The 144,179-nt window shown below is 45.2% G+C and overlaps 1 protein-coding gene and 2 long non-coding RNA genes across 3 annotated transcripts; 1 reads left to right on the plus strand and 2 right to left on the minus strand.

The window, feature by feature from the left end:
• Nucleotides 1-39,678: 39,678 nt before the first annotated feature.
• On the plus strand, nt 39,679-40,418 carry LOC121003116. The gene is made up of 2 exons (XR_005779422.1): nt 39,679-40,132; nt 40,195-40,418. It is a non-coding gene; the product is annotated as an uncharacterized LOC121003116 (long non-coding RNA).
• A 336-nt stretch (nt 40,419-40,754) lies between these two features.
• TOP1 (DNA topoisomerase I) lies at nt 40,755-77,239 on the minus strand. The gene is made up of 21 exons (XM_040434698.1): nt 77,010-77,239; nt 76,665-76,689; nt 63,960-64,047; nt 60,908-61,364; nt 60,756-60,808; nt 58,232-58,327; nt 58,079-58,151; nt 57,908-57,999; nt 57,689-57,804; nt 55,798-55,919; nt 55,591-55,713; nt 54,999-55,186; nt 52,255-52,399; nt 47,112-47,255; nt 46,754-46,939; nt 46,571-46,639; nt 46,334-46,448; nt 43,314-43,441; nt 43,131-43,225; nt 41,748-41,897; nt 40,755-41,189 (listed from the first exon to the last, which is right to left on the minus strand). Exons 1-21 carry the CDS (start codon nt 77,040-77,042, stop codon nt 41,087-41,089), a joined length of 2,601 nt encoding a protein of 866 aa, XP_040290632.1. The 5' UTR covers nt 77,043-77,239; the 3' UTR covers nt 40,755-41,086.
• A 6,610-nt stretch (nt 77,240-83,849) lies between these two features.
• Nucleotides 83,850-85,258, minus strand: LOC121004946. The gene is made up of 2 exons (XR_005779844.1): nt 85,206-85,258; nt 83,850-83,928 (listed from the first exon to the last, which is right to left on the minus strand). It is a non-coding gene; the product is annotated as an uncharacterized LOC121004946 (long non-coding RNA).
• Nucleotides 85,259-144,179: the final 58,921 nt, after the last annotated feature.

Genomic DNA, 144,179 nt, shown 5'->3' on the forward strand with positions numbered 1-144,179 from the left:
TAAGGCGAGTGCCTGGGGCAACCAGGTGCTATAAATTGAGCCACTTATACTCTTCAGAGCCTGCTCTTTCTGAGGCTTGCTCTACTAAGTGGCTTCTTATCAAGTGGAGTTAAAAAATAAGGAGTTCTAGAGCTGTGTGTGGTTTTGTGGGAGTGATTGCAGGTGGCTGAGTGTGGATTGCAGCAGAGATCATTGAAAGTTGTGTTTGTAATTTTGTACTTGCATTTAAAATCGTTTTTTTTTTTTTTTTTTTTTTTTCTCTGCTTAATTAAGGCGAGTGCCTGGGGCAACCAGGTGCTATAAATTGAGCCACTTATACTCTTCAGAGCCTGCTCTTTCTGAGGCTTGCTCTACTAAGTGGCTTCTTATCAAGTGGAGTTAAAAAATAAGGAGTTCTAGAGCTGTGTGTGGTTTTGTGGGAGTGATTGCAGGTGGCTGAGTGTGGATTGCAGCAGAGATCATTGAAAGTTGTGTTTGTAATTTTGTACTTGCATTTAAAATCGTTTTTTTTTATTTATTTTTTTTCTCTGCTTAATTAAGGCGAGTGCCTGGGGCAACCAGGTGCTATAAATTGAGCCACTTATACTCTTCAGAGCCTGCTCTTTCTGAGGCTTGCTCTACTAAGTGGCTTCTTATCAAGTGGAGTTAAAAAATAAGGAGTTCTAGAGCTGTGTGTGGTTTTGTGGGAGTGATTGCAGGTGGCTGAGTGTGGATTGCAGCAGAGATCATTGAAAGTTGTGTTTGTAATTTTGTACTTGCATTTAAAATCGTTTTTTTTTTATTTATTTTTTTTCTCTGCTTAATTAAGGCGAGTGCCTGGGGCAACCAGGTGCTATAAATTGAGCCACTTATACTCTTCAGAGCCTGCTCTTTCTGAGGCTTGCTCTACTAAGTGGCTTCTTATCAAGTGGAGTTAAAAAATAAGGAGTTCTAGAGCTGTGTGTGGTTTTGTGGGAGTGATTGCAGGTGGCTGAGTGTGGATTGCAGCAGAGATCATTGAAAGTTGTGTTTGTAATTTTGTACTTGCATTTAAAATCTTTTTTTTTTTTTTTTTTTTTTTTTCTCTGCTTAATTAAGGCGAGTGCCTGGGGCAACCAGGTGCTATAAATTGAGCCACTTATACTCTTCAGAGCCTGCTCTTTCTGAGGCTTGCTCTACTAAGTGGCTTCTTATTAAGTGGAGTTAAAAAATAAGGAGTTTAAGAAAAGGAGTTTGGAAACTAAGGTTGGATATAATTTCCTTGTGTGTTGTTGGCTTAATTTTACGTGGTCCTTCAACTACAGCAGACAGGGTCTAAATCTAAATCATTTATACTGTTTTACTTTTTTACTGTTGTAATCCCCATTTAGTATGTGTTGCACAATTTACAACGCAGTCCAGTGCACATCTTGCATGATGTATGCAGTCCTGGAACAGCCGTTCGAGGGTGTATATCTTTGTTCTAGATGTGAGCAAATTACCCGTTTGGAATCGCAGATCGAGTCTCTAAATGGGCAAGTTGCAACACTGAGAGGCATTGATAATTTGCAAAAGAGTTTGCTTCTCACCGAGCAAGCACTCTTTGGGGTAGATGAGGGGGAGGGTGACAGAGAGGAGGCTGAGGAAAGTGAGGTAGCTAGCTGGGTAAAAGTTAGAAAGCGGGGTAGAGGGAAGAGTGCCAGGGAGGCTAGCCCTGATCTGACAGACCCCAACAAGTTTGCACGTTTGGCAGATGAGGGGGATGTCAGTCCGGGGACGGCACTGCTGCAGCCAGACACTTCCTCTGCCAGTCAGGGGAATGTCAGCTCCAGTAAGCAGGGAACCAGGAGAGCAGGGCAGGCCAGACAGGTGCTGGTAGTGGGAGACTCCATTATTAGGGGAACAGATAGGGAAATCTGTCACAAAGACCGTGATCGCCGAACAGTGTGCTGTCTTCCTGGCGCTAGAGTTCGACACATCGCGGATCGGGTTGACAGATTACTGGGAGGGGCTGGAGACGATCCAGCGGTCATGGTCCATATCGGAACCAATGACAAAGTTAGAGGTAGGTGGAGAGTCCTTAAAAATGATTTCAGGGATTTAGGTCAAAAGCTGAGGGCAAGGACCTCAAAGGTAGTATTTTCCGAAATACTGCCTGTACCACGAGCCACACAAGAAAGGCAATGGGAGATTAGGGAGATTAACAAGTGGCTCAAGAACTGGTGTAGGATGGAGGGGTTTGGGTTCCTGGAGAACTGGGCCGATTTTTCTATCGGCAACAGGCTCTATCGTAGGGACGGGCTGCACCTCAATGGGGAAGGGGCAGCTGTGCTGGGGAGAAAGATGGCTAGAAGGTTGGAGGAGTGTTTAAACTAGGGACTGGGGGGGAGGGTAATTACGTTATAGGAGGGGAAGATAGTGCAGATAGAGACCGGGGGCAAGGTAATAAGAATGGGGAAGGAATGGAAGGAGGGACTAGAACAATTCAGAAGGAAAGGTGTAGGGTAAAAAATATACATAAACCTCTCAAATGTATGTATACTAATGCCAGAAGCCTGACTAATAAAACTGGTGAACTGGAATTAGTGATGTGTGAGGAGGACTATGACATAGTGGGAATAACTGAGACATGGCTGGATGATAGCTATGACTGGGCAGTTAATGTACAAGGTTACAGTCTGTTTAGAAAGGATCGTCAAAACCGGAGAGGGGGAGGGGTCTGCCTTTATATAAAGTCCTGTCTAAAGCCCACAGTCCCAGAAGATATAAGTGAGGGACATGAACATGTGGAGTCACTATGGGTAGAGATACATGGAATTAAAAACAACAATAAATTACTAATAGGAGTTTACTATAAACCACCTAATATACCAGAGTCCACAGAAAATCGACTACTAAACGAGATAGACGAGGCGGCAAATCATAATGAGGTGGTTATTATGGGGGACTTCAACTACCCAGATATAGACTGGGAAACTGAAACTTGTATATCTCATAAGGGAAACAGGTTCGTGGCTATAACCAAAGACAATTACCTCTCCCAACTGGTTCAGGACCCGACTAGAGGGACGGCCATACTGGACTTAGTATTAACCAATAGACCTGACAGAACAACAGATGTGCAGGTCGGGGGACACCTGGGAAATAGTGACCATAAAGTAGTAACCTTCCAATTATCATTCAAAAGAGCGTTTCTACAGGGAGGAACAAAAATACCAAACTTCAAAAAAGCTAAATTTAGCCAACTAAGAGAGGCCATAGGCCAAACTAACTGGGACAAAGTCCTCACAAATACAGACACAAAATGGGATATCTTTAAAAACATCCTAAAAACTCATTGTGAGAGGTACATACCGTATGGTAATAAAAGGTTAAGGAACAAAAATAAACCAATGTGGATAAATAGAACTGTAAAGAAAGCAATAAATGACAAAAAGAAAGCATATAAAACACTAAAACAGGAGGGTTGCACGGAAGCACTGAAAAACTATAAGGAAAAAAATAGAACATGTAAAAAACAAATAAAAGCGGCCAAACTAGAGACCGAGAGATTAATTGCCAAAGAGAGTAAAACTAACCCTAAAATGTTCTTCAATTATATAAATGTTAAAAAGTATAAAGCTGAAGGTGTTGGCCCTTTAAAGAGTAATGAGGGGGGAGTCGCAGAGAGCGACGAGGAGAAAGCAAAGCTGTTAAATATTTTTTTCTCCAATGTATTCACTGAGGAAAATAAATTGTCAGATGACATGCAGAATGCAAAAATAAATTCCCCATTAAAAGTGTCCTGTCTGACCCAGGAAGAAGTACATCAGCGGCTTAAAAAGATTAAAATAGACAAATCGCCAGGACCGGATGGCATACACCCCCGTATCCTAAAGGAATTAAGTAATGTCATAGCCAGACCCTTATTTCTGATATTTGCAGACTCTATACTGACAGGGAATGTCCCACAGGATTGGCGCATGGCAAATGTGGTGCCAATATTCAAAAAGGGGCCAAAAACAGAGCCTGGAAACTATAGGCCGGTAAGTTTAACATCTGTTGTGGGTAAACTGTTTGAAGGTTTTCTGAGAGATGCTATATTAGAGCATCTCAACGGAAATAAGCAAATAACGCCATATCAGCATGGCTTCGTGAGGGATCGGTCATGTCAAACTAATTTAATCAGTTTCTATGAGGAGGTAAGTTCTAGACTTGACAGCGGCGAATCAATGGATGTCGTATATCTGGACTTCTCCAAAGCATTTGACACTGTACCGCATAAAAGGTTGGTATATAAAATGAGAATGCTCGGACTGGGAGAAAACATCTGTATGTGGGTAAGTAACTGGCTGAGTGATAGAAAACAGAGGGTGGTTATTAACGGTACACACTCAGATTGGGTCACTGTCACTAGTGGGGTACCTCAGGGGTCAGTATTGGGCCCTATTCTCTTCAATATATTTATTAATGATCTTGTAGAAGGCTTGCATAGTAAAGTATCAATTTTCGCAGATGACACTAAACTGTGTAAAGTAATTTACACTGAAGAGGACAGTATACTACTACAGAGGGATCTGGATAGATTGGAGGCTTGGGCAGATAAGTGGCAGATGAGGTTTAACACTGATAAATGTAAGGTTATGCACATGGGAAGGAAAAATGCAAGTCACCCGTACATACTAAATGGTAAAACACTCGGTAACACTGACATGGAAAAGGATCTAGGAATTTTAATAAACAGCAAACTAAACAGCAAAAACCAGTGTCAGGCAGCTGCTGCCAAGGCCAACAAGATAATGGGTTGCATCAAAAGGGGCATAGATTCCCGTGATATGAACATAGTCCTACCACTTTACAAATCGCTAGTCAGACCACACATGGAGTACTGTGTACAGTTCTGGGCTCCTGTAAACAAGGCAGACATAGCTGAGCTAGAGAGGGTTCAGAGGAGGGCAACTAAAGTAATAACTGGAATGGGGCAACTACAGTACCCTGAAAGATTATCAAAATTAGGGTTATTCACTTTAGAAAAAAGACGACTGAGGGGAGATCTAATTAATATGTATAAATATATCAGGGGTCAGTACAGAGATCTATCCCATCAGCTATTTATCCCCAGGACTGTGACTGTGACGAGGGGACATCCTCTGCGTCTGGAGGAAAGAAGGTTTGTACACAAACATAGAAGAGGATTCTTTACGGTAAGCGCAGTGAGACTATGGAACTCTCTGCCTGAGGAGGTGGTGATGGTGAGTACAATAAAGGAATTCAAGAGGGGCCTGGATGTGTTTCTAGAGCGTAATAATATTACAGGCTATAGCTACTAGAGAGGGGTCGTTGATCCAGGGAGTTATTCTGATTGGAGTCGGGAAGAAATTTTTTATTCCCCTAAAGTGGAGAAAATTGGCTTCTACCTCACAGGGTTTTTTGCCTTCCTCTGGATCAACTTGCAGGATAACAGGCCGAACTGGATGGACAAATGTCTTTTTTCGGCCTTATGTACTATGTTACTACTATGTACTATGTTACATGATCCATCACCAGGTCCTTTTCCTCCTGGTCATCAAAGAAGACAGAAGAGAAGCCGGACTGCGCGAACAAGTGGATGAAGTGAGTTAAATAATTATAAAAAAAAAATTAACCCCTCCATTCCTATTTTACTTTGCATTCTGTATTAAGAATGCTATTATTTTGTCTTATAACCATGTTATAAGGGAAAATAATAAAGATCGGCTCCCCTTCCCGATCGTCACCTAGCAACCATGCGTGAAAATCGCACCGCATCCGCACTTGCTTGCGGATGCTTGCGATTTTCACGCAGCCATATTCACTTCTATGGGGCCTGCGTTGCGTGAAAAACGCAGAATATAGACCCTGCTGCGATTTTGACGCAATGCATAAGTGATGCTTGAAAACAATCGCTTATGTACACAGCCCCATAGAAATGAATGGGTCCGGATTCAGTGCGGGTGCAATGCGTTCACCTCACGCATTGCACCCGCGCGGAAAACTCGCCCGTGTGAAAGGTGCCTAAGGGTTACATAGCATCATAAATCAATATAATGCTATGCGACCCCAGCAGTGCTGTAAGTTCAGGACAGGTGATGCGCTGCGGACTCACAGCGTGACACTTACTCATCTGAAAGGGGCCTGAAAGGTTTCTATATAAGGTACCAGTTCCAGAATATATTAATATCACTTGTGGAAGGGTCCTATTAGACTGCTTGAGGTTCAGGCAGGGTGAGTGTTGATTGATGCAAAGTGAATGGGGGAGGAACAATTGCTACCGCAGTGCTTCAGTTGGATTGATTATCGGCGGTACATCCCTGATTTCACAGGTAGATGTGCTGCTGATAATCATGCATTTTTCATTGTGATAAAAGAGGCAAATCAGCCAACAAATGAGCATTGCTCGCTTATCTGCTGAGCCTGATTGGTGGGGAGATTAGAAGAGCCAAGTATCAAAATTGAGCATTCCTATGAGCGCTTGTTCCCGATAATTTCCCTGAAGATTGTTCACTTTAAAGGAATTGTCCATTTTATTTATACTGATGACCTATCCTCGGGATAGGTCATCAATATCAAATCGGTGGGGGTCTTATCACTGCGTATCAGCTCTTTGAGAATGGCCGCGCTTCTATGGGACGGCTCTGTAGTATTCAAGTGTATAGGAAAGATCCGTCCCATAGAAGTGAATGGGACTGCTTGTAATTATACCCAATCAGCGCTGCAGTTGCAACAGCGAACAGGTAAACAATGAAGAGAAGGCTTCCCTCGCAAGAGCACGACCTTCTCTTCAAACAGCTGATCGGCGGGGGTGTCGGGAGTCGGACCCTCGCCGATCTGATATAGATGACCTATCCTGAAGGTAGGTCATCAGTATAAATAAAGTGGACAACCTCTTTATTGGAAAAGTGCTGCTGATCACCTGACAACTCTTGTGATCACTTCTTTCCTGCGTTACCAGAAAGCGTTTGCTGGCAGCACATCACTCTGTGTGTATGGGGATGAACATTTGTAGTAACATAGACTGGAATACAAATATGTCAGTCTTAGTGAATGTGGTCCATAGGCTATAGTGAGTAAATGTGCTGCAGTCATCGTCAGGGGAGGATTGACCACGATGCCCCAGGAAACGACCCAAGTCCTCCGCTCTGCTGGTGACCGGGTACATAATGAGCTCTTAACAGTAATTAACGCTGTGAGAATCAGGTACTCATGTACCCGACCAGCGACCGCACATGTCCTCCTGAATTCAGCTGCTGTGGCCGCACCTCACCTCCTAAGCCCCCTGCTCCATAGACAACTGGAGGGAGAGGACAGAAGATGGCATTTGGTTCTGCTGGGATGGTATTTTGCACTATGGTATTATTGACCCCACCTACTTGTGTTGCCCCGCCTTCTGTTAATTTGGACCTGTCTACAAAACAAGGCCACTTTTAGTTTTTTTTTTCCAGGGCCACTTTAAGTTCCCAGCCCGCCCCTGGTCGTCATGGCCGTAAGCACTTGCTTTTGAATATTGTGCTTCACAGATTTTAAATTGAGAATGATGACATTTTCTAATATGCTCCCTGGTCTTGCAGGCATGTAACTACAACATGGACTGTACAACTAGTAGTGCAATAGCTGATCTTGAATGTGTTCAGAGACAAGTTCTTTCACTGAAGGCTACCGATGCTACCATGGCAACCCCAGAGCAAGCACAATACTTGTATCGCTGCTGCAGTGAGAGCAGGATAGAGAGGAAAATAAAATATATTAGCAAATTCCAGTCTACCAGTGCAGTTGTGTGGGCTGTAATCTGGAATAGCAATGACAACCATTTTCAATTAAACTTAAGCTGCCCATACACATTCAATGGTTGTCGGGAGAACGATCATTTGACTGACAGCTATGTTCCCCAACAACCTCCCGGCTTCCCCATACACAAAGTCTAGGGATCAGCAACGTTTGGCACTCCAGCTGCCGTGAAACTACAACTCCCAGCATGCAAACATCCTCGGCTGTTATTCTAACTCCCAGAGAAGTGAATGAAGCACTCTGGGTGTTGTAGTTTCTGAACAGCTGGAGTGCCGGAGGTTTCTGATCCCTGGCATAGACGATCAGCTTGGCCAAATATGTATGCGTATTCTAAGGGGAGAGCAGAGAAACCCGCTGCCAGACACTTCTCCTAGGAGAACAACAGAGCAATGGGGGCGTTGCCGTCTTTCTGCTGCACCCTCTTTAACTGCTGCACCCTCTTCACTTTGGTTTGACAGGACCAGGCAGTGAAAACGTCATCACCCCAAGCCTTGTCAATCAGACTGCAGAGGATGGGGCAGTTCCAGAGAAAGTGGAGCCTCTAGGTGTAAAGGCAACGCCCCCGTTGCTCCTAAAGGCTCATTTGCATATATTAAAACATCATTTTTCTCAGCAATGCGGACACATATGAACATGGGACCAACACAGATGTCTTCAGCTGCCAAGCGCACATGTAAGGCCTCTTTCACACGGGCATTGCGGGAAAATGTGCAGGTGCGTTGCGGGAACACCTGCGATTTTTCCGCGCGAGTGCAAAACATTGTAATGCGTTTTGCACTCGCGTGAGAAAAATCGCGCGTGTTTGGTACCCAAACCCGAACTTCTTCACAGAAGTTCGGGCTTGGGATCGGTGTTCTGTAAATAGTATTATTTTCCCTTATAACATGGTTATAAGGGAAAATAATAGCATTCTGAATACAGAATGCATAGTAAACTAGGGCTGGAGGGGTAAAAAAATAAAATAAATTTAACTCCCCTTAGTCAACTTGTTTGCGGCCCGGCATCTCCTTCTGGCTTCATCTGATCTCTGTGCAGCAACAGGACCTGTGGTGACGTCATTTCGGTCATCACATGGTACGTCACATGATCTTTTACCATGGTGATTCACCATGGTAAAAGATCATGTGACGTACCATGTGATGACCGGAGTGACGTCATCAAAGGTCCTTGAACTATAATTAATGCTCACCACAGGTCCTATTCAGTAAAGGGGACAGAAGGAGATGCCGACTACGCGATCAAGTGGATTAAGGTGAGTTAAATGATTTTTTAATTTTTATTAACCCCTCCAGCGCTGTTTTACGTTGCATTCTGTATTCAGAATGCTATTATTTTCCCTTATAACCATGTTATAAGGGAAAATAATAATGATCGGGTCTCCATCCCGTCTCCTAGCAACCATGCGTGAAAATCGCACCGCATCCGCACTTGCTTGCGGATGCTTGCGATTTTCACGCAACCCCATTCATTTCTATGGGACTTGCGTTACGTGAAAAACGCACAAAGAGGAGCATGCTGCGATTTTCACGCAACGCACAAGTGATGCGTGAAAATCACCGGTCATGTGAACAGCCCCATAGAAATGAATGGGTCCAGATTCAGTGCGGGTGCAATGCGTTCACCTCCTGCATCGCATCCGCGCGGAATACTCGCTCGTGTGAAAGGGGCCTAACAGGTCAGCCAGTTTCATAGGCACAAAACTGCTTACAGATGCCATTTAATGGTTGTTTTCCCACAAGTAATTATGAAGGGAGTCTCTACACATCAAGTCTGCCTTTCAATTTCTCCAAACTGTACCATTCAGTATAATTAAATGGTCTCATTATTCCTTCATTTTCTGGTCTGGAATTGTGCGTTATAATAGATTTTCCATTTTGTGAAGAACATGTTTGTATCTTTTTTTTTGTGCCGTTCTGCATCCAGGTGAATTTTACCCATCACACATTTTATTTGGGAAATTACCTCTGAGATCTCTGCAGTATCATAGGATACATAGCTGCCACTTTCAAAACGACATATTTTAAAGGGAGTCTGTCTCCAGGAAAGTCTCTTGTAGGACTAGCTCAGCTGTAATGATACTTTTCAGTAAGGCCCCTTTCACACGAGCGTGACGGATTAGGTCCGGATGCGTTCAGTGAAACTCGCACTATTTTGCAAGCAAGTTCAGTCAGTTTTGTCTGCGATTGCATTCAGTTTTTTCAGCGCGGGTGCAATGTGTTTTGATGTGTTTTTCACGCGCGTGATAAAAAACTGAAGGTTTACAAACATCTCTTAGCAACCATCAGTGAAAAACGCATCATACCCGCACTTGCTTGCGGATGCAATGCGTTTTTCATGCAGCCCCATTCACTTCTATGGAGTCAGGGCTGCGTGAAAAACGCTGAATATAGAACATGCTGCGATTTTAACGCAACGCAGAACTGATGCGTGAAAAACAACGCTCATGTACACAGACCCATTGAAATGAATGGGTTAGGATTCAGTTCACATCACGCATTGCACCCGCGCGGAAAAGTCACTCGTGTGAAAGGGGCCTTAGAGATCTGTTGCTTCATCTTAGAAAAAAGTACTTTTCTCATCCATATGCAAATGAGAAGTTAAGTGCACTGAGGGTGAGCCCAAACCACCTTGTACACACTTAGGCCCCTTTCACACGGGCGAGTATTCCGCGCGGATGCGATGCGTGAGTTGAACTCATTGCACCCGCACTGAATCCTGACCCATTCATTTCTATGGGGCTGTGCACATGAGCAGTGATTTTCACGCATTACTTGTGCGTTGCGTGAAAATCGCAGCATGTTCTATATTCTGCGTTTTTCACGCAATGCAGGCCCCATAGAAGTGAATGGGGTTGCGTGAAATTTGCAAGTATCCGCAAGCAAGTGCGGATGCGGTGCGATTTTCACACACGGTTGCTAGGAGACGATCGGGATGGAGACCCGATCATTATTATTTTCCCTTATAACATGGTTATAAGGGAAAATAATAGCATTCTGAATACAGAATGCATAGTAAAATAGGGCTGGAGGGGTTAAAAAAAATAAAAAAATAATTAAACTCACCTTAATCCACTTGCTCGCGCAGCCGGCATCTCTTCTGTCTTCATCTGTGAGCAATAGGACCTTTGATGACGTCACTGCGTTTATCACATGGTCCATCACATGATCCATCACCATGGTGATGGATCATGTGATGAGCGTAGTGACGTCATCAAAGGTCCTATTGCTCACAGCACAGATGAAGACAGAAGAGATGCCGGGCTGCGCGAGCAAGTGGATTAAGGTGAGTTTAATTATTATTATTATTTTTTTAACCCCTCCAGCCCTATTTTACTTTGCATTCTGTATTCAGAATGCTATTATTTTCCCTTATAACCATGTTATAAGGGAAAATAATACAATCTACAGAACACCGATCCCAAGCCCGAACTTCTGTGAAGAAGTTCGGGTTTGGGTACCAAACATGCCGATTTTTCTCATGCGCGTGCAAAACGCATTACAATGTAAAAATTGTGGAAAAATTGCGCATGTTCCCGCAACGCACCCGCACCTTTTCCCGCAATGCCCGTGTAAAACCAGCCTTACTCCTCCTGCTTCCTCTGCTAGCCCCTCCTTCTCCTTCTTGATTGACAGGGCCAGGAGAGTTAACAATGCAAAAACCTGGCCCTGTCAAGTCAAGAAAAAGAGGGAGGGGCTGGCGATGAAGTGGGAGGAGTAAGGGTGCACGGAGTGGCATGGGCCAACCCTCGGTGCACTTAACTGCTCATTTGCATTTGGATTAAAAATACTTTTCATCCAGAAACTAAATGCCGAGTGAAAGGTATTACACACAGGTAAGCTTGTCCTACAAGGTATGGCGCCTGGTTTAACAGTAATTCTCCTGGTGGGAGACTCCTTTTAAATGAGGTATAACTCTGTGACTCCTGGAAGCCTTTTCTGATGAACTCAGTTTGTGTCAAAGCATAGCTTGGGATATCAACAGCAAAGTGATACTCCGAGCTGTAATTATATAATAAGTAGGGATGAACGAATCAGTTTTAACAAATCAATTTGTCTCATCGGCAAGGAAAAGACGCCAAAATCAGCTCCAAAAAACTCAGTGCGAATGGGCCCTATAATAGTGTTTAGTGTGAGGACATTTCTAAACTCTGTGACAGAGGGTAGTAAAGCAGAGTGATATTTGAGGTATGCTACAAATGTCACTCTGCTTACTACCCTCTGTCACAGAGTTTAGAAATGTCCTCACACTAAACACTATTATAGGGCCCATTCGCACTTTTTTGGAGCTGATTTTGGCGTCTTTTCCTTGCCAATGAGACAAATTGATTTGTTAAAACTGATTCGTTCATCCCTACTTATTATGGTTTCTCCGATGAATACATTTCTCTGATAACAGTAATACACATTTTATGGCTGTGTAGAGTGTTAAAGAGCTAAAATATAAAATAATGTGGAGATATATGTGTCTAGCCCTATATTTTCACACTTCTGTAAAGATCTATTCTACTTTTGGTCTTAGGAAAATAAGTCATTTGTCTGTGTCTCCCTTTTGAGGGTCACCTGAGGTCATTGTGAGCAGAAGAGTTTATCTCCAAGAAGTTCTCATGGTATCAAATTAGCTATATATCTATACAGTATATCTCTAATATATAAGGCTGAGTGTACAGTCGTGGCCAAAAGTTTTGAGAATTAGATAAATATTGGAAATTGGAAAAGTTGCTGCTTAAGTTTTTATAATAGCAATTTGCATATACTCCAGAATGTTATGAAGAGTGATCAGATGAATTGCATAATCCTTCTTTGCCATGAAAATTAACTTAATCCCCAAAAAAACTTTCCACTGCATTTCATTGCTGTCATTAAAGGACCTGCTGAGATCATTTCAGTAATCGTCTTGTTAACTAAGGTGAGAATTTTGACGAGCACAAGGCTGGAGATCATTATGTCAGGCTGATTGGGTTAAAATGGCAGACTTGACATGTTAAAAGGAGGGTGATGCTTGAAATCATTGTTCTTCCATTGTTAACCATGGTGACCTGCAAAGAAACGCGTGCAGCCATCATTGCGTTACATGAAAATGGCTTCACAGGCAAGGATATTGTGGCTACTAAGATTACACCTCAATCAACAATTTATGGGATCATCAAGAACTTCAAGGAAAGAGGTTCAATTCTTGTTAAGAAGGCTTCAGGGCGTCCAAGAAAGTCCAGCAAGCGCCAGGATCGTCTCCTAAAGAGTATTCAGCTGCGGGATTGGAGTGCCACCAGTGCAGAGCTTGCTCAGGAATGGCAGCAGGCAGGTGTGAGCGCATCTGCACGCACAGTGAGGCGAAGACTTTTGGAAGATGGCCTGGTGTCAAGAAGGGCAGCAAAGAAGCCACTTCTCTCCAAAATAAACATCAGGGACAGATTGATCTTCTGCAGAAAGTATGGTGAATGGACTGCTGAGGACTGGGGCAAAGTCATATTCTCCGATGAAGCCTCTTTCCGATTGTTTGGGGCATCTGGAAAAAGGCTTGTCTGGAGAAGAAAAGGTGAGCCCTACCATCAGTCCTGTGTCATGCCAACAGTAAAGCATCCTGAAACCATTCATGTGTGGGGTTGCTTCTCATCCGAAGGGAGTGGGCTCACTCACAATTTTGCCCAAAAACACAGCCATGAATAAAGAATGGTACCAAAACACCCTCCAACAGCAACTTCTTCCAACAATCCAACAACAGTTTGGTGAAGAACAATGCATTTTCCAGCACCGTGCCATAAGGCAAAAGTCATAAATAAGTGGCTCGGGAACCAAAAGGTTGACATTTTGGGTCCATGGCCTGGAAACTCCCCAGATCTTAATCCCATTGCGAACTTGTGGTCAATCCTCAAGAGGCAGTTGGACAAACAAAAACCCACTAATTCTGACAAACTCCAAGAAGTGATTATGAAAGAATGGGTTGCTATCAGTCAGGAATTGGCCCAGAAGTTGATTGAGAGCATGCCCAGTCGAATTGCAGAGGTCCTGAAAAAGAAGGGCCAACACTGCAAATACTGACTCTTTGCAAAAATGTCATGTAATTGTCGATAAAAGCCTTTGAAACGTATGAAGTGCGTGTAATTATATTTCACTACATCACAGAAACAACTGAAACAAAGATCTAAAAGCAGTTTAGCAGCAAACTTTGTGAAAACTAATATTTGTGTCATTCTCAAAACTTTTGGCCACAACTGTATGTGTGTGTGCATGTATGTTCGCTAAAGGAATCCGCTCCATCGCATTTACAATCACAAAGTTTGGCACACAGGTACATCAGGTGTCCGGGAAGGTTTTAGACCGGGTTTCAGCTCTCTAGGCCGTACCATTCCTGAGATATTCCCCAAAAATGCATTAGCCAATAGAAGCTTGGTCACATGACCCTTATTAGCCAATAGAAGCTCGCAAGCTGTTAGCCTCCACATACACAGTTTTACTGCATGTTTCCATAACAACCCAGCCATTTTTCTTAACTGCTGTAGGTGAGCTTTAACCCTTTCTACCCCAGGTCAGTTTTCACCTTTCTGCCCAGGCCATTTTTTGCAAATCTGACGTGTCACTTTATGTGGTAATAACTGTGGAACACTTTTATTATCCAAGCCATTCTGAGATTGTTTTCTCGTGACACATTGTACTTCATGATAGTCATAAATTTGAGTCAATATATTTCACCTTTATTTATGAAAAAATCTCAAATTTGCAATTTTCTAAATTTCTATTTTTCTGCTTTTAAAACAGAAAGTGATACCTCATAAAATATTTATTACTTAACATTCCCCATATGTTTACTTTATGTTGGCATCATTTTGTAAATGTCATTTTATTTTTTTAGGACGTTAGAAGGCTTAGAATTTTAGAAGCAATTCTTAAAATTTTTAAGAAAATTTCCAAAACCCACTTTTTAAGGACCAGTTCAGGTCTGAAGTCACTTTGTGGGGTTTACATAGTAAAAACCTCCCATAAATGACCCTATTGTAGAAACTACACCCCTCAAGCTACTCAAAACTGATTTTACAAACTTTGTTAACCCTTTAGGTGTTCCACAAGAATTAAAGGAAAATGGAGATGAAATTTCTAAATTTCACTTTTTTGGCAGATTTTCCATTTTAATCCATTTTTTTTTTTTAACACACCGAGGGTTAACAGCCAAACAAAACTCTATATTTATTACCTTGTTTCTGAGATTTACATAAACACCCCACATGTGGTCGTAAACTGATGTAAGGACGCACTGCAGGGCGCAGAAGAAAAGGAACGCCATATGGTTTTTGGAAGGCAGATTTTGCTGGACTGGTTTTTAGATGCCATGTCCCATTTTAAGTCCCCATTTTGGAAACTAGAGGATAAGGTGGCAGTTTTATTTGTTTAATAGGTCGCACTATTTTAGGGTACATATGATTTTTAATTGCTCTATATTAAGTTTTTTGTGAGGCAAGGTAACGAAAAATTTGATGTTTTGGCACCGTTTTAATTTTAATTTTTTTACAACATTCATCTGACAGGGTACATCATGTGCTATTTTTATATAGCAGGTTGTTACAGACGCAATATCAAATATGTCTACTTTCTTTGTTTCAGTTTTACATAATAAAGCATTTTTGAAAAAAAAGTATGTTTTTTGTGTCTCCATTTTCTGAAAGCCATATTTTTTTTATTTTTCTGCCGATCGTCTTCTGCAGGAGCTCATTTTTGCAGGAAGAGTTGATGTTTTTATTGGTACCATTTTTAGGAATTTTTGATAATTTATTATTACACTTTATTGGGCAAGGTGACCAAAAAATTTTTAATTTTGTCACAGTTTTTATATATTTATTTTTCCTGCATTCACCTGAGGGGTTAGGTCATGTGATATTTTTATAGAGCAGATTGTTACGGACGTGGCAATACCTAATATATATATATATACTTTTTCTTATTTATTTTAGTTTTACACAATAATAGCATTTTTGAAACCCCAAAAATTATGTTTTAGTGTATGCATAGTCTGAGAGCCATAGCGTTCTTACTTTTTGACCGATTGTCTTAGGTAGGGTCTCCTTTTTTGTGGGATGAGCTGATGGTTTTATTGGCACTATTGTGGGGGGAATACGCCTTTATGATCGCTTGGTGTTGCAATTTTTGTGATGTAAGGTGACAACAAATGGCTTTTTTGGCACAGTTTTTATTTTAAAAAAATTACGGTGTTCATCTGAGGGCTTAGGTCATGTGGTATTATAGAGCAGGTTGTTACGGACGCGGCAATACCTAATGTCTACATTTTTTTTTTATTTCACTTTAGCACAATGATAGCAGTTTTGAAGCAAAAAAATTCATATCTTAGTGTCTCCATTGTCTCAGAGTGATAGCTTTTTTATTTTTTGACCGTTTGTCTTAGGTAGTGTCTCATTTTTTGTGGGATGAGGTCACGGTTTTGGGGGGCATACGCCTTTTTGATCACTTGGTGTTGCAATTTTTGTGATGTAAGGTGACAAAGATGGCTTTTTTTATACAGTTTTTATTTTTTACGGTGTTCTCCAGAGGGGTTAGGTCATGTGATATTTTTATAGAGCTGGTTGTTATGGATGTGGCAATACCTAATATGTATACTTTTTTTTTTTTATCTATTACACTTTAACACAATAATAGCATATTTGAAACAAAAAAAATGATGTTCTGAGAGCTATATATATATTTTTTTTTAATGATTTTCTTATGTAGGGGCTCATTTTTTGCGGGATGAGGTGAAGGTTTTATTGGTATCATTTTGTGGGACATACGCCTTTTTGATCGCTTGGAGTTGCACTTTTTGTGATGAAAGTTTTTTTTGACAGTTTTTATATATTTTATTTATGGTATTTATCGGACAGGGTGGATCATGTGATATACTTATAGAGCCAGTCGTTATGGACGCGGCGATACCTAATATTTGTGTTTTTCCATTTTTTTATTATAAAATCATTGGTAAAGGGGCGTTTTTCTTTTTTCACTTGAAACTTTCTTTTTTTTAATTAAAAACTGTTTTTTGCTTTTTTTTTTAACTTTATTTCTGACTTCTAACTTTTGGGGGTCTGATCCCCTCTGCAATGCATTACAATACATCTGTATTTTAATGCATTGCCTGTTAGTGTATTACACAGAGTAATACACTAACAGGTTGCCTAGAAGACCCAGCCTGAGGCATCTGCACGGCATCGGGCTGCCTTCTCACCCATCGGGTCCCCGCCACAGCAGCGCAGGGACCAGATGGGCTCCCTCACCCGCAGCAAACCCCTTCTATGTCGCAGTCAGCGCTGACCGCGGCATAGAAAGGGTTAATGTGCCGGCATCTGTGTTTTCTCCGATTCCAGCGCAATCAGCAGGGGTCTGGCTAACTGGAACAGCTGGTCCCCTGCAGCTGATCTGGCGGGCCGTAATAGTATGGCGCTGGGCCGCAAGTCACGTCCCACTGCGCTGTACTATTACGGCGTTGTTTGGGAAGGGGTTAAAGGAAATCTGTCACCAGGATAATCGCTATTGAAGTAAAGCCATGGCCTAATAGCACTTAGTACCTTATTTCAAGATGTGCCTTTGTTCCAGCAATAGATGTGTTTATCCTTTGAAAATCCAGTTTATTTGGTTCAAAATGACACGCCCTCGATCCGGTTAGGCCACACACCCTCCCACTCCTTGGCGACAGAGATTGTAAAAATTGAAGTTAAAAATGAACTTCTAGGTCCTGCTAAGCCACGCCCCAATCTGGGTAGGCCATGCCCCCTCCCACTCCTTGGCTGACAGGGATTAAAAAAATGAAGTTAAAAATCAACTTCTGTCAGCTGCAGGGGTGGGAGGGAAGGTGACTTTCTCCCTGCAGCTCACACTCAGCACAGTGCTGCTGTCTGAGAGTGAGCTTTTCAAAAGAACATCCCTGTGTCCATCCAGGCCCTGCATCGGACGGAGGACAGGGAATCTGAAAGCCGGACTGTCCGGCCTAAAACCGGACCTCTGGCCACCCTAGGGGCAGGCTTCTGTGGAGGTCACAGTTAAGGGGACAGTCCACTATGGAGGTCAGTGTTAAGGGTGTGGGCTGGGAGCTGTGGAGGTCTCTGTTAAGGGGACAGGGAACTGTGGAGGTCACGGTTAAGGGGACAGTCCACTATGGGGGTCAGTGTTAAGGGTGTGGGCTGGTAGCTGTGGAGGTCTCTGTTAAGGGGACAGGGAACTGTGGAGGTCACGGTTAAGGGGACAGTCCGCTATGGAGGTCAGTGTTAGGCCTCATGCACACGACCGTTGTGTGCACCCGTGGCCGTTGTGCCGTTTTCCGTTTTTTTTCGCGGACCCATTGACTTTCAATGGGTTCGTGGAAAAATCGGAAAATGCACCGTTTTGCAGCCGCATCCGTGATCCGTGTTTCCTGGCCGTGAAAAAAATATGACCTGTCCTATTTTTTTAACGGCCAACGGTTCACGGACCCATTCAAGTCAATGGGTCCGTGAAAGAACACGGATGCACACAAGATTGGCATCCGTGTCCGTGATCCGTGGCCGTAGGTTCGTTTTTTATACAGACGGATCCGAAGATCCGTCTGCATAAAGCTTTTTCAAAGCTGAGTTTTCACTTCGTGAAAACTCAGAACCGACAGTATATTCTAACACAGAAGCGTTCCCATGGTGATGGGGACGCTTCTAGTTAGAATACACTACAAACGGTGTACAAGACTGCCCCCTGCTGCCTGGCAGCACCCGATCTCTTACAGGGGGCCGTGATCAGCACAATTAACCCCTCAAGTGCCGCACCTGAAGGGGTTAATTGTACTATCATATCCCCCTGCATTAACAACATTGGTGGCCACCATGGGAACGCCTCTGTGTTAGAATATACTGTCGGAAATGAGGTTTCACGATCTAACTCATATCCGACAGTATATTCTAACATAGAGGCGTTCCCATGGTGATGGGGACGCTTCAAGTTAAAATATACCATCGGATTGGAGAAAACTCCGATCCGATGGTATAAAAGGGACTCCAGACTTTACATTGAAAGTCAATGGGGGACGGATCCGTTTGAAATGGCACCATAATGTCTCAACATCAAACGGATCCGTCCCCATTGACTTGCATTGTAATTCAGGACGGATCCGTTTGGCTCCGCACGGCCAGGCGGACACCAAAACGACTTTTTTTCCGCAAAAAAATACGTTCGTGTGCATGAGGCCTTAAGGGGCAGGGTACTGTAGAGGTCACTGTTAAGGGGGCGGGGTGTTATGGAGGTCACATTTTAAGGGAACATAGTTCTGTAGAGGTCACTGTTAAGGGTGCGGGTTATTGTGGAAATCACTGTTAACGAGACAGGGTACTGTGGAGGTCACTAATAAAGGGGTGGGGTACTGTAGATGTCACTGTTATAGTGGATACTGTCTATCTTTTAACGACACACACAAACATTAAATGAAACAGATGAAATATACCTGAGCGAAGCTGGGTCATTCTGCTAGTGTATATATATATATATATATATATATATATATATATTTTTTTTTTATGTGTGAATGGGTTGTGTGCACATGTCCACCAAGATGTAACATGACATCTACAGTATATGCTAATATTGATGGGATAATGCATCAGAGGCAGATGGTATTCGATCCACCAAGATGTAGCAATGATAGGAACCTCAGTTTCCCATGAAAGTAGAGTGAGGGAAAACCTAATGACATAAGTGCCATTATCTAGGCATAACTCACTAGGGAGTAGGCATTAGCAACACGTACATGAAAATCTGTATGAAAAGGCACACCATACAACATTGAACGGAGTCTCTCCTAACTCTGGGTGCCTAGGATATGTACTTTTACAATCGTTTGAATCAGGAATAGCCATTGTTTTTCCTGGAAAAGCAAACTGAAGGATATGTGGACTGTAAGATCATCTAAGCAACACATTATTGCTATTATTACCTAAGCTTTATTTAGCTAAATAACATCAGTTTGTTATTATTAGTAACTAATGTTTCACAGCCCTTATGGTACGTCATCTGTTACTGTATAGTTTGATGTGCATTAGTATGGTTATACTACATTATTGTTGTTTGGTGCTTCTACGTTTCATTTTGTTATCATTTACTTGCCTATTTTATGTCAATTATTAAAGTGGTTATTGTTATTTTAAATTATCTGTTTGTGATTATTGAATTACACATCCAGAGGTATCCTGAGAGAACGTTCAGGGGGTAAGCTTGAAAGGTTGCACTTCTTCATACAACAATTAATCTCCAAAACTTGGCAGTAAGAAATGGTGACCCCTTGACGTCTCCACATTGTCCTCAGAAATGGTGGTGCTGGCTATAAAGTGTTATCATTTAACGGATTGAGGTGTTTGGGTGGTATGGGTGAAGATGCAGATAGATGATACAAAGTGCAGGAAGTTTCTTGCAGCTGTGACTTCCTCCGATGTCGGAGAACCTTTCAAGGTATTGGTTTGGTTTTTTTATGCTGTGGTTTTGACGACTGAGGAAAGCAGAGACTGGAAGTAGATGCTGTTTCATGTTACTGTACTGTGCCCTTGTCAGTTTTCAATGAAAAGGTCTGAAGTGAGAACTTAAAGAAAGACGGAGAATTTCTCACTGCGTTACACGGGATGCCTCAGAGAAATAATATATATACAGCATGTCCTGTACATACAGATCAACAATGTATACCGCACTTCAAGTATAATATTCTCACTATACCATTTGTATGATTAAGGTCATGAATCACCCTTTGTGGTGACTCATATCTGCTGCCTTGTGACAGCTAAGGACAAATGAATTATATTATTCAAGACATTTTACAGTAAACAGCTTGAGTAAGCAGACAGATTTCCAAGTGCGTTCATGGCCAGAATGGACCACCTTATAAAGATTGCCTATATGGGTGATTGGTATCCCAGGTTAACATCTGATATTATTGGGGATGGTGCAGGAGTTAATGGTTTAGGGTACAAAGATTCAAAATTATTTATAGGGGCTCGAGCTGCCTTTTGACCTTGAGCCCGTTTCTCTTCCCACAGCCATAGTTACATGATGTCATTCCTTTTGCTTGATTGTAACGACGTTGGTTGTTCACAGGTATGTACTTCACCCATAGCAGTCGCCTATCCCAGGGACTAGCAGTGTCTCCTGGTACTGAGACAACAACAGGACTTACAGAAGGGTCAAACTGTATAACATCCAGATGGATGCAAGAATAATATCATGAAGCAAGCATTGACCTAGGCAGGTCACAAATATACAGGCATAGAAAACGGACCAAGAGAAGCCAGGAACCGAATGAAGATGGTAAGTTACTGCAGTTAGACCTAGAGGCTCCGCTTTCTCTGCAACTGCCGCTCCCTTTGCACTTTGATTGACGGGGCCAGGCAGTGTAAATGTGATCACGTCTGCCTGGCCCTGTCAAGCAAAGGGCAAAGCCCCTAGGTGTAACAGCAACTCTCTCATTGCACCTAGAGGCTCATTTGCATATAATAAAACTTCATTTTTCTCTGCAATGCGGGCATGTATGAACATGGGACCAACACAGGTGCCTTTAGCGGCCAAGCGCACATGCAACAGGTCAGTCAGTTTCATAGGTAAAAATCTCATGACAGATGCCCTTAAAGGTCAAGGAAGACTACAAGAACCAAGCTGCACTAAGAAGACAAATCTAGGCTAGGAAAAAGATACAAGGAATGGCTAGGATTCTTGATACAAATGTACAGTGTTCATGCTATACCCTGCACCTTCAATGCAGAATGCAGGAATATTTAAAGGAAGGCTAAGCAATCAGGGACTCCTTTCTATACTAACCAAGCTCAGAAAAGTGTTCAGTTGACCCACACTAATGGATCAGGAGTAAGGAAATTGCATAGCAACCACCCTAAACAATACTAATAAGACAGGAAAAGCCCTGCAGCTCGTAACACTGCTGCCATCAGAATGGGGGTTCACATATATAGCTCCTATTGACTTTAATGGTAAATCAGTATGCAGTGAACTTTCTTTAGTGGCTGTAGAAATAATTTGAGAATTTAGCCTTCTCAAGAACCCCCTAGGTAACTTCACTTGAAAGAATAGACGTAAAGATGGGCATACATTGTGGTCGATCAGTTATCCGTGGGATCGTTTGTATGAATGATCCTACCAGCAGCATGCCAGACTGAATAAAAAATAAATAAATCCTTGTCTAATTCGGCTGAACATGCCCTAAAATTCCTAATGTGGCAATTATGAATGGTCATTCACACTCATATTTGAAACATTAGTCGTGGGAAACTGTTGACTTTTATTTAATGTTCATGGGTACCTTTAAGAAACTTTTTCAATTTTGGGGGTACTTCAGATACCCCTACTGATGTTGATAAGCACACAGATTGTTACCCAGCACCTGATTGAGTTTGGTAGCTGATTGGCTCAACTATCAATGATGATTTAATTTTTTTTTTTATTGTTCTCCCTTATCCAGGGGCATACACAGTTCTCAGAGGGCCCCATAGCAAAACTTAGTATGTAGCAGTGGCGTACTCTTCCTCCATTCCATGGCTTATACATTTTTAGCTATACAATCCTCAACTCAAAACTAATTAATTCCTAGGCTGTTTCGCCAATAACAACCCTGTAGCTTTCCCTCACTACCAAGTGTCCCAAAAACACAAGTCACAGTTTATACCATACGTCTGGTGCTGTGGCTCCCACAGGTCTTGTCACTGCCTGCCTCTTCCCCAGACTAGGTGCTTGAAGGAAGAGCTCAGCCCTTTCATATTACATGGCTACAGGTATTGATGACGTATCTTCAGGACAGGTCATCAATATTAGAATGGCAGGGATCCGATAGCTGTTCATCCCATTCAAGTGAATGGGAGAGGAAAATGTAATTTCACTGCACCGACACTTAGGGAGATGGCGTGCAGGGTAAACACTGAAGAGGACGCAGTGCACAGGTGCCATGGCCACTTCAAACACCTGATTGACGGGGGTGACAGGGGTTGGACCTCTCCCAATCTGATATTGATGACTTAGACTGAGGATAGGTCATCTATATATCAGTAGCCTGGACAACCCTTTTAGGCTCCTCTGGGTAGCTGCTACTGAGCCTCCTTAAAAGAGTTGTCTCATCTGAGACATTGGTGGCATATTGCTGGGATATGCCACCAATGTCAGATAGGTGCAGGTCCCAGAGGTGGGGCTCTAAAAGAGAAGGAGAATGCAGTGCGCGGTGTACTGTCCATTAATTTGTATTTGGGAGTTCGACAAAAGCAGAGTGAGCACACTCAGCTATTTTCGGAAGCCCTATAAAAATGAATTGGGAGCGCCCTGCGCAAGCGCAGCCACTGCTCCATTCTTTGGGACTACTGGAAATAGCCAAGACAGTGTAGTCCAATATAAATGAATGAAGTGTAGCGATACATGTGCAGCTGCTCTCCGCTCACTTCGGGGGTCCTATTCTGGAGATAGGTGTGGGACCCACACCTACCTGACTGGTGACATATCCTAGCGATATGTCACTAATGTGTCAGATGAGCGTGGATTGAGAGGTCGGAGTTGAGAGTCTGTCCCCCAACTCTGTTAAACAAACCTTGGTGGTATAAATATGCCAGCCCAGCAGCTCTGCTGCCACCTGTCTGTCACTCTGGCAGCAAATTATAAATATATATATACATTTCCATATTACTCAGGATAAGTTTAAGATAAGCAATGCACAAGTAGCAATTTGTGATGTAGATCAATGCTTTGTATAAACTGTAAAATGGTGAATATTCACTAATGCTCACGGGAAATGCTGTCAGCTCTATATAGATAAAATTGACCCATCAGTAAAGCACAGAAAGAAAAGCAGCATCCACAAGTCTGTGTCCTCTGGCTGAGCTCTACCTCATAAAACATGTCTTTCAGGCACTAGCATTGTACCGGATGTGCGGCAGAACTGTCAATTAATTGCTGAGCTATTACCACCCTCTAGTGGTTGTGTCTGCTTTTACTGCGCTCAGACATTTAATTACATAAAGTGCTGAAGAAATGATTCAAGCCTTGTCTGGTATTCATAGCCTCCTCCACCTTATAATATTACTGTGATGGACTAAATCATTACTGGGGCTGCTGGAGAAGCCTGAGGGCCAGGCTCCTTCCTACGGACTATGGACCCAGAACTATGGAGACCCCCTAAGACCTTTTGGGGTTACAAGGAACTATGAACCCTGATTTATGTGTGGAATTTATATGCCACATATTTCCTATTGCCATTAAAGGTGCAGGGTGTGAATTCAGCAACACAAAAAGGGTTAACTCTGCACGGAGACCCCCACGGATTGTGTTAGTGATGGGATTAAGATAGCTGATTCTAGGAGTAGCCGACTCCAGTGTAGATGAGTAAATCACCCTATGATACACTCAGGAAATAATCCCATCACATGTGTCTCCTCTCTCCCGATTCATTTATTATGGAGGGGAGGGGGGGGGGGGGGAGAGAGGTCTGTTTGTATGTTGTTCATGGTTGATTGATTTATGTTGTTAGACTTCTTGAACTGTATATATACTGAGTTGGTCTTCAATAAAGGGAGTTCCTGTTTTACCTTCAACATAGAGCCTCGTCACTTATCTCCTTTGCGCTTGTTTAAAATGGGTGTACTCACACATTCTTGCTGTCATAGATGCTCCATAGAAGGTGCTGATTTTTGGCATCTGATGTGGATGTGCTCACACATTCAGAGGTTTTGGACAAAAGTTACTGATTTCTTAACTACTCTTTTGGGGCGCCCAGTACCTATGGACCCCAAATTATGCATCTTTGGTATCTTAGATGATGAGTTATGGGATCATTATGAGAGAATATTTTTGAGGGAGACCTTGTTTTTGGCACGGAAAGCAGTAGCAATTCGGTGGATGGGGGAGAGAGGGCCCACATTGAATCAATGGAAAAACTTAGTGAATATCATCATACCATATGAGAATATCGTATACAAAAATAGGGGATGTGCCTCGAAGTCTGCTAAAGTGTGGGAGAGGTGGTGCTCCTCACCGCTGTCAATGTACACCAGGCAGGATCTTTCTAGCTCTTTGGCTGAAGTGTCGAGACAATTGTGAACTCATGTCCTACATTGAATGTACTGTAAGCAATCATAACAATATATATAGGAATGTGTCTTAGGTAACGTGATTGACCAACATGACATGTACGGATTGTATTTGTGATTTTTGTACGGTACATACCGTTGTGTGTACTTTATATAACTTGTGTATTTTTATGCTCAATAAAAATACATTAAAAAAAACATAGAGCCTCGTCTCATGTATGGGGGGAACAGCTATATTTACTCTGGGGATTGCTATCGGTATTATACTCCCCTGGGATTACAACACGGTTCTACCCACTGGAAGCTGGATCCTGGTCTTGGGCCCAGGGTGGGTGGAAGACTGCGAGATCCCCCCCAAGCTGTGTCAAGTGGAGTGCTTGGAATCCTCGGGAAGCACTAGGAGCATCCATCAATGAAGGTACCCAGTCGGGGTGCCAGGAGATCCGTTACAATTAAAAATCTTTATATAAATCTTCTATTCCTCATCGTCCTTGGCAGCACCCAGGGCTGATTTATTCTACCTCTCCATAAGGACAGAACATACACAAGCAGCATAGAAATAGTTAACAACAACAATTAACCACAGTATAAGACCCAGCCTCCGGAACTAAGCTCCAGCGAATATTTATTCTGTCAAAGAAGTAACCCAGTTGGACAAGTGGGTTCTCCTGCCCTCACACGTGACACAATCACTTTGTGGCTCCAGGAGAAGAATCTGTCCAAGGAAAGTCATTTGCACAAGTGGTCCTGACTTTGGAGGCCTCAGCTTTCGGTTGGGGATGACCTAGAATCTGATAGCATGGAGGTTGAGATTAGCCAATCTTGGGTTGTCTTAAACAGTGGTGACCACTCTACTCTCCTCTCCTCTCACAGACCGTCTGCTAATAAGATATATGCTAGAGTTTGGAGAATGTTTGAGGACTGGTGTACATAGAGACATAGGACCTATGATATTTGCTGTAGCAGATATTCTACTTTTCCTTCAACTTGGATTTGAAAAAGGTTTAAAGGTTAATACACTCCGAGTCCATTTTACAGCAATCAATACTTTTTTGGACTAGTTTTCTCATTCTAAGTTGGTTAGAAAACGTTTAAGACCTAATGCCCATCATCCTCGGCCAATATGGGATCTCTCACTAGTCCTGAAAAGGCTAACCCTTCCTCCTTTCAAACCCTTGGAACAAATAGATCTCAGATTTCTGTCTTGGAAAACATATATATTTTTTTGTTGCCGTTTCGTCCACAAAAAGGCTTGGAGAATCACATTGTCAACGAAAGCATTGTCAACGACAGAGCCGTACCTGAAGATATTACCAAATTGTCTAACCATGAGAACTACCTTTCTTACAAAGTTTCACTCTGATCATATCATAAATCAGGAAGTATTCCTGCCAGAATATTTTCCAAATCCACAAAATGAAGAAGAGGAAAGATTACACTGCTTGGACGTGAAGAGAGCAGTGTGTATATATTTACAAAAGACCAAAAACTTCAGATCTGCAGATAATTTATTTGTGCAGTTTTTGGAAAGGCCAGGCGGCCAGTAAATCATCAATAGCCAGATGGATCAAGAATGTTATTTCTGAATGTTACAAGTTGGAAAACTTAACTTGTTCCAGAAGGTATACATGCGCATACAACAAGATCTACAGCCACCTCATGGGCAGAACTGCCTCTTCAGTTTATCTGTCAAGCTGCTTCTTGGGCGTCTGCAAAAACCTTCATGAATCATTAAAGGGATTCTGTCACCTCCCCTAACCCAAAATCGGATTTTAAAGCAGTCATAAAGCACAGCTTACCTTGAATCGGCTGTGCTCTTCTATCTTGTAATTCGTCCAGTAGTTTATGAGAAAAACGACTTTTATGATTATGTAAATTAGCCCTCAAGGTGCCCAGAGGGGCATTTTGTTCCCCTTAAGCAGTTTAGAATAAACCAGCCCTGGGTGCTGCCGAGGACGATGAGGAAAAGGAAATTTCAGGTGAGTAAATTTCACTCAAAAAAAGAAGAGGCCAGGGTGGCTTCTCATATTTTTTTGTGAGATTGCCCCTGCAAAAAAGGTGGCTTGTGCAAATTTGCACCAACTTAACCGCACCCATTATTATCCTGACTACTCCTCCAATGCTAACCCTTGTTCTAATCTGAAAATCGTGTTGCAGTCCGCAATGCAGTGCTAGTGACACAAAAAACAGCAGACTGTCCCTAACACAGGGCTACACAGTAGTGCCATCTGGAAGTTACTCACCACTGTTGTGGCCATTGAACAGTTACTGCTACAAAAATGACCATACCAAAGTGCCTCAACTGCATGACACACTTCTCTCCTATATATAGCTTAGGTCAATATCTACCGAAGAGAAGAGGCAAGGCGCATGCTGCTCCCAAGTCACCCAGAGAGCTGTCCTATTGCAGAGATCAATGGTGGACAAACCAGTTAATGGAGAAACTGGTCTTTGATGCCCACACTGGTGTGTTTAATCAGTATTTTTCATACAGCTGAAACCAAGCCAATAAACACAAAACATAATTATAATAACTATAAAAACATTTATACTTTACTCTGGATGATCCGTGTGCTTTCCGCATCCGTATGTCTGTTCTGCAAAAGACAGAACATGTCCTATTCTTGGCCACAAAATGCAGTCGATGGACCCATTGATGTCAATGGGTCCGCATAAGAAACGGATGCAACACTGAAGTCACACAGATGTCCTCTGTATTTTGCGGACCACAGAATACATATGGTACATGTGCATGAGACCTTAGATCTACTGCCCATGTGAAACTGACCGAACACCGCAGTCTGGGGGTGTAGAATAGCATGGCATGACTGATTCAGATCTCCTTTTCACCTTATCTGCTGCACTAATCCTGTATGGTCTGACATTTTAGTTGCTAGGAATACATAGGCAAGTATCTTATTCCACTTGTATAAGCATGCCGTGCCTATGTCGCCCATAGGCTGCTATGTAAAAACAAAAAGTAGACCACGTGGAATTTTTTTCTTTTACTTTTTACTGGTTGCAACTTTATAAAATAGTCAAGTATACTATTCTGTACAGTAAAGAGAAAAAGAATTTCCTGGACGTCCTACGGCAGCACACAATGGGTAACTCGATTCACCCCTACTCAAAGCAGAAGACATGTTTATCAGCACTATTAATTAAATATGCAAACAATGAATCACTTTGGCCCATCCCCTTTTGGTGCCTATAAAGGATTGCACACAAGTCAAGACCATGTATTTTTATTTCTTCCCCTCAAGCAGGGACATGGATTTAGGTTGCCTGTATACTAGCGGTGTCGCTAGACCCTCATGGCAGGGCCAAACTTTATATAAAGCGTTCTGGTATACAAGAGGTGCTCTTGTCCCTCAGACAAAACTTGTCCTGATTGCATATGCCTCACACAAGCAGTGTGTTTGTTCCTCAGGTGAAACCTCTGGTCTCCTACCCTGCCTTCTGTGAGCTGGTGCTTCGGGTTGGGAGGTTTCAGTGGGTGATGAAGAGGTCTGCTAAGTTACTCTAGTGCACCTGCCCACTCTGTGTTCTGTGTAGTAGAGCGAGACCAGTCACTCTGACGCCTTGGCTCTCGCGAGATTACAGGCATAAATCTTTTAAAGGGGTTCTACAGTTATTTTAAACTGATGCTTAGCCCCGCCCAGGCCAGTGATACTAGTCGTGATGTCACTGGGCATGTGGTAAACAGTGAGAAAGCTGCGGCGCTACTGCCAGCGCCGCTGCCTTCTCAAACAGCTGATCGGCGGGGGTCCTGGGTGTCGGACCCCCGCCGATCAGATGCTGATGATCTATCCAGAGGATAGATCATCAGTTTAAAATAACTGTATAACCCCTTTAAATTGCAACGTGGGCTCAGTCAGCGTCCGTCCGCTCTGCTGGGCAGCAGATTCCTCTAGTGCAAGAGGTATTGTTGCAGGGTGACATCTGGCTAACCCCATTTAAGGGGTTAGAAGGTTAATTTAACTAATTCTGTTTCTGTCTGCAGAATGAATTCCCATAAGAGGAAATGCAAGTCCAGACACAGAGTGTGTTCAACCTGCCAGCAGCCCCTACCTGATGATATTGAAGGGAGCATGTCTGAACTGCCAACCAGCTAATATATCTTCAGCTTTTCAAACCCAGGCCTCTTCATTATGGACTGGTTCAAGTCTCAGATTTCAGAGACATTGCAGAATCTGCTTCCAGTGCACGCAGCTAAGAAAGCTAAAAGAATGCACATAGAAACGACATCACAATTTGTACAGACTGCCTCTGATTCTGACAGCGCTGAGGAAGGTATATCTTCAGACGATTCATCTATAAGGGCCTTTGAGGATCTGTACCTGTTCCATAGTGCTAGAGTCTCCTCTCTCATGAAAGCGGTTAAACAGACTGTGGAATCGGAAAAGAACACAGAAAATAAATCTAAAAAAGAGCAACTCTTTTATTTCCCTGCAACTAAGGGCACATACTTCCCTTCTCATCCTGTGCTCAAAGAGTGCCTGGAGAGTGAGTGGCCAAAACCAGATAAAAGAGCGGATCAAAGCTCAAGGTTTACAGGTTAGACCCAAAATAAATCTCCAGTTGGGAAGCACCACCTAAGGTAAATTTGGCAGTCGCCAGGCTCTCTGAAAGAGCTGTTGGATGAGCTTCTCAGGATTTCTCTTTGTTCGAAGAGCCTTTAGACAGAAAGGCTGACTCCTTTTTAAAGAAAGATTAAATTGCCTCATCTGTGCACATGGCCTTGTCCTCAGCTCCAGTAGCAAGAGCTCAAAGGATCTGGCTTAGTCAACTGACAAATGATCTCTTCCCATCATGAAATCTGCAGCAGATTTTCTGTGCGATTCTCAAGTTGATGCACTGAAGTTCTCCTCCAGATCCATGGATCTGTCAACAGCAGCCAGAAGAGCGTTGTGGATCAAGCAGTAATCTGGAGACGTACCATCGAAGTATCACTTCTGTACTTTGCCCTTCCAGCCAGCTTCACTGTTTGGTCAACATACTGAAGAATCTAAGTGAAGGCAAGGGTATCTCATTTCCACAACCTAAGAGACCAACAACTAAGCTTTTTCGTGGCCAAAACAAAAGATCTCCAAAGTTTAGAGGAAGATTTACTGGAAGGAACCAGTTAAGACGGAAACCAAGCTCAGACAATAAAAAGAAGATCACTAGTCAGAAGTCCTCTGATTTATGACGTCAGATCATCAATCCCTCCAGTTGGTGGCAGATTATCAGCATTTACTACTGTTTGGTCTTCAGCGTCATCAGACTCTTGGGTGTTCTCTATAATAAGGAGAGGTTATTCTTTGCAACTGACACAAGTACCCAAAGACCGTTTTTTTTGTGAGAGGAGGGAATCCAATTCTTCTGCAACTATTAGAATGAATTTATAGCTAAAAATGCCCTAGAACCCGTTCCTCCTGCAGAAAAAGGAAGGGGCGTCTACTTCATATTTTTGCAGTCCCGAAAACAGGAGGAAAATGGCGCTTAGTGATAAATCTTACTTATTTAAACAGATATTTAAATCAAGAAAAAAGTTCAGAATGGAGAAAATCAACTCCGTTATAGCATTGCTGCAAGAAGGCGATTTTATGTCAATAGACTTGAGAGACGCCTATCTCAATATACCAGTCCTTCCAGCCCACAGGAAATTTCTAAGAATAGCAATACAGATGCCCTCTCTTGTTCTTCACCTTCAGTTTACGTGCCTTTCTTTGGAATCTCAGTAGCCCCACGTGTGTTCATGAAGGTGATCATGGTTCTTACAGCGGCACTTAAATTAGAGGGGATATTCGTGGTCCCATACTTGGATGACTAGTTAGTGAAAGCCTCCTCAGAGCAACAATTGAAGCTTCACCTACAGGTGACTCTGGAGATGCTTGCCATGCACGGTTTTCTCTTCAACTTGGAGAAATAGAGTCTCAATCCATCCAATCATCTTCAGTTTCTGGGATTCATCATCCACACCAGACGAATGACGATCACTCTATCAGACAACAGAATTCTGAAGATTGTCCAAGGAGTTCACCATCCAATGAAGAACTCCCTGGTCTCCATCAGGACATGAAGGTACTGGGGTCTCTAACCTCAGCGATAGACGGAGTTCCCTGGGCGAGAGCTAATTTTCGTCATCTACAAATAAATATTTTGGACTTCTGGGACAGGAATCCTCTCTCATTAGACAGATTCCTCAGAATTTACCCATCCACAAAAGTAGATTTAAAGTAGTGGCTGAAAAAGGGGAGATTTCTGACAGCTCAATCAACAGTGGTTCTCACGTCGGATGCATCAAATTGGGGCTGGGGTGCCCATATAGGAGGGGAATGGTCTCAAGGCGAGTGGTCCTGGGAAGAAAGAACTCTCTCCTCCAACATAAAAGAGTTGAAGGCCAACTCCAGTCTACCCTCCTTCAGAAAGATGTACTAGTTCAGTCGGACAACTTGTCAGCGGTGTTTTACATCAACAAGCAGGGAGAGACGAGAAGTCCATCTCTGTCCAGAGAATGTCGCCAAATTTTTGTGAGGTCAAAAAAAACGATCTCCACAGACTAACAGCAGTCCACATTCGGGGAACAGAGAACATTGCAGCAGATTGGCTGAGCCGAAATGTTAGTACATCCTTTTCGAGTGGAGCCTCAGCAAGAAGATATTTTTTCAGATCACCCAGAGAATGGGAATTCCAGATATAGATGTTATGGCGACCAGGGAGAATGCCAAGAGGATCGACCCTGGGCTCTAGACAGTCTATCCATTTCATGGAAGAACATGCTTATATATGCTTTTGCCCCCGTTCCTCTCATCATGAGGACTTTGAAGATCATGGTCGAGGAAGCAGAAGCAATTGTGGTGATGCCATTTTGGCCCAGGAGGGCCTGGTTTCCGCTCGCGTTGTCGCTTTCGAGAGGCAGATATTGGAAACTTCCACTGTGCCAGGATCTTCTATCCAAAGCTTATCTGTACCATCCAGATTTGTCCAGACTCCATTTAACGGCTTGGAGAATGAGCAGACAGAACTCTCAAGCCAGGGCCTCTCCAATGCGGTCATAGATACAATCATGTCCTCCAGGAGATCATCTATAATGAAAACCTATTCAAGGGTTTGGAGAATTTATTTGAAGTGGTGTTCCAATCATAAGGCAGAACATGACACTCTGGCGGTGGTTCTTCAGTTTTTACAGGAAGGCTTTGACAGGGGTCTCAAATACAACACATTAAAGGTTCACTTCACAGCCATTAATGCTCACCTAAGTGGAAGAATGACCAAACAAAATGTGGTACATAGGTTTTTTAAAGCAATTAAGAACCTAAGACCAGTATTTCATCCTCCAGTTCCCACATGGGACTTGGCAATCGTTCTTGAGCAACTTACCTTGCCACCCGTTGAACCTCTGGAAACGGCCTCTATAAAAATATATATCCTTTAAAACTCTCTTTCTTGTTGCTATTACATCTGCGAAAAGAGTGGGAGAACTGCAAGCCTTATTCTCCAGAGAGCCTTATCTCAGAGATCTCTCTGACCGCCTAGTTCTTAGATTCCTCCCAGGTTTTCTACCTAGAGTTAATTCTGCAATTAATCTGAATCAAGAAATAGTTCTATCAGTATTAAGAGATAATCCTGAAGACTCTCAAGAACAGTTTCTACATTTGCTGGACGTAAGAAGAGCAGTCCTCTTTTTCATATTGAAGCATCACAAGAATTCAGAAGGGACGAAAATCTCTTCCTCCAGTTTGCAGGCCCGAATAAGGGTAAGAAGACCTCAAAAGCTTCACCGTCCAGGTGGATTAAAAATGTAATCTCAGACGCATATCAACTGGATGGTCAGGATGCTCCTTTTCCTTTAAAAGCACACTCTACGGGCCTCCACGTCAACCTCATGGGCAGAATTGGCACAAATTCTACTGGATCTAATTTGTAAAGCTGCCTCATGGTCCTCAGCTTCTACGTTTATAAAACACTACAGACTGAACGTCTCAGCACTAGAGGGGTCAGCCTTTGGCAAGAGTGATCGAGGAAGCAGTTGGTGTTTAACCCTCCCTTGATTTTTTTTTTCTATTCCTACAGAACTCCCATTGTGTGCTGCCGTAGGACATCTAGGAAGTAATAAAATTTACTCACCAAAATGTTCATTTCCTGGAGTCCGTAGGAAGCACAATTTACCTCCCTTAATAAATATGTTATTGCTGCAGATAATACATGTGTGCAACCCTTTATAGGCAGTTAACCCATTATGTGCTGCCTACAGACTCCAGGAAATGAACATTTTGGTGAGTAAATTTTATTACATACCTGCACCTACCGACGCCAAAATGATACTTTTTTGACCTCCGTTGAGTGAATGGTGCCTATAGACCCATTTGACCAATAATGTCTGGTGTGGATCCTAACATGTCCAAATCATAATTCTATTCACAGCTCTACTTCCGTCCAAATCTAATGGAGAATTTACCATCCAGGTTTAAATTATTTTCAGATTTTAAAGGGTTTTTCCAGAAGTTTATAACTGATCGCCTGTGTTCAGGATAGGTCATCAATATAAGATCATGGGGATCTGACTCCCAGCACCCCCAATAATAAGCTGTTTGGCCTAGGAAGACGTCACTTCAATGTAGTCACATCTATCGGTCACATTGCCTGTGTGCAGCTCAGTCCCATTTAATAACTTGGAAACATTAATTTTGCACTCTGTAAACAATGTGGGGTGCCTGTGAAGGACGTGCTGCAGTCCCAAAAAGATTTGAGAAATTCCTCGGTACCCCCAAAGATGTGATGTAGTTAAAGGTTTATTAAATGACCAGGCTCAGCTGAATGCATATAGGATCAAATGTCATAGGCCAATTTCCAAATCCCCAAAATTTTGGTCACAGGGACCTGTATTAGTGTGAGCCCGGACACTTGAATGGTCATCAATATCAACTGCACAACCCCTTTACTAAAACTCTATGCTGCATTACATCCTTGGGAGTGCTGTGAAATTTCCTGAATCTATTCAAGTGAATGGATTCAAAAAGTCATACCCCTACCAATCTGATTGACGACCTATCCTAAGGACACATCATCAATATTTTACTTCTGAAAAACTGCTTTGTCATGCCCCCAGGAGTTACCTGTATATACTGCACCTTGTACTCATATTGTTATGGCTCCATCTAGTGGCTGTTTCTGAAAACAGTTTCTAGCTAGCCGGCATTCAATTCTTTAGCGACGTCTTCAAGTCAGCTCATGGCAGCCATCTTTTCCAAGATCAACTGAAGGACATGCATCCTCTCTAATCATCCTCCACACCCAGACCTAATGTGGTATCTCTGGTATGTTTAGACTATATGCATTACATTATTGTTTATTCATGCATATTTATATACTGTACTGTAACCTGTATATCATACATGTTTGAATTTGTATGGTAATGTGTTATAGCCTATTACTACAATACTAAGCACATTTTCTTTCTGTTCCTCAGTTCCACCCTATCCTTGCAAAATAAGTTGAAGTTAGACGTTACTCCTGAGTCAATGAGTGGCTATTTGGGAGTTTAGCTGCCGGTCATCTCATGCCCCTCTCATATAGAAGGAGGACAGAATCATATTATGTATCATGAAGTTGTAAGTGGCATCTTGGCATCTGTGTTTTTCTCTCCCTCCAATACCATTAAAATGTAATTTTATTCTGCAGTTTATCGTTGTTCAGCGGGACTACAATGTAGTCCATATAGCAAAAACATATAATAGCCAAGTATATCCACAGTATATTCTGTGGGCTTACTAGGGAGTTAAAGGGGTTAACCCACAATTTAAAAAAAGTAACATTAGACATCACATGACAATCTCTTTCTTTTATTTTTGTATGCTTTATGAGTTGAAGAAAAGGACTTTGACTCATAAGGAGGCGCTTTAGGAAGGTGGAGCTAGCTAAATTCAGCAGTCACCTCCATTGATGAGCAAGCAATTGTCTAGAAGGAACACTTCCTTTCCTTTGTTTGCTTGCTACATCGAGCCATGTAAAGGGTTCTTATGTCAACCCATGACACTCATTTATCTTGATTGATCCACTGCACTTGCTCTTGAGTTCAGATTTCCTTAAAATCTTGGTCTGTATGTTCTGCTCAAGGATTAGACTAAGCAACTCATCTTTGTATTGTCTATTTTCTTCAATCTCTTTCTAACAAAGCTAGAACCAGCCCTGTACCTCACATTGCTCTGCTAGATTTCAAGATGTCAGCTCAGGGGTGTGTCCTTCCAGCCACAGTTCTCTCCCTATCACAGCTCAGGCGTGTGTGCTTCCTGCTACAGTTCTCTCTCTATCACAGCTCAGGGGTGTGTCCTTCCAGCCACAGTTCTCTCCCTATCACAGCTCAGGGGTGTCTCCTTCCAGCCACAGTTCTCTCCCTATCACAGCTCAGGGGTGTCTCCTTCCAGCCACAGTTCTCTCCCTATCACAGCTCAGGCGTGTGTCCTTCCTGCCACAGTTCTCTCCCTATCACAGCTCAGGGGTGTCTCCTTCCAGCCACAGTTCTCTCCCTATCACAGCTCAGGGGTGTCTCCTTCCAGCCACAGTTCTCTCCCTATCACAGTCATTTTTGGTGCAGCTTTCTCCTCTCGCTGTAACGGTCAAAGCTTTTGTCCCATACAATAAAATAAAACCTTCATAATGAAGATTCAGCTGGTGGCAGTTGAAGAACAGCACATGTGTATCCACCTCAGCGATAGAGAAATTAGGAAAAGAACAAACAGCAGGTGGCACTATACAGATACATTTCAGTGAATAACTTAGTGGCTATACTAAATTTATAATTACATGCATTTACAAAAGTATTCAGATCCAGGAGCTGGTTTGAAAGGTATTTTAATATTTTCTTCATGGGACAACACCTTTAGGGCTTAAAGTGTAATTTGTTTCAGTTTATTTTTAATACAGTGTAGGGACAGGGATTTTAAACATTTGTAAAGAGTCTTCTTAGCAAAGCTCTAATAGCGTTACTAAGGAGAATCTGTCTTCAGTTCTGCTGAGCACTGAAGACACCTGTGTGTGACATACAGAAGCTGCCAGCCGGACTCTTGTGACTACCCCAGTCCCTATGTATATGTAATGTCCACACCCGTAAGTCTATTATGCGGACCGCAAAAACGGATACAGTCGTGTGCAGGAGCCCTTATACTGAAGACAGACTCTCCTTACAATGCTCAGTTAGAGCTTTGCTAAGAAGTCTCTTTAAACTGAAATGTGACCTCTCCCCAGTTTCTCCCTTTGGGTAGGTAGGTAGTTTTCTGTTCTTCTATGATCCTCTGACGTACTTTAGTTCCATCTTGTGGTCATTTTGCAGTATTGTATTTATTTATTAATTTATTTTTGTTTTATGTCTACAGCTTTTATTTTCTGATATTTTCCCTGGCTTCAGACTCTATGCAGTAGCCATCTCTTGACCTGTAGGGAATATAAAGTCACACTTCCAAATAGATACAATTACCTGTATTGGGGTCACTACTGCTAGCCCACCAAATACTGGAGATGTAGTCATCTGGGATAAAAACTTTGTACGCGCCTCTATAAAGATGAGCGTTTATCTCAGCACTACAAAAGTCTTACCTACATCAATCCCGCCTACCTTGCTGTTAGAGCCTGCCCCTTCTGCTGCATATGGGCGCCGTGCGAAAGGAGTGCCTCTGCGTGAGATTTTGCACAGCCAGCCACTGACCTGCAGGATAGAAGGGGTGGGCTGTAACAGCGAGGTGGGCAGGATTCCCAGCATGACTTATGTGACTTGGCTAAGGTGACTCCACCAGCACCGTGTTCATGATGTAAGGTACTTTTTCAAAGTTGATTTCTAACATACAAAAAAAAAAACTTTAGGCAATTCAAGAAAATTGGTTTCTCAACCACAATACGAATAGCTAAATATGCCCGTTCTGGTGACAGGTTCCCTTTAAGGTTAACTCCTCTGATGAAGAGGACAGTCAGAAGTTGGGTATTTTATCGGTGTTAAAAAGGTTCAAGTTCATTCCGGCGATCCAGTCAGAGGACCACGACACTGCCCAGAAGGATGCTAACAAATCCATCTCTATGAGCCCAAGGGCCTTTTAAGTGTATTCTAACCTCAGAGCTATGATGTCATGAATATAGTACCTCAGATAAGGCTCCAGTCATAAATAATTCACACTTAGGAAATGAATCTTGATTAACTTACATCCCCCAAGGTGGATGTAGCTATTGCAAAGTCATCCAAAAGAACCATTTGATCATCCAAGGATGATGCCATCCCAAAAAATCCTATGGATAGAAGTATTGAATGTGCCTTCAGGTGGGGTTGCCAGCTAAAGTCAGCATATAGCAGTTTGTATACCATATCTGCTCTTACTAAATAGTTTCAAGTATATCCAGGAGGACATCCTGGGGTCCGCCGCATATATAAACCTGAAATGCCATCTGGATCAAGCAATGGCAGGCAGTATCCTCAAAGAACAGCTTATGTAACCATGAATACAAACCAGGAAGGTTGTTTGGTCCAAAACCTGATGAGCTGATGGATGACCAGTCCTGTCAGATTAAAATAAAGTTTCTTCCTTAGGAGCTTTGCTCTTACATTTGCTAGCCTTTCATAATAACTCCCACAGACAACAAATAAGTTGTCCCTATGCTAACCTTAAAGTAACCCTCAGCCATGCAGGCTAGTAAAGAATCCTCCATTGTATAACTCCTTCAGGAGCTTCCAGTAGACATACCTCCCCAAGCAAGAGGGCTCAGTGGGGAAGATTTATCATCTCCCTATGCTATTTTTATGGAGTAAAAAAACCAAACACAAACCCCCATGGAACTGCCTCTGATCCTCAAAGGTCTAAGTGAACTTCCATTTAAGCCATTAGAGGCATGTTCTCTGGCAGTAACACTTGCAAACAGAGTGAGCAAGCTTCAGACTCATGGTTAATCTGTCCTTACATTTTTTTTTTTTTTGCCAGACAAGGTCTTTCTTAGATTTCTTCCCACAATCAAACCAAAAAAAATAAAATAAAAAGAAATATATGTTCCTTCATTCACTAACATTAACCAATATCCGAAACAGCTTCTCTCAGGCTATCCAACTCTAGCAGCATACAGGAAGGATGAAAAATCAGATTTTTCTTTCCGGTCCCAACGTGGGTCATAAGGCTTCCAAGGCCTCCATCGCTTGGTGTGTGTGACACCATTTTCTACTGCACCGGGTGACACCAGCCCTAGCAACGCCACCGATTAGTACCTCTCACCAGTCCCAGACGGTATCTCTGGAGTTCCCTGGATGCCAGCCCTAGGGCGTCAATCCAAGGAGTCCACAGTTTTTTTTATTTGGTCATAGCACCCCTCTTTCCAAATTGAGTAGCCAGTTAATCTTTGCTATATATTCGGTTCTACTAGGACTACACTCATCTAGCCAATGCTGGGCAATCAGCTTGCGAGCCATATATAACATTCTGGCCACCGCTACCTTTCTGGGTTTAGTGATTGTGTATTGGGAGATGTGGAGGATCTGCCAAACAAATGAGGGTCACATCCAATGTAACTTCGTATTGAGTTAATGAGAAGCAGCACAGCGGCCAAAAGCCCTCCCTGACTACAGCATGTGTAACATACCCGCATCCACCTCCCCACAGCGCAGACATTTGGAATCCAAACGAGGTCCTAACTGAGGGGTTCTCTAAACCCGATGAATCAGGTACAATTGTGACAACCTATGGGCTTCACCGAGAGCTGTGGAGTCCTCTCCAATATCTCCTGCCACTGGTTTTCCTCTAACGGCCCCACCTACTTCCCATTTTGAATACTTTCATTTCTCACTACAGGTCGTTCCTATAGACCTCCCAAAGGAAGACTGATCCCACAAAAAAAAAAAAAAAAAAAACCACCATCTTAAAAGGGTTCTCCAGGCTTTCGCAAATCTCCCTTTCAGGACCACCGCTGTACATGTATGGTTGAAGTCTGGTCTTTAAACATGGAGCCCACTCGTATGTGCAGCGGGCGCCATAGCCGCCGGGTTTCTGCCATTTTAAATAGCCATAAGGCTGACCGCATACATTTTCCCCTTTAGATGCAGTGGTCAAATGTGACCACGGCATTTGAGCAGTCCGAAAGCAGAAGCTGCGCGGTAACAGCATTTCACAGCTAAGATTGGGGAAGCGGTTACATTGCTGAAATAGCAGCACATGCTCAGTGTTAGGGTCCATTCACACATCCGTATGCGTTTTGCGGACCGCACATGGCCTGCACTCTTAGAAAATGCCTTTTCTTATCCGCAATAGGACTTGTTCTATTCTATTTTTTTGCGGAACGGAAGTGCGGATCCGCAAATGCGGATAGCACATTCCAGCCCCATTGAAAATGAATGGGTCTGCACCTGTTCCGCAAAATTGCGGAATGGATGCGGACGTGTGAATGGACCCTTATCCTATCCAGGAAACCCTAAGCTCCCATCTACATTTTCCATCTGGTATACTGTACATTTGGTGGTCAACGAGGGAGAATGATCTTTATGTGAATTCTCCAAACCAACATTTTTTTCCCCCATAGTGTGGGTGGAAAAGATCCTGCATCGTGGACTAGGAGAAGTTTCATTCCACTATGGGAAAACGGAGGCCTGTAAGATGAATTGGCCCCAAGTTTTACTGTTAAGGGCAGGGGTGGGCAACCTCCAGCACTAGTGAAACTACAATTCCCAGCATGCCACATTGATTTCTATGGGAGCTCTGAGAACAGCTGAATAAGTGTGCATGATGGGAGTGGTAGTTTCACAACAGCTGGAGTGCCAGAGGTTTCCCACCACTGGTTTAGTCATTTTAGTATAGTAACCACCTCTTCGATTTACTGGTTCGCCAATGTGAAACCCCATGCAAAGCAGGTTACAAAAATGAAGACACTCAGACCAATGCAAGTTGTAGGGTTTTATTTTAAATAACCTACACTCAAGTTAATGGCAATTCATGATAAAAATAGAAGATAGGAGGGGAAATGTCCAAAAAGAAAAGACTCTTCTGAACACTTGCTTTTATATTTAAAAAAATAAAAAGCGTTCTAGGCAAAACAAAATATAAAAAAAAAGTCACAGAAATTTGTTTACAGGGCATTATTTTTCAAGCAATCTGCACAAAAACTCACCAATCTTTTGCAACTGATGTTACAAACATGAAGTCCATAGTGTAATTGCATTCAAGTAATTTCTTTTAAAAACAATTCTTTTCAGGCAACCGATCTTAAATATGATCTCAAGCCTTGCCGTTAACCCCTCGATCAGGCTCCTGAATGACATTCATAGAGGTAACACAAAAACACCCCATAGAACAAACAGGGACTGCCACTTAAACTGCGGCCTGGCCGGTATGTATGTATGTATGTATGTATGTATGTATGTATGTATGTATGTATGTATGCATGCATGTATGTATATATAGTGTGTTATAAGTTTGGTCTTCATTGCACTTCTAGAAAGTTACTCTTCACATCAAATAATCTCTGGTAAAATCTGCCGAAATGAAAAGAATTCAAATGTCCCTACAAATTGTACAACAGTTAATTTTTTTCTGATTGGATAAAAAGGATTAAATACTTGAAATAATGGTACAATAGATAAGACTGGGCAAAGAAAAAATAAAATAAAATTCACATTTGTAAAAAACAAAAGGAAATTTCCCCCTTTCGGAAATCTGACGAAAGAATCACATTTGATGCAAGTCTCCAAACCAAGCACGTGGATTGGCTTGAATATAGTTTCACGTTTACTGGGAAATAACAGGAGTCACAACCGACCCCCTCAGCTGCCAGATAATAGGCCCCTCTCTTCAGTGTAACCGGGGTAAGGGGATATGTTCAGATGAAAGGGAAGGGTAAGTTTATATTTTCTATTAAAATAGAAGTTATTGAAAAAAAAAAATCTTAACTGTAAAAACACACAGGATATTTTCTTAATTCTATAATACAGACTTTTTTGAAAAGCGGATTTTTTTATGCCTGGTGAAAACCTCCCAACTTAAAAACACATAAAAACGTCATCACGATTTGAGATATCCCATTTTGTACATATGTATATACTCCTTGTCCATGGGACAATACTGAAGGCAGCATGGGGACATTATCCAATGTTTGTCGTGCAGGTATTAGCCTTTGTGGGTTTTTTTTTTCCATGTCTTTTTTCCCCTTAATCTGCTGCATATCCCCTTCCCGTCTTAAAATAAAAGTTGATAAAAGGTAAGGCGCACAGCTCTCTAGAAAATCCCTTTCCGAGGTGACGTCCAGGCTTAAAATAATTAAAAACAAATAATTAAAACAAATTGTCTTTCGCACTCATTAAAATTCATAGTCATCTTCCGCCATGTCGATAGCCCATGCAAACTTCTCTCTCTGAGTCTTGTTGTAGATTTTTTCAATAGGAATACCAAACTTCTTACACCTGTCAGGGATTCCAGAAATAAAGGGTTATGACAAACGCACACTCTGCAGTATCCATGATAAGCATTTAATGACATCACCACAGTGCCTAATCCTAGGCAAGTACAGTCTCCTCTATGACGGGGGCCATTAGAGTCTCTCCACGACACTGCAGTCTGCAGAGCCAACAGGAGAAGCTCTGACCCACCGAAATGAAACTTTAGGTAGCAGACATAGAAGTAAAAAAAAAAAATAATAATTACTCACCGTTCTTTATCTTCAGGCTTTGCCTCATGACTGCAGCAGAGAGGTGTCCATATAATGCATCTGACCACTGCAGCCAATCACTGTCTTCAGTGGTCTAGTGGCATTTACCACTGAGGCCAGTGTTTGGCTGCAGTGGTCATATGAAGTATACAGACATGTCATTGCTGCAGCAGCAAAACCCCCCCAAAAAAACCAAACACATGCCATCATGGCTGCGGCGGAGAGAATGCTGGAATGGCAAGAATAACTTATTTACCTTGCACAACCACCGTACATTACAGGTGACACTTAGAAGTTTTGGCAGCATTCTTACCAGGCTACAGAGATTCTTGGGTCCAAGTAATTGAGTTTGGAGGTTCCCAGGGCAATTTGTTTGTTCTCTTCTCTGTCTGTTGCTTGAACCTCCAACTTCATCAGCTGCTCCTCTATCCGTTCCACTGCTTTCTTTTTGCTTTCCACAAGCCTGCACAGATGAAATGTTAAATCATAAACCCAAACTATAAATAATTCTGTATTACACCCAAACAACTTTGAAACCAGATCAACTGTACTAGACTTTACTTGGCCATTTTGTTTTCCATTAGAGCAAAAATTGTGGATAGTATCTGGTACTTTTTGGAGGAGGTTACAAGCAGACACCATAGAGCATGTGAAAATCCTGACAACTATCATTTCGCTACCACGACCAGCTACGTTGAAGGGGTACCATATCAACAGTGAAAAAAAAAAAAACCAAAGGGCCCGATTTATTTTTCGCCAGTTTTATGGCGTGAAAAAGTCAAACACTGAGTTTGCGACTTTTTAAACACCACATAAGATTTGTTTGCGCAAGAGGCGTTCCTCCACCACTTCCCCAAAAACAGGGCAGGGCCAGCGGGCCGACCACATTTATCTTCTACGACAGTTTTCTGGCGTAAAAAAATACAGAAATGTACCCCGCCAGATACCAGTTTAGGCACATGGGACTGCTGATACTGCACCTAACTTAAGAGGCATACAGCTAGTAATAAATTAGGCGCAGCATTCGGCCATGCACGGGGTTATCATAGACCAGCGTATGCCACTGGTCTATGATAAATCAGGCCAAAAGACAGACTTAAGGAAAATAGAGTTGATACTATGCAGTGGATATATGGCTTAAGTTGTAAGAGAGTTCCTTCAACCATTCCTGTTTTTGTGTTAATCAGCGGGGAGTACTAACCTGAAAAGTTTTTATTTATTAATACAGGGTTTTATGAAGTTATTAAATTTTCCAATTAACTTGCCGTTCCTCCTTCCCAACAAGCCATTCTTGTCTAAAGAGGACCGCAAAAGATGGTCTAACATACATTACATGGTACACAGCAGGAATACCAGTTTGTTGTCCAAATTGAACGCTTAGTAAATCTACTTCATTGTGTTTTCAATATCCTTACCACATTCTGCTTGAAGTAAATGAATGGAAACACAGTCACGCAAAGGCTGAATGCCCATCCTGATCAAGTCCAACTAAGACAAGGAGCAGGGCTCAGAGTTTAGTGATAAGCCCTGCACCAGACTTTAGCCTTTGGATGTGGATAGGAATATTTCATTGACCAACAGCAAAGATCTTGGACATGATCAGGAATTGAATATTAAAAAACATATTGGAACGTTAAACTGTTAAGTTTTACTGGCCATCAAATGGAAAACAAAAACAAAAAAACAGAAAACACACTTTTTGGTCTTCTCATCACGCCTGACTTTGGCATCCGCTTTAGAGCTCTTAAGTTCGCGGCGTGCATCTGCCAGTTGATCTTTTTTGGCATCAATCTGAAAGAAAAGAAAAAAAAATAGTTAAGTGTAAAGGAGTACGGCCTCCAATGTAAATTTAGCAAAACAATAACTACTTGTCTCATACCTTGGTCTGCAAATTCATCATTGACTTTTCAAAAGTCTTTGGAGGAGCACGCTGATGGTTACACAAAATGGCCACAGCTCTGTTTGCACGATTGTAAGACAATATTTTGGCAGGAACATTATCATCGGCTGAAAAAACACACACAAAAAAAAAAAAAAAAAAAAAGGAAATGTTTACAGAAGGCCACAGTAATATTTGCAAGAACGAAAAGTGTTAAAGGATGGACACCTTCAGGGCATTTTTTGTTGCATTTTACTCATTTTGGGCTAAGTCATTTTTTTCAATTGGTCTCACGTAAAAATAGTTCAGCCATTTCTTTACAAAAAAAATCTGTTTAGCAAGCCATCAGTCTGTTTTCTTTGAATCCAGTCACCTGACTGCTCATGTGCAGCTCTCATCTCCTGACCTCAAACACTCATAGCTCAGTTGTTATCAAATTAATAAGAATATAGCTTAAAAAAGTGTTTGAGGTCAGAGATAAGAGCTAGACATGAGCAGTCAGGATTCAAAGAAAACAGACATTTTTAACTCTTGGCTTAACATTTTTAATAAAGACAAACTGAAATAAATATTTTCTTGCCCAAACGAGTAAAAAGCAACCCTAATAAAAAGTCCCCAAAAGGTATACATAGGTTTATGACACAAAGGACTTAAAGGCTAAGAGATACATGTACGATTAATCAACGAATGGGTAACACCCATGTCCAGGTGTCGTAGCTCAATTCCATCAGGGCACAGACTGGCCACCTTGACAAATGAAATCCCGCGCCAGCCTAGTCAAAAACTCAGGTAGAAAGATTTGGGTGTAGACAGTTTCTGCACATTTAGCCAGCTACCATAATACAATGGGCAGGATGTACAGATGACCGGTTACCTAGTATCCGGTACCAAGCTTCCAACAAATAGATGAAGCAACTCAGTGTGTAATCACTAGGTGAACTCTATCTTGTAGATGTCAACATGTAAGTATAAACTATTCTAAAATTCCCTAGAAATAGTTTTTATAATACACTTTAACAGGGTCTCCTGCACAGATGTGCTATGCAAAGCTTCAGCTATGCAGAGCGGGCACAGGCAGGCGTAGAGATTTATGCTCCTGCCAGTACAGCACTCACTGTGACCCCTCTGCCAGCTCCGTTCAGCTGAAGCCTGTCATGGCACATCATTACAGGGTCTCCTGCACCAATGTGCTATGCCAGGCTTCAGCTATGCAGAGCGGGCACAGGCAGGAGTAGAGATTTATGCTCCTGCCAGTACAGCACTCACTGTGACCCCTATGCCTTCAGTACTGGAGTCTGTACACCACATACACGACAGCAATGTACATGTGTTAAAATCTCATCCACTTTGCTGCTACTTTAGGGCCTCATGCACACGACTGTTCTGTTCCGCATCAGAGCCGCAGTTTTTGCGGCTCGGGTGCGGACCCATTCACTTCAATGGGGCCGCAAAAGATGCGGACAGCACTCCGTGTGCTGTCTGCATCCATTGCTCTGTTCTGTGGCCCCGCAAAAAAAATAACATGTCCTATTCTTATCCGTTTTGCGGACAATAGGCATTTCTACAAATGGGCCGGCAGTTCTGTTCCGCAAATTGCGGAAGGCACAGGGGTGGCTTAGTGTTTAGCGGATCTGCAATTTACAGACCGCAAAAAACTGAATGGTCGTGTGCATGAGGCCTAATACTGAGTGTCTGCCACGTGTGAACATACCCATACTCTACCATTTTATGCAAAGCTCTTTACTTCTAACTAAGTTTATTTTCAAATGTTATTTCAGGTTGAAATATATAATAAAGTACATACAGTTGATGTGATAAGTACCGTATTTTTCGCTTCATAAGACACACTTTTGGCCATGCGTCTTATAAAGCGAATAGAGCAGTATAACATGTCCAGCACATCGCAGGCTGCGCTGTATAGGCATAGCAGCCTGCGATGCGCGAGTGACATGTAAACAGGGGTGCTATCAGGATAGTAGTGGGGCCCGGAGCAGTCACTGAACTTCATTAAGTCGGGCCCCGGTCAGAGCAGACATCACATATAAAGTGTATGCAGAAGCCCTAGCAGTGCTGCTTTACTAAACTAGCTGTAATCGCTTCTCTGCAGTACTCACTATGCTCGCAGCGGGCAGGTCACGTCACTCAGTCACACTCCGGCCCTGCCCACTTCATTAATGACAGATGGGGCCAGAGCAGGACTGAGTGACGTGACCTGCCCGCTGTGAGCATAGCGAGTACTGCAGAGAAGCGATTACAGCTAGTTTAGAAAAGCAGCACTGCTAGGGCTTCTGCATACACTTTATAGGTGATGGCTGGGCTGCTATAACTGGGGCCCAATGTAACAGTCCCCCTATAACAGTGTGCTATTTACAGTCCTCCCATTAGTTCAAAACCCACCAAAAGCACACCATTTGGCTCAAAATATTGTATTTTCTTAATTTCCTCCACAAACCTAGGTGCATCTTATAAAGCGAAAAATACGGTAGTACTTTACATCAGTTCTTTTAGTATCATGTCATCAGTAAAAGTTACAAAATATACAATCAGGATAGTGTATTGGAACTGCTGCGTCAACCTTCAACATCAGTCGGCTTTTTCCATATAAGTGGAAGAGGGGGAAGGAAAAGGGATGGGATATGGGAGATTTAGTAGCACAGCGCGATTCAGAAACCATAACTTGATACCCCACAAACTGCAGGGTGGGTAGAACATAACAGCAGCCCAACACGTTCACCTCTTATCCAGTCAATGGATTCAAAACCCCAGGCTTGCACCCGAGGAACCCCCCCCCAGCCCTCAAGTAGATTCATATCCCTGAAATTGGCGGATTGTTTAATAAGATACATGTCTGATACCAGGGAGTTGAAAACATTCCTGACTGCATCTTCTAACCTGGAGGGGCAATATATCTATGAAGCTTTCCCAGCATCCAAAAAACTGCTTCACATGGTTCTGAACAGTTTAGTGAAATCATTTGGCAAACTTAATCCCGACCCAGAAGCGAAATACTGCCCACTTACAGTTGGTGAGTTCATTCAGCTGCTGCTGCAGGGTGATGGAGGCGTTGTATGTTCTGAACACTTTGGCTGTTAATCCATCCATGAGGTCCTGGAGATGCTTATTTAAAATAGTAGTCTGATAGAGAGAGGGGGGGGGGGGGGGGGGGGGAGAAAATAGGATCAACACCTTCAAATAAAAACCATCAGCACTATTAGAATGAATGAAGGGAAAATAGATTGAAACCCCATGACACTTACATTGAGTCTGTCGAACAAGTCATCTTCTGGTTGCTTGTTTTCCATGAAAAGCTGCAGGTTCTTAAAGACCTGATGCAAAACAGACATACAAGAAACATGAACCAAGAGGCAGCATAAAAGGTTGTCCTGTGTGTCTAGAGACGTCCCACTGTGAAAGAAAAGACGCTGTCAACTAGTACGTACCCTCTTTTCCACAGGCACCTTGTTGTAGTAACGGATGGAATCTTTACCAGGGAAATCAAACTCCACCACAAACTCCTGTCCGTCCATTTCCGGGTAAAGTTTTATGTGCTCTACTCTCAGAGAGCAGCAGCCTACAGTGTCCGCTGTTTCCCCTTCTTCCTTTTCATTACCAGCTCTCAAAGCCAGCTACAAAATACAAAGAGTTAATACATCAAGCAAGCTTTAACAAAATAATAAAATAAAAAAATAACTGATAAGATCTCAGCTCAAAAGATTCAGTGGAATGAAGGGTTCCTTCTTCAGCCACTCCATGTGGGATGCCTGCGTTGCCATAATAGGATTGTATCGCTGCTCTCACCTTATCTATAAAGTACAGTGCAACCGATCTCTGCCTGGCCTTCATCTCCTTGGATTTCCAGTCATCCCGGTAGGTGTTACGAATCTTTTCAACGCATTTCTTGAGCCTGCGGGCAGTCTCATATTTCTGCCAATCTTTCTCTCCCTGGTAAAACACAAAACACACGGGTTAGGAAATGACATGGGGAGGACATTTTGCCTAAAACAAGGAGAAAATCACCAGTTCACAGTGTTCGCCGACGAACACGTGCGATCTGCCATCTTTATTCCCAAGTCCGGCGATGCAGAGGCAAGTCCTTACCTGTGCCTGTACCACGAGCCGCTCTGAAACACATGCGGTCACCGGGAGCAGGCAGTTCCCAGAACAGCCTTCATCGGGCTGTTCTCGGAACTGCCTGCTCCCGGTGACCGCATGTGTTTCAGAGCGGCTTGCGGCGCAGGCACAGGTAAGGACTTGCCTCTGCATCGCCGGACTTGGGAATAAAGATGGCAGATCGCATGTGTTTGTCGGCGAACACTGCGAACTGGCCATCACCTACCGACGATAGTGGAGGGTAATTGTTCAGAATTAGAAAAACACAGCAGAAATGAGGACATCTGTCCACGGGCTATGCCTGCTATTGTAGTGCAGCTCCATTGAAGTGAATGGGTCTGAGCTGAAATACCACAAACAACCCGTCTACAGGTGTGGCACTGTTACTAGAAGAAAGCAGCCATGTTTTCTAATCTTGGACAAACTAAATTCACATGCTTATGTATAAACAGACGGACAAAAAAACAACCAAAAACGTAAAGTGTACCTTCAGTTATAAACAAGTTTTCCCAAAATGTTAAATAGTACAAGTGAATATAAGAAACTTTGTAATATATATCTTATTAAAGTATTAAGCCCCTTTCGCACAAGTGAGTATTCCGCGCGGGTGCAATGTGTGATGCCACTGAATCCGGATCCATTCAGTTCGATGGGTCTGTGTACAGGAGCATTAGTTTTCACGCATCAGGCCTGCGTTGCGTGAAAATCGCAGCAGGTTCTATAGTCTGCGTTTTTCACGCAACGCTGGCCCCATAGAAGTGAATGGGGCTGGGTGAAAATCACGGATGATTGCTAAGAGATGCTTGTATACCCTCAGTTTTTTTTTCCATGCGCGTGCAAAATGCATTAAATCGTATTGCATCCGTGCGATAAAAAAAAAAACTGAAATCGCGCATTTTTTCATTGAACGCATTTGCAACCCATCCGGACCTAATCCGCTCACGCTCGTCTGCAAGGGGCCTTTTGCGTCCTTATGGCCTTTTCAGATTACTTCAATTGTACACACGGAGGATGTTAACGGTGACTGATAGCATTCTCTGTGTAAGGCCTCATGCACATGGCCATTGTTGCGGGTCCGCAATATACAGGCACCAATCACTTGAACAGGTCCACAATTTGGAAGGTGCGGAACAGAAGCACTACGGTGTGCTTCCGTGGGTTTTCTGTCCATGCCTCCGCACAGCAAAATAGTGCATTCACTACTTTTTTGTGATGTGGACTGTGAGATGTCGATCGCAGACTTTACTCAAGTGAATGGGTCTGCAACGCAGGCTATGGTGCCTAAACGCCTGCACTTTGCAATACCACCACTCCCAGCTGATGGTGGAATCTGTTTTGTGGACAAGAATAGGCAGTTATATCAATGGCTGTCCGTGCCGATCCGTAAATTGCAGAACGCACACTGACACCTTCCACGTTTTGCGGAACTGCAATTTGCGGACCGCAAAACACACAACGGTCGTGTGCATGAGGCCTTAATCTGAGCAGTGGCGCAGGCAGAAAATAATAAAGGTCGGGTTGACTGTTTGGCTGACTCCTGTGGGAGATGCTTCTTCACCTGCAGGGACAGCCCTCCACAGGTGAAGCAGCCCTTGTGATACAGTGCTCCAGACTAAAAAAAAAATACCTCGTAGCCATTGGCTCCTGAACTGAAAAATTTAGTCGCCAAATCGAATCAAAATTTTGGTATCGTGACAACGCTACGCCGATCAGATCGGCGTAGGGTTGTTTCGATACCAAAATTTTGATTCGCTTTCGTCACCATAAATATTGCGATACTCAAATACCACGCAAAAAAAAAAAAAAAAAAAAATTTAAAAAAGCCGTGTGCATGTCGCATTTTATGAAACGTTCGGCCCATAATAGAACAGTCCGATCCTATTTTTTGGGGTGACAAAAAAAAGGCGAATCGCATGGTTTATTTATTTTACGGCGCTCACCGCATAGGAGATTTTTAAATAATTTAAGTTTGGACTTTTCGGACGCAGCGCTATGTAATATGTTTATTTATTTATTGTTTATATATTTTATATGTAAAATTGGGAAGGGGGGATTTAAACTTAATATTTTAGGCTACTTTCACACTAGCGTTTTTCTTTTCCAGCATAGAGTTCCGTCACAGGGTATCCATACCGGAAAATAACCGATCAGTTTTATCCCCATGCATCCTGAATGGTGAGTAATCCGTTCAGGATGCATCAGGATGTCTTCAGTTCAGTCATTTTAACTGATCAGGCAAAAGATAAAACCGTAGCATGGTACGGTTTTATCTCCGGCGAAAAAAAAATGGAAGACTTGCCTGAATGCTGGATCTGGCATTTTTCCCCCATAGGAATGTAAGTGACAGATCCGGCATTCAAAATACCGGAATGCCGGATCCGTCCTTCTTGTCTGCGCATGCGTAGTCTGAAAAAAAGATACAAGACGGATCAGTCTGTCCGCATGACAAGCGGAGAGACGGATCCGTTCTTGCAATGCATTTGTGAGATGGATCCGGATGGGTCTCTCAAATGCTTTCAGTCACATCCAGATCGGCGGATCCGGCGGGCAGTTCCGACGACGGAACCGCTTGCCGGATCACACTGCCGCAAGTGTGAAAGTAGCCTTAGTGTTTGTGTTTATTTTTTTTAATTACCATTAGCCCCCTTAGGGTCTGGAACCCTTGTCCTATTCACCCTTAGGCCCCTTTCACACAGGCGAGATTTCCGCGCAGGTGCAATGCTTGAGGTGAACGCATTGCACCCTCACTGAATCCAGACCCATTCACTTCTATGCAGCTGTGCACATGAGCGGTGATTTTCACGCATCACTTGTGCGTTGTGTGAAAATCCCAGCATGCTCTATGTTGTATGTTTTTCACGCAACGCAGGCCCCATATAAGTTAATGGGGCTGCGTGAAAATCGCAAGCATCCGCAAGCAAGTGCGGATGCGGTGCGATTTTCACGCATGGTTGCTAGGAGACAGTCTATTCACTGTTATTTTCCCTTATAACATGGTTAATAAAGGGAAAATAGCATTCTTTAATACAGAATGCATAGTACAAGGTCAATTGAGAGTTAAAAAATAAAAAAAATTAACTCACCTCCTCCAATTGATCGCACAGCTGCCGATCTCCTGTTCTTTCTTCAGGACCTGTGGTGACAATCACTGCTCATCACATGATCCATCACCATGTGATGAGCTCAGTGACGTCACCACAGGTCCTTTGGCAGGTCCTGAAGAAAAAACAGGAGACCGGCAGCTATGGGATCAATTGGAGGAGGAGAGTTCATTTTTATTTTATTTTTTAACCCTCATTGGCACTGCACCACGAATGTTTATTATAATGGGGTGTTGGGGGGGGGGGGGGCGCACTGCACCACCAATGAAGATAGCTGACCTGTTAATACAAATACAGGAGGCGGGTGCCGGAATCAAATAGCCGGCACCCGACCTCTATGACAGGGAGCTGCGATGAGCGGCAGTTAACCCCTCAGGTACCGCACCTGAAGGGTTAACTCAACTGTCCCTGATCGCAGCTCCCTGTCATAGAGGTCGGGTGCCGGCTATTTGATTCCGGCACCTGCCTCCTGTATTTGTATTAACAGGTCAGTTAGGCCGAATACACACGGCCGTGTTCTGCGGCCAAGAGCGGTCCGTGGTATGCCGGGCTGGATTCCTGTTCAGAGCAGGAGCGCTCGGCGTCATTGGTTGCTATGACGCCGTGCGCTTCATGCCGCCGCTGCACTACAGTAATACACTATACGAGTGTATTACTGTAGTGCAGCGGCGGCATGAAGCGCATGGCGTCATAGCAACCAATGACGACATGCGCTCCTGCTCTGGACAGGAATCGAGCCCGGCATACCACGGACCGCTCTTGGCCGCAGAACACGGCCGTGTGTATTCGGCCTTAACTTCATTGGTGGCGCAGAGGCCATAGCCCCTCCCCTCCTCCTCCCGTCTCTCTTCCTATCGGCGGCGGCAGCACAGGGGGGGGAGGGAGAGACTCCACTGCGCTGCTGAGAAGAACATCGGCGGCGGGGCAGTTAACTATCAGCTCCTGTGCCCCGCAGCTCTGCAGTTGAATACAGCGGCGGGGCACAGGAGCTGATAGAATTTACAAATGGCGACTGCTGAGAAGAACATCGGCGGCGGGGCAGAGAACTAAGTCGCATTGGCGACCATTTTGGTCGCCATCTGGAGCCCTGTGATATGACAAATCCATTTGTTAGAATAGATTCACCCCATCTTTAGGCTACATGCACACGAACGTTGTTTGTCAGTTCTGTTTTTTTTTTGCGGATAGGATGCAGACCCATTCATTTCAATGTCCATTCATTGCGGGGCTACGCATCCGTATGTCCGTTCCGGAGCCCCGCAAAAAAAAAAAAAAAACATGTCCTATTCTTGTCCGATTTAGGCATTGTTACAATAGATCCGCAAATAAAACAAGAACGAATAGCATACGGATGTCATCCGTTTTTGTTTTTTTTCGGATCAGCAATTTGCGGACCGCAAAACACATACGGTCGTGTGAATGTAGCCTTAGGCTGCAGTTTAGTGAGCTTTTTAGAACATGCCATTCTGGTTTGCAAAGAGACTGCACGGCTAGGAGCTGGATTCCATACACTTGTGCCAGTGGGGTTGAAGGAAGTGCCTAAATTCAGTGATTGAGACATGTAATACTTTTGTCCATATAATGTAACAGAAATTAGCAAGGGTTACATTTATATAGCCACATAGTACACAATAAGACCCCCATATTCTATACGGAAGACACTTCTATAAAAAACAAAACAAAAAAAAAAAAAAAAAAAAAAAAAAAAAAAAAAACACTACAAACTTTACCTTAATGCGGGAACTGGGGTTCAGCATTATATATTTAATGGATCCCTGAATGTTTTCTGTCCAGGACACTAACCAGGTGACCTTGTTGTCATATCGAACCTCTTTCCACTTGTGGCCAGAAGGGGGAGAAGGGATTTTGGAGTCTCTAAATAAGAAATTTGAAACTTTAACACCAATCTATTAAAACCTCTCCGAGAACAAGTCACGGCACATCGCATCTCAGCCCAACTTTTGGACTATACACCAAGAAAGCTCCTGGCATGAATTTTCCCCCCAACTTTACAGAAGAGTGCAGCAGACAGTTCCCTATATAGCATGCCACCACAAAAAAAAAAAAAAAAATGCAGTGTATGCATATATACATTTTGTTTCCCCCTCTTACAATGGACTATGGGCAATGCAGGTCACTGTACATCTATACAGTAGCATACAATTGCACCTTTCGGCCAGAGTTACAGTGGATATAAAAAGTCTACACATCCCTGTTAAAAGGTCAGGTTTCTGTGATGTAAACAAATGAGACAAAGATAAATCATTTCAGAACTTTTTCCACCTTAAGGGTCCATTCACACGTCCGTCATTTGGGTCCGAATTCATTCCTCAATTTGCGGACCCATTCACTTTCAATGGTGCTGGAACGGATGCAAATCCACATTTCCTGGATCCGCATTTTCGAGATCCGCATCCGTTTTTTCGGGATCCGTTTTTTCAGGATCCGCAATTTCGTTCCTGGAAAAAATAGAACATGTCCTATTCTTGTCCGCGATTGCGGACCAGAAAAGGCATTTTCTATTATAGTGTCTGTGATGTGTGGATCCGCAAAACACTTACGGACGTGTGAATGGACCCTTAATGTGACCTATAAATTGTACCACTCAATTGAAAAACAAACTGAAATCTTTTAGGTGGAGGGAAGAAAAACAAACAAAAAAAAATAATGTGGTTGCACAAGTGTGCACACCCTCTTATAACTGGGGATGTAGCTGTGTTCAGAATTAAGCAATCACATCCAAAATCCTGTTAAATAGGAGTCAGCATACACCTGCCATCATTATAAGTGCCTCCGATTAACCCCAAATAAAGTTCAGCTGCTCTAGTTGGTCTTTCCTGAAATGTTCTTAGTCGCATCCTACAGCAAAAGCCATGGTCCACAGAGAGCTTCCAAAGCATCAGAGGGATCTCATTGTTAAAAGGTATCAGTCAGGAGAAGGGTACAAAAGAATTTCCAAGGCATTAGATATACCATGGAACACAGTGAAGACAGTCATCATCAAGTGGAGAAAATATGGCACAACAGTGACATTACCAAGAACTGGACGTCCCTCCAAAATTGATGAAAAGAAGAGAAGAAAACTGGTCTGGGAGGCTACCAAGAGGCCTACAGCAACATTAAAGGAGCTTCAGGAATATCTGGCAAGTACTGGCTGTGTGGTACATGTGACAACAATCTCCCGTATTCTTCATATGTCGGGGCTATGGGGTAGAGTGGCAAGACGAAAGCCTTTTCTTACGAAGAAAAACATCCAAGCCAGGTTACATTTTGTAAAAACACATCTGAAGTCTCCCAAAAGCATGTGGGAAAAGGTGTTATAGTCTGATGAAACCAAGGTGGAACTTTTTGGCCATAATTCCAAAAGATATGTTTGGCGCAAAAACAACACTGCACATCACCAAAAGAACACCATACCCACAGTGAAGCATGGTGGTGGCAGCATCATGCTTTGGGGCTGTTTTTCTTCAGCTGGAACTGGGGCCTTAGTTAAGCTAGAGGGAATTATGAACAGTTCCAAATACCAGTCAATACTGGCAGAAAACCTTCAGGCTTCTGTTAGAAAGCTGAACATGAAGAGGAACTTCATCTTTCAGCATGACAACGACCCAAAGCATACATCCAAATCAACAAAGGAATGGCTTCACCAGAAGATTAAAGTTTTGGAATGGCCCAGCCAGAATCCGAAAATCTGTGGGGTGATCTGAAGAGGGCTGTGCACAGGAGATGCCCTCGCAATCTGACAGATTTGGAGTGTTTGTGCAAAGAGTGGGCAAATCTTGCCAAGTCAAAATGTGCCATGCTGATACTCATATCCAAAAAGACTGAGTGCTGTAATAAAATCAAAAGGTGCGTCAACAAAGTATTAGTTTAAGGATGTGCACACTTATGCAACCATATTATATTTTTATATTTTTTTTCTTCCCTCTAAAAAATATGTTTGTTTTTCAATTGAGTGGTACAGTTTATAGGTCACATTAAAGGTGGAAAAAGTTCTGGAATGATTTATCTTGGTCTCATTTTTTACATCACAGAAACCTGACATTTTAACAGGGGTGTGTAGACTTTTTATATCCACTGTATGTGTCAAGAAGCCTTCTCCACTAATACCGCCAAAGAAACTCAGACGCACTGAACCTCAATGTTCTGGAAACCTTTTACACTGTGCTTCATCAATCAGAAAGGAATTAGTTCAGAAAGCAGTAGCAAGACAAGCTGAACATCAGTGGGAGCACCACACATTACACTTGTCTAACCCTTAGAGTCCATTCACACAACCATGTCCATTTTGTGGACCTCAAACTGTGCACCTGCAAAACAGACACCGGCCTTGGGCACCTTGCATTGCAGTTTGTGGCAGAGAATAGGACAGGTCCTATCTTTGGCGGCACAGACACAGAGGCCACGCCACACAAACTGGTGTTCCCCAGCACTGTGCACCAGTCGACATGCTCCCTCAGTCTCCACTACGTACTTGCTGCAGTTAATGATGATGTTCTCAGGCATGATTCTCCTCTTTAGCTTGCCCATTTTTGGATGGTTTCCTCTTCCTCTAAACAAGCCAGGAGGTTCTATTCTGAAGTTTGCAATCCTTTCTTTATGTTTGTCCATCATACAAAAACCGTATTCTGCAACCAATCGCTCGTTCTCCTCTTTGATTTTCTGCAAGACAAATGGGAAGAAAAGTGCACAGTCCATAAGGACAATAATAAATAAAAAAGTTATAGTACATGGTCCCATCTGTCATGCTTGCACCGCTCCTGGTCCAGCACCACCGCTGCTGCTTCTCCCTGTGCGCTGATGAAAACATCCGGTGTCGGGGAAGCAGCCGCCAATGGCAGGCGGGGACGAGCCTCCATAGCATCACGGGTGACGCTAGGAGACCAGGAGCGGCACAGGGAGCCGGGTAAGTATATTCAGTGTGAGGGGCCCATTTTTATAGTATTGGATAACCCCTTTAAGGTGTAAAGGGATCCCTGTGTGGATATTAGAATACCCGTCACATTTCCTACATGCAGAGGAGGGGGAGGTGAAGCCTGAAGGGCGAGAGCACCATGTCATAATACCTGTTTCTCCTCCTTGGTCATTTGTTTCCTGGCCTCAGACTGAGCTTTGAAGTACAGGCTCATCTCATTAAAGTCACACTTGTTTAGGTTGGTTATGAGATTTCGTTCATCAGAAGTCATTTCCTAAGAAAATTTGGTTTTGTTAAAACTCTAGCCAGAACGGATTAATGAAAAACTAAAAAAAAATTAGTGTCAACATTAAAATACCTTCTTCCAGTCTTTAAAGAAGTTTTTCCTGAAGATGTCCTTGGTAGTGTACTCGTGATCCAACATTTTTGCAAAGAAAGTGGCTACCTCTTCAGCTTTGGGACTGAGCTTCACGGTTTTACCTGTGGTCAATAAAAAAATAACTTTTCTTCATTTTTATTCAAAAACCAAAAGAAAAAACAAACATTCAAGGCTCTAAAGGGGGACAAAACCTAAAGTAGCATGACTTATAAACAAAATTTTCACCTTTGAATTCCATTTCACTTTTTGTTTAGATAGATGACGTATCCTCAGATAAGGTCATCAATAGCAGAATGGGCGTCTAACACCTCCATCAACCAGCTGTTTACGGCAGCTGCCAGTGGAGGAAGTTAGAAGCAGAAAGCTCTGTCCTCCGAGTAGTGGCCGTGCCGGGGTACTGCAGCTGAGTGAAGACTAGCAATAGACACTAGGAGTTCTTTTTCCCTTTACATCATCTTCAAGTTGCCTCCTGACTGTCCAGTCATATTAGCCTAAGGCCACTTTCAGACGAGCAAATGTCATGCTCTGGACTCGCAGCGCAGCACCCATCCTGAACTTCCAGCACTGCCGGGGTCACATAACATTATATTGTTTTATGATCCTATGTAACCCTTAAAGTTCTGGAATGTATTGGATAACACGGACATAATGCAGTCCGTGTTATCCAATACATTCCAAAATTGTAAGCATCATAAATCAATATAATGCTGTGACCCCAGCATTGCAGGAAGTTTCTGCTGACATGCTGCAAGTCAGGAGGAGCGTGACACACGTCTGAAAGCGGCCAAATGGGGCGGAGCTTGCAGTACAATTCTGGCCACTACACAGTGTACATAGCTATGCAAGTTTCCATGTGCCACGACACCCATCAGCTGCCAGGGGTCCCCAAAAGTGGGAACCGAACCTGACACTGATGGCATATACTAACAATATGCTATTAATGTCCTAGATGGGAATACCCATTTAAAAGGAAAATAAAATAGACATGGTGTGAAGAGGACTGCATGAAAGTTCAAAACATTACTGCAGAAGCCAGGGACTGGCTGCAGCAGTTATGTGATTGGACGCCACATATACTCACCTTTGGTCTGGGATTTTGTAACCCTCTGATTAATTTAACTTTTTAGTTGGACAATCCCTTTATAACCAATCATGATACATTTTTATACAAAAAGGACATTCATAGATCAATATATCCTTTACACCCTTAAAGGGGGTTGTCTCACTTCAGCAAACAGCATTTATTATGTAGGGAAAACTAATACAAGCCACTTACTAATGTATTGTGATTGTCCATATTGCTTTCTTTCCTGGGTAGATTCATTTTTCCATCACATTATACACTGCTAGTTTCCATGGTTACGACCACCCTGCAATCAGTCAGTGGTGGCTGTGCTTGCACACTATATATAAAAAAAAAAGCCCCAGCCTATGTGAGCTCTGACCAGTGAGGCCGGCACATTTTCCTATAGTGTGCAAGCATGGCCACCACTGATGGATTGCAAGGTGGTTGTAACCATGGAAACGAACAGAGGATAATATGATGGAAAAATGAATGCAGGCAAAGGAGGCAATATGGAGAATCACAATACATTAGTAAGTTCCGCGTAGTAACTTTCTCTACATGATAAATGCCACTTGCTGAAGTGACAACTCCTTTAACAGACATCAGCAAAATAGTGAAGTTGGAGAATCAATGAGAATATAAGATGTTCCCCAAAAGCCCTGCACCTGGAAAAAGCACTATAATGAGCAATGCAAATACACAAGTCTGCCCAATATCCATAGTACTCAGTATATTGGGCAGACTAGATGGGCCAAATGGTTCTTATCTGCCGACACATTCTATGTTTCTGAGAACAATCATTACCATCATAATGAAATTTCACATTTTCTGGGAGAGGCTCATAGGGCGGTGCAAATACAGGGCCTTTGTGTTCCAGGAATTTCCATTTGACACCATCAGTATGACGCTCTTCTTCCCACCTGTGAGAAATAAATCAGCCCATGAGCAGAGCACATGAAGTGCCAGCAAGGAATACTCCGACCAGCCGACATTGAAAATGCAGAAATCAGGTCCCACGCTTACCATTTCCATTTTTCCTCTTCTTCCTTCTTCACTTTTTTCTTTTTGACTTCTCCCTCTTGGCCTTTGCCCTTTGGCTTCTTAATTTTGAAATCCTAAAAGTGCCATAAAGGAGCATTAAGTCATAGTCCATCCTTAAAAATCCTTATCAAAAAAGATATCCAGGTCATTTACCTGCTCTTCTTGTTTTCGTTTTTTGGCTTTTTTAACATCTTCCGTTTTGATTTTTTTGGGCTTGTAGTCAGAGCTGCAAAGAGAGACGAGTGGTTTAGAGAATGGCAGTTTGCGTATACCTACACGACAGTGCTCTCCCTTCTCCCCACATACTCTTCGTCATCCCTCGATCTCTTCAGTGCCTTGTTCTGATCCTTAGGAGACAAAGTGTAGCCGTCATCTTCTGGCTCATTCTTAATATGGGGAGGACTGGGAAAGAAAGCAGGTTACAGTAGGGTAAAGCATGGTGGTAAAATTACTCTCCTAAAACACACAAGAGACATCTCTTCAGCTTTATGATCTCTCTCCATCTACAGGTCCTTCTAAAAAAATTAGCATATTGTGATAAAGTTCATTATTTTCTGTAATGTACTGATAAACATTAGACTTTCATATATTTTAGATTCATTACACACAACTGAAGTAGTTCAAGCCTTTTCTTGTTTTAATATTGATGATTTTGGCATACAGCTCATGAAAACCCAAAATTCCTATCTCAAAAAATTAGCATATTTCATCCGACCAATAAAAGAAGTGTTTTTAATACAAAAAAAGTCAACCTTCAAATAATTAAGTTCAGTTATGCACTCAATACTTGGCCGGGAATCCTTTTGCAGAAATGACGGCTTCAATGCGGCGTGGCATGGAGGCAATCAGCCTGTGGCACTGCTGAGGTGTTATGGAGGCCCAGGATGCTTCGATAGCGGCCTTAAGCTCATCCAGAGTGTTGGGTCTTGCGTCTCTCAACTTTCTCTTCCCAATATCCCACAGATTCTCTAAGGGGTTCAGGTCAGGAGAGTTGGCAGGCCAATTGAGCACAGTAATACCATGGTCAGTAAACCATTTACCAGTGGTTTTGGCACTGTGAGCAGGTGCCAGGTCGTGCTGAAAAATGAAATCTTCATCTCCATAAAGCTTTTCATCAGATGGAAGTATGAAGTGCTCCAAAATCTCCTGATGGCTAGCTGCATTGACCCTGACCTTGATAAAACATAGTGGACCAACACCAGCAGCTAACATGGCACCCCAGACCATCACTGACTGTGGGTACTTGACACTTCAGGCATTTTGGCATTTCCCTCTCCCCAGTCTTCCTCCAGACTCTGGCACCTTGATTTCCGAATGACATGCAAAATTTGCTTTCATCCGAAAAAAAGTACTTTGGACCACTGAGCAACAGTCCAGTGCTGCTTCTCTGTAGCCCAGGTCAGGCGCTTCTGCCGCTGTTTCTGGTTCAAAAGTGGCTTGACCTGGGGAATGCAGCACCTGTAGCCCATTTCCTGCACACGCCTGTACACGGTGGCTCTGGATGTTTCTACTCCAGACTCAGTCCACTGCTTCCGCAGGTCCCCCAAGGTCTGAAGTCGGTCCTTCTCCACAATCTTCCTCAGGGTCCGGTCACCCCTTCTCGTTGTGCAGCGTTTTCTGCCACACTTTTTCCTTCCCACAGACTTCCCACTGAGGTGCCTTGATACAGCACTCTGGGAACAGCCTATTCGTTCAGAAATTTCTTTGTGTTTTACCCTCTTGCTTGAGGGTGTCAATGATGGCCTTCTGGACAGCAGTCAGGTCGGCAGTCTTACCCATGATTGCGGTTTTGAGTAATGAACCAGGCTGGGAGTTTTTAAAAGCCTCAGGAATCTTTTGCAGGTGTTTAGAGTTAGTTGATTCAGATGATTAGGTTAATAGCTCGTTTAGAGAACCTTTTCATGATATGCTAATTTTTTGAGATAGGAATTTGGGGTTTTCATGAGCTGTATGCCAAAATCATCAATATTAAAACAAGAAAAGGCTTGAACTACTTCAGTTGTGTGTAATGAATCTAAAATATATGAAAGTCTAATGTTTATCAGTACATTACAGAAAATAATGAACTTTATCACAATATGCTAATTTTTTGAGAAGGACCTGTATATAGATATCGAAAATTTAAACGCAACACTTTCGGTTTTGCTCCCATTTTGCATGAGCTGAACTCAAAGATCTGAAACATTTTCTACATACACAAAAGACCCATTACTCTGAAATATTGTTCACAAATCTGTGTTAGTGAGAACTTCTCCTTTTCCGAGATCATCCATCCCACCTCACAGGTGTGGCATATCAAGGTGCTGATTAGACAGCATGAATATTGCACAGGTGTGCCTTAGACTGCCCACAATAAAAGGCCACTCTGAAATGTGCAGTTTTGCCTTGGGAGGGGGGGGGGGCAGAAAACCAGTCAGTATCTGGTGTGGCCACCATTTGCCTCACGCAAAGGTGCACCAAGGTCCTGGTGCCTGATGGAGCGAAATGACGCCCCTAATGTGCTGAAAAAAAAAAAACACTCCAGCGCAGCCACTTTGGTACTCCCTGCTGGCATTTGTTTTTATGACTTCAGCAATTATGCACGATACTGCACGAGACTGCTGCAGGCAATCATTGACCTCAGTGGTGTACATCATGTGACGTATACCGAGGACATCACTGCAGTCCTGTAAAGTGAGCACTGGAGTGGGGACGCTTTGTGACGAGGATAGATGTTTCAACTTAGCACATTTAGAGGCTTTGAGGAACTTTTTGAAATAATTTGACTTTCAGTTTTTAAGCCACAAAGCCTACATAGATCCCTTCATGCATGCCCAAGTTGTCAGCATACCTGGAGAAGCCATTTTCTTTTTTTACTTTGACACCATCACTGGAAGATTTTAGCTGCAAGACAAAATAGACGTTTTAACCGAAAACCCACAGAGAGGGGAGATCTCATGGCCAACAATTACCAATAGTCTAAACATTAGTCATCTAACAAACCTTTTCCTCCTTTCTCTTCTCTTTATCCCGATGTTTCTCTTTATGTTTTTCTCCATCTCTGCGCTTCTCCCCGTCCTTCTCGCGATGTTTCTCTCCATGTTTCTCTCCGTCCTTCTCGCGATGTTTCTCTCCGTCCTTTTCACGATGTTTCTCTCCGTCCTTCTCTCGATGTTTTTCAGCATGTTTCTCACCGTCCTTCTCTCGATGTTTTTCACCGTCCTTTTCTTTATGTTTTTCTCCATCCTTGTCGCGATGTTTCTCCCCATCTTTTTCTCTATGCTTTTCCCCATCTTTCTCGCGATGTTTCTCCCCATCTTTTTCTCTATGCTTTTCCCCATCTTTCTCGCGATGCTTCTCTCCATCTTTGTCTCTATGCTTTTCACCGTCCTTCTCTCGATGTTTCTCCCCATCTTTGTGTTTGTCCTTGTGTTTCTTTTCAGAGGGATCTTTGTGTAAGCTGAGGGCAAAAGACTTATATAAACTACTAGCTGAAGGACCCAGCTTCAATCGGGTATATTTAATCTATTTCATTTAATGTTTGTGTGTCGTTAAAAGATACACTATCCACTATAACAGTGACATTTACAGCCCGACACCCCTTAACACTGACCCCCCCCCCCCCAGTGCACCATCCATTGAAATTGGACCTCAACAGCAGCCTGCCCCCTTAACTTTGACCTTTACAGCAACCTTCCCCTTTAACAGCGAGTTTCACAGCACACCACCCCCTTGACAGTGACCTCCACAGGGGACCGCTCCCTTAACAGTGGCCTTTACAGCAATCTGCCCCTTAACACCGACCTCCATAGCGGACCATCCCCCTAACTGACCTCCACAGCAGCCTGCCCCTAGGGTGGCCAGAGGTCCAGTTTTAGGCCTGACAGTCTGGCTTTCAGACTCCCGCAGGGCCTGGATGGACACAAGGATGCCAGCAGCACTGTGCTGTCTGAGTGTGAACTGCAGAGAGAAAGTCACCGTCCCTCCCACCCCTGAAGCTGACAGAATGTGGGCGTCTCCTCCTCCCCTGTCAAATCGCAGCACAGAGTGTCACAGCCAGGGAGAAAAAAAAAAAACCTCCCTGGCTGTGACTCTCTGCGCGGCCATTGGACAAGCGCTACAGCCAGGGAGAAGGAGACGCCAACAGAGAGACTGCGTCTCCTCCCCATTGCTCCGATGCTCAATATTTGCATACTGAGCGGAGAAAATACCAGGGGGCACAGCGCCGGGTAGGAGCGCTATTTTGACAAAACAGGCAGGGTGGCAGCATCAGCAGGAATCCAGGCCGGTATCTCATGGTGTTCCACGGACGTGTGCATGAGGCTTAAGACAGCAGCACTGTGCTATCTGAGTGTGAGCTGCAGGGAGAAAGTCACCGTCCCTCCCACCCCTGCAGTGGCCTAACTGGATCAGGGGCATGGCTTAGCAGGACCTGTGGGCGGGGTTTTAAGTTTGTCTTTTGAGGGACACATTGTGGCAGGGAGCGTGTCTGGGCTCCTTCCTGCAAGAGTGACGCCCCTCTGGGCACCTTACTGGATCATTTGCATACCAAATAAACTGGACTTTCAGAGGATAAAAACATCTATTGCTGGAACAAAGGCACATCTTGAAATAAGGTACTAAGTGCTATTAGGCCATGGCTTTACTTCAATAGCGATGATCCTGGTGTCAGATTTATTTTAAAGCTCTCCTACAGCAGTGAAGAAAAATGGCTGGGTTGTTATGGAAACCTGGAGTAAAACTGTATGTGGAGGCTAACGGGCTGCGAGCTTCTATTGGCTGATAAGGGTCATATGACCAAGCTTCTATTGTTTTTTGGGAATATCTCAGGAACGGTACATCCTAGAGAGCCAAGACACGGTCTAAAACCTCCCCGGACACCTGATGTACCTGTGTGCCAAATTTTGTGATTGTAAATGAGACTGTGCGGATTCCTTTAACGGACATACATACACTCAGCATTATATATTAGATGGCGGGCAGATACTTTATTATGTACAGAAATAACACTGGATTAAATACACATAGCAAAAATTAAAGGGGTTGTCTGTTGACCTTTTTTGGGGCCAAACTGCAGAAGGGCTGTTAAAATGATTTAAAAATTTTTTTTTTTTTAAACCCACCTTCCTGAGCCCCCACTAATCCACCACCTCAGTCCTCTGGCAATGTTTTGGCTGCAGAGATGACATGCCTGTATACTTCTGTAGCCAATCTCCATCCTCAGTGGTGTACAGCATGAGACTGCAAAGTCTAGCGTTTACCGCACGTGACCGCTGCAGCCATACAGCAGGTCACCACTGTAACCAAAACATCGCTTCCATGGTGCAGCCCGCAGAAGAGACAACGAGTGGTGGTACTGGACTGGGAGTTTAAATTTATTATTTCAACGGCCTCCTTGCAGTTGGCACCCACTCTCCCCAAATTTTTAACTCTAAAAACACCTTCTTTACTCTCCTTCCAGTTACCACATTTTAACCCCTTTAGGACCACCAATACACCTTTACAGCAGTCACTAATGGGCTTAGTGGTAGAGCGCCAGCTTTTTACAGCGCTTACTCTAGCATAAATGTGGCACAAGTTCCTTGTACCAACTCTAGCAGATGCTCGACTAAGAGCCAAGCTCCTGCTCCCATAGCACTTCACAGAATAGAATGAAGGTTTGAACTCAAAACCTAAGCATGACTGTATAAGATAGTGCTGGGGCTGTGCCCTTCATCTTGACATGATGCAAACAATACGGTTGTGTCTGAATTGTAGAGATACCCTTTTGAGGGCAATATTTTACACAGATATAATAAGTTAGGTTTTAGTATTTAGGAGAAATTTATTCTGCAGGAAAGTTCGGGTGGAGCGAATAAGCATCAGACACTACATACATTACACTTCTCATACGTGACAAGCCCATAGGGAGCTGCAAAGACTTCTCTAAGTTGTCGTCAAGTTGTTGCCATGATAACCAGGCTGAAGAAGGCTCGTCGTGATAAAACAGTGGCAGATAAGTAGAAAGTGGCGAAAGACGCTCAGTGCTGACGACCTGTCGAAGTTGTCTACTAACCTGTTGTTGTGCTTAGACTTCTCACGATCTTTGTCCTTCTTGTGTTCTTTGTGACGATGCTCCTTGTCTTTCTTACGTTTATGAGAATCTGGAAGAAAAGAGGAAGTTCTACAACTCTAAGATGTCCTTATGGGTCCACTATACTGCCGTGACATTATGGGGTCAAAGAAGCTTTGGCATGCAACCCAAGACTAGATTTTTACATGGACATCCCTGTGAGCCAAGAATGAAGAAATGGCTGCAGTGTGTGAATGGTCATAAAGAAACCCATCAGGTCAATATGTGGCCTACACATCGAGGTTACATTGCAAGACCCTAGGCACAATAAAAGAGAATATTGGTCCGCTTAGGTGTCTGTAACATAAAGGGGTTTGGCCTCATGCACATGACTGTGTCCGTTTTGTGGATCCACAAAACATGGATGCCGGCCGTGTACATTTCGCGGAACTTCCGGCCCTCAATAGAGCAGTCCAATAGTTGTCCGTGATCTGGACAAGAATAGGTCATGTTCTGTTTTTGTTTTTTTTGCAGGGCCACTGAACAGACGTGTAGAAGCAGACAGCACAAAAAAAGTGCTGCCCGCATCTTTTGTGGCCCCACTGAAGTAAATGGGTAGCCCTGAACGGATCTCAAACGGAAAGCCAAAACGCCAGTGTGAAAGCAGCCTAAGGCCCCTTGCAGATAAGCGCGTGCAGATTAGGTCCGGATGCGTTGTGTATGCGTTCAGTGAAAAATGCGCGATTTCGCAAGCAAGTTCAGTTTAGTCTGCGATCGCGTTCAGTTTTTATCGTGTGGGTGCAATGCGATTTAATGCGTTTGATAAAAAACTGAAGGTATACAAACAACATCTCTTAGCAAGCAAGCATCCGTGAAAAATGCATCGCATCCACACTTTCTTGCGGATGGGATTTTCACGCAGCTCCATTCACTTCTATGGGACCAGCGTGGCGTGAAAAATGGCAGAATATACAACATGCTGCGATTTTCACGCAACGCACAAGTGATGCGTGAAAACCAACGAACATGTACACAGCCCCATTGAAATGAACGGGTCCAGATTCCGTGCGGGTGAAATGCGTTCGCATCACGCATTGCAACCGCGTGGAAAACTCGCTCGTGTGAAAGGGGCCTAACAGTTCTGAGATGACTGCAGGCAACTTCCTCCTCTGTTCTTCCAGGGGCAGGGGAAGCCACAGGAGAGGTGAGGACTGATCAGCTATCACCACTACACCACCCTGCTCATCACCGTTTATAATAAATAGAACCTAAAATATTTGATTTACACTTCTAAACTTCTGCTGTGGGAACGAGCCCCTGAAATTTACCAGTATTCTGCATGTAAAATAATAAATATAATATCAAGCCCTTTTTCCGGCTTCCTAATACATTGTATGGAATATTAAATGGTGCCATCAGAAAATACAACTTGTCCTGCAGAAAATAAGCCCCATGTGACTACATGAAAGGAAAAATATAAAACTTACGGCACTCCAGCTGTTATGAGACTACAACTCCCAGCATGCATATTTGCTCTGCTCTTCTAAAGAACTCATAGAAGTGAATAGAGCATGCTGGGAACTGTAGTTTCACAACAGCTGGAGTGAAGGTTGCTGATCCCTGGTTTAGAGGGCTTCTGTCACACACACACACAAGCTGTGAAGAACGCAAACATGTAGAGTAGACACCATGACCAGCTCTACAGTCACTATGTCCGCAGAGAATACTAGTTTACATAGCTGTGTCGCATAAGAGGCGGCCAACCAAAAACCCTTCTGGGCAACTATTTCTACAGTCCTAACAGTGACTGCTCAGTATTGTCACTGGTTTATGTATTGTCACTCCATGGATGTTTCTACACCAAATGGTAAGGTTTTGGTTCAAGAAACTCTAATAAAGCAAGAGAACGGACTTTATGGTTGAGACACTGGAAATATCGGATCAGATTCCACAATCCATAAAGTAATAACAGGAATGGATGGACTACAGTACCCAGAAGGATCATACTTGGCGTTATTCACTTTAGAAAATAAGACGACTGAGGGGAGATCTAATCTATTTATCCCCAGGACTGTGACGAGGGGACATCCTCTGCGTCTGGAGGAAAGAAGGTTTGTACACAAACATAGAAGAGGATTCTTTACGGTAAGAGCAGTGAGACTATAGAACTCTCTGCCTGAGGAGGTTGTGATGGTGAGTACAATAAAAGAGTTCAAGAGGGGCCTGGATGTATTTCTGGAGTGTAATAATATTACAAGCTATAGCTACTAGAGGGGGGTCGTTGATCCAGGGAGTTAGGCTACTTTCACACTACCGTTCAGAGCGGGTCCCTCTGGTGTCTGCACAGACGGATCCGCTCCTATAATGCAGACTTGGGATCCGTCTGCATTATATTGTAGAAAAATTTCTAAGTGTGAAAGTAGCTTCAGACGGATCCGTCCAGACTTTACATTGAAAGTCAATGGGGGACGGATCAGTTTGAAAATTGAGCCATATGGTGTCAAATTCAAACGGATCCGTCCCCATTGACTTACATTGTAAGTCTGGACGGATCCGTTTGCCTCCGCACGGCCAGGCGGACACCCGAACGCTGCAAGTAGCGTTCAGGTGTCCGCCTGCTGAGCGGAGGCTGAACGCTGCCAGACTGATGCATTCTGAGCGGATCCGCGTCCACTCCATACTGCCCTAATGCATTCTGATGCGTTCGGGGCCGCTTGTGAGCCCCTTCAAACGGAGCTCACAAGTGGACACCCGAACGCTAGTGTGAAAGTAGCCTATTCTGATTGGAGTCGGGAAGGATTTTTCTTTCCTGAAGAAAATCCCTTTTTCTTCACAAGTTTTTTTTTTTCCTTCCTCTGGAACTACACTGCAGGACAACAGGCTGAACTGGATGGACACTGCCTGCCTGATATTGTGTAGGTCTCCTCAGTGCTGACACGGCATGGACTCCACCTCTGAAGGTGTCGTGTGGCACAGCTGTACGCAGCAGCTTCTGAAGAGGTGGGACTGCCATGGATCAGAGGCCAAGCCAGCACCTCAAATACTTCATGGTCCTCAAAACATTCCTGAACAATTTTTTGCAGTGCAGCAGAAGCATTAGGGTACATTCACACGACCGTGTGTAATCCTTTCCGATTTGCGGTCCGCAAATAACAGAACCGTGTGTCCACATTTTGCGGACAAATGACTTCCGTATGTCTTCCGTTTTTTACGGTCCGCAAAAAACGGAAGAAAAAAAAAGAATTATGGCCTTCAAAAATACGGAAACGGATCCGCAAAAAACAGATGACATACGGAAACCATTCTGTATTTTATCCGCAATTTGTGGATCCATTGACTTGAATGGTGCTGCGGACCGATCTGTACGGACAATAGTAGGACATGCTTCATATTTTTGCGGAATAGAAATGCGGACACACGGATGCGGACAACATACTGAATGTTGTCCGCACATTTTATTCATTCCCATAGGAATGAATGGGTCCGCTTCTAATCCGCAAAATGCGGAACGGACGCGTAAAAAAATACGGTCCTGTGAATGTACCCTTATCCTGCTGAATGTGGCCACTGCCACTAGGGAGTACCGCTGTCAGAGGGGTGTGCTTGGTAGTACGTCAGTCACATCCACATGAAGACCGGCAGAACATTGCCCAGAGCCTCACACGGCCTCTCCTTGCTTATCCTGGTGTCATCTCTTCCCCAAGTCACATGCACACACCTGGCCACCCCTATTTATTGCTGCAGGGTCCAGCTGATGCACATGTTCCCAGCGTAAGCGCCTTTAGCAGTGGTCAGCATGGGCGCTGACCGCTGTGCGGCTATGTAGTCTCTTGTGCAGCAATTTGTGCCTCAATAGCTCTCCAGACCAAAGTGGGTAGACCTCACTCCCCACATGCAAAAAGGAGTCTTGGGTGCCCATGATAGTGTCGCTGGTTTAATCGGTTGTCTTCTCTTGATCACTTAGTAGGTACTAATCACTGCCTACAGGAACACTGCACAAGACTGGTCGTTTGGGCTGTTCTGACCCAGCTGTCTAGTCATCATAATTTGTCACTTGTCAAAAATCGCTCAGACCTTGACGCTTGCCCACTGTTTGCTTGCTGCCCAATAAACCCCACCACCGGACTGGTGCCAGTGTCATTCACTCCAATTGTTTTAAAGAGGACCTTTCACCACTCCCAACATGTCTGTTTTAATAGCTTCATGTATACCCCATGTAATAATTCTGGAGCATCTATTCTTATGGCTCTGTGTTGTCCCATTCCTCTATTATTCCTGCTAGAAGTTATGAATTAATTGTCATCAGCCTTCAGTAAAGGTACAGAGGGGAGGTAACCAGTTGGGGGCGTGTACCTGCACAGACTGACCATGACAGCACTGATTGGATACAGTAAGTCTGTGCAGGTACACCCCAACTTGTTACCTCCCCTCTGTACAGGCTAATATCAAATCAGTAAGGGTACAGAGGGGAGGTAACAAAATAATACAGTGAATAGATTTTAATGGGGTCCAGGGTTGCTTATCCCTATCATCCATGCGTGAAAAAAAAAAAAAAAAACAATATAGAGCATGCTGCAATTTTCACACAGCGCACAAGTGATACGTGAAAAATCACTGCTCATCTGCACAGCCCCATTGAAGTGAATGGGTCTGGATTCAGTGCGGGTGCAATGCGTTCACCTCACGCATTGCAACCGTGCGGAATTCTCGCCCGTGTGAAAGTGGCCTAAAGGAGGAGATTTGGCATAAATGCAGGTCAAAAAACAAACAAAAAATTCCCACTCATTCCAGTCAATCGGATCCGGTAGTGAAGTAGAGAATTCGGCAGGCTGTTCCGACACAAGGCCTAACGCAGACCTATTTCACTCCCTGCTACTCCGATCCTCCCCACCGAGCTGCAGCCAATCACTGGCCTCGGCTGGCATGTGCTCTATACTGCCGAGTTCAGCGATTGGCTCCAGCGAAGTCGTGGACTGTTGCAGCCAAAAAGGGGATCTCATGGCTGCAACAGTGAGGAGGATTGGAGCAGTGACGATGGAAAAGTTGTGTTTTGAAATATATGTTAATTAACATCCTTCCACTATTCTATCCCAATGCAATCTGAAGGACTTTTTTTTTTTTTTTATATGTGCAACTATTAGAGGGACCAGGGACACAAAAACCTAACAAAGCCATCTTTCTAACCAAGGATGAGGCACACAACATTGCATGGGTACTGAGGCAGGTGTCCACACTGCAAGCCAAATGTATCCGACTTGGGAGTTTTAACTGCCCAGAAAGATGCTGTTGACTGATATTTCATATACAGCAGGGCTACTGCAAAAAACACACGCCTCCTTGTGGTGTACTCTATTCACATTTTTGCCAATTGGCAACATACTCCAATCTGCAGGAACATTAAAACCTGACCAGTGAAGTTAACATTAACGTGCAATATATGCACTTGTCAAAAGGTAGGATACATTAGGCAAGTGAACAGTTCTTGATGTTGGAGGAAATATGGACACATGTAAGGAGTGTAGAAGACTGGGTCAGAGCATATCTAATGGCAGGTCTTGTGGTTAGTTCCTACCAAAGCAGTCTGAGGAAAGAACAAGTGGCAGGGTCACAGGTGCCCAAGACTCGCTGACACATGAGGAGTGAAGGCTAGCCAGTCTACTTTGATCCTACATAAGAAGCTACTGTAGTATAAAATGCTGATAAAGTTCCTTCAGAACACACAGCACATTATCCGTAGTTGGTCAATGTTCCCATCTACCACTGAAGGTGCCTACAATGGGCATCAGAACTGGACCATGTAGCAATGGATTAACGTGGCCTGGTCTGATGACTCACATCTTTTACATCAAGTGGCTGGCCCCGTGAGTGCATGTCGCTTACAGAGAGAGATGGGACCAGAATGCATTAGGAGTAGAAAAGTCAGCGGAGACAGCGAGATACTCTGGGCAACGTTCTGTTGGGAAAACTTGGGTTCCGGAATTCATATGGAATTGAGACGTACCACCTACCTAAAATATTATACCGACCAAGTATACCCCTTCAAAGCAACAGAACTGCCTAAAGGCAGAGGCCTCTTTCAGCTCTGGCCATGCAGCATTGCTCACAAATGGTCTGAGGAACATGACAGTTCAAAGTGTTGACCTTGCCTCCAAATTCCCCAGATCTGAATCCAATTGAGTGTATATGAGAAATGCTGGAAAAAAACAACCCCCATAAAGTATGAACCATGGCTACACAATTTGTAGGAGAAAGGATGTGATGGTAACTTGAAGCTAAATACCAGAGAACACCTTCAGAGGCCTCAAGGAGTTCATGGCTTGATAGGTCAGAGCTGTTTTGGTATAGTCCTCGAGTCCCACCAGATTAGGCAAGTGCTTTTAACAGCCTGGCTGATCAGTGTAGGTCATTGTATGACTACACAGTGGGATGTGACAGGACAGCTAATACACAAATTAAATTACTCTACATTAACAGATACAGTCGCACCTTGCATGAATATGAACATTCACATTAGGCAACTAAAGGTTGGGCTTGTCTATTGGTAAACCACGTGCAGAGCAATTCCCGAATATTTTCATTATAGGTTAGGCATGCTCAACCTGCAGGCCTTCCAGCTGTTGTAAAACTACAACTCCCACAATGCCCTGCTGTAGGCTATGCGGACATGCTGGGAGTTGTAGTTTTGCAACAGATGGAGGGCAGCAGGTTGAGCATGCCTGTTATAGGTGAATTAAATGCCCTGTGCCACCACCAGATGCAGGTTGCTATATGACAGCACCGTGCGATGTGATAAGTTGTAACTGGTGGCATGTGGTCTGGTGATGGTCCTGTAGGTACCAGTGGCTATCGGATCTTAGACTCGCTTTACCTCCATACACATCACTGATATAAGTAACTCTTTTTAGGGAACGTTCACACGCAGGAGATTTGTTGCAGAAATTTCTGTGACTTTCATTCGTCTGGATAGGGCTTGCTAAAAAACCACAAACACACTGCAGGGACCACCCTAGTCTGGTGTATGGAACAGGTTTTCAGCGTGTGAATCTACCCTTATGAGTTATTCACACAGCATATTATTGGCGAGATGAACGTGTTATTTTACAGAACTCCTCACATGTGAAAATGACAGGTCTTACCCGATAAGACAACAGGTTACAATTTAAGAACCCTTAGGCCTCGTTCACATTTCCGTTTCACTGACGTGTGTTGTCCGCATTTGAAATTCCACCCTAACCATAAAAGTACTGCAGAAACATGATCACCTCAGAAGGTAGCATAGTCCTGCTGTGTTCAAGATTGCTTCCTTACTGCAGATATACAGCAGAGACGATGCCAAGGAACAGACAGAACGGGCAAAAATGGGATTAAGTAGAAAAAAAGGAAGCGTTTAATGCAGAAATTTAGCACACAGGGGCAGGCCTCCCACCACATTCATGTACATGGTTAAGACCAAAACTGGCACTATGCGGATTACATATGGCACTCCAGTTTTGGAGTCACATTCTGATGACAGGATGTCCCACTGTAGTCCATAGATCAGCTCAGACATTGAGTCCACTGACTACATAAGGAGATCCATTCCCTTTATATTATTTTAGGGGACTGCATTTTATTCTCTCTTGTAGGTTCAGACCAAACCTATTGATGTTCATAGCGGATGTAAAGTTTTCCTGTGTCCCTGGCAACTACTGTTAGGCCACGTTCACATCTGCACTACAGGCGAGGTCAGGAGGCTCTTTGCAGATTCTGCCGCTTTTGACATGAAGAATAACGTTGCTTGCAGTGGTATTTCTTCTGTTGAAGCAACTGAAGTAGTGGCAGGATCTGAAGATGCTACACACCAATGAGGCTCGTCAGACTCCATCAATGTCCGTTGTGTGATGGATCCAGCACTGTTTGGAGTTTCCATTTATGGTGGAAATCATCATAACTGATGCAAACTGAGCAGAAGTCTCACCTTACTATAACTGCAGAACTACCAGACCCCGAGCACAAGTTCTGTAGATACCTCTAGTGCTGCACTACCAGACCCAGAGCACAGGTTCTGTAGATACCTCTAGTACTGCTCTTCCAGACCCAGAGCACAAGTTCTGTAGATACCTCTAGTGCTGCTCTTCCAGACCCAGAGCACAAGTTCTGTAGATACCTCTAGTGCTGCTTTAGCAGACCCCAAGCACAAGTTCTGTAGATACCTCTAGTGCTACTCTACCAGACCCCAAGCACAGAACAAGAAAGAGTTACCGGTAAATAGATAGGTTGCACTCTGTTCACTGTCTGCTGTGATCTCATGTATAGATGGGCGCAGGGAGAAGAAAACGGCAGTTGTTCCAGAGCATCAGGTAAGTTAAAGGAAAGTTACTTTATTCCAAACATCTTAAACATGATTGCACACAACCTAAGAACAGCTTGCACGTTTCAAGCCATAGATGGTTTTTACTCATAAGCTTAGGAGAACATACATGCTAAGGAAATTTAAAGAGGTTGTCCGGGTTCAGAGCTCCCCATAATTTCACCCAGGCAGCCCCCCCAACTTGAGCATCGGAGCAGTTCAGTGATGTCACCGGCTCTGATGGGCAGGCTTTAGCGCTGCCCTAGCTGCCTCCGCCTGGCAGCTCGAAGGAGAGCCCAGTACGTCACCAGAACTCCACAAAATGCATTTAACCTGCGCGATTCAGCGCAGGGCAAATGAGACCATCGGAGCATGAACTGCTCCGATGCTCTTGTCAGGGGGGCTGCCTGGGTGAAATTCTGAGTATGTCCGGGTCCAGCTCTGAACCCACCAGTGCTCTCCCACCATTAGGTCAGAAGGGTTGGGCTACATAGGTCATAACTTATTTGAGACTGTCTACTCAAATCATGAAGTATAAGACCCTGGTCTATAAAGGACTAAGGTACATAAACACTGGTACACATAGTGACAATCATATGTTATATTACAAAACTGATAAGAAACAACCCTAATAAGAAGCCCATGAGGTCACTTCTCACGCTCAGACCATACGGTGCCCAAACAGCACACCTTACAGGTGTATTCTCTTCTTGGCCTTTCATGTTAAAATGGAAATAACCACGTTAAGCGTCGGCCGGGTGTAAGCAAGGTTAGGCTACTTTCACACGAGCGTTCGGGTGTCCGCTCCGTTTGAAGGGGCTCACGAGCGGCCCCGAACGCATCCGTCTGGCCCCAATGCATTCTCAGTGGAGGCGGATCCACTGAGAATGCATCCGCCTGCCAGCGCTCAGTGAGCGGACACCTGAACGCTGCTTGCAGCGTTCGGGTGTCCGCCTGGCCGTACGGAGGCGAGCGGATCCGTCCAGACTTATAATAGAAGTCAATGGGGACGGATCCGCTTGAAGATGACACCATATGGCTCAATCTTCAAGCGGATCCGTTCCCCATTGACTTTCAATGTAAAGTCTGAACGGATCCGCTCAGGCTACTTTCTGACTTAGAAAATTTTCTAAGTAATAATGCAGAACGGATCCGTTCTGAACGGATGCAAACGTCTGCATTATCGGAGCGGATGTTTCATCAGACGGATCCGCTCCGAACGCTCGTGTGAAAGTAGCCTTATGAAAATGGCCGAGCAGCTGGCGCTTACTATAGTTATTCTCAACTGAAAGGCCAAAATGGGATTATCCCTTTAAGGGAATTCGTACTCCCCTAGGGGATTTTCCTTAAAATGTCTTCATGCTCACATCAGTGTTTCTCTTGGGTTGTGCAGACTCATGTTTGTAACATTTTTGGAATACAGTAACCAGTTAACTCACCTCCCATGCTGGAGCAGCCGCCCAAGTTTTGTCTATAACCTGCCTCAAAAAAGCTGGGTGCCTGTAAAGCGTCTAATTCTTGTATGGTGCTATCATTTGGGTCAGATAGGTTTGCAGAGTAGTTGAGCAGCTGAAATCAGTTGGTCCTCCTTACTGTATGAGACAGGTCTCGTTATTGCTTGGTGTCCCGGGGAACCCCTGATGAAGACTCAAGGAACCATGGCTGGGAAACACTGACTTATGTGGACTAGTATGAAAGCAGCTGGTCGGGTTGTCCAAGTCCATAAGCTATGTCTTTTAGTAAGTGATGACTACACACAGGGCTGTCATACATGACAGATACCCATTATATCAAAGAGCTGACACTCAGGAACTTCTGTGAACACGTGTTGGCTGCCTGACGTTATACTGTCTCTTGAGGTGGTAACGAGGACCATATGCTTCTCCACCCGAACCATCTACTACCAGTGATGTGACATGAGCCTATCAATGAACTACTCATCCAACATTGACAAAGCCACTTGTACTAGAGGCCCCGAAACATAAATGGCCCCAAACTGAAATCATAAGGACCTAATGGTCTCTAATAGGCTGCTCCAAGTGAAGGCATATGGGTGCAAAGAATATGGGTGCATATTCTTAGCACACATGATTTAGTAGGGCTAAGTAGATGACAGTTCTTAGGCTTCATTCAAATCTGCGTTGGAGGCTCTCATAGGAGCTTCTGTCGCAGATTCTCCAAAATTTCAATTACCATGATGGACACACACCTGATCCCATTAACAGGGTCCATTGGGCACCACCGGTGTTGGTCACGTGAGGAATCAGTCTTTGGTTTCCTATGATGGACAGAAGAATCAAGTGCTCAATGCAGATGTGAACAAAGCCTCAGACTGGATGCAAAGATGACGGTAAGCAGAAATATGTTCAGCTCCAGGCAATGTCTCCTCCACGAGACTCCACAAAACAGTGGCTGCCATGACTATTTACTGAAGCCATCTCCCCCTTCAAAAAAAATGTGATTCTAATCCAGTAACAATCCTCATGGGGAGGAATTGTCTAATGAGGTACAGAAGAACGGTGTCTGATAGAAAGTGGTCTCCTCACATTTTAGACAAACCCATGCCACCATAAGAGCTCATTCCTGTACCCAAACTGGATTCCTTTCTACAGTCAATCTAGCCTAAAACACCCAGGGGGACATTTGTAAAAGTTGGTATACCCATTTTTCTGGCGTTAAAATGCCACAAGCGCTGGCGCGCCTGACTTTTTGTGCAAAGTTTTATGACTTCTGGCCAACTGCACCACCCAAAAGTGGGCTGTGATTAAGGCCCCATACACGACTAGGCATTTAGCGGATCCAGCCGAGGGCATGCTGCCATTTTGTTTTTAAACTCTTGTAGAAATGTTCTATCCTGGTCTGGAAAATGTTCAAGAATAGGTCATTTTATTTTATTTTTTGCGGAACGAACATACGGGTGCGAAAGGCACACAACGTGCCGTCTGGATCTTTTTCAGTCCCACTGAAATTAAAGGGCTCGCAAATAATCAGCAAAAATGTGAACCAAAAACATGGTCCTAAGGCCAAGTTTGCAGATTATATCATTTACTGTCTTGTGACATTCACAAAAGTCGCTGAAGTGTCAATGCCACACGAGGCAAGACCCAGGGAGGAGTTAACACTTCACCTCGCACCAAATTCATTACTGTGTGCCATGTTATAAACTGACCCAACACCCCCCCCCCCCCCCCCTCCCCTCTTTAGAAGATGCGTCACAGACCTAACGATTATATATTATCGTAAACCAGGACTTGCTGGACCAGTCCCGGACTGTAGACCCCCACGTACTGCAGTTATTCATGGAAAGAGAGCTCTGTATACAAAGTGTGTGCAGTGGCACAGGAGGCCGGCGCGTCCTGCGGGGAGCGTTCACCTCACCGCGGGTCTACGTCCAGTCCCAGACTGGTGATGTATAGGTTAATATTGCCATACTGTCCTCCATATTACACCTGGGGTGACGCCTGCGCTTATCACCGTGCGTACACAGCAACGTATAATTAGTAAGAGCGACGGCGAGTCATTGTCACGTGCAGCTTGTGTCATCTACAAACTAGTCTCCATTTTCTCTGACTGAATTATAGTAAAAAAAAATAAAAAATTAAAAGTGCGAGTAAACTATCCGTTCTCGGAAAAGCTGGGTGACAAGCAACAGAGCGGCCATTACATTACAGCGGCGTCTCCTCGGAGACTCCATCCCCTTTCAGGAGTTTGGAAAAGCTGCAATGGCCACTCAGTGATAAGATATTAAAGCCTTGACACAGGGGCTTGCATTTACAGGCGTGAGGAGATGATGGGGCTTGTAGTTGCACAGCAGCTGGAGAGAGAGCCACAAGTATGGTGCCTCTCCATAAAGACAAGGAACGGGAGGAATTCTGTGATAAAGGCCGGGGGTGGCAGTGCTGTATGCCGTGGAGATGTACAGGCTGGGCCGTGTCTCCTGTCAGCAGCCATGTCAGCCCCGCAGCCCAGGCCCGAGCCTCCCTCACACACAGGCAGAGAAAAAGAAAATGGCGCAGAGACTAAGTCCCCACCGACTGATTGCTGACTTTCACACGGGGAAAACACCGGGGAAACGAGGCCTGTCGCGGCCGGGGAGGCGGGAAACGGGGAGCTCGGTTCGGTGTGAAGCAGAATATGGCGTTTGACGGCGGCTGGGGGGCCGGATGGGCGAGATGTGAGGGGCTGGAGGTGAACAAAGGAGCCGGTGAGCGAGGAGACGGGACTTAGTCTCTGGACGCCATGTCTGCCCTTTCTAGAGGAGGAAGGAGAGTGGAGAGGAGGGGGAAGGGAGAGCGCACAAGGGGGGACAGCGGGGGCCCGCACCCCCCAGGACACCCCACATTACCACCCGCCATGACAGGGGGGCCCCGTTTACTCACCGTTCGCCTGGAAATTCGCGTCAATCTACGGAAATAAAAAGGGAGAACAAGAAGAAAAATCAGGGGGTGAGCATGGAAAAGGGGGTATGACATGACATAGGGGGTCACAGGGACCCCAGATCTGCCCCTCCAGGGGGCGCTACTGAAGTGGGGGGCTTACTGTCACTCCTGCCCCCAAACCAGACTATGAGAAACTTCAGAGCCCTAGTGAGGTTATGGGGGGATCCCCCCCTAAATGTTACATTGTAACATCCAGGTCAGGACAAGTCATGGGGTCTGTGAAGTGCACCCATCTGCAGTCTGCCATGTGGTCGGGGCACTGCCATAGTGAGGGGGGGCACTTACCTGTGAGTCGTTCTGACTGTTGTCCCCACTCATGGTCACGGAGCACAGGAGGGGGCACTGAATGAATGGGGGGTGCTGCCGGTGGGAGCAGGGCTCTAGTGCCGGGCGAGGCGCTCTCAGAGGAGGGCTGCTGAGCGGTGGATTGTGGGGGAAGGAGCCGGGCACAGCCAGGAGAAGCCGAAGCTAAATGAGAGTGTGCACAGCCGCTCGGCGGATTGTGTAACAAACTAAGTCCCGATTTGACCCTACTGCGCAGGCGCACGGAATTTAAAAGGACGAGGAGGAGTGCGGCGCGCAGGCCACGCCCCTTCCACGCTCTGGACGCCTCACTCCCGGCTGATGTCACCGGGGTTACTGTAGTGACCGCGTCCTCCGGCCCTCGGGGGCCACTCGGTCCGCTCTGATCAGATGGACTTTGCTCTATGGAGGAGGATGTTAACAGAGAATAGCCAAACCACAGTCTCTTAGGCCCTGTCCACATTTCCGTTTTTCACTGACGTGTTCTGTTCGCATTTTCCACGCACTGCACACGTACCCATTGATGTTCACACATCAGTATTTTATGTCGGTAAAAAAAAAAATCACAGAGAAATGCACTACTTTTGTCCGTTATGCGGACCAAGCACGCCCATTGAACTCCACGGGTCCGTGAAAATCACGGACGCAACACGGATGGTATCCATGGTGCGTCTGTTTTTTACTGAAGAGATTCTTTGGAAGTTAATTTTCAGCTGAGCAACTTCCATGAATTACGGGTGACACACGGATGGTAAAAATGGACCAACCACGGATCCTTCACGGACATCTTCATGGATGAAACACGTATGCTTTTTTCACTGATACGGAAATGTGGACGAGGCCTTAGGGCTGTTTCAATAGATAGAACATGTGAGGCTACTTTCACACTAGCGTTTTTCCTTTCCGGCATAGAGTTCCGTTCTAGGGGCTCAATACCGGAAAAGAACTGATCAGTTTTATCCCCATGCATTCTGAATGGAGAGTAATCCGTTCAGGATGCATCAGGATGTCTTCAGTTCAGTCTTTTTGACTGTTCAGGACGGAGATAATACTGCAGCATGCTACGGTTTTATCTCCGGGCCTAAAAAAATGAACACTTGCCTGAATGCAAAATCTGGCATTTTTTTCCCTATAGGAATGTATTAGTGCCGGATCCGGAATTCAAATTGTCACATTGACTGGCATGCGCAGACCTTTAAAAATGTGAAAAAAATAAATACCAGGTCCATTTTGCCTGATGACACCGGAAAAACGGATCCGGTATTGCAATGCATTTTTCTGACTGGTCAGGCATATTTCCGACTGATCAGGATCCTGATCAGTCTTAGGGCTCTTTCACACTTGCGTTGTTCTGTTCCGGCATAAAGTTCCGTCGTCGGGGCTCTATGCCGGAAGAATCCTGATCAGTTTTATCCTAATGCATTCTGAATGGAGAGAAATCCGTTCAGGATGCATCAGGATGTCTTCAGTTCCGGACCGGAACGTTTTTTGGCCGGAGAAAATACCGCAGCATGCTGCGCTTTTTGCTCCGGTCAAAAATCCTGAACATTTGCCGCAAGGCCGGATCCGGAATTAATGCCCATTGAAAGGCATTAATCCGGATCCGGCCTTAAGCTAAACGTCGTTTCGGCGCATTACCGGATCCGGACGTTTAGCTTTTTCTGAATGGTTACCATGGCTGCCAAGACGCTAAAGTCCTGCTTGCCATGGTAAAGTGTAGTGGGGAGCGGGGGAGCTATATACTTACCGTCCGTGCGGCTCCCGGGGCGCTTCAGAGTGACGTCAGGGCGCCCCACGCGCATGGATGACGCGATCGCATGGACTGTAAGTATACCGCTCCCCCGCTCCCCACTACTACTATGGCAGCCAGGACTTTAATAGCATCCTGGGTGCCATAGTAACACTGAACGCATTTTAAAGACGGATCCGTCTTCAAATGCTTTCAGTTCACTTGCGGTGTTACGGATCCGGCGGGCACTTCCGGCAAATGGAGTACACGACGGATCCGGACAACGCAAGTGTGAAAGAGGCCTTACAAATGCCTGATCAGTCCAAAAAAATGGCATGCGTTTGCATACAGTTTGTCTTATTAGGCAGGCAGCTCAGGCAACGGAACTGCCTGCCGGAATCAAACAACGCAAGTGTGAAAGTACCCTTAATGCGGCTGATCTGCAATACCAAGCACAGTGCCGTATAGCGAGTGCCCAGGAGTTCTGGTGAGCGCCCCAGCTTCCCGAAACAGCAGGAGTTCCAGGACTCGGACTGATCTGATATTGATGACCTAACCCTTTTAAGTGACTATTAAAATCAGTCAATTCAGCATCTCCACATGTATGGCAGCCATTCCATTCCAGTGGTGAATTCCATCACAGGCCCACCTCATTCTACGTATTCAGGTGCTTATTAGATGATTACCTAAACCGAACTGAGCAAGACTATAAAACCCACTCTGTGGTCATCACTATTCTCTTGTTGTAGAACCAGTGCTAGTAATGCCTGAAAAGTAAGTGTGAGGCCTCATGCACACGACCGTATTTTTTTGCGGTCCGCAAAACGGGGTTCCGTTTTCCCGTGATCCGTGACCGTTTTTTCGTCCGTGGGTCTTCCTTGATTTTTGGAGGATCCACGGACATGAAAAAAAAGTTGTTTTGGTGTCCGCCTGGCCGTGCGGAGCCAAACGGATCCGTCCTGAATTACAATGCAAGTCAATGGGGACGGATCCGTTTGACGTTGACACAAACAATATGGTGCCATTTCAAACGGATCCGTCCCCATTGACTTTCAATGTAAAGTCTGGAGTCCCTTTTATACCATCGGATCGGAGTTTTCTCCAATCCGATGGTATATTTTAACTTGAAGCGTCCCCATCACCATGGGAACGCCTCTATGTTAGAATATACTGTCGGATATGAGTTAGATCGTGAAACCTCATTTCCGACAGTATATTCTAACACAGAGGCGTTCCCATAGTGATGGGGACGCTTCTAGTTAGAATATACTACAAACTGTGTACATGACTGCCCCCTGCTGCCTAGCAGCATCCGATCTCTTACAGGGGGCCGTGATCAGCACAATTAACCCCTCAGGTGCCGCACCTGAAGGGGTTAATTGTACTATCATATCCCCCTGTAAGAGATCAGGGCTGCCAGGCAGCAGGGGGCAGACCCCCCCCCCCTCCCCAGTTTGAATATCATTGGTGGCACAGTGTGGCCCCCCCCTTCCTCCCTCTATTGTAATAATTCGTTGGTGGCACAGTGTGCGCCCCCCCCCCCTTCCTCCCTCTATTGTAATAAATCGTTGGTGGCACAGTGTGCGCCCCCCATTGGCCCCCCCTCCCTCTATAGCATTAACAACATTGGTGGCCAGTGTGCGGCCTCCCATCTCCCCCCCCCCCCACCCCGATCATTGGTGGCAGCGGGTTACTAGCAATAGTACAATAGTAAAAGATTCATACTTACCTGGGAGCTGCGATGTTCGTGTCCGGCCGGGAGCTCCTCCTACTGGTAAGTGACAGTTCATTTAGCAATGCGCCGCACAGACCTGTCACTTACCAGTAGGTGGAGCTCCCGGCCGGACACGAACATCGCAGCAGCAGGTAAGTATGAATCTTCTACTATTGTACTATTGCTAAGTAACCATGGCAACCAGGACTGTAGTAGCGTCCTGGTTGCCATGGTTACAGATCGGAGCCCCAGCGATTAAACTGGGACTCCGATCGGAACTCCGCTGCCACCAATGATGGGGGGGGGGGGGAGATGGGAGGCCGCACACTGGCCACCAATGTTGTTAATGCTATAGAGGGAGGGGGGGCCGATGGGGGGCGCACACTGTGCCACCAACGAATTATTACAATAGAGGGAGGGAGGGGGGGGCGCACACTGTGCCACCAACAAATTATTACAATAGAGGGAGGGGGGGGGGCCGCACTGGCCACCAATGATATTCAAACTGGGGAGGGTCTGCCCCCTGCTGCCTGGCAGCCCTGATCTCTTACAGGGGGCCGTGATCAGCACAATTAACCCCTTCAGGTGCCGCACCTGAAGGGGTTAATTGTGCTGATCACGGCCCCCTGTAAGAGATCGGGTGCTGCCAGGCAGCAGGGGGCAGTCTTGTACACAGTTTGTAGTGTATTCTAACTAGAAGCGTCCCCATCACCATGGGAACGCTTCTGTGTTAGAATATACTGTCGGTTCTGAGTTTTCACGAAGTGAAAACTCAGCTTTGAAAAAGCTTTTATGCAGACAGATCTTCGGATCCGTCTGTATAAAAACTAACCTACGGCCACGGATCACGGACACGGATGCCAATCTTGTGTGCATCCGTGTTCTTTCAGGGACCCATTGACTTGAATGGGTCCGTGAACCGTTGGCCGTGAAAAGAATAGGACAGGTCATATTTTTTTCACGGCCAGGAAACACGGATCACGGATGCGGCTGCAAAACGGTGCATTTTCCGATTTTTCCACGGACCCATTGAAAGACCCGCGAAAAAAAACGGCACAACGGCCACGGGTGCACACAACGGTCGTGTGCATGAGGCCTAATCCACATATAACTACAAACCATGTGAAAAGAGTTGAAAAGAAAAGTTCTGAATGAGGAGAAGAAGGGTTCAATTCTAGCTGTACTAGCAGAGGGATACCATAAGGGTCAGGTTGTCTCCATCCTGAAAATTTCAAAGACAGTGGTTTATAAGAACAAGGTAAAGCAACAAACATTGGGGGCAACAAAGCTACAGAAGGGCAGAAATGACTCTGCTGTCCGTGATGACCGTCTTCTCATTCGAATCTCACTTAACAACCACAGGATGACCTACAAAAAGTATGGCAAGCAGGAGCTGGGGTGAAATGCACGGTGAGGACAGTTCGAAACAGGCTTCTAGAGGCAGGGCTGATAAGAAGCCCTTAATCAATGAGGAGCAAAGAAGAGCCAGGCTGAAGTTTACAAAAGACCATAAGGACTGGACCATATAGGACTGGAGTAAGGTCATCTTCTCTTATGATTCCAGTTTTCAGCTTTGCCCAACGGTTGTGTATTGGTTAGAAGGAAACCTGGAGAGGCCTACAAGCCAAAGTGTCTTGCACCCACTGTAAAATTTGGTGCAGGATCGATGATAATATAGGGGTATTAGAGCAAGGCTGGAATCAGGCAGATTTGTCTGTGAAGTGCAGTGGTCCCTCAAAATACTGTACAATGGCCTCAGGATACAATGTTTTTAACATACAGTGGTCTTTCCTGGGCCATCGAAAATTGAAAATAGACTGAACATAGATAACCTTAGATTCAGAGCCAACCAATCCGACCAATCAAGATGACCATTTTTTTTTGGTAAAACATCTGTATTGGTTGTCTCTTTGCAGTACAGTGTGGTACTATGTGTTATGTACTGCCCTTTCTTTACCAGGATGAGCTACTCCTTTGGTTTATTTTTTTTGTACGCTGTGTGCTATATAAGACCCTGAAGAAGCTTCTGTCCTCCTAATAGAAAGTGATTTGCAGCTTTCTCTTAGTTTGGGATTCTTTTTTGGGACTTTGGAACCTATTACTAGTTATAGCCTCAAGTTACAATGGTTTTTACATACAATCATCATCCTGGAACCAATTATTATTGTGACTTGAAGGACAAGATATCCTGGAAGAAAACTTGCTTCCTTCTGCTCTGACAATGTTCCCCAACTCTGATGACCATGTCATGGCCAGCCCAATCTCCAGACTTGAACACCACTGAAAAGCTCTGGAATGTGGTCAAGAGGAAGATGGATGGTCATAAGCCATCAAACAAAGTCGAGCTGCTTGAATTTCTGCACCTGGAGTGGCATAAAGTTATCCAACAGCAATGTGAAAGACTGGTGGAAAGCATGTCAACGTATGAAAGCTGTGATTAACCCTTTCCCGACATATGACGTAATAGTACGTCATGGCGGCAGGTGCGTTCCCACATTTTGACGTACTATTATGTCATGGTGATTGGGCGGGCACCGGAGTGGTGCGTGCCCGATCAATGCAGGGGCCCGGTAGTCCCTGATAGCCGGGCCCCTGCTATATCCGCCGGCATTGCTGTACAAGCCGATGCCTGCGGATAAACCCCTTCTATGCCTTCTACGAGTGCCCAGGAGATTCTCCTAGGCAACCTGTTAGTGGATTACTAAGTGTCATACACTAACAGGCAAATTAAGTATCACCGCGTCCGTAACGACCGGCTCTATAAATATATCACATGATCCACCATGTCCGATAAACACAGTAAATTTTTTTAAATAAAAACTGTTTAAAAAAAAAGCCATTTATGTCACCTTACATCACAAAAAGTGCAACACCAAGCGATCAAAAAGGCGTATGCCCCCCAAAATGGTACCAATCAAACAATCACCTCATCCTGCAAAAAAACAGCCACTACATAAGACAATAGCCGGAAAAAAAAAAAAAACTATAGCTCTCAGAACATGGAGACACTAAAACTTCATTTTTTTGCTTTCAAAAATGCAATCATTGTGTTAAATTGAAATAAATAAAAAAAGTATACATATTAGGTATCGCCACGTCCGTAACAACCAGCTCTATAAAAATATCACATGACTTAACCCCTCAGGTTAACACAGTCAAAAAAGTAAAATAAAAAGTGCCAAAAAAAGCCATTTTTGTCACCTAATATCACAAAAATTGCAACACCAAGCGATCAAAAATTAGTATGCCCCCCCAAAATAGTACCAATCAAACCATAACCTCATCCCACCAAAAATTAGACCCTACCTAAGACAATCGCCCAAAAAATAAAAAAAATATGACTTTTAGACAATGGAGACTAAAATATGTTTTTTTTTGCTTCAAAAATGATATTATTGTGTTAAAGTGAAATAAATTAAAAAAGTAGATATCTTAGATATCACCGTGTCCGAAACAACCTGCTGTCACGGCCTATGGTGTGTTTTGTGACACTTTCCTTCACTTTCGGTTGCCCGTGGCAACGTGTGGTGTTGTGTGCATGTGGTGGCAGTGTCTCGGCCTTGTGGCTGTTTCCCAGGACATGGTTGCCTCGCATGCCGTTGCTGGCGGTAACAGGTGGAGTGTGATGTTTGTGTGTACACTTCCCCTTTAAGTGGCTTTCTTCCCTTGCCTGGTGTTGGAAGGGTTAATTCCCTTCCTAGTGAGTTAACACTGGGTGTGTCTGTGTGTGGGTGTGGCTACTTGGGCTATTTAGCTCCTGCTGGATGCCAGTAGCTGAGGGGTACTCCAGCCATGGTGTTTGCTGGAGTCATCCTCCTGGTCTCATATACCATCTGTCCAGTGAGGGCCACCCTTGTGGTCATAAGTAATGTTTAGACATAGATGTTCTTATCTTATTATATGTCTAGTGGTGTCTCTATGTTTATTGCAGCTTATGGTTTCTGGGTTCCTGTGTGCTTTGTGTGTGTGCTGTGTCCTTTTGTGTTTGGTGTGGACATTAGCACTTCTGCACGGGTTCCTGTCTGTGTGTCTGTGGCAGGTAGGTGTTGTACTAGTTTCACTACCTGCCATTGCCACCTGCTGTATATGTTCCCCATTCCTTGCAGCTTGGCCAGTGAGACTCCTGTTCATCCGTGCCTAGGAGGAACAGGTCGTCTTACCCTGCTCCTAGTTCGAGGGCTATCCTGAGGGCTAGTAGGGACCCTAGGTTCCGGAGTATGAACCCTCCTACCATCAGGGTTGGCTCATACAGCTAGGAGTCAGGGTCAGATTTAGGGACGCTATAGGAGGTGACCTGCTCCCTGTTTCCTGTCCTGGCCCAGCAGCTACCCTTTATTATTGACACCGCACGGCTGAGGGTTTCCCCCACCCTCAGCCGTGACACCTGCTCTATAAAAATATCACATAACCTAACTCTTCAGGTGAACACCGTAAAAATCAAATAAAAACTGTGCCAAAAAAGCTATTTTTTGTCATCTAACATCATTTAAAGTGCAACAACAAGTGTTCAAAAAGGCCTATTCCCCCCAAAATAGAACCAATCAAACCGTCATCTCATCCCGCAAAAATTCAGCCCCTACCTAAGACAATCGGTCAAAAAAAAAAAAAGCTATGGCTCTCAGACTATGGAGACACTAAAACATCATTTTTTTGTTTCAAAAATGCTATTATTGTGTAAAACTTAAATAAATAAGAAAAAGGAATACATATTAGGTATTGCCACGTCCGTAACGACCTGCTCTATAAAAATATCACATGACCTAACCCCTCAGGTGAACGCTGTAAAAATAAATAAATAAAAACTGTGCCAAAATTATAAATTTTTTTGGTCACCTTACCTCATAAAGTGTAATAATGAATGATCAAAAAATCATATGTACCCAAAAATGGTGCCAATAAAAACGTCAAGTCTTCCTGCAAAAAATGAGCCCCTGCACAAGACGATTAGCAGAAAAATAAAAAAATATGGTGTTCAGAAAATGGAGACACAAAAACATATATTTTTTTCAAAAATGCTTTATTATGTAAAACGGAAACAAACAAACAAAGAAAGTAGACATATTTGATATCACCACGTCCGTAACAACCTGCTCTATACAAATAGCGCATTATCTAACCTTTCAGCTGAACGTTGTGAAAAATAAAAACAGTGCCAAAACAGCCATTTTTTGGTTACCTTGCCTCACAAAAAACGTAATATAAAGAAATTAAAAATCATATGTACCCCAAAATAGTACCAATAAAACTGGCACCTTATCCCCTAGTTTCCAAAATGGGGTCACTTTTGGGAGTTTCTACTCTAGAGGTGCATCAGTGGGCTTCAAATGGGACATGGTGTCTAAAAACCAGTCCAGCAAAATCTGCCTTCCAAAAACCATATGGCGTTCCTTTTCTTCTGCGCCCTGCAGTGCGCCCTTACATCAGTTTACGACCACATGTGGGGTGTTTTTGTAAAGCTCAGAATCAGGGTAATAAATGTTGTTTTGTTTGGCTGTTAACACTCAATGTATTAACCACCTCAGCCCCCCTAGCTTAAACCCTCTTAATGACCAGACCACTTTTTAAAATTCTGCACTACACTACTTTCACGGTTTATTGCTCGGTCATACAACTTACCACCCAAATTAATTTTACCTCCTTTTCTTCTCACTAATAAAGCTTTCATTTGGTGGTATTTCATTGCTGCTGACATTTTTACCTTTTTTAATTTTTGTAAAAAAATGACATTTTTCGCTTTCTGTTGTAAAATTTTTCAAACAAAACTACATTTCTATATAAATTTTTCTCTAAATTTATTGTTCTACATATCTTTGATAAAAAAAAAATGCAATAAGTGTATATTTATTGGTTTGCGCAAAAGTTATAGCGTTTACAAACTATGGTACAAAAATGTGAATTTCCGCATTTTGAAGCAGCTCTGACTTTCTGAGCACCTGTCATGTTTCCTGAGGTTCTACAATGCCCAGACAGTAGAAACACCCCACAAATGACCCCATTTTGGAAAGTAGACACCCTAAGGTATTCGCTGATGGGCATAGTGAGTTCATGGAAGTTTTTATTTTTTGTCACAAGTTAGCGGAAAATGATTTATTTATTTTTTCTCACAAAGTCTCATATTCCACTAACTTGTGACTAAAAATAAAACTTTACATGAACTCACCATACCCCTCACGGAATACCTTGGGGTGTCTTCTTTCCAAAATGGGGTCACTTGTCGGGTATTTATACTGCCCTGGCATTTTAGGGGACCTAAAGCGTGAGAAGTAGTTTGGAATCCAAATGCGTAAAAAATGCCCTGTGAAATCGTAAAGATACTCGTTGGAATTTGGGCCCCTTTGCGCACCTAGGCTGCAAAAAAGTGTCACACATGTGGTTTCGCCGTACTCAGGAGAAGTAGGGAAATGTGTTTTGGCGTGTCTTTTTACATATACCCATGCTGGGTGAGATAAATATCTCTGTAAAAGACAACTTTTCCCATTTTTTTAATACAAAGTTTTCATTTTACAGAGATATTTCTCTCACCCAGCATGGGTATATGTATAAAAACAAAAACAAAAGGGTGGAGGGCACTCAATTGGATGGGTGTATATATAATCGGAGTCAGTTGTAATAGATATCCGTAAATTTATTTAACATTGCACAGAATTTAGTGACTAAGTGACTCAATCGTTGTAGTTGGTCACAATTATACGTCCTCCTGTATTAGGAGGATTAAAATTATTCGCAGAGTTGAACTTACACAGAGTTCTAAAATGCGGATTGGTAAAATACCTACTAATGCAGGTGATCAGTCTGCATGCAGGCAATATAACAGTATACTGTAGTGAAAGTCAATAAAAAGAAGTAAAATTTGCACTGAGTGCAGTTGGTGTTTGTCCCAAGGAGCGGTTTTAGGCAGGAGGATAAGAGAAGTCAGGTAATCTTACCCCGTGTAGCCGGATTCCAAGTGGCTATTGCAGGGGAATACCTCTCATAGGGAGCGCTCCGATCCTGCGTGTCGTCGGTGCGCACGTGTTCCTTGGCGTCCTCGGCGTTCTCTGAGTCCTCGGCGTCCTCAGCGTGGTCCTCTGTAACCGGAAGTGACGGTGTGACCGGAAGTGACGTTGTATTGGTCCGTTCAGCTGACTGATGCGTCAGTAAGACGAAAAAATGAAAAATCGCCTATAATGTCTCTCAATATGGGCGATCTTTATTAGGTCCAGAGTCCATGTACTATTCCTTCCTTATACCATGGTATTTTTTCGTCTTACTGACGCATCAGTCAGCTGAACGGACCAATACAACGTCACTTCCGGTCACACCGTCACTTCCGGTTACAGAGGACCACGCTGAGGACGCCGAGGACTCCGAGAACGCCGAGGACGCCAAGGAACACGTGCGCACCGACGACACGCAGGATCGGAGCGCTCCCTATGAGAGGTATTCCCCTGCAATAGCCACTTGGAATCCGGCTACACGGGGTAAGATTACCTGACTTCTCTTATCCTCCTGCCTAAAACCGCTCCTTGGGACAAACACCAACTGCACTCAGTGCAAATTTTACTTCTTTTTATTTTACTTTCACTACAGTATACTGTTATATTGCCTGCATGCAGACTGATCACCTGCATTAGTAGGTATTTTACCAATCCGCATTTTAGAACTCTGTGTAAGTTCAACTCTGCGAATAATTTTAATCCTCCTAATACAGGAGGACGTATAATTGTGACCAACTACAACGATTGAGTCACTTAGTCACTAAATTCTGTGCAATGTTAAATAAATTTACGGATATCTATTACAACTGACTCCGATTATATATACACCCATCCAATTGAGTGCCCTCCACCCTTTTGTTTTTATACATTATACCCAATTTCTGGCAATTGGTACTGCCATTGTGGAGAGAGCACCTATCTGTGATTTGCTGCCAGTAGAGCCTCTGAAATCTGTTTTATCCGATGGGTATATGTATACCCCCTAAAACACATTGCCCTACTTCTCCTGAGTACGGCGATACCACATGTGTGACACTTTTTTGCAGCCTAGGTGCGCAAAGGGGCCCAAATTCCAAAGAGTACCTTTTAGGAGACATTTTTAGGCATTTGGATTCCAGACTTCTTCTCACGCTTTAGGGCCCCTAAAATGCCAGGGCAGTATAAATACCCCACAAGTGACCCCATTTTGGAAAGAAGACACCCCAAGGTATTCCGTGAGGGGCATACTTTCCACTAACTTGTGACAAAAATTTCAATCTTTCATGGGCTCAATATGCCCCTCAGCGAATACCTTGGGGTGTCTACTTTCCGAAATGGGGTCATTTGTGGGGTGTGTTTACTGTTCTGGCATTTTGGGCGGGGCTAAATTGTGAGCAACCCTGTAAAGCCTAAAGGTACTCGTTGGACTTTCGGCCCCTTTACGCACCTAGGCTGCAAAAAAGTGTCACACATGTGGTATCGCCGTACTCAGGAGAAGTAGGGCAATGTGTTTTGGGGTGTATTTTTACATATACCCATGCTGGGTGAGAGAAATATCTCTGTAAATTGACAACTTTGTATAATTTTTTTTAATTATAATTTTTTTTAACTTCTCACGCTTTAGGTCCCCTAAAATGCCAGGGCAGTATAAATACCCCACAAGTGACCCCATTTTGGAAAGAAGACACCCCAAGGTATTCCGTGAGGGGCATGGTGAGTTCCTAGAATATTTTTTTTTTGGCACAAGTTAGCGGAAAATATTTTTTTTTTCTCTTACAAAGTCTCATATTCCACTAACTTGTGACAAAAAATAAAATTTTACATGAACTCGCCATGCCCCTCACGAAATACCTTGGGGTGTCTTCTTTCCAAAATGGGGTCACATGTGGGGTATTTATACTGCCCTGGCATTTTAGGGGCCCTAAAGCATAAGAAGAAGTCTGGTATATAAATGTCTAAAAATTTTTACGCATTTGGATTCCGTGAGGGGTATGGTGAGTTCATGTGAGATTTTATTTTTTGTCACAAGTTAGTGGAATATGAGACTTTGTAAGAAAAAAATAAATAAATAAATAAATTTCCGCTAACTTAAAAAAAAAATCTTCTATGAACTCATGCCCCTCAAAAGTGATTTTACGGTGTTTTTGCAGTGATCAGAAAAAAATAATTTCTGTCACTGCGGTGGGGCGGACTGAACGCAAGTGTGCGCACAAGATCAGGCCTGATCGGGCGAACACTGCGTTTTTTGTAGAGCCTATAGAACATGTCCTATTCTTGTCCGCAATTGCGGACAAGAAAAGGCATTTTCTATATAGTTCTGGCAATGTGCGGATCCGCAAAATGCGGAAAGCACATTGCCGGTGTCCGTGTTTTGCGGATCCGCGGTGTCTGTGTTTTGCGGATCCGCAAAACACATACGGACGTCTGAATGTAGCATTACAGGGGGGTGATCAATGACAGGGGGGTGATCAGGGAGTCTATATGGGGTGATCACCCCCCTGTCATTGATCACCCCCCTGTAAGGCTCCATTCAGACGTCCGTATGTGTTTTGTGGATCCGCAAAACACATACGGACGTCTGAATGGAGCCTTACAGGGGGGGTGATCAATGACAGGGGGGTGATCAGGGAGTCTAATATGGGGTGATCAGGGGTTAATAAGGGGTTAATAAGTGACAGGGGGGGTGTAGTGTAGTGGTGTTTGGTGCTACTTACAGAGCTGCCTGTGTCCTCTGGTGGTCGATCCAACAAAAGGGACCACCAGAGGACCAGGTAGCAGGTATATTAGATGCTGTTAACAAAACAGCATCTAATATACCTTTTTGGGGTTAAAAAAATCGCATCTACAGCCTGACAGCGAATGATTGCCGCTGGCAGGCTGTAGATCCACTCGTTTACCTCCCGATCCTGTGAACGCGCGCTCCTGTGTGCGCGCGCGTTCACAGGAAATCTCGCGTCTCACGAGAGGACGTGCCGATGCTTCCAGGAGGAATAACCAATTTATTGGGGGTTTCCACTATGTAAGCCCCACAAAGTGACTTCAGACTTGAACTGGTCCTTAAAAAGTGGGTTTTGGAAATGTTCTTAAACATTTTAAGAATTGCTTCTAAAATTCTAAGCCTTCTTAACTTCCCTAAAAAATAAAATGGTATTTACAAAATGATGCCAACATAAAGTAGACATATGGGGAATGTTAAGTAATAAATATTTTATGAGGTATCACTTTCTGTTTTAAAAGCAGAGAAATATAAATTTTTTAAATTGCGAATTTTTCAAAATTTTGGAATAATTTTGGATTTTTTCATAAATAAAGGTGAAATATATTGACTCAAATTTATGACTGTCATGAAGTACAATGTGTCACGAGAAAACATTCTCAGAATGGCTTGGATAAGTAAAGGCATTCCAAAGTTAATACAACATAAAGTGACACACGTCAGATTTGCAAAAAATGGCCTGGTCAGAAAGGTGAAAACTGGCCCGGGGTAGAAGGGGTTAAAAATCAGTTATTCCACCAAATATTGATTGCTGGGCTCCACCTCCTCCTTTACGCTTGTCTTCAGGTGTAAATGCTAGTAAATCAGAGCAGAAGTCCGCACAGTATTTTAAAAAGATCCCAAAATGGTGTCTTATGACTATTTACGGCAAAAACTGACGTAAAAATGTTCATAAATGACATTGTTTTCCTGAGATAATCAGAGGCAGCAGTGTCTACTAGACGCTTATCTACCCTCTTCTGAAGTGCACTTTTTTGCCGAGTCAGACTTGCACATTTAACGTATATCGTAGCTGTTGGCTGAATTTTCCTTCAGCTGATAGCTATTGCCGGGTTTATGGCTCCTGTTGCATGTAGAAATTATTCAAAGCAGGAAGCTGTAAGAAAGCTGAACTCCTGGCAATTTTGCGGAAGTCATTAAAGGCTACAGATTGTTTTATATAGACTACCATGAACAGAGTTCTGTAGTTGAATGTCCTGATCTAAACGCAGCCATAGGGAATGAATTTAAAGAGAACCCGCCCCCTCTCCTGACATGTCTGTTTTAGGAACTACTTGCATCCCCCATGTAATACCAATTCTGGAGCATCTATTCTAATGACTTTATGTTGCGCCATTCCTTTATTATTCCTGCTAGATCTTTATGAATAAAATAGACAGAGAGGAGAGAGGCCCTCTTTAAATTTCTTTTGACCCTTTGCATTCTTTCTAAGGGCTCATGCACACGGCTGTTGCCCGCCCATGGCCGTATTGCAGCCCGCAAACAGCGGGTCCGCTATACATGGGCATCGGCCGTGTGCACCAAGCATCACGGATGCAGACCCATTCACTTGAATGGTCTGCAATCCGGGAGATGAGGTGCGGAATGGAGGCACGGATCGGAAGCCCACAGAGGCACTACAGAGTGCTTCCATGGGTTTTTCTGTCCGTGCCTCCGCTCTGCAAAAAAGTAGTGCATGCCAAAATAAAACCGCAAACACCCTCCTAAACGCCAGAAAAAAACTACACTGCTGTATCCCCTTCATCGTAACCAGGCACAGCTCTGTACACTTTGTAGTTAGGAGTTGTGCTTGGTATTGCTAATGCATGAGAAGATTCCTTATTCAAGTTCCCTAGGGGAACTATTAAAAAGTGTAAAAGAATAAAAAAAAAAAATATATATATATATATATATATATATATATGTGTGTATATATATACAGTACAGACCAAAAGTTTGGACACACTATGAAAATTGTAGATTCACACTGAAGGCATCAAAACTATGAATTAACACATGTGGAATTATATACATAACAAACAAGTGTGAAACAACTGAAAAAATGTCATATTCTAGGTTCTTCAAAGTAGCCACCTTTTGCTTTGATTACTGCTTTGCACACTCTTGGCATTCTCTTGATGAGCTTCAAGAGGTAGTCCCCTGAAATGGTTTTCACTTCACAGGTGTCACAGGTGCCCTGTCAGGTTTAATAAGTGGGATTTCTTGCCTTATAAATGGGGTTGGGACCATCAGTGGCGTTGAGGAGAAGTCAGGTGGATACACAGCTGATAGTCCTACTGAATAGACTGTTAGAATTTGTATTATGGCAAGAAAAAAGCAGCTAAGCAAAGAAAAACGAGTGGCCATCATTACTTTAAGAAACGAAGGTCAGACAGTCAGCCGAAAAAAATTGGGAAAACTTTGAAAGTAAGGGCTATTTGACCATGAAGGAGAGTGATGGGTGCTGCGCCAGATGACCTGGCCTCCACAGTCACCGGACCTGAACCCAATCGAGATGGTTTGGGGTGAGCTGGACCGCAGAGTGAAGGCAAAAGGGCCAACAAGTGCTAAGCATCTCTGGGAACTCCTTCAAGACTGTTGGAAGACCATTTCAGGGGACTACCTCTTGAAGCTCATCAAGAGAATGCCAAGAGTGTGCAAAGCAGTAATCAAAGCAAAAGGTGGCTACTTTGAAGAACCTAGAATATGACATATTTTCAGTTGTTTCACACTTGTTTGTTATGTATATAATTCCACATGTGTTAATTCATAGTTTTGATGCCTTCATAGTCATGAAAATAAAGAAAACTCTTTGAATGAGAAGGTGTGTCCAAACTTTTGGTCTGTACTGTATATATATATATATATATATATAACAATTCAAATCAATACAAATACATAAACATTGAAAACAAATAAACATCATGGATATCGCCGCATGTGAAAACGGCCATACTATTTAAAATATGAAAATATTTATCCCATACAGTGAATAGTGTAATGGAAAAAAACAAAACATCAAAATCGCCAATTCGCCATTTTTCTGAAACTCCACCTCCTCAAAATTTTTTGTAAAAAGTGATTAAAAACTCGTAAACACTCCAAAATGGTATCAATAAAAACTACTGATCATCCTACAAAAATTAACCCTCACACAGCTCCGTAGAAATCAAAGTAAAAAAGTTATGGGGATCTTTTTTTTTTTTAATAGTGTTTATTTAACATTTTGCATAAAAATACAACACTCCCATGGGGAGAACAAAGAAGAAACAATCTTCCATGATACAACACTCACATCAGCAAGTCCGTTATTAACGTATATCTTGACCATAAAAGACATATAAATGACTTTAGTACAAAGTGTCACTGTTGTCTCTAAGAAGCTTCTAGAACTTACTCAATCCCATACACTCACACATACATACAATGGGTGATACATTTGCCACCGTCAATGACTCAAGTCGTGCCTTCTGCTTGGACCCAAAGGCCCCAGATATCATCAAATCGATCAGTCAATCCCCTTGCCTCGTATGTCAATTTATACATTTGCAGGTCATTATTTATAAGGAGTACCCATTGGCCCACTGTAGGACACTTGGGCGGTTTCCAGTTCAAAAGTATATTTTTCCTCCCATAAAACATCAACAATCTTAACAGTATTCTATTATATTTGGAAGGAGTGGCATCAGAAACTAACCCTAGTAGGCATATTACAGGATTACAAATCCCTGGGAGCCCTAACCTAACATTGATAAAATTACAAATTCCCTTCCAGTATGTCTTTATCACCGGGCATAGCCACACCATATGGAAGAAAGAGCCCCTCGCCTCTCCACATCTATCACATCCCGGACTCGGTAATTGTCGCATCTGATAGAGACGCAGTGGGGTCAAGTACACTCTGTGCATCCATTTCACTTGGATGAGCTGATCTCTCGCACTTATAACCGACGTCCTCCATCTCAGACGCCACTCCTCCAAATGAGAATCCTCCAATTCTGGAATATCCTCAGCCCATTTAGCAAAGGAACGCCTAATAGGAGATTCTTGCATTTTAACAATTTCAACATAAAAGGAGGAGATAGGTTTGCAAGGGATTTTCCTCCTAGCTATTGATTCTAATGGGCCGCACTCTAAATTTAGGGATAGGGCTCTAAATTGTTTCTCGCAGGCATGTCTCAGTTGGAGGAAGCGGTAAAAACTCGTCTGGGGCAACTGGAACTCAGCTCGCAGGCTCTCAAAGGAACGGAAGGTCCCATCCTGAAACAATTGTGTTAGATATTTAAGACCCTTCCTAGGCCAGAATTCAAAGTCAGGAAGATGCAAGAGCTCTGGGAGAAGCTTGTTACGCCATAGTGGGATATAGGGGGACCAAGTGTCACCCTCCAGGTTTTCTGTATGTATCTCCACAAACCTCACCCAAGCCTCGTTAACTGTTACCATAGAGTCTGTATAAGTCCCCAGTCCTACGGGTTTCCCCCCCCTGTATACCAGATTAGTTAGAGCTTCATATGAACCAGCCAGCGCCGCCTCTAGTACCACCGCAGGGTTATTGGCATCTGCCCTAATCCACCAAGATGCATACATTAGGCGCGTGGCTATATAATAAATATACATATCTGGTAGCTGCAAGCCCCCCTGAATGTAGGAGGCCTTCAGCGTCTTTCTCGCAAGTCTGGGGGACCGATGGAGCCACAAGAAACGGGAAAAGGATCTATCTAAAATATCAAAATGGGACTTGGGGATCCTCACTGGGGCTGCTCTATAAATATACAGAAGTTTAGGTAGTAGCACCATCTTGATAATATTAATTCTCCCCACCAAAGTCAGCGGAAGATTTTCCCAGGCTTCCAGCTTACGCGTGACATATTCCATGGTGGGCCTCAAGTTCAATTGACAAAACTGTCTGGGGTCCCTATGGATATGTATCCCTAAGTAAAGAAAATTATCTACAACTCTCAGGGGAGATATCGGGGAAATATCCACATCTTGATCTGCATCTATTATACATAAACTAGACTTGGCCCAATTAACCCGTAAACCCGAGTATTTCCCATATCCATCCACTACATCCAGCAGGGTTTCTAAGGAGGGGCCAGGGTCCGCCAAGTAGACTAACAGGTCATCCGCGTATAATGATACCTTCTCCTGAATCCCCGCTACCGACCACCCCTCTATCAAAGAGCTGTTGTTAATTAATTGTGTCAAGGGTTCCATTATCAGGGCGAACAACAATGGGGACAAAGGGCACCCTTGTCTAGTGCCTCTATACAACCTGAAGGGCCGGGATATGACTCCATTCACTCTAATCCGTGCTATAGGTGTCTGGTATAACAATTGGACCCACTTGACAAAGGAGGAAGGAAAATCAAGACGGAACATTGTTTCCCAAATAAAATGCCACTCCACAGAGTCAAAGGCCTTCTCGTTATCCAGGGACGCCAAGACTCTTGAACCCGCATTATCGTGCCTGACCTGTAAATTGGTGAATAATCTCCTAAGATTTATATCAGTCGTCTTCCCAGGCATAAAACCAGATTGATCAGGGTCAATAACGGACAGTATCACCTCGCCAAGACGCCTAGCCAGGACTTTAGCCAAGATTTTCGCGTCCGTGTTTAGGAGGGAAATCGGCCTGTATGATGCACACTGATCCGGAGGCTTCCCGACTTTGTGAATTACAACGACAGTCGCTTCCCCAAAGGAAGAAGGCAACTTCCCGGATTCACATGCATACTCAAAAAGTCTGAGTAAACGTGCAGATTGTAAATCAACGTCTAACCTGTACCATTCAATCGGGAAGCCGTCCGGTCCAGGTGACTTCCCAGGAGCCATGTCCTCGATTGCTGCCCTCACCTCTCCAACATCAATAGGTCTCCCTAGATATCTATTATCAGCCGCAGCCAAAGGAGAAAGTGGGATGGATTGAAGGAATGAACGGATCCCATCTGGGGAGGAGGTGGATTTAGAACTGTATAGGTCAGTATAAAACTGAACGAACTGTTCACAAATGTCCTCGGGTCGATATACCTTCAAGCCATCCCCGCAGGTAATGTGCGGGACTACCGTCTGCTGCGTCTCAGTCTTAGCCAGGAAAGCCAAGGCTCTCCCATTTTTGTCGCCATCTGCAAAGACCAGGCGCCTCTGGAATAGCAACCTCTTCTGGGTGTACTCAGTGAGATGCAAGGTAAGTTTCCTCTGTGCCTCGTCCCATGAAATACGGTTCACATCATTAGGATCTGCGATGAAAGCCTGCTCCTTATCTACTACCTCGTTTTCTAGTTTAATTCTGGTGGCGCTTAGCTCTTTTCTGTAAGAAGTAATTGCCTGAATCAGTGTACCACGCAGGACAACTTTAAATGCCTCCCACTCCACCAAAGGGTTAGCAGAGCCCTCATTAAATTCCCAATAATCTTTCATCCCCTGCTGCACCGCCCAAACCACCGGCAGCACCTCAAGCCATTTGCTATTCAGTCTCCATTGCCTTTCAGCAGGTGCAAGCGGCTGTCTCAGAACCACCAACAGGGGGGCATGGTCAGAAATGCCTCTTGGCAAGTATTCCGTGGCTACTAGTGAGGGCAGCAGCTCCCTACTGAGAAATGCTAAATCAATCCGGGAGAGTGCTGCATAGGAAGCCGAATAGCAAGAGTATTGTCGAATATCAGGGTGCATATATCTCCATCCCTCTGTTAGAGCAAATACCTCTGCCCAGGAATTCAACGCATCAGTATGCGACCCCCCAGGACGAAGCCTATCCATTGTCCGGTCCAACACCGCGTTATAATCCCCAAGTACAATCAGAGGCACCGGGGGCAACGCTGCCACTCGTTTCATAATTTCATCCAACACATCCCTCTGAAAAGGGGGGGGGACATATACTCCTATCACCACATACTCGATGCCCCTGATTGCAGCATGAAGGATCACAAAACGTCCCATCATGTCAGTCTGAACAGAGCAGGAACGAAAGGGAAGGGACTTCGCCACCAGAATTGACACACCTCTCGCTCTGGAAGTGAATACCGCATGGTAAGCTGCTCCCACCCAAGGCTTTTTCAACGCTAGGAGCTTCCTCCCCTGCAGATGTGTCTCCTGCAATATCAACATATCGGGGTTATGTTTCTTTATAAAATTAAAGACCAGTGATCTTTTAATTTTATCATTTAGTCCCCTGACATTCCAGGAGACAAACCGACAGATAGCCATTACGGCGGAGTGTCAAAGTTATACCATACGAGGAAAATGCACCACCCAAGCCATACATACACACAATCATACCCATACATCAAGAATGCAGTGAGAACATCCCAACATGCCCAGAACAGCGGACAAATCCCCCCACCCTGCCCAGATAACCCCAACCTATCCAAGCTTGAATATCCCATGAACAATCTCCTCACTAATAGATCAGGACGGGGAGGCCCGTGCTGCCACCCACCACTCTAGGTAAACTCAAGAACTGAACCTAGGCAGTAGGGCAATACAATTTTAGCACAAACAGCTCCCCATATAAAGTGACCATCCGCAACATAAAATAAGACTCTCAGAACATAAGTCCCATTATACTCAGCCCCTGCGATCGAGCCAGTCAGACGCCTCCTCTGGGGAGGTGAAGAATTTCACCACTTCACCATCCTGGATTCTGAGACGTGCTGGATACATCATGGCATAAACCAGGCCTTTCTCCCGCAACCGAACTCTCACTGCCGTGAATTGCCTGCGTTGTTTCTGCACCTCTGTAGAAAAGTCCGGGTAGAAGGAAATCCGGACGTTGTCAAAATGAATGTCCTTCATACGACGGGCCGTAGCCAGGATAGCGTCCCTGTCTCTATAATTTAACACTTTAAAGATAAAAGGACGTGGCGGGGCTCCAGGGGGCAGAGGACGGGTAGGAATCCTGTGCGCCCTCTCCACTGCAAACGTCCCCGAGAGGGTAATTGGGTTCAGGAGTTGCTTGATGAGACGCTCCGTAAATTCCTCAGGGGAAGGGCCCTCTGCCCTCTCCGGTAAGCCCATAATCCTAATATTATTTCTCCTGTTTCGATTTTCAGCGTCTTCCACTTTTGCCGCCAGGGTTTTAACTTGGTTTTGCAAATCACGGACCACCGAATCCTCACGTTGGACCGTATCTTCCACCTCTCCCAGCCTCCTCTCCACCTCAGTTGTCCTCTCACGGATCTTATCAATATCATGCCTGAGGAGAGTTAGGTCGGCCTGTACATGGTCAATTTTGACCGTGAGTGTCGTTTGGCAGTTAGTAATGGCTGCCATGACTTTTGCAAGGTCCACCTCCGGACGTTCAGAAGAAGCCCCAGGGTTGTGGCCATCTGTCTGGCTCATGTTGTCAAGCATCAATTTAGGAGGGATAGCAGGCCCTGAGGTGCCCGTTTTTCGGCCCATAAAACCTTCAGCAACCAACGCTTGTGGCTTAATATAAGTGTCGAATCTCTCTCTGCTGAGGATAACGCAGACACAGTGTCCCCAACCAGCGTCACACCGCCCCAGGTGAATCTCTATAATGGCAGAGTAGATGAAAAAGTTCTCCACCTGGGTAACAGCCTACAGGGGGAGAGGTATAGCCGTCTGCAGTGCTGCAGCCAATATGGCGCCCGCAGCGTCCAACGCCCCGGGGTCACAGGTTCGCCGTCCGGCCAAGGAAGGAGTGAAAAGAACCCACCGGATTAAAGTTCCAGGTCCCGCTTGGCCTCCGGTGTAGGTAAGTATGGCAGGGAATCCCCTCTCACCGGCTCCCCCACCGATCGATCCGGCCAGCAGGCAGGGATGGCGTCAGGTAGTGCCGTCTGGTAAGTAGGCCCAGTCCCAGGGCTTTTTATCCGGCAGTCACCGCAGGGCACCGGGACAGGTAAAACTTATGGGGGGCACTCACAGAGGCTCACTGAGGGTCTTTAGGCAGAAGTTCAAAGTTTATCAGAGCGGATGGTCAGGATACAAACAGGATAGAATCGGAGCTGAAGCGACCAGCGTCCTCACTCCATGCCGGTCAGGCCACCTATGGGGATCTTAATATGGCGATACAAAGAAAAAATTATATTTGAGTATTAAAACACAATAAAAAATCTGCAAACGGATGGCCACAAAATTACAGTATGTACTAATAATTGGGAGAGACTTCCCCGGTTTCCCGGGACTATGGCCGGATATGAAAGTTACCGATACCCGTGAGACAGATGTAACCCTAGCAGAGTGGCCCGGCTCAGGGGGGAGACCAGAACCCTGGGAACCTGTCACGACTGTGACTGATCCAGACAGGTCTGGGAGGAGAAGGTCGCAGCAACTTGCTACTCGCGATAGCTTGTGAGTTTGCTCTGTGGTTCAGGGTATGTCATCTGGGTTTTGCCTTGTGAACCTTTTTGTCCTGACTGGGAGTTTGTAGGCATCCTTCTCAGGTGAGTTCTGTCTGCCACTCCCAGCTACTATATTAGTTTCATTTTCACTTGCAGTCATTGCCAGATATAGTCCTTACTTCCAGTGCTACTCTGACCTGGGAAGGAGATCGTTTGATGGTGTTGCTGTGGAGCTCTTGTCCGGCGTGGACTGTCGTGATTGGGATCGCCTTCTCTGCTCGTGACTGGATAAGTCTATCTCTTATATAGTTTGTTTGTTGCTGTCTTCCCCTGCTGTTCTCCTAGACATGAGTGATGGTGAGTAGTGCTCCCATCGGCCTTTCCCCACTCTAGGCTTTTGTTAGGGTGACGGAGGGTTTAGGCATCCTGCTCGCCGCACGGGTTCACACCCCGTCTAGGGTATCAGGGCAGACAGGTGCCAGCTTAGGGTTAATCAAGGGTGGCCATACTATTCCCATCCGTAGATAAGGGTCCCCCTTCCCCTCCGTCTGGTGCGACACGACTGCTGCTGGGGTAGCGGTCGTGACAGTATATCTGGCCTTTTAAAAAAAAAAAAAAAAAAAGTGACATTTCTTTTTTTTTTTTTTTTTTTGCTTGCTGTTTTGCTTTGTATTTTTCTGTTCCACTATGGATCCGGTTACGGTTTTGGCGAAACAATTACAGGGATTATCCCTTGAAGTGGCAGGATTAAAAGCAACAGTGCTGCAGCAGCAGCAGCCATCCTTGGGTTCCACCGTTGCTACGGGAAACCAAGGTACTCCTGAGCCAAAAGTGGTTTTACCTGATAGGTTCTCAGGAGGGAGAGACCAATTTGTAACCTTCAGAGAAGCTTGCAAATTGTTCTTCAGGTTACGCCCTAGATCCTCCGGCGGTGAGGAACAACGGGTGGGTATTGTAATTTCTCTCCTGCAAGGAGATCCGCAGGCTTGGGCTTTCTCCCTACCATCAGACTCTCTGGCCTTACGATCAGTGGAGGAGTTTTTTGAAGCCCTGGGTCTCGTATATGATGACCCGGACAGGGTCTCACTGGCTGAGTCTAAGCTACGTAGACTTCGGCAAGAGAACCGGTCTGCTGAACTATATTGTTCCGAATTCCGTAGGTGGGCTACTGATACGTTATGGAACGACTCGGCCCTTAGGAGTCAGTTCTGCCAGGGGTTGTCTGGAAAAGTAAAAGACGCGCTGGCGGTATACGAGGTCCCTGGGTCTCTGGAGGCTGCTATGTCTCTGTCCATAAGAATCGACAGACGACTCAGGGAGAGACTATTAAATTTTACGGAGGCCTCTATAGGGCAGGGATCGGTTTGTTATGATCCAGTCGAACCAATGCAAATAGGGGGCGCCACTAGACGGGTGAATCCTCCTAAGTTCCGCTGTAGGTCAGATGTTTGTTTTCGTTGTGGGGGGAGGGGTCATTTTGTAAAGGTTAGTCCCTCAGAACCCAAGAGACCACAAACAAAGGAGCCGCCGGGAAAACTAGAGTCCCCAGATTGTGCGGAGGATAACAGTCTGGGCGTATTCGTTTCCTCCATACGCATGTCTCAGTTTTTGTTGTCCGCTACCGTTGAGGCGGGCAATAAGACTGAGATCTGTTCCGTCTTTTTGGACAGTGGGGCGGGGGTCAACTTGGTGGATTCACGGTTTTCTCAGGCTCTGGGTTTTACTCCAGAACCGATACGCAGAACTATTCCTGTGTTTGCCATCGACTCCTCCCCTCTTACTCAGAAAGAGTTAACTCAGATCATTCATAATATCCATCTGCAGGTAGGGAACCTCCATAAAGAGCATATCTCGTGTTATGTCCTGGACGGTCTTCCGGCTCCTATGGTATTGGGGCTTCCCTGGCTGGTGACTCACAATCCAGTGGTGGATTGGCAGGCCGGGGAGATTGTGGAGTGGAGTGAACATTGTAAGGACAACTGCTTGAGTAGTAGGTGCTCTACACTCTCTGTAACATCTTTACCTGCCTTTCTGTCAGATTTTATGGATGTGTTCTCTGAGAAGGGTTGTCAGGGGTTACCACCTCATCGTCCATATGATTGCCCGATTAATCTACTACCTGGGGCCAAACTACCTAAAACCCGGTTATACAATCTTTCCGGCCCGGAGAGGAAGGCTATGAAAGATTATATTTCGGAGAGTTTGGCTAAGGGACACATCAGACCCTCTTCTTCACCTGTGGCTGCAGGGTTCTTTTTCGTTAAAAAGAAAGATGGGGGCCTACGTCCTTGCCTGGATTTCCGGGAATTAAACCGGATAACTATCCGAGATCCCTATCCTCTTCCTCTCATTCCCGACCTCTTTAATCAGGTTGCTGGTGCTAAATGGTTCTCCAAAATGGATCTCAGAGGAGCCTATAACCTGGTTCGCATCAAAGAGGGGGATGAGTGGAAGACGGCTTTTAATACTCCGGAAGGGCATTATGAAAATCTGGTCATGCCATTTGGTCTTACTAATGCGCCTGCGGTATTCCAACATTTTGTCAACAATATTTTTAGTCACCTTATCGGGAGATTTGTTGTGATATATCTTGATGACATCCTGGTCTATTCCCCGGATCTGGATACACATAAGATCCATGTGAGACAAGTGCTGCAGATATTAAGGGCCAACAAATTGTTTGCTAAGTTAGAAAAATGTGTGTTCGCCGTAAAAGAACTGCCATTTCTAGGGTATGTGTTGTCAGATTCAGGTTTCCGCATGGATCCAGAGAAAGTCCGGGCGATTATAGACTGGGATCTGCCTGAGAACCTGAAGGCATTGCAACGCTTCCTGGGGTTTGCCAATTTTTATAGAAGGTTTATAAAAAACTATTCCTTGGTGGTCAAACCACTGACGGACATGACCCGAAAGGGATCCGATTTTTCCAAATGGTCACATGCAGCCAAAACTGCCTTTGCATCTCTGAAGGAGAGATTCACCTCGGCCCCTATTCTCGTACAGCCAGATGTCTCGCTTCCTTTTATTGTAGAGGTTGACGCATCAGAGGTGGGGGTGGGAGCGGTACTATCTCAGGGCCCGTAACCTGGTGAATGGCGTCCGTGTGCTTTCTTTTCGAAGAAATTGTCTACTGCTGAAAGGAACTATGATATTGGCAACAGGGAACTTTTGGCTATTAAGTTGGCTTTTGAGGAGTGGCGTCATTTTTTGGAGGGGGCGGTTCATCCCGTCACGGTGATTACTGATCACAAAAACTTATTATATCTGGAGTCTGCTAAACGTCTCACCCCTAGACAGGCTCGGTGGTCGTTATTTTTTACTAGGTTTAATTTTGTAATAACCTATCGCCCGGGGGCAAAAAATACTAAGGCGGATGCATTGTCTCGAAGTTTTCCTGGAGGGGGTGATGTTGAGGTACCAGAGCCCATTTTACAAAAGGGGGTGGTGGTCTCTGCATTACACTCAGGTTTGGAGGGGAGGGTGTTGGAAGCTCAGGGGGAAGCCCCGGCCTCCTGCCCCTCGGGTAAACTGTTTGTGCCAGAAAATTTACGACTGGAGATACTAAAAGAACACCATAACTCCACACTGGCAGGACACCCAGGTAGTAGGGCAACCTCTGAGTTAGTGTCTCGTCGGTTCTGGTGGCCTAAATGGCGCCAGGAGGTGTTGAATTTTGTGTCTGCATGTGCTACCTGTGCTCGTTCTAAGGTAGATCATACTCGTCCGGCAGGGCGTCTTTTACCTCTGGCCATCCCCAACAGGCCTTGGGCGCACCTGTCAATGGATTTCATTACGGATCTACCAGTATCAGCGGGGAAGACTATTATTCTTGTAGTTGTTGACAGATTCAGCAAAATGGTGCACTTTATTGCTCTTGCCGCATTGTCTAATGCTAACACACTGGCTCAGGTTTTTATTGACCACATCGTGAAGCTTCACGGGGTCCCTTCCGATATTGTTTCGGATCGTGGTACCCAATTTGTTTCTAAATTTTGGAAAGCTTTTTGTTCTCGTTTAGGGGTTCATCTGTCGTTTTCTTCATCTTTCCATCCACAGTCCAACGGTCAGACTGAACGTACCAATCAAAACCTAGAGACATATTTGAGATGCTTTGTTTCCGAAAATCAGGAGGAATGGTCATCTTATTTACCGTTAGCCGAGTTTGCCATTAATAATCGTCGTCAAGAATCCACCGATAAGTCACCATTTTTTGGTGCGTATGGTTTCCATCCTCAGTTTTGTACGTTTAGTGAGGGGGGGGGGCCGTCTGGGATTCCCGAGGAGGAACGATTTGCGTCTTCACTTTCTTCAGTGTGGCAGAGTGTGCAAGAAAGTTTGAAGAGAATTGGTGGTAGATACAAACGTGCGGCTGATAGGAAGCGCTCTGAAGGTCCGGACCTTGGGGTGAATGACTTGGTGTGGTTGTCTACCAGAAATATCAAGTTAAAGGTTCCCTCGTGGAAATTAGGTCCGAGATTTATTGGTCCTTATAGGGTAATTAAGATCATTAACCCAGTGGCTTTTCGTCTGGAGCTACCTCAGACTCTAAGGATCCATAATGTCTTCCACAGATCTCTGCTTAAGAGATATGTAGAACCTCCTGAACCATTGCCACTACCGCCTCCACCGGTGGTTGTTGATGGCAGTCTTGAGTTTCAGGTAGAAAAGATTGTTGATTCACGATATGTTCGCCGCTCTCTTCAGTGCCTGGTGCACTGGAAAGGTTATGGTTCCGAAGAGAGAATGTGGGTTCCAGCATCAGAGATAAAAGCGGACAGACTCATTCGGGCTTTTCATAGCTCCCATCCGGAGAGGCCTGGTCTTGAGGGTCCAGGGGCCCCTCGTAGAAAGGGGGGTACTGTCACGACTGTGACTGATCCAGACAGGTCTGGGAGGAGAAGGTCGCAGCGACTTGCTACTCGCGATAGCTTGTGAGTTTGCTCTGTGGTTCAGGGTATGTCATCTGGGTTTTGCCTTGTGAACCTTTTTGTCCTGACTGGGAGTTTGTAGGCATCCTTCTCAGGTGAGTCCTGTCTGCCACTCCCAGCTACTATATTAGTTTCATTTTCACTTGCAGTCATTGCCAGATATAGTCCTTACTTCCAGTGCTACTCTGACCTGGGAAGGAGATCGTTTGATGGTGTTGCTGTGGAGCTCTTGTCCGGCGTGGACTGTCGTGATTGGGATCGCCTTCTCTGCTGGTGACTGGATAAGTCTATCTCTTATATAGTTTGTTTGTTGCTCTCTTCCCCTGCTGTTCTCCTAGACATGAGTGATGGTGACTAGTGCTCCCATCGGCCTTTCCCCACTCTAGGCTTTTGTTAGGGTGACGGAGGGTTTAGGCATCCTGCTCGCCGCACGGGTTCACACCCCGTCTAGGGTATCAGGGCAGACAGGTGCCAGCTTAGGGTTAATCAAGGGTGGCCATACTATTCCCATCCGTAGATAAGGGTCCCCCTTCCCCTCCGTCTGGTGCGACACGACTGCTGCTGGGGTAGCGGTCATGACAGAACCTGAGTCCGAAGGGCCAACGGTAGGGGTGACAACCCTGATAAGTGTGATGGTGGGAGACATGGAGGACTTCCCACCGGGTCCTGAGCTGGCAGACCTCAATGTCTCCGGGCAAAATTTTGGTACTGCACAACACCGGGACCCAACCCTATCCCGGGCCTGGGAAAATGTATTAATAATAGATGGAAAACTACAACAACCGGGGGCAGAGTCGGTTGTATCGGGTAAACCAGCTGCGAGGTGAATCAATTGAACAGTTGATGGTGCCCCAGGCTTATCACAAACTCGTGTTAGAGTTAGCCCACCAGCATGTTCTCAGGGGTCATCTGGGAATGCAGAAAACCCAGGACCGGATACTACAATGGTTTTTCTGGCCCGGTGTGTTCAGAGAGGTAGAAGAATATTGTAAGTTTTGCCCAACCTGCCAGATAACGAGCCCCCAGCCACATTTCTGTAGTCCCCTGGTACCCCTCCCGATTATCGAGGTCCCGTTTAAGCGAATCGCTATGGATCTCATAGGCCCGGTATCGAAGTCCGCTCGAGGGCACCAGCACATCTTGGTTGTCCTTGACTACGCCACTCGGTACACGGAGGCAGGTCCACTGTGTCATACATCAGCCAAACTCATAGCTAAGTAGTTAATGGAGATGTTTTCTCGAGTGGGTCTGCCTAAGGAGGTTCTGACTGACCAAGGGACCTCGTTTATGTCAAAGGTCATGAGGGAACTCTGTAAGTTGCTCCACATAAAAAGGCTACGGACATCTGTGTATCATCCTCAAAGGGATGGCCTGGTAGAGAGATTTAATCAAACATTAAAAAATATGTTATGTCTAAGGATGGGAGGGACTGGGACCTTCTTCTGCCCTATCTCATGTTCGCAGTGCGAGAGCTGCCCCAGGCCTCTACTGGGTTCTCGCCCTTTGAACTGCTATACGGCAGACACCCTCGCGGTCTGTTGGACGTGGCCAAAGAGGCGTGGGAACAACAACCCACACCGCACAAAAGTGTCGTTGAGTACATCACCCAGATGCAAGGACGGATAGAAACAGTTTTACCTCTGGTTAGGGAGCATATGGAGGCAGCGCAACGAGCCCAGAGTAGGGTATATAATCGGCAGGGGCAGGTCCGGAACTTTAACCCGGGTGATCGGGTGTTGGTTCTGGTACCAACCGTAGACAGTAAGTTCCTAGCTACTTGGCAGGGGCCCTACGAGGTACTTGAAAACATTGGAGAGGTAGATTACAAGGTATGCCAGCCAGGGAGGCGAAAGCCGGAGCAGGTGTACCATGTGAATCTGCTCAAACCATGGAAAGATAAGGAAACCTGTACTGAAGACAGCCCGCGACCAGGGTTCCTAGGGGAAGCGGTTTTGGCCCCTCTGTTTGAAGCTAGGGAAGCGGCTGCCACAGTGAAAATTGCTGACAACCTCTCTTCTAAACAGGCTCAGGAAGCCAGGGAGTTCATTAGTCGGAACACGGATGTGTTCTCGGACCTCCCTGGACACACTTCCATAATCCGGAATGACATTATCACTGAGCCTCAGGCAAAAGTCTGGTTAAAACCATACTGGGTACCCGAGACTCGGCAACAAGCCATCGCAGAGGAAGTGCAGCTAATGCTGCAGCTAGACGTCATTGAGGAGTCCAAAAGTGAATGGGCCAATCCGAATGTAATCCGTAATGTCCCGTCTTAATACCCAAGCCGGACGGGACATTACGGTTCTGTAACGGTTTTCGCAAACTAAACGAAATCTCTAAGTTTGATGCATATCCCATGCCTCGGGTGGATGAGCTTATTGAGAGGTTAGGCCAAGCTCGGTATTTTTCTGTTTTGAACCTTACCAAAGGGTACTGGCAGGTACCCTTGACGGAGGCCGCCAAAGAGAAGACTGCTTTCATCACACCAGAAGGGCTATACCAGTATAAGGTGTTACCCTTTGGTCTGCATGGTGCCCCTGCCACTTTTCAACGGCTCATGGACGTTGTACTTTGTCCACATCGTCGGTATGCTTCGGCTTACCTGGATGATATTGTCATTCATAGTACCGACTGGGAAAGTCATCTACCAAAAGTGCAGGCTGTAGTGTACTCCCTTAGGAAGGCTGGACTGACCGCTAACCCAAAAAAGTACGCAATAGGGTTAGAAGAGACCAAGTACCTAGAGTATATAATTAGGCGCGGAATTATCAAAGCTCAGGTGAACAAAATTGAGGCAATTCGGAATTGGCCCCGATCTGTCACCACTAGGCAAATAAAGTCGTTCCTAGGAATGGTGGGCTATTATATGAGGTTCGTTTCCCATTTTGCCACTTTAGTAGCTACGTTGACAGGGCTCCTGAAGTCTGTGACTGTCCACTGGAATGAGCAGGCGGAAAAGGCTGTCTCCGCTTTGAAGTCGGCCCTGTGTGGGTCCCCGGTTTTGGTGACACCCGACTTCAAAAGGGAGTTTGTGGTACAGACCGATGCCTCTGAAGTAGGCCTCGGAGTTGTACTCTCTCAGGAAGTCAATGAGGAGGAACATCCCGTTGTTTTACTGAACCGCAAACTTACCCCAGCCGAGATTAGGTACAGTATAGTGGAGAGAGAGTGCCTGGCCATCAAGTGGGCAATAGAGTCTCTCCGCTATTATCTGTTGGGGAGAAAATTCCGTCTGGTGACCGACCACTCCCCTCTCAAGTGGATGAGCCAAGCCAAAGAGAGGAATGCGCGGGTCGGGTTCTTATCTTTACAAAACTTCAAGTTTTCTGTGGAACATAGGGCAGGCAGGTTACAGGGAAACGCAGATGCCCTGCTCCGGGTACACTGTCTGGCAGGTGTTCACCCCCTCAGGGTTGAATAAAGGGGGGAGGTATGTAAGAAAGCGCAAGGGTCCATCTTCTTCTTTCAGGACCTGCCAAAGGACCTTTGATGACGTAATCACGCTCAGCGAGGTGACATCAGCGCAGGTCCTGCTGAATGAAGATAGAAGATTTCTATCTTCATTCAGCAGGACCTGCGCTGACGTCACCGCGCTCACCATGTGGTGAGTGTGATTACGTCATAAAAAGGTCCTTTGGCAGGTCCTGAAAGAAGAAGATGTCGGCTGCGCAAACAACAGGATGAGGTGAGTTAATATTTTAGCCAGATTTTAGTAAGCATTCTGTATTAAGAATGCTATTATTTTCCCTTATAACCATGTTATAAGGGAAAATAATACAGTAAATTGACTTTTATCATCTCCTAGCAACCATGCATGAAAATTGCACCGCATCCGCACCTGCTTGCGGATGCTTGCTATTTTCACTCAGACCCATTCATTTCTATGGGGCCTGCGTTGTGTGAAAAATGCAGAATATAGAACATGCTGCGATTACGTCATCAAAAGGTCTTTTGGCAGGTCCTGAAAGAAGAAGAAAGAAGAAGATGCCGGCTGCGCGAACAACAGGATAGTAACATAGTAGTAACATAGTATATAAGGCCAAAAAAAGACATTTGTCCATCCAGTTTGGCCTATTATCCTGCAAGTTGATCCAGAGGAAGGCAAAAAAAAAACAAACTGTAAGGTACCAGCCAATTTTCCCCACTTGAGGGGGAAAAAATTCCTTCCCGACTCCATCAGGCAATCAGAATAACTCCCTGGATCCCTCTCTAGTAGCTATAGCCTGTAATATTATTGCACTCCAGAAATATATCCAAGCCCCTCTTGAATTATTTTATTGTACTCACCATCACCACCTTCTCAGGCAGAGAGTTCCATAGTCTCACTGCTCTTACTGTAAAGAATCCTTTTCTATGTTTGTGTACAAACCTTTTTTCCAGACGCAGAGGATGTCCCCTCGTCACAGTCACAGTCCTGGGGATAAATAGATGATGGGAGAGATCTCTGTACTGTCCTCTGATATATTTATACATAGTTATTAGATCTCCCCTCAGTCGTCTTTTTTCTAAAGTGAACAACCCTAATGTTGATAATCTTTCAGGGTATTGTAGTTGCCCTATTCCAGTTATTACTTTAGTTGCCCTCCTCTGGACCCTCTCCAGCTCTGCCATATCTGCCCTGTTCACAGGAGCCCAGAACTGTACACAGTACTCTATGTGTGGTCTGACTAGTGATTTGTAAAGTGGTAGGACTAAGGGAAAATAAAATATACAGAACACCTAACCCAAACCCGAACTTCAGTGAAGAAGTCCGGGTTCGGGTCTGGGTACCACAGTCAGTTCTTTATGACGCGCGTGCAAAACGCATTGCACATCGGAACGTAAATCGCAGTCAAAACTGACTGCAATTGCGTACCTACTCGCACGATTTTCCCTGATCGCAGACGCAATGCATCCGGACCTAATCCGGACACGCTCGTCTGCAAGGGGCCTTAGACTCGACAACCCCTGAGATACTCCTCTGTCCTCCTGAACATTAAAGCCTGTCTGCTGTCCCACTGCTGGTCCTTTCCTGTCCGCTTCCGGTCCCCACAGGCTTAGGTCTAGGACTACACGACGACACTGGTCGTGGCCAGGATCACTGGGTAGCGGTGATCCCATAGAAATCCATGGGATTGCTGCAGCAGTCGCAAGAAATCCATGATCTATGGGATCACTGCTAACCGCCGATCCTGGCCGCAACGGTCACACGATCACAAGCGGCTTAAACGCTGTGTCACAGCAGTGATGTACTGAAGGCTCTGTGACCCCTGAGACCTGTGATTGTGTAATACCTCAGAGTGGTATTACCATTCCTACACCCTGCTATTGTCTCTAATAGGTTACCATAATGTCATTTGTATATTTATCCCAGGTCCACTTACACTGTGCATGAATTGTTCTGCTAAGTAACTGTTTGGTGTATTACATGTTATATGTCTGGTTCACCAGCAGGTGGCAGCGTATATTCCATTCTCCCCCTTTTGGGCAAGTGGGCTAGTCCCGTTTCCTACCAAGGGAAGGGCTGTAGGAAGTTTTCAGTCAGTCTTAGTCTAGTCTAGAGTTGCATGGAGATGAGAATCACCCCGACTCCTTACAGATTAACCGACAGTGTTGCGAGGGGGTCAACAGCCAAAGGCATCCCACTCCAAAGGTACCAGTACAGTCCTAAATTCCAGTTACCAGACTAAAGCCGAGTTTAGCATAGCAGAGAGATAAAGCAGAATATTTAAGTTTGCCTGCCAGTTTATGCCAAAACCTGCTGGAACCAAGAGAAACACCACTTCTTGTACCGATGCAAGTTTATTCAAGTAAGGCCTCATGCACACGACCGTAGTTCTGGTCCACATCCGAGCCGCAGTTTTACTTCAATGGGGCCGCAAAAGATGTGGACAGCACTCCGTGTGCTATCCGCATCCCTTGCTCCGTTCCGTGGCCCCGCAAAAAAATATAACATGTCCTATTCTTGTCCGTTTTGCGGACAAGAATAGGCATTTCTACAATGGACCGCCTGTTCCGTTCCGCAAATTGCGGAAGGCACACGGACGGCTTCCGTTTTTTGCGGATTCGCGGTTTGTGGACCGCAAAAAACAGCACAGTCATGTGCATATATCCTAAGGCTACATGCACACGACCGTATGTGTTTTGTGGTCCGCAAATTGTGCATCCGCAAAAAAAATTTATGACGTTCCGTATGGCATCCATTTTTTTTGTGGATCCATTGTAATAATGCCTATCCTTGTCCGCAAACTAGAAAAAAATAGGACATGCACAATTTTTTTTGCGGAGCAACGGAACTGACATATCGATGCGGACAGCACACGGTGTGCTTTCTGCGTTTTTTGCAGACCCATTGAAATGAATGGGTCCGCATCCTATCCGCAAAAAAAACTGAACGGACACGGAAACAAAATACGGTCGTGTGCATGAGGCCTAAGGGTGCATTCACACGACCGTAAGGTGTTTTGCGGTCCGAAAATTGCGGATCCGCAAAACACGGATACCGGCCGTGTGCGTTCCGCAATTTGCGGACCGCACATGGCCAGCGCTATATAGAGAATGCCTAAGCTTGTCCACGGTTGCGGACAAGAATAGGACATGCTCTATCTTTTTTGCGGGGCCACGGAACGGAAAAACAGATGCGGACAGCACACGGTGTGCTGTCCGCATCTTTTGCGGCCCCATTGAAATGAATGGGTCCGCACCCGTTCTGCAAATTTGCGTAACGGATGCGTATCCATTTATACGGTCGTGTGAATGCACCCTTGAGCTGTTGAACTATTTCTCCACCTCCACCATTACTCTCCCCTTTATTGCTTTGGAGCCTAACCCTTGGGAGCGACGGTATCGAGGTAGGAGCACCGTGACACACACAGAAAACTATTAAGACCGCACCACACCACTTGGCATTCCGATAAACCTAGGTCACGATTGGCCCTGGGGGGCGGCACATTGCAATTTGCTATAGCCGTAGCAAGATACTTCCTGGTCCTACGTCGACAGGTTCGGACCTCAAAGGCTGTCAGCTTCAATGGCAGACAACTCCTTTAATGGAATAAAGGGATTTTCGATCGAGGGGGGGATTTTAAAAAAAAAAAGAGAAAAAAATGTATATTACCACATTTTTCGCCCTATAAGACGCACCGGCCCATAACACGCACCTAGGTTTTTGAGGAGGAAAATAAGAAAAAATATATTTTGAACCGAAAGGTGTGCTTTTGGTGGGTTTTGAACTAATGGTGGTCTGTGGATGACACTATTATGGGGGATCTGTGGATGACGCACTGTTATGTGGGTCTGTGGATGACACTGTTATGGGGGTCTGTGGATGGCACTGTTATGGGGGCATCTGGGGATGGCACTGTTATGGGGGCATCTGGGGATGGCACTGTTATGGGGGCATCTGGGGATGGCACTATTATGGTGGCATCTGGGGATGGCACCAATATGGGGCCATCTGGGGATGGCATGACACTGCTATGGGGGGGATCTGTGGATGACACATAGCATCTTATGCTATGTGTCATCCACAGATCCCCCCCATAACAGTGTCCCTGTGGGTCGGCATCTTGTTTTGTAATGGCAGCGGGGCCCTGTGCAGTCACTGTATTCTACTACACCGGGCCCCGCTCACTGTAGTTATCATATAGGCAATGTTAATTCAACTCCTATCCAGGCTTTAGTACGGTACTTACGGTACTACTAACTTCCAGAGCAGGCAGGGGACCGGGCGAGTGGGCGGGAGCCGGCAGCGTAACTCACTACGTCACGCGCCTGCGCCGCCTGCTTCATTCATAAAGCAGGCGGAGCAGGCGCGTGACGTAGTGAGTTACGCTGCCGGCTCCCGCCCACTCACCCGGCCTCCTGCCTGCTATGCAAGTTAGTAGTAAGTAGTACCGTACTAAAGCCTCGATAGCAGTTGAATTAACATTGCCTATATGATTACTACAGTGAGCGGGGACCGGTGTAGTAGAATACAGTGACTGCACCGGGCCCCGCTGCCATTACAAAACAAGATGCCGGCCCCCAGTCCCTCCTCCCTCCCCCTGATACACATGCCAGCCGCGCTGTGCAGCAGCACGGCAGTGATGTATCACTGTAAAATTGCAGCATTCGCCCCATAAGACGCAGTGCTATTTTTCTCCCACTTTTGAGGGGAAAAAAGTGCTTCATATAGGGCGAAAAATACGGTACTCACCTTATCATTCTCCCACTGCTACCATTTCAATTTTGCTCCAGTCCTTGCAGGCTTTTCCATCCATTTTGTGTGTATCAGGCCAGGTAGCGAACAGCAGTGGGGACCAAAGTAGCGTCGAAACGGCAGCGGCGTGGGATCAGTGAGTCGAGTGATGCTCATTTTGTATTTTCAACTCTTTCTGATCCTCAAAAAATAAATAAAAATCTCTCCTCTGAAAGCCCTTTTAAATAAAACTAAAATTGTCCTAAAACAATTTGAATTGTTAATCTGATTTATGGGATTTTTTTTTTTTACCTTAGCAGTGTACGTTAACAAAGAACATTATCATATAGCTAAGCTACTAATTAGAAAAAATAAAAAATAAACTGCACTACTCTTATGATGCCAGGTGCAAATCCCCAACTGTTCCTGTAGAGCAGAAAAAGTAAGGCAGCCCTCCGGTCTTCTAGTGAATAGGTGAATACTTTATTACACCCAACAGCAATGCAGCATTTCAGCTCTCTCAATGGAGCCTTTGTCAAGCTACTGATTAGAGATGAGTGAATTTCATATTTTGAAATTCGTTCACGCTTCGTTTTGTGGTAAAAGCAGAATTGCGTTATGGATTCTGTTTCCACGGACCATAACGCAATTCTATGACGGAATGCGTAATGGAATACCTTTAGAGGCATTCCGTTATTCATTCCGTCATAATAGAAATCTATGGCTGCAAAACGGATCTGTCCCGTTTCCGTTATGCAGGGGAGTCCTCTCCTGCATAACAGAAACTGGAAGGATCCGTTATGCAGCCCATAGACTTCTATTATGACGGAATGAATAACGGAATGCCTCTAAAGGCATTCCGTTACGCATTCCGTCATAGAATTGCGTTATGGTCCGTGGTAACGGAATCCATAACGCAATTCTGCTTTTACCACAAAACGAAGCGTGAACGAATTTCATAACATGATATTCTCTCATCTCTACTACTAATAACAATGGAGTGATTGATTCAAGGAACTAGCCTGACATCCAGGTGTGGGGTGTGGAAGTTTCTCCAGACTTAATTGGCAGATGTGTCACTGGAGGTTTGTTTAGGAGCATTGAACAGAAGTATTGTCTGTATTCTGTAGACCATAGAACAGAAAATGATAAAAAGTACCTAGATTTTTCAGACTACTTGCACACCTGCGGTAAGGTATCCGGCAGACTCTTCCGGCAGAGAGACAGCCTGCTGGAGTTCATCGTATCCGGCATAGCTGGATTGGGCCATACACCGACAGGCCACATTGACTATAATAGGATCAAGCAGGGATTTGGGCAGACAAAAACGGCAGACATAAAATAATGCCCAAGAGACCGGTGGAAAAATGGCCATAGGACTAGGCAGCTCCACCCCCACCATATGGCCTGCATACCACTGCAGAGGATATACTTTCCTATGGAACCCTCACCCAGCTGGAGGCCCAAGCTTCTCCAGAACCTCTTGATGTCCAATAGCGACCATAGGCACTGGCAACGCTATCTAAATCAGCCTGGTCAACATAGTTACCGAAGGGCAGGGTGTGTACTACATACTGCCCTGGAAGCCTCCAGAGCCTAAAAAAAGCCAGTTTGCAGTGGCATACTTCCAGGTTGTGCGTGCAGAAACGGTGCTCAATGAACCCCTAAAGCCAGCACACACCTTTTCTGCATCTCTTGTCATCGCGCCTACTACCAGAGAATGCCAGAGCTTTTCTGCCATAAGGTCATCAGACACCACAGTGCCCACTCCTGCTCAACCTGAGCAGGAGACCTTAGTGATCACCAGAGGATTCCAGAATTCCACAGCTCACGTGCTTCCAGAAATCGCAGCCGTTGCTACTGACTCCAACACCGCGGAGCCTGCTACAGAGGATCCTGCTAAGGCCTTGGATACCGCTCAGGCCTAATTCTTAAAAGCTTCTTAGATAAGAAACCAAGGAGCTCAAAGCCTAGGGTAAGAGACTGGCACTGTTTTGTGTGTTGTTGGCCCTGCAAAGCCTGCCCTAGAGACTTTACCCTAGAGGGGATCCATTTTACATCCCAGTTTTGCACATTGCAACTCCCTTTCTTTCTCAGGCTAAGGCCTCATGCACACGTCCGTTCCCTAGCCGTGCCCGTATTGCGGCCGGCAAACAGCGGGACCACAATATGTGGGCACTGGCTGTGAGCTCATCGCATCACGGATGTGGATCCATTTACTTGAAATAAATAGAACATGTTGAATGGGTCTGGATCCGTGTGCAGAATCCACACGGATGTTACCCGAAATTGCGGTCCCCAATGCACAGAACGGCTGAGCCACATGAGGCATGAGGCCTAAAGCAAAAAAGTTACTGAGGTTACTCCAATGTTTAAACATATGAGTCGTGGGAAAAGATCTAAAGTACCAGAGATCTCTATGATTTGTCATTCTGCAACGTTTAAGCCTTAGGCCTCGTTCACATTTCCGTGTCAGTGTCACGTCCGTGAAAAAAAGCATACCGGTTTCATCCGTGAAGCTGTCAGTGAAGGATCCGTGGTTGGTCCGTGTGTCATCCGTAATTCACTGACTTTGCTCAGCTGAAAATGAATAAAAAAAAAAAATCCTATTAGTCTTCAGTGAAAAACTGAGGCAAAACGGACACAACGCGGATGTGTGTCAGACTTCAAAGGGCGTGCTTGGTCCACATCACGGATCAAAGTAGTGAATAAGCCCTTATGTGTGAGAAAACTTTGCCCTATGTCACCCAATTGAAAGATACAGTCGACCCAGGTCCTACTTGCTGTGATTGAATGCCTAGGCTTAATATATTTGCATTGTCTATTTTGCATGTGCCCTAGGACTCATGCACACGACCATATGTACTTTGCCGTCCGCAAAACACGGATCTGCAAAAAATACGGATGAAGTCAGTGTGACATCCGTATTGCATCCATTGTAACAATGCCTATCCTTGTACGCAAAATGGACAATAATAGGACTGCTTTCTTTGCAGAACGGACTTGCGGACATACGGAAAGCCCCATTGAAATGAATGGTTCTGCATATTAGGGCCGCAAAAAAACAAAACAGACATGGAAAAAAAATACGTTTGTGTGCATGAGCCCTTAAGTTGATTCTTGCAGGAAAAAGAAAAGAAGGAGCCAGGATGTGCTGTGTCTTGTGTATATGCACGCTGTTTGTTTTGCCGGAGATCTACGTGGCAAGACTCCAGGGAGAGCTACCCCAGAGGACTACTGCAAAGGGTTACTTATTATCTAAAGGGTTAATTTAATGTTGCCAAGTTAAATGTTGTGATTTACTGTAAAACTGTACTTACTGTGATTTACTGTAAAAGCACTCACTTCTGATCCTAACAGCAGTGTATGAGCAATAGACAGTTAACATTGGGAGACCCTTTAGGTTTCCAGGATGATGGACCGTCCCCTGGTTAGTGAGGCTAGTCTGAGCAGAGCTACAGGAAGGACATGTATTTGAGAGTTCCTGCAGACCAGGCCCAAGTCCAGAGAACCTCTGTCTCTTAGGCCTCATGCACACGAACGTAGTTTGTTTCCGTGTCCGTTCCGTTATTTTTGCGGATAGGATGCGGACCCATTCATTTCACCATGTGCTGTCCGCATCAGTATGTCCGTTCCCTTGCCCCGCAAAAACAATAGTGCATATCCTATTTTTTTCTAGTTTGCGGACGAGGCTAGGCATTATTACAACGGATCCGCAAAAAAACGGATGTCACTCCTTTTTTTGGCAGACCGCAAAACACATACATATGTATTTTGCGGTCCGCAGAAAAACAGATCTGTAAAAAATACGGATAACGTCCGCGTGCATTCCATATTTTGCGGAACGGAACAGCTGGCCCCTAATAGAACAGTTCTATCCTTGTCCGTAATGTGGACAATAATAGTAAATGTTAGAATTTTTCGCGGAACGGAAATACAGACATACGGAAACAGAATGCACACAAAGTACTTTCTGTTTTCTTTGCGGACCCATTGAAATGAATAGTTCCGTATACAGTCTGAAAAAAAATAAAAATGGAACGGACACGGAAAGAAAATACGTTTGTGTGCATGAGCCCTTAGACTACAGCTGCCAAAGGTGCAATGCTATACTTTGGAACTATGCCTTTTGCTGCTCTTTGTACTACTACCACTACTACTACTCCTATCATCGGTTCCGTAAAGAAAGATTTTATTCATTATAACCAACAGACCTGGTTATTGACTCCACCATTCATCAGCTGGCCACTGCATCTGCCCTGCTGCCCCACACCCTGCCAACCATTCACAATCAATGGCACAACAACCACCAGGCGGGAGCCCAAATACCCTTCTAACCCTCACTGTGCCTCCCCTGCAGTTTGCTGTATATATATATATATATATATATATATATATATATATATTGTGGGGATTCACTCTGGTAGTTAGAACTAGCGGATGCTCTTGAATCAAACTGTGAGATTGTGAAACAGCTCTCATTGTTCACTCTTTGTGTATAATTGTCATTCTGAGTTTTGACCACAAGAGGCCGCTGTTTCTCCACACTGCTAACAGACTGCAAGCTTTTGCATATTCATAGGAGGTGGAGCTGAGCTGGAGAAGCAAGAAACAGGAAGCAGGAGAGCAGACATCTTGCAAGAGACTGTGTGAACTGAATCTGCTTGCATCCAGTGTGTCAGTGCGTCTTAGAGCTTTAGGAACAGCAGCTGAGTAATCACCGTCCAAGACAGATCCTGTCCGGAGGAAAAGGAATTGTTTTTCAGGAAGGTTGATAGGAGCTGAAGAATGGAGAACTCCCTCACCTGCAGTACCTCATGGCTGCTGAAAGGACTTGTCGTTGTTCATTTAGAAGGCATCATCGGACACACATCAAGACCCGGGTCAGTAATATCGTGCACGCACCGCCTAGCGATGTTTGGCGCCTAAAGATTAGGCCTGTAGTTAGTCAGTCAGGGTCATTGCAGTGTATCAGGCCAAAAGTGTTGCTACCATTAGTACAAGGACTCTGCTACCTCAAGAGACATTGCATACTGAGAGCAATCTTCCATGACTACAAACCTGTTTAGGCTCCATTCACACGTCCGCAATTTCGTTCCGAATTTTGCGGAACGGAATTGCGGACCCATTCATTTCTATGGGGCAGCACATCGTGCTGCCTGGACACGGAATTGCGGACCCGCACTTTCGGGTCCGCAATCCGTTCCGCAAAAAAATAGAACATGTCCTATTCTATTAGTACCGGCAATGTGCGGTCCGCAAAATGCGGAACGCACATTGCAGTTTTCCGTGTTTTGCGGATTCGTGGCTCCGTGGATCCGCAAAACACGTTGCGGATGTGTGAATGGAGCCTTAGTGTCTTCATTAAGGAAGTAACATTTGAACACGTGTTATCATACCGGTTATGTAAAGGAGAGGGGGAAAATATTGCATAGAAGTGATAAGTTTGTAAGCTGTTGTGCTGTACCCCAGATGACCCCGAACTAAGCATGCACACAATCGTTTGCGTTCTGCAAAGGGTAATAACAGGTACGGTGGGACAGTTCCAGTTGTGTCCGCCAATAGGCAAATTACGGCAAACTGCCTCGGTATCCACCAGGGGACATCTTGCTGTGCAGCATAGGGGTTCTCAGCTGCGGCTGGGTGCATGTAACCTGATTCTTTGTTCATTTTGAGGTTTTGTTTAATACCTTGTTACAGTAAAAAGAATTCTGATTCACAAAAGCTGTTGTCAAAGTTGCTTTCCTCACTCGTGACTTCGCTGTATCATGGGGAGCCCACCCCGGTACACGGCTTACAACTTGGCGTAGTCAGCAGGATACAGCGACCGTTATGGACGGAAACGCGCCTGGAGACCTTCCCCCGGTGCCAGTGGCACCGGATCAGGACCCAGTTCAGGGTGCACCAGCGCAAGGTCAGCTTTCCCCCAACGCCATGCTGCTGTGTCATCTGCCAAAGTATGACGGTAAAAACATGACGTTGCAGGACTGGACTGAAAGGGTGCGAAGCGCAGTTGGAATGTGTAACCTGACCACCGAGCTGCAGGCAGAGGTTGTGTTGGGAGCTCTAGAGGGTGACGTTAGACGAACAGTGATGGTCAGGCCCGAATCCGGTAGGGAAACCCCAGGGAGGGGAGCACTGGGGGGGGGGGGGGGGGGGGCGTGCTAAAGTAGTGCAGCTGCGGAGCCACTTCTTCAACCGAGACCCTGATGCAGTACTCCAATGCCCTACAGGGGACGCTCAATGAAATACAGCGGCGGGACCCAGGGGCCGGGGGAGCCTTCCGGGAGGTTGACCGGCTACTAAGAGATCAGTTTATAGTGGGGCTCGCCAACAAGTTCTTACAGGACAAGCTTCAAGAGATGACCTGGACGGCGGCGGAAATGACATTTTACAGCGTCCACCTAGCTGCCGTGGAGAGAGAGGAAGAGCACATGCCTGTGACGGCGCGAGTAGTGAGTAGCACCCATGCTATGGGACGTCAGTCTGCATCTGAAGACTGATTCCTTAAAGGATGTGGTCCAAGCCCTGCGGACAGAATTGAAAGAACTCCGGCTAGAAGTGTCCCAGATGAAGACAGGATCGCTCCGACCTCCGGAAATGACCCCAGCACCCCACGCCACTCCACCCAGGATAACTCAGGTGCGGGGGCACGTCAAAGGAGGACCCCTCTGTTGGGCTTGTCGACAGTACGTCCATATAGCCAGAGAGTGCCCGGAACAGATGAAGTCCGAGCCAACGTTAAAACTTCCGACCGCCGTAGTAGCTGGGCGTACTGAGGCGGTACACCAGAAACTAGGCCCTATGCGTGAGGAACATGACCTGTATGCCAGCAGCCCCATTATGGAAGCTGAGTTGGAAGGCCAAAAGGTACGCTGCCTAGTTGATACAGGGTCAGAGTGCACCCTTATGCCCCTGGAGTTCTTCGAAAGGCAGTTCCGGCATATGATGGAGCCTAAAGACGGGAGCGTCATCAGGCTAACGGCTGCCGATAACAGAGAGATGGATGTGCAAGGGATAGTCTGGATGCGGGTCCGACTGTTTGGGCAAGACGTCGGCAAGAAGGGGGTCGTGCTGGTGGACCATTCCCAGAAAGGATCGGCCGTGACCCTAGGAATGAATGTACTAAGGGACCTAGACCTAGACCATCAACTCTATGCCAAAGAAGGGCCGAAGTATTGGCAACAGGCCACCACACACCGGCCGACCCAGAAGGTTTTACAACAGATGGTGAGGTGCTTTAGTCTGCAAAAGAATAACATGTCCGGTCGGCCCATTGGAGACGTGAAGGTGCCACGGAGGATTCCGGTGAAGATCCCACCTCAACGAGAAAGAATATTGATGCTGCCGGTGGGGGCTGGATGACGACTGAATGGACTCGAGGTCCTGATCGAGCCCGCTTATCAAGAGTAAATGCAGACTCACCCACTGATAGCCCGGACCTTCGCCATTGTGAAGGACAGGTGTGTGCCTGTACGCTGTCTCAATGTTGAAGACTGTGAGCTGACCAATCCCGGAAACACCTTGCTTTCCAAAGTCTAAGTGTCCGAAGGCGATGTCTCTCGACGATGGAGTTTCACTCTACAGCCTGATAGGAGATCAGCCTGGACCTATGCTATAGAGGTTCATCAAAGGGAGATTCCCGACAGCGGAGTGGAATGGTCGAGTGATCATGGCCCGGATGGGGGTGGACTGCAATACTCTGACTCCTGGACAACAGAAGTTGCTGGAAGACACACTCTGGGAATTTCAAGAGGCATTCTCGCGACATGATGAGGACTTCGGGTGTGCTTCCGCCATTGAACACAATATCCCTACCGGCGATGCGACACTGATCAGGGAATGTTATCCCACCTAAAATGTACCAGGAGGTGATGGATATGGTAGCCAGCATGTTGCTAAACCTGGGTGATCCAAGAGAGTCAAAATCCTTGTGCTGCTCCAGTAGTCTTGGAAGAAAAATGGGAGTCTCTGGTTCAGCGTGGATTATCGGAAACTGAATGCTCAGACCGTCCGGGATGCTTACCCACTTCCGTGGATTGAGGAGTCGTTGTCAGCCCTGAGCCACGCAAAATTCTTCTCGACTCTTGACCTGGCCAATGGATATTGACAGTTACCGGTGGCCAAGAAGGACAAAGCGAAGACTGCTTTCAATCTACCTATGGGACTATACGAGTTCAATTGGATGCCATTCGGCCTATCTAATGCCCCGGAAACATTCCAGCAGCTGATGGAGCACTGCCTGGGGGATATCAACTTCGAGTCAGTATTGATATACCTGGACAACATAGTAGTGTTTGGGGCCTCCTTTAAAGACCACCTCCAGAAGCTGCGATAGGTCCCAGGACAGCTACGAGACCATGGGCTCAAGATCAAGCCCAAGAAGTGCCAACTATTTCGGCAACAGATCGAGTATTTGGGATATGTGGTCACCCAGGAGGGGGTAAAGCTAGCCCCCAGCAAGGTGGAGGCCGTCCAGAAGTGGCCCCAACCGCGTACACTGAGAGAGGTGCGGGCATTCGTGGGACTGGCCGGCTACTACCGGAGGTTCATACCCAAATTTGCTCATTTGGTGGGCCCGTTAAACAAATTATTAAGGGGCACTGCGGGGGGCCCGAAGAATCGCCCCATTCAGTGGGGATCCAGACAACAAGAGGCCTTTGAAGCAGTGAAGAAGGCGCTGAGGAGTGCCCCGATTCTAGCTTATGCACGGTTCGATACCCCATTCCTGTTGTACACTGACGGAAGTCTACATGGTCTGGGGGCCATGTTATCCCAAGTCCAGGATGGACGTGAGAGAGCCATTGCCTATGGAAGCCGGTCTCTGAGGGAATCTGAACGCAATTCTGACAACTACAGCTCCTTTAAATTGGAACTACTGGCGCTGGTGTGGGCCATGACCGAAAGGTTCGCGGAGTACCTGACAGGTTCAGAGGGGACCGTGATGACGGACAACAACACGTTAGCACATCTGAAGAATGCCAAACTCGGTGCGCTTAAGCAGAGGTGGTTGGCTCGCCTTTCTAAGTACCAACACCACATCAAGTTTTGGTCAGGTAGGGAGAACAGCAACGCCGATGCACTCTCCCGAGTCCCTGTAGGGTTGTCGGCTCAGAGTACCGACGAGGAGCTGGATGACATTGAAACGCCTGACCTTGGTCAATTATCCGTGTTCCAGGACGTGGCACATTCAAGTGGGGTGGCGTCCGGGATGTCCCTGGTGCTGGGAAAGACATTGGCCGATTGGGAGAGAATCCAGAATGGCTGCCCGAACTTGTGGAAAATGAAAGAATGGGTTCGGGCTAAGATCTGGCCACGGCCAGAAGAGCGAGCCTGTCTGAACCCAGAGGGCCAAAAGTTGTTAAGGCAATGGGATAAGTTGACCGTTACCCAGGGCCTCCTGTGCCGGACCATATACTTACAGTCGGAGCTGCAGTACGAAGAACAGATTGTCATCCCCATGTCATTGGGACTGGAAGACGCCAGGGAAGCCCATGAAAGGGGGGCCCATTTCGGAAGTGATAAAACGTTTCAGTGCTCCAACGGCTGGTATACTGTCCATATGTGGCCGAGGCATGTCTTAAGTGTCGACCCTGCGGGCTGAGTAAGAGTACTGAACAGCGGGCTCCTGTCCAGACAATCCGGACCTCAACGCCCCTGGAACTTCTGATGATTGATTATGTGCAGATTGGATACTCTACCTCGGGACACTCGTACTGTCTAGTCATGACAGATCACTTCACAAAGTATGCAGTGGCTGTACCCACCAGAAACTAGACAGCAGAGTCGGCCGCTGAAGCGGTCTGAAAACACTTTATACAGGTATTCGGGTGTCCACGGAGAATTGGGCATGTTTCCAGGGTACTCTAATGAACGAATTGTACCAACTGTATGGGATTGAACGCTCCAACACAACTCCGTATCAACCACAAGGAAATGGGGCGTGCGATCGCTTTAACCGCACCTTGCTCCAGATGCTGCAGACTCTGGAGGATAGCAAAAAGGCTCAGTGGCCCGAATACCTACCTGAACTAATGTGGGCCTATAACAACAGGGTACACAGTACCACCGGATACTCTCCACATATGCTCATGTTTGGGAGAGCCGGACGGGAGATTGAAGACCTCCACTGCCCGACCCGATGGAGTCACCACTGAGAAGTACCACCGCATGGGTGCAAGAGCATCGCTGCCGGCTGAGAACTATCCACAAGGTTGTGGGGGAGTGCCTGGGGCAAGTGGTACACCCCAACCCAAGACCAGTGCAGAAGGATGGGTACACCCCCTGGTGATAGGGTGATGGTCAAAGCCAGACGGCCGTCTGGGAAGTTGGATGGGTGGTGGGAGGAGCTCCCATACACGGTGAAAACGAGGGTAGATCCTGCCATTCCAGTCTATGAGGTAGAGCCAGTAGGGACCCTCACGAAACTTGCACTGTAATATGTTGAGACGTTGTAATTTTGACAAGCCAGTGTGCATGGAAGAGATGCCCTCTCACACTCAGAGTACAAAGGAAAGCCTCTCAGAGGAGGAGAAGGAGGAATGGTGGGTTGTCCCTGCCCAGGTTCCCACAGACGCTCCGGCTGTGGCCAGTTTGCCACCCAGAGAGCGTGCTGAACAAGTAGTTGATCATCCCCTGACAGATGTGCCTAATGTCCCCAGTACTTCTGAGCCCGTTCCTCTAAGAAGGTCAACGAGGCCCAATGCTGGTGTGCCCCCACAGCGCTATGCCCAGGATGAGTTTATATGGGGAGAGTTGCTGAAACTGCAACCTCTAGTGGGGTGGCATGTGAGATTGTGAAACAGCTCTCATTGTTCACTCTTTGTGTATAATTGTCATTCTGAGTTTTGACCACAAGAGGCTGCTGTTTCTCCACACTGCTAACAGACTGGAGAAGCAAGAAACAGCAAGCAGGAGAGCAGACATCTTGCAAGAGACTGTGTGTAAACTGAATCTGCTTGCATCCAGGGTGTCAGTGCATCCTAGAGCTTTAGGAACAGCAGCTGAGTAATCACCGTCCAAGACAGATCCTGTCCGGAGGAAAATAAATAGTTTTTCAGGAAGGTTGATAGGAGCTGAAGAACGGAGAACTCCCTCACCTGCAGTACCACATGGTTTCTGAAAGGACTTGTCGTTGTTCAGTTGGAAGGCATCATCGGACACAGATCAAGACCCGGGTCAGTAATATTGTGCACGCACCGCCTCGTGATGTTTGGCGCCTAAAGATTAGGCCTGTTAGTTAGTCAGGGTCATTGCAGTGTATCACGCCAAAAGTGTTGCTACCATTAGTACAAGGACTCTGCTACTTCAAGAGACATTGCATACTGAGAGCAATCTTCCATGACTACAAACCTGTCTAGTGTCTTCATTAAGGAAGTAACATTTGAACACATGTTATCATACCGGTTATGTAAAGGAGAGGGGGAAAATATTGCATAGAAGTGATAAGTTTGTAAGCTGCTGTGCTGTACCCCAGATGACCCTGAACTAAGCATACACACAATCGTTTGCGTTCTGCAAAGGGTAATAACAGGTACGGTGGGACAGTTTTAGTTGTGTCCGCCAATAGGCAAATTACGGCAAACTGCCTCGGTATCCACCAGGGGACATCTTGCTGTACAGCACAGGGGTTCTCAGCTGTGGCTGGGTGCATGTAACCTGATTCTTTGTTCATTTTGGGGTTTTGTTTAATACCTTGTTACAGTAAAAAGAAATCTGATTCACAAAAGCTGTTGTCAAAGTTGATTTCGTCATTCGTGACTTCGCTGGATCCTGGGGAGCCCACCCCGGTACACGGCTTACAAAACAGCAGTGTTTATTCACACATTGGTGTATAACAAAATGCAGATAAGGTGTATCACAAAACGCAGGTGGCTTGGTGTTTGTTCACACACAAGGAAAATCCATAAATAATAAAAGTCACCTTTTCTCCTGAGTTTTAATTCACACCCTGTTAGCAGTTCAGCCTTTAGAGGGGCCTGAGTCCTCCACCCCGGTTCAAACCTCAAATCCCAGCACAGTCCTCAGTTCACAGCACACAGACTCCTGATCTTCACTGTCAGAGGGATGTAAATCCACACACCTGGCAGTACTGGCTGGTTGTTATGCCTGGCAAAACCCTGCCTGGAACATGGGGAGTAGAGTTGAGCATAAATATTCGAATAGCGAATTTTTATCGCGAATATCGCCATTTTGAGAATTCGCGAATATTTAGGATATAGTGCTATATATTCGTTATATCGAATATTCAGCATTTGTTTTCATCTGAACACGATTCCTCACTGCTTCTTGCTTGTGGGCCAATGAGAAGGAAGCAATGTCAAGTTCACAACAATACTTAGTGCACCACTCAGTTTTCTGTAGTCAGACCTGCTAAAATGTGAAGTTGCACGTAGTGCGAAAAAATATTCTAATCACTGCCGATTAGCGCAATCGCGAATATATTGGAGCACTTGACTCTATCTGCATATAAAGCTATTCTAATGTTCTGCCGTGCCAACCATTTTCTCCAGTCTCAGGAAAAATGTAGCCAAAGTGACCTATGCCTGTATTTCGCGTTACGAATTCGCATTACGTGATTTTTACATTGCCGATTTTTTTGCATTCAATAAAATAATCTCGAATTCTCGAAATTCGGGAATATATGACAAATATTCTACAAAATATTCGTGAAATATCGCGAATTTGAATATAGCCCCTGCCGCTTATCACTAATGGGGAGTAGTCACGCACCCAGAACTTTCACTACTCCCAGTAAGAGCCGTCCCGGATCAGCTATAACAGCCATGCTAAATCTCTAGGTGTCAATTAGCAATAGCTGCTGCTGACACATAAAATACCGGCTCTTACTTCACCGAGGCCAGGAACCTCGGTAACACATACAGTCAGGTCCATAAATATTGGGACATCAACACAATTCTAACATTTTTGGCTCTATACACCACCGCAATAGATTTGAAATGAAACAAACAAGATTTGCTTTAATTTGAGGGTATTTACATAAAAATCAGGTGAATGGCCCGAAACACTTCAGAATTCATCCTGCTGCTTTTGTCAGTAGTCACATCATCAATAAATACAAGAGAACCAGTTCCATTGGCAGCCATATATGCCCACGCCATGACACTACCACCACCATGCTTCACTGATGAGGTAGTATGCTTAGGATCATGAGCAGTTCCTTTCCTTCTCCATACTCTTCTCTTCCCATCACTCTGGTACAAGTTGATCTTCGTCTCATCTGTCCATAGGATGTTGTTCCAGAACTGTGAAGGCTTTTTTAGATGTCGTTTGGCAAACTCTAATCTGGCCTTCCAGTTTTTGAGGCTCACCAATGATTTACATCTTGTGGTGAACCCTCTGTATTCACTCTGGTAAAGTCTTCTCTTGATTGTTGACTTTGACACACATACACCTGCAATGAGCAGGACCGTGGTACGGTTAAACGGATGCCAAATTTGCAGTGGGTCCGGATATGGGCATAGAAGTCTATAGTTTTGTTTGTGACGCCAATTGCAGCGTGAGCAGGGTACTAACACAGGGCCATTTAAGATGTAATAGCTCACGTACCAGGTTAGGAATGCCAGAGTGGTATAATGTTTCTGTGTAGTAATGGCAATAGTGTCAACAGTGTCTCCTACCTGGGTACGGCTGGACTCCTGGATCCTGGCTCACTTGCAATAAAATTAGTGTGTTGCTAGTAGGAGAATTGAGGGATTTGCAGCAATAATTGAGATCCAGACTTGGAATAAAGTTCAAACTGGTCTTTACTTGATGCAGCTTTAATCCATGCGAGATACAGCAATAGTCTAAAGTCCCAGCAGGTATTGGCAATGTGTGGCAGGAATCTATCTTCTGCTTCTATCATGTGCCTGGAGCTTTTTGCAGGATAAGTCGTCTGCTTGTGGCTCTGTAATGTGGCAGGAATTGATATCTTCTGCGCTTACTATCTTCTGCTGTATTGGGGACTGACTAGGAGGAATTTGGCTTCTCCTGGTCTCTGGACGGTACTCACAGTTGTGCTTACAGGGTATGCTTCTTCCTGGAATACTGAAGATGGCTGCTTGCTTTCCACCAGCTGAGGCTGAAGGGCTCAGACTGGGAATGATGATCTTTTGTCTCAGCCGAGACAAGATACTGGCTTGGATCCCTAGAACTAGGAGCTCCTACACGCACAGTCTTCCCCTAGCCGGGGTAGCTGGCACACTAACTCTAACTTCCTTCCCCACCCATGAGGCAGGATATGGGTGAGCCCACTCTGTTCAAAGAGGGTGAGCTAAACTGGAATGAACTATTCCAGTCCAGAAACACTAAACTGTAGCTAAGTCCCTGTTAACACATTGCTGCCACCTGCTGGTGAACATTGAAATTACAGCAATTTACATTTACAAGGCTTAGAATATGCACATTTGTGAGAATATTAGATAAAATCACATTAGATGACAGTATAAATACACTTAACAAGTTGTAGCGGGGTAAAAGCATTTCGTAACATAACTCTGGGATGTTACATTCCCCCTTACTGCGAGTTAAGCCGCCCTTCGCTTATGCTTAGGAGGGAGAGAAACCAGCTCTGGGGTACCCAAATTAAGTACAAAGTGCTGCATGAATTACACATAAAGACATACATAGACAAACATATAACGGCTATCCCAAGGTTCCTGCTCGCATGAGTAGGGTGTCCCTAATTAACAGTTTCCCTTTCTCGGTATAACCAGTGAACCAAGTACTGCACTAAGCAAACATTACTGACTGACTTTGTAGTGTCCTGGCCTCTAGACACCAAAGAAAGCATGGGGGTGTCTTTACTCCGTAATCCCACCATTATGTAATGGAATGCCCGCAAATGAAAGGGTGGCGTTATCCTGTATTCCCTTTCCTGCACCAAAGTCTGAAAAATATGGCTTATAGCACGATCACTATGGTGACTATGGGGTAGCTAAATTGTGGCTCTAAGGTTTGAGGCGCCATACCTTAGGCAAAGGCTCAGAAGGGGAGGTATTTAGCTTCTCCATACACTTCTGGCAATGTCACAGGAGGAGGGTAGTATAATCCCATGGAACTCCTGGAAGTAACACACCTCAGGATGGGAGCAATCCTGAACATATAACAAGCGGGAAGGAGGGGTCTAAGACTACTAACTATTCCCGAAGCACCGGGGTTACCCGTGAAGTTTCTAGACCTGCCGGGACTTACCACTTGGTCCTACCTGTGCACTATGAGTAGGCCATTAGTATTAAGGCAGTCTGTGTAAAGAGAGGAGAGAATAAGAGCTGTAAAATAAGGCATACTGAGTAAGTTGCTACACTTCTGGTTAAGTGCAATGTTAAGTGCAATCATCACAAATAGTGCAGGAAGGTCACATTGCGGCACCTAAAAGATAATACACACAATGGGCATATTATACTTGACTGTTACATAACATGTAAACCGGTAATTAGTGCAATAATATAGCAGTTTAAATCACATAGAAATTACAAAGAGCTCAGGTAATCGTTTGAGTCTTTTCTTTGGGTACAAGCTTTTAACGTTGCAGTAAACATTTTTAATAAAAGTAGTGCAATTTTGTTAATGCAATAGAATACTCAAATAAAGCTTGAGTCCTTTTTCTTTTTGTAGTGCTTAATGTTGAATCCTCTGGAAACAGGGCAAAAGTCAATTGTAATCCACAGGAATAGTAAAAGTTAATTGTATTCCAATGGGAATATAAAAGCACTTAGAATAGCAGCATATTCAAGAACTGCAGTTCCACAAGGTTATCAAGTAACCTGAGAAAGGGGGTAAAACCATGAACTTGGACGTGAGGGGTTAAATGATAATGGGGGGAGTCCTTACGGATCCATGACCATCAGGGTGAGGACAAACTAGGGCAACCTGAAAAAGAAAACATTAAAAACAATGCCAACGGGTCCTCACCCGTCAGGAACAGTCCACGACGTGGCTCCCAAATAGTTCCTTATTTTGTTGAAGAGGATGCATTTAGAGAAGGAACGTCCATGTCCTCCTCGCCGCTGGAGCTACTAAAACGCATCAGGGGGCGCTCTTGCCTCTGGTAGCTCAGAGTTGCAGCTGTTGTAGTACACCACTGCCCTCTAGTGGTGGCTGTTGGAGTTGGCTGTGCAGACAGCCTGGAGAAAGCAGCTGTAACCTGCTGCAAGCCGAGATCCCTAGCCGGAGCAGAGGCGGTTAATACCTCCGGCTGAAGGGCTTCTGGTAGGCAACTTGCAGGTGCCTGGGGCAGCTTCCAAGGAAGAACATATGGCTGCACTCTAGGATTAAATGTGAGGACAGAGTTGTTGATTTGGCCCAACCGCAGTGTTGGTGGTGCGGGCAGGACAGGTATTAGTGGTTTAGGTTCTGGCTGGGGCTGTTCTCTGAACCTCAACCTGCCGTCTGGGGTCTCCTGTAAAGATCTCGCTTTCCCTGCAGAGCCTGGGTCTTCCTGCCAGGTCTCTGGGGTGACTGCAGGGGTTAACGGTTTGGCCAGCAGGGTCACACCGGCAGCAAAGGGGCCTTGGACGGAGCGCATAGGGGTGTACTCCACTTGATCCCCTGCGTACAGGTTGTGACGGGTCTGTGGTAGGTAATGGCGCTTGACAGAGTGGCGGCCCACAAATATTTCTGACCCAGAGTGGCTATCTTGTAGGAATCCCACTCCTCTCTCGACTGAGAACCAGAGCACAGTCCCAGTGCGCCTGGTCAATTTGGGGTCTCCTGGCTGTGGGTCATCTACTACTTGCTTCACCCACTCTTCAACGGCGGATTTATATTCCCAGGCCGTCTGGGCATAAGCGGTGATCTCCCAGGGTACTTCGGGGTTAAGGCATCCCGCTTTGGCAGTATGGGACCTACACTTCCTGAATTTCATGGTCGCTGTTATGGCACCCAACAGGTGAGGTTTAGTGTTAGGACCCGTCTTATATAGAGATCGCCTTGGCGTGCGGCAGATGGGCTCAAATAATTTTGTACAAAATGTATTTGCTAAGCATCTCTAATTTATTAGCATAGCATCTGCAATACAATATACCTTTGTACTTTATTTGGTTTGTAGAGTGCTGTTGCACTATGTGTTCTATATCTCGCTTTGGCAGTAGTAGCAGCACTGGGCGGCGAAGTGGAAGTTCCGGCCGCCTCCGCCGCACCAGTAGGTGTCCTTAGCGGAGCAGGCCTAGGCCTGTTAGAGGTATCGGGACACACAGGGAGCGGTGCAGGGGCAGGTAAGAACCGGGCCTCGGCCTCAAGGAGCGCGTCTGCTCCTACCTGGTGTCGTGGACGGGCGGCCGGTTCCGGTGCCTCCTGGTGGTCATCGCGGACTTCGGGTGCCGTCTGCCGTGCAGGCTGGTCCAAAGCCTGGGCGGCTGCGTCAGTGGCGTCCTCCGCGGGAGCAGGCTTAGCATGAGCGGCTATCTTGGGGGACGTCTCGCCTTTGACGCTGTCAGCAGTAGTGGCGGAGGGATCCACTGCCTCCGAGGTCTGGCCTGGAGTCACGTCTTCTTCCCTGGAGCGGGAACAGCGGCCTTCTCAGCTGGGTCAGCGGCGGCTGTTTCTTCCTTGATTGCGGCATGCGCTGGCTCTGGGGACGGTTTGAATGCACAGGGGCCAGCTCTCTTTACAAGCTGAGAGGACTTGAATCTCCGGTGGGTGATCTTCGTATACAGGCTCTCCTCCGATAACCATCTGGTTCCATCTTGGTGAAGGGAGCACCATCGTCCTTGGCTCCACTGTCGGGGTGCTTTCAGGAAGTGAGGGTGGAGCCCAGAGGGAGGAGTCTTCACTCCTTTGGCTAGCATTGCAAAGTTCTTGGTGGGCAGGCTTTAGAGTTCCCGCTTCTAGGGGGGCGTATTCGGCAGGGCATTCCTGTCTTTTCCCGCTTCTGGGCATGAAGAAGCAGCGCCATTTTGCGAATATGGCAAATTAACCCTTTGAGAGCTGGTGCGCACGTTTTAGCGCTTTCTGGCACAGCAATAAAGCAATAAATTTTCAGGGTTTTTGCACAATCCTCAGATCTTGCAGCACTGGGTAGCATGCAATTTGATCCGGTTAATCACACAATTTAATTTGTATCCTGTTGGCACACAGCTCGATCCTGTTCCAGTGATGCCAAAAATGCAATGAGCAGGACCGTGGTACGGTTACACGGACACTAAATTATGTAGTGGGTCCGAATATGGGTATAGAAGTCTATAGTTTTGTTCGTGACGCCAATTGCAACCTGAGCAGGGTACTAACACAGGGCCCTTTAAGATGTAATAGCTCACGTACCAGGTTAGGAATGCCAGAGTGGTATAATGTCTCTGTGTGGTAATGGCAATAGTGTCAACGGTGTCTCCTACCTGGGTACGGCTGGACTCCTGGATCCTGGCTAACTTGCAATAAAATGAGTGTGTTGCTAGTAGGAGTAATTGAGGGATTTGCAGCAATAATTGAGATCCAGACTTGGAATAAAGTTCAAACTGGTCTTTACTTGATGCAGCTTTAATCCATGCAAGATACAGCAATAGTCTAAAGTCCCAGCAGGTATTGGCAATGTGTGGCAGGAATCTATCTTCTGCTTCTATCATGTGCCTGGAGCTCTTTACAGGATAAGTCGTCTGCTTGTGGCTCTGTAATGTGGCAGGAATTTATATCTTCTGCGCTTACTATCTTCTGCTGTATTGGGGACTGACTAGCTGAGGAGGAATTTGGCTTCTCCTGGTCTCTGGACGGTACTCACAGTTGTGCTCACAGGGTATGCTTCTTCCTGGAATACTGGAGATGGCTGCTTGCTTTCCACCAGCTGAGGCTGAAGGGCTCAGACTGGGAATGATGATCTTTTGTCTCAGCCGAGACAAGATACTGGCTTGGATCCCTAGAACTGGGAGCTCCTACACGCACAGCCTTCCCCTAGCTGGGGTGGCGGGCACACTAACTCTAACTTCCTTCCCCACCCATGAGGCAGGATATGGGAGAGCCCACTCTGCTCAAAGAGGGGTGAGCTAAACTGGAATGAACTATTCCAGTCTAGAAACACTAAACTGTAGCTAAGTCCCTGTTAACACATTGCTGCCACCTGCTGGTGGACATTGAAATTACAGCAATTTACATTTACAAGGCTTAGAATATGCACATTTGTGAGAATATTAGATAAAATCACATTAGATGACAGTATAAATACACTTAACAAGTTGTAGCGGGGTAAAAGCGTTTCGTAACATAACTCTGGGATGTTACACACCTACCTCCTGGAGAGTGTTCTTGATCTGGCCAACTGTTGTGAAAGGCGTTTTCTTCATCAGAGAAAGAATTCTTCGGTCATCCACCACAGTTGTTTTCCGTGGTCTTTCGGGTCTTTTGGTGTTGCTGAGCTCACCGGTGCGTTCCTTCTTTTTAAGAATGTTCCAAACAGTTGTTTTGGCCACGCCTAATGTTTTTGCTGTCTCTCTGATAGGGTTTGTTTTGTTTTTTCGGCCTAATGATGGCTTGCTTCACTGATGTGACAGCTCTTTGGATCTCATCTTGAGAGTTGACAGCAACAGTTTCCAAATGCACATAGCACACTTGAAATTAACTCTGGACCTTTTATCTGCTTATTGTAATTAGGATAATGAGGGAATAACACACACCTGACCATGGAACAGCTGAGAAGCCAATTGTCTCATTACTTTTGGTCCCTTAACAAGTGGGAGGCACATATGCAAACTGTTGTAATTCCTACACCGTTCGCCTGATTTGAATGTAAATACCCTCAAATTAACCGCTTGCTGTCACACTAACGCCGAAAGGTGTGAGTGCGGCGGCTCTCTCAGGTCACACTAACGCCGAAAGGCGTAATCCTGTGAGACCCGAGATTTCCTGTGAACGCGCGCTCACAGGAGCGCGCGTTCACAGGATCGCGCAGTTCAGAAGTTCTTTCTACAGCCTGCCGGCAGCGATCATTGGCTGGCAGGCTGTAGATTTTTAAAAGATCCAATCAAAGAGGTATGTCAGACGCTATTTTGTAAATAGCGTCTGATATACCTGCTACCTGGTCCTCTGGTGGTCCCTTTTGCTTGGATCGACCACCAGAGGACACAGGCAGCTTTGTAAGTAGCACCAATCACCACACATACACTACACCCCCCCTGTCACTTATTAACCCCTTATTAACCCCTGATCACCCATATTAGACTCCCTGATCACCCCCCTGTCACCCCCCTGTCATTGATCACCCCCCTGTAAGGGTCCCTCATCAGTGCCAGGTAGTTAGCTACTTGCTAGGTAGTTAGCGCCCAGCCCACCGCACCGCAGTCACTGATTAGTCGCTGATTAGCGTCATCGCTGTCGCTAATCAGCACTAGTACTATATAGTATCTGTAAGTGATCAAGACTGATCGCAATCAGATCTATACACTGCGTGCAGAATTATTAGGCAAATGAGTATTTTGACCACATCATCCTCTTTATGCATGTTGTCTTACTCCAAGCTGTATAGGCTCGAAAGCCTACTACCAATTAAGCATATTAGGTGATGTGCATCTCTGTAATGAGAAGGGGTGTGGTCTAATGACATCAACACCCTATATTAGGTGTGCATAATTATTAGGCAACTTCCTTTCCTTTGGCAAAATGGGTCAAAAGAAGGACTTGACAGGCTCAGAAAAGTCAAAAATAGTGAGATATCTTGCAGAGGGATGCAGCACTCTTAAAATTGCAAAGCTTCTGAAGCGTGATCATCGAACAATCAAGCGTTTCATTCAAAATAGTCAACAGGGTCGCAAGAAGCGTGTGGAAAAACCAAGGCGCAAAATAACTGCCCATGAACTGAGAAAAGTCAAGCGTGCAGCTGCCAAGATGCCACTTGCCACCAGTTTGGCCATATTTCAGAGCTGCAACATCACTGGAGTGCCCAAAAGCACAAGGTGTGCAATACTCAGAGACATGGCCAAGGTAAGAAAGGCTGAAAGACGACCACCTCTGAACAAGACACACAAGCTGAAACGTCAATAAAAAATAAATATATCACCAGTCCGCAAAAATTGCTATGCAGCAGGTCCGAAAAGTGATGTGGGTTCAATCACGTTATAAACAGGTACAATATATGGGGTTCGGACCGCGCTTCTAGTCCAGGTCAGTGTGCAAGTTCTTAGTCCTTCTTACTTCTTCGTTCACAAAGAGAGCCTGAGGGCTGCAAATATCCCTTAAGTAGATATCCTGCAACCAATGGAATTATAATAGTGTAAGTCCGTATGTGACAGTAACCTGCATTGCACTGATTATACTCACAAGATGTGTATCACACAAAGCGTAAATGTAATCCCTCCGTGGTAAGTTGCACTTGTTCTATCGGAACAGCCACGTTTCCATACAATCTGGTTAGATCCCCGTCAAGACTGGGCCAAGAAATATCTCAAGACTGATTTTTCTAAGGTTTTATGGACTGATGAAATGAGAGTGAGTCTTGATGGGCCAGATGGATGGGCCCATGGCTGGATTGGTAAAGGGCAGAGAGCTCCAGTCCGACTCAGACGCCAGCAAGGTGGAGGTGGAGTACTGGTTTGGGCTGGTATCATCAAAGATGAGCTTATGGGGCCTTTTCGGGTTGAGGATGGAGTCAAGCTCAACTCCCAGTCCTACTGCCAGTTTCTGGAAGACACCTTCTTCAAGCAGTGGTACAGGAAGAAGTCTGCATCCTTCAAGAAAAACATGATTTTCATGCAGGACAATGCTCCATCACACGCGTCCAAGTACTCCACAGCGTGGCTGGCAAGAAAGGGTATAAAAGAAGAAAATCTAATGACATGGCCTCCTTGTTCACCTGATCTGAACCCCATTGAGAACCTGTGGTCCATCATCAAATGTGAGATTTACAAGGAGGGAAAACAGTACACCTCTCTGAACAGTGTCTGGGAGGCTGTGGTTGCTGCTGCACGCAATGTTGATGGTGAACAGATCAAAACACTGACAGAATCCATGGATGGCAGGCTTTTGAGTGTCCTTGCAAAGAAAGGTGGCTATATTGGTCACTGATTTGTTTTTGTTTTGTTTTTGAATGTCAGAAATGTATATTTGTGAATGTTGAGATGTTATATTGGTTTTACTGGTAAAAATAAATAATTGAAATGAGTATATATTTGTTTTTTGTTAAGTTGCCTAATAATTATGCACAGTAATAGTCAACTGCACACACAGATATCCCCCTAAAATTAAAAACAAACTAAAAACTACTTCCAAAAATATTCAGCTTTGATATTAATGAGTTTTTTGGGTTCATTGAGAACATGGTTGTTGTTCAATAATAAAATTAATCCTCAAAAATACAACTTGCCTAATAATTCTGCACTCCCTGTATAAGTACATTAGGGTAACCTTAGGCTCTACAAAAAACGCAGTGTTCGCCCGATCAGGCCTGATCTTGTGCGCACACTTGCGTTCAGTCCGCCCCAACGCAGTGACAGAATTTTTTTTTCTTCTGATCACTGCAAAAACACCGTAAAATCGCTGCGCCGCTATAAAGATCACTTTTGAGCTTTTTGGATCTTTATTAGAGATCGCAGCTTTACTTCGCAAGCACTCCTTTTTACTAGGTAGGTTTGCTCTTTTTCCTGGGTAGTCTCAGAGGAATACCCCCTAAATTTAGTGAACCCAAAATGTCAAACAAGGGGTATTCCGCTGAAGAGGCCTACAGGATTCTGTCCGTGATGGATGAAAGCGATGGGGACGCCTCACCCGCTGAATCCAGTGGCTCAGAATATGAACCTGTAGACAGCAGTGCCACTCTAACCGCTAGCGAAGTTGAGGTCCCTGCTACGGTCAGGCATACCCGATCCCATGTCAGTATTCTGCATACCCCCGCATGATGAGCCTCATTTGCAGCAGAGTGGTGCTAGCGCTGATCTTTTTTCTGGTGCGGCATACACCAGCAGCGCAGCACATCCTGGACCTTCTACCAGCACTGCCGTATTCCCTGCTGAAGTGGCGAGCACCAGAAGGGCAGTTCAAGCTGGTACGGTGGCACGTGCAGTAACTCCCCGTCGCAGCCACCATGTTCACAGGCCCGTGCTGGCAAACCCTAATTGGCACTCCCCTGCTTCCGCCGCACCCGTATTGCCCACTTTCACCGCCCAGTCTGGAGTTCGCGTGGAGACAGCTCATTTAGGATCATCCCTCGAGTTTTTTGAGCTGTTCTTCACCGAGGATGTCTATGACTTAGTTGTGGCAGAAACCAACCGCTACGCCACACAGTACATAACCGCCAATCCGGAAAGCTTCTATGCCCAGCCTTACCGGTGGAAACCAGTCACAGTTTCCGAATTTCAATTTTTTTTTGGGCCTTCTCCTCAGCATGGGTCTAACTAAAAAAAATGTATTGCGGTCCTATTGGTCTAAAGACCCAATACATTACATGCCCATGTTCTCTGCTGCAATGTCCAGGGCACGTTTTGAGGTCATCATGTGCTTTATGCATTTCGCTGGCAATAAAACCTGTCATCCAAGAGGCCACCCTGCTTATGACCGGCTCCACAAAATTCGGCCCCTCATAGACCATTTGTCATCCAGATTTTCAGATGCGTATACCCCCAATCAGAACATCTGCATAGACGAGTCCCTTGTACATTTTACCGGGCGCCTTGGCATCAAACAGTACATCCCCTGCAAGCGCGCCCGGTATGGGGTCAAACTGTATAAGCTCTGTGAAAGGGCCACAGGTTATACATATCGTTTTAAGGTCTATGAGGGAAAAGACTCAAAACTGGAGCCGGTCGGATGTCCTGACTAATTGGGGAGCAGTGGCAAGATTGTCTGGGACTTGGTGTCACCCTTACTCCACAAGGGGACCACTTATACGTGGACAATTTTTACTCAAGCGTGGCCCTCTTTCGGCACTTACATCTAGTCGGATTTCAATGCTGTGGCACCACGCGACCTAGTCGCTGGGGCTTCCCCCAACGACTCGTTAATACCCGACTTGCACGGGGGGAGAGGGCTGCCTTGTGTGACCAAGAACTGCTCGCGGTGAAGTGGAGGGACAAGAGGGACGTTTACCTTCTGTCCAGGGCCGTCTTTAATATTGATTGGACCCTGGGCAAAAATTTACTTGGGCCCCCTGGATCCCGCCTTCCCACACCTTAGGCAATGACGCCCTCCACCACAACACACACAAAAAAAATCCACACATCTGGTAGAGTACAGTGAATGACTGCAAATACTTCCAGTTCTGAAGACTCCAGCGGGTCAGGAGCAGTGCTCTGGGCAGCTGGGCTCAGGCTGGAAGTGGGCACCGCTCTGCAGGAAGGAGACCGGGGCTCGGCTTACCCTAGTGTTACAGTGCACCCCAGCACCCCACAGTATGCAGTATAGCACCCTATAGTATACAGCAACCCACAGTATACAGTATAGCACCCTATAGTATACAGCAACCCACAGTATGCAGTATAGCACCCTATAGTATACAGCACCATACAGTATGTAGTTTAGCACCCCACACTATACAGTACCCCACAGTATATAGTAGAGCAGTATAGCACCCCACACTATACAGTACCCCACAGTATATAGTAGAGCAGTATAGCACCCCACACTATACAGTACCCCACAGTATATAGTAGAGCAGTATAGCAGCCCACAGTATACAGCACCTCACAGTATACAACACCTCACTGTATACAGCACCCCAAACTATACACGATACAGCCCCCCACACTATACAGTACAGCAGTATAGCACTCCACACTATACCGCACCCACAGTATACAATATACAGACCCCCACAGTATACAGTACAGCAGTATAGCCCCCCCCACACTATACAGGCCCCCCACACTATACAGCCCCCCCCCACAGTATACAGGCCCCCCCACAGTATACAGGCCCCCACACAGTATACAACCCCCACACAGTATACAGCCCACCACACAGTATACAGCCCCCCCACAGTATACAGCCCCCCACACAGTATACAGTCCACCACACAGTATACAGCCCCCCCCCCCCACAGTATACAGGCCCCCACACAGTATACAGCCCACCACACAGTATACAGCCCACCACACAGTATACAGCCCCCCCCCACAGTATACAGGCCCGCACACAGTATACAGCCCACCACACAGTATACAGCCTACCACACAGTATACAGCCCACCACACAGTATACAGCCCACCACACAGTATACAGCCCCCACAGTATACAGGGAGTGCAGAATTATTAGGCAAGTTGTATTTTTGAGGATTAATTTTATTATTGAACAACAACCATGTTCTCAATGAACCCAAAAAACTCATTAATATCAAAGCTGAATATTTTTGGAAGTAATTTTTAGTTTGTTTTTAGTTTTAGCTATTTTAGGGGGATATCTGTGTGTGCAGGTGACTATTACTGTGCATAATTATTAGGCAACTTAACAAAAAACAAATATATACCCAGTTCAATTATTTATTTTTACCAGTGAAACCAATATAACGTCTCAACATTCACAAATATACATTTCTGACATTCAAAAACAAAACAAAAACAAATCAGTGACCAATATAGCCACCTTTCTTTGCAAGGACACTCAAAAGCCTGCCATCCATGGATTCTGTCAGTGTTTTGATCTGTTCACCATCAACATTGCGTGCAGCAGCAACCACAGCCTCCCAGACACTGTTCAGAGAGGTGTACTGTTTTCCCTCCTTGTAAATCTCACATTTGATGATGGACCACAGGTTCTCAATGGGGTTCAGATCAGGTGAACAAGGAGGCCATGTCATTAGATTTTCTTCTTTTATACCCTTTCTTGCCAGCCACGCTGTGGAGTACTTGGACGCGTGTGATGGAGCATTGTCCTGCATGAAAATCATGTTTTTCTTGAAGGATGCAGACTTCTTCCTGTACCACTGCTTGAAGAAGGTGTCTTCCAGAAACTGGCAGTAGGACTGGGAGTTGAGCTTGACTCCATCCTCAACCCGAAAAGGCCCCACAAGCTCATCTTTGATGATACCAGCCCAAACCAGTACTCCACCTCCACCTTGCTGGCGTCTGAGTCGGACTGGAGCTCTCTGCCCTTTACCAATCCAGCCACGGGCCCATCCATCTGGCCCATCAAGACTTACTCTCATTTCATCAGTCCATAAAACCTTAGAAAAATCAGTCTTGAGATATTTCTTGGCCCAGTCTTGACGTTTCAGCTTGTGTGTCTTGTTCAGTGGTGGTCGTCTTTCAGCCTTTCTTACCTTGGCCATGTCTCTGAGTATTGCACACCTTGTGCTTTTGGGCGCTCCAGGGATGTTGCAGCTCTGAAATATGGCCAAACTGGTGGCAAGTGGCATATTGGCAGCTGCATGCTTGACTTTTCTCAGTTCATGGGCAGTTATTTTGCGCCTTGGTTTTTCCACACGCTTCTTGCGACCCTGTTGACTATTTTGAATGAAACGCTTGATTGTTCGATCATCGCGCTTCAGAAGCTTTGCAATTTTAAGAGTGCTGCATCCCTCTGCAAGATATCTCACTATTTTTGACTTTTCTGAGCCTGTCAAGTCCTTCTTTTGACCCATTTTGCCAAAGGAAAGGAAGTTGCCTAATAATTATGCACACCTAATATAGGGTGTTGATGTCATTAGACCACACCCCTTCTCATTACAGAGATGCACATCACCTAATATGCTTAATTGGTAGTAGGCTTTCGAGCCTATACAGCTTGGAGCAAGACAACATGCATAAAGAGGATGATGTGGTCAAAATACTCATTTGCCTAATAATTCTGCACGCAGTGTACAGCCCCCCACTGTATACAGGCCCCCACACAGTATACAGCCAACCACACAGTATACAGCCCACCACACAGTATACATCCCCCCCACAGTATACAGGCCCCCACACAGTATACAGAGCCCCCACAGTATACAGAGCCCCCACAGTATACAGCCCCCCCACAGTATACAGGCCCCCACACAGTATACAGCCCCCCCCCCACACAGTATACAGCCCCCCACACAGTATACAGCCCCCCACACAGTATACAGCCCACCACACAGTATACAGCCCACCACACAGTATACAGCCCACCACACAGTATACAGCCCCCACACAGTACGTATACAGCCCCCACACAGTATACAGGCCCCCACACAATATACAGGCCCCCACACAATATACAGGCCCCCCACAGTATACAGGCCCCCACACAGTATACAGCCCACCACTATACAGTAGTTTACAGTATATTAACATAACAGCCCCTGTCACCTTTTTCTGATGTAATGTTCACACAAAAAAGCTCCACAGCAACACTCCTGATAGGACCTGTGATGACCTCATAGCCATGTGACCAGTAATTGCTAGGTTACTGGTCACATGGTGATGATGTCATTAAGGTCCTGAAGTGATCACACACAACTTTAACACAGTACGATCATGATGCCTGGACTCAGTGCAGGCAGGCACGGCAGCACCCCCTGTGTAGCTGACAGCTTGACACCCGGGGCAGTGGCTAGCAGGGCTCAAGAGGCAGCTGCCTTGGGCCCCCCAGGAGCAACTGGGCCCGGGGCAGCTGCCCCTTTTTCCCCTTGGTAAAGACGGCCCTGCTTCTGTCCACCATTCACACAGACACGACAGTGCAAATTGAAAGGGCAACTGGAGTCATTGAGAAACCCCTCTCTGTCCACGACTATAACCTTCACATGGGAGGGGTGGACTTCAATGACCAGATGTTGGCTCCCTATTTAGTGTCCTGCCGCACCAGACGCTGGTATAAGAAGGTGTCTGTTTATTTAATTCAATTGGCTGTATATAATAGTTTTGTTCTCTACAGTAAGGCTGGGAGAACGGGATCCTTCCTAAAATTCCAGGAAGAGATCATTTTGGAAATCCTGTATCCAGGAGGGTCCGTGCCCCAAGTCCCTGATATAGTTAGCCGGCTACATGGCAGACACTGCCCGAGTGTCTATCCTGGTACCCCAACTCAACGTTCCCCAAGAAAAAGATGTTGTGTCTGTAGCAGGGGTGGAATAAGGCGTGACACCACCGTTTTTTGTCCTGACTGTCCTGACCAGCCTGCCCTATGCATAGGGGAGTGTTTCCGCAAGTACCACACACAGGTACACTATTAGTGTAGGGATTGCGTGACACAGGACAGGCACACAGGGGTCTTAGGGCCCTTTCACACAGAGCTGCCACAAACCTCTGTAAATTGACAACTTTGTATAAAAAAAATTGGAAAAGGGGGGGAGCGCATGCGCGCGGCTTGCTGGGAAGACATGCCTGTGTGAGCTCCGCACCATCCACTGCCTCAATCCCATAATAATCGCCGTCATCACGGCTCCACTACATTAGTGTTCTCATGCAGGGGACGCAGAAAACATCCCGTGGCAAAGGGAAGCCTAAATTGCCGGCTACACCAGCTTCATCCCAGACAATACCGGAGATTTTCAGAGCTACGCGCCAATCCATCATGGCGGACCAGGCCGCAATGCCGGCAAGCCCTGCCTCATCCACGGAAAGTGAGCAGAGACCAGCCCCAGAAGAGGTTCAGCCGAACTCGTCTGACCTCTATAACAACATTGCTACACTATTCCGCACTGAGCTGACTCAAGCGGTGGCTGAATTTACCCGGCAATTACAGGACCTGGGCAACAGGGTGTCCGACATGGAGACCAGAGCGGATGATTTAGCTGACGCCATCGGAGCAGACAGAACAGACATCGACTCACATACGGCTCAGCTTCAGGAGCTCGAACTTAAAATTGAGGATCTAGAAAATAGATCTAGGAGAGGCAACCTTCGGGTTCGAGGGCTACCTGAGCTCTATCAAGATCTGCCTGCGACAATGGCGAGTCTGTTTACAGAATTACTGCCGGACACCGAGCCCGAATATCTAAAGATGGACAGAGTCCACAGATCTCTGGGGAAACCGAGGTTACCTGATATACCGAGAGATGTAGTGCTCCGTATGCACCATCCTGACATGAGGGATAAGATCCTTAATGCGGCCCGAAACCTATCCAACCTACCTGGACTTCCCTCGTCGGTTCATCTTTATGCCGACTTGGCTCCGTCCACACTACGGAAGCGTAGGGAAATGAGGCCTGTGACCCAGGCTCTCCAACAAGCACAGGTGAAATACAGATGGGGTTTCCCCTTCGCCCTCTCCTTCCAGTTGAACACTCGTAGCCACACTATCCGCACACCGGCTGAAGGAATCGAGGTTCTACAGAAGGCCGGCATTGAGTTAGACCGACCAGAGGGACCATCCACGCACCCTAGGCCGCAACACCCGACAAGGGAGTGGACCAGAGTCGTCTCATCACCATCTTCAGGATCCAGGCAAGCGACGACCTGAAGGACCCAGTTGTTTTCTGAAGCATCGGAATAACAGAGACTCATTTTACTTGGGTAACTCACGATATATTACGTTTTTCCTATCCTTGTTTTTTGCACTTAACTGCCCCTCATGATGCACGTGTTTACCTATTGGGACGCGGTGGATTGGACATGCTTGTTGCTCGTCCATATGGGACAATTGTTTATTGCGGAATCAGGTTTATTCCTGTTTTACCTGATGATCGCAATTTGCCCGTTTGATCTGCATTATACTGCATCTCATGATGCATTTATTTTATTGTATGTTATGTTCTTTTTTTATTATTTTCGTTATTGGAGATCCTACTTTGAGCCGAATAAGATATTTGGTATTGCACATTATGACTTGCCTTAACCACATCATGCTTTACAATCAGTCATGTGTAAGGTCTTAACACATAATGTCCGGGGTTTTAACTCCCCGAGAAAACGTAAAACAGCATTTTCTGCGTATTGCAGAAACAAGCCCGATATAATATGTCTCCAGGAGACCCATTTCACTGCAGTATCCCATCCTAAATATTTTCATCCCCAATACACAAGATTTTTCTCGTCCACTTTTCAGTCCAAGTGTAGAGGGACCATAATCCTGCTCAAGAATAATTTTCCATTTCAGGTTACCCGCTCCATTGTGGATAAAGAGGGTCGTTACGTCATTTTACTGGGTGACTACTGCGGTGAAATGTGGTGTATAGTCAGTACATATGCTCCTAATATTGAGTCAATCTCATTTTTTTCTCATATGCAACATACACTTGACTCTCTCACTTATGACAAAGTAATTTGGTGCGGAGATTTTAACTTTGTGATGGATCCTGTGTTGGACCGTTCTGCTCCACCCGCTACGTCACGCTCGGCTTCTTGTAAGGTCACTATTAAGAACATACTGGAATCCCTTTCAATAGCGGACTCGTGGAGGGAGCACAACGGTGGACAGAGGGGATATACATATTATTCTCCAGCTCATAATGTATATTCACGTATTGATCACATTCTGTTGTCCAACTCTATGCTCCCCTATATGGCATTTAGCAGACATATAGTGTCTTCTTGGTCGGACCATGACATGGTGATGATTGAGCTGGCCCCAAACACGCCTACGAACCGTCTGTTTTCTTGGAGACTTAATGAATCACTTTTGACTAGACCAGCTGTTCGTGATAGGCTTCAGGAGGACATGAAAGGCTTTTTTGCTGAGAATGTGCAGCCGGATATAGACCCTTTGCTCACATGGATCACACATAAGGCCTACATGAGGGGAAGAATAATTAGGGAAGCATCTCAGTTAAAGAAGGGAAGACAGGCGGCCCTTTTGACGCTTGAAGCTAAACTGAATAGACTGGTTCTGGCGCACCAGCGGTCACCCTCACTATATTTGCTTAAAGCGGTCAAGGACACCAAGATGCAAATAAACATCATATTATCAAATAATACAGAAAAGGCCTTACGATGGACCGCATCGTATTTCTATAGATACGCCAATAAACCTGATAAAATGCTAGCTCGACAATTGAAGGCTAAACAGAAGATTAACCAGGTTTTCCAAATCCGTTCACACACTGGCCATATAACATCCAACCCTAAGATCATTTATGATACGTTTCATGCTTTTTACCGGCAGCTTTACAAGGGTGCGGAGGATGAGCAAGCACAACCAAGAGATAACTTCCTGACATCTATATCGCTCCCACAAGTGTCTCCTGATGCTCTACGGGACCTGAGTAAAGCTATTAGTTCGGAGGAAGTAATTTACACAATCAACGCACTGAAACTGGGGAAGGCCCCGGGGCCTGATGGGCTATCTGCCCTGTATTATAAAAAATATGCCACGATTTTAACTCCACACATAGTTCAATTCTGTAACCATCTACTAGCAGGCCATACTCCTCATCCCGATTTTCTTTTCGCTAACATCACCGTACTGCCCAAGCCTAAAAAGGATCCCTTGTCTACCACTAACTATAGACCGATTTCCCTATTAAATCTGGACACTAAACTTTTTACATCCATATTAGCAAGGCGTCTTAATATACTCCTCCCTGGACTTGTTCATAAAGACCAGGTAGGTTTTATCCCAGAAAGAGAGGCACCAGATAACATTAGAAAGGTTCTCAATGTAATACAGATAGCCAACACTAATAAGACCCCCCTGGCCATTCTGGCATTAGATATAGAAAAGGCCTTTGACTCTATTAGCTGGGATTATTTATACAAAGTGTTACACAATATGGGCATTACTGGTCCGTTTGTAAAAGCGATTCAAGCAATCTACTCGGCCCCAGTGGCTTACCTCAAACTCCCAACAACTCATCCTT

Source organism: Bufo bufo, chromosome 6 (assembly GCF_905171765.1).
Source record: "Bufo bufo chromosome 6, aBufBuf1.1, whole genome shotgun sequence".
Taxonomy (NCBI): domain Eukaryota; kingdom Metazoa; phylum Chordata; class Amphibia; order Anura; family Bufonidae; genus Bufo; species Bufo bufo.

Excerpts from the sequence above, each read along its gene's own strand:
- TOP1 (XM_040434698.1), bottom strand. The coding sequence starts at position 77,042 with ATGAGTGGGGACAACAGTCAGAACGACTCACAG. Across the intron at positions 58,000-58,078 it reads AACGAAAACAAGAAGAGCAG|GATTTCAAAATTAAGAAGCC; the intron begins GTAAATGACCTG and ends TGGCACTTTTAG. Across the intron at positions 41,190-41,747 it reads CCAAGAATCTCTGTAGCCTG|GTGTAAGAAGTTTGGTATTC; the intron begins GTAAGAATGCTG and ends AATCCCTGACAG.